Genomic DNA, 130,431 nt, shown 5'->3' on the forward strand with positions numbered 1-130,431 from the left:
AGTCGTTAGGATGGGATCTCTCCAAGTTTATTCACGAAGGCACTTAGTGCTATGAAGTTCCTCATAGCACAACTTTCACTGTGTCCCATAAGTCTGGGTATGTTGTGCACTCATTTCCATAGAATTCTAGGAAGTCTTTAACTTGTTTCTTATTTCTTTCTGGATCCAGTGGTAACTCAGTAGAGAGTTGTTCAGTTTCCATGAGTTTGTAGGCTCTCTGTTGTTTTTGAAATCCAGGTTTAATCTATGGTGGTCTCATTAGATACAAGGGGTTATTTTAATTTCTTTTTATTAGTCAAGACTTGCTTTGAGGCCAAGTACATGGCCAATTTTGGATAAGGTTCCACGCAGTGCTGAGAGGAAGGTACATTCATTTTTGTTTGGCTGAAATGTTCTGTAGATACTTGTTAGGTCCATTTGAGTCATAACACCTGTTTGTTCAATTATTTCATTGGTTAGTTTCTGTCTGAATGACCTTCCCATTGATAGACTGTGGTGTTAAAGTCTCTCACTATTATTTGTAATTTAAGCTTTAGCAATGTTTCTTTTACAAACGTGGGTGCCCTTATATTTGGGCATAGATGTTCAGAATTGAGACATCACTTGGTGAATTTTTCCTTTTATAAACATATGTCCTTCTCCATCTCTTTTGATTAATTTTGTTGGCAGTTTATTTTGTTAGATGTTAGGATAGCTACACCAGGTTGCTTCCATTTGATTGGAAAATCATTTTCTAAACCTTTACTCATCTTTGATGTTGAGGTGTGTTTCTTGTATGCAGCAAAATGTTGGATCCTGTTTTTTGTATCCAAGTTCTTAGTTAGCCTGTGTCTTTTTATTACCAAATTGAGTCCACTGATACTGAGATACTGAGGGATATTAATGACCAATTGTTGTCAATTCCTGATAGTTTGTTGTGTGTGTGTGTGTGTGTGTGTGTGTGTGTGTGTTCACGCACATGTGTTTGTGTTTCCCTTTTGGTTTTGCTGGTGTGACATTATCTATTGCCTGTGTTTTTTGGGCATAGTCAGCTTCCTGTAGATGCTATTTTCCTTCTAATCCCTTCTGTAGGGCTGGATTTATGGATATATATTGTTTAAATTTGGCTTTGTCCTGAAATATCTTGTTTTCTCTATCTATGGTGATGGACAGTAATGGGTATAGTAATCTGGGCTGACATCCATGATCTCTTAGAGTTTGCAAGACATCAGTTCAGACTCCTCTGGATATTAGGGTCTCCATTGAGAGGTTGGGTGGGATTCTAATAGCTCTGCCTTTAAATGTTACTTGGCCTTTTTCTTTTGCTACTTTTAATATTCTTTGTTCTGTATGTTTAATGTTTTGATTATTATGTCACAGGGGGATTTTCTTTTCTGATCCAATCTATTTGGTGTTCTGTTAGCTTCTTGTATTTTTTATAGGCATGTCTTTATTTCAGTTAGGAAAATTTACTCAAATATATTCTCTGGGCTTTTAAGCTGGGTTTCTTCTCCTTCTTCTATTCCTATTATCCTTCTGTTTGGTCTCCCAGATTTCCTGGACGTTTTGTGTTAGGAATTTCTTAGGTTTATAGAGTTAACATTTTCTTTGACCGAAGAATCTATTTTACCTATTGTGTCTTCATTGTCTGTCATCCTCTCTTCTGTCCTTGTATTCTGTTGGTGATGCATGCGTCGGTAGTTCGTGTTTATTTACCCAGCTTTTCCATTTCCAGTTGTGTTTTCTTTATTGCTTCTATTCCCATTTTCAGGCCGTAATCAGTTTACCTGTTTGCTTTTTCTTGGTTTTCTTTTAGGGATTTAGTGATTTCCTCTGAGTTTTGTTTGTCTCCCTCCCCCATTTCTTTAAGAGATTTGTTCACAGCCCCTTTAAGAACCTCTGTAATCTTCATGAAATAATGTTTAAGGTCCTTTTCTTGTGCTTCATCTGTTTTTGATTGTTGAGGTCTTACTGTTGTCGGATAGCTGGGCTCTGGTGATAAAATATTGCCTTTTGTGCTATTGTGTTTTTATATTTTTGGTTGTGAGCCGAGCCATCTCTCCAGCCTGTGTTATTGTGTTTTTACTCTGGTGTTTAGATATCAGGATTTGGGATGATTTTCAGTCTAGATGTTGATTCTTGCATTTGTTTTTGTTGGATGGGTGTTTTGTCCTTTGCTTTCTTTATTCCTCACTGGCCTTCTGGCCTAAGTGGCCAAGGGTTCTGGTGACTAATATGTTATCAGGTTCAGTAGGGTGTCCCCTCTGGGTTTTGGGGAGCTGGGGACCTCTAGATACAGCCTGGCCTTTGCTAAGGATGAAGTCCTGTTCTAAAGCTGTAGATCAGGATATGGAGCCCAGGACAGGAGATGCAGAGTGGAGTTCCTAGATCTCTCTGACCTCTGGGGTCCCTAGGACAAGCCTGGCCTGCAGTACAGTGGCCAGGGGCTGGAGTCCCTAGAGCCATCCTGTGCTCCAATAAGGCTGAATTCTGAGGGTGTAGACCTGTGGTTTCTACATCTGGCCTGGGCTCTGTGGTCCCTAGGATCAGCTTGGCCTCCTGTAAGTCTGCCAGGGCTGTGGGCCCTTGTATGGAGCCCAGAGGAGGCTGTGCAGGCTTTAAGGAAAGTTAACTGACAGTGGGCAGTGTCTTACTTGATAAAGTTCCTTGATCCTGCCTGGTGGAGATATGAGGCCCAGGGGTGGGGGTGTGGTCTGGGGTTGTTGGAGGATTAACGTAGTTTAGCAGGAGATGAGCAGTGCCTTACCTGGGGTGCTTAGGAGTTCTCTGGCCTCCTGTGCAGCCGCTGGGGATGGTGGCCTTAGTGTGGAGTCCAGGGGAGTGGGGAGGCAGTCTAGAGTTGGTGAGGGAGCTATAAGGGGTTTTAGTGGGGGCGTGGCCAGTGTCTTCCTTATCAGGCATCCCTAGATTCAGCCTGGTCCCTCTCCTCATGGCCTCAGTCCCCCCACCCCCACCCCCACCCCCGGGTTTCTGCCATTTCTTTGTTTGTTTGAAGTTTATGTTGTTCATTTTATGATAGGTTTTCAAAGGGAGAACAGGTAAATGCATGTGCCCGGGCCACCATTAGATTTAGTCAGAGAGTTCTAATTTAGTTAGAGATCCTCGAGTACCACGTGCTTCAGTTCTGCGTGGAAAACGCCTTTGTGCCCAGGCTTGCTTTCCTAACCCTCCCTTCCCTTTTCTTACCGCTCACTAGGAGAATTTCCCGAATAAACAGTTTATACACGAGCCCTGACTGCAGGTTACCTGTCTGGGAAACCAGGCTCAAGGCAGTTTGGCTTCCGTTACATTTAGCTATTAGGTTGTGTTTTATTATGTACGGACAGCGCCCATGCTCACCTAAGTTTTGTTGTATGTTTGAGCAGTTTTGATGTCTGTGCATTGCCCATGCCTCATTTTTAAAATCATGACACTTTGCTTTCTTTATGGATAAAGCTTGTTATGATGAAAGTAGTTCCACGTATACTATGTAGTTCCAAAGTTATTGCATATTTGCCTGTTACCTTCCTAGTCGGACAAGAGATCTTGAGATGTTTTTGTTCAGTTCCTCTTGCAGAGCATTTTATGGATATTACCCCCTGTCTCCTAATGCTAAATGTTACTGACAAGATACCACACGTGAGGTCATCTTTTTTTCCCCTTTGTATAAATAGCTTTGCTTATTCTTGCTGGAGACCAGAAGGATGTTTATCACAAAAATTCTATACGTGCCAGGCATGGTGGCTCACTCCGTTAGTCCTGGCGTTTGAAAGGTAGAGGGCAGAGGATCTCTGTGAGTTTGAGACCAGCCAGCTATGTATAGAGAGTTCGAGGCCAGCCAGTCAGAGCCACACAGTGAGACACTGTCCCAAAGAAAAATCAACACCAACGTGAAAAGTTGTCACTATACATTAGAATGTCTCCGCATTTTACTAGAACACGAAGTGTCCTTAGAATATCATATACGTTCTTCCGTTGCTTGGCAAAGTCTCCTTCTATTATAGCTTAAAATGCGGATCACGCTCCACTTGCTGTTTTCCAAAGATGCAGATTATCTTTATGTGCTGTGATATATACATCTATCCTGCATTTATTATGCGTTTACAGCTATTTAGCTCCTTTCCTTTGTTCACTCTAATTGCCCCCAGGGAAGACTCCTGGAGACAGAGCCCAGAGCAGTGGTTCTCAGTCTTTGGGGGGGGGGAATGAATGACTCTTTCCCAGCGTTGCTTAAGCTTATTAGAAAACACAGATAATTATGTTATAATTCGTAACAGTAGCAAAATTACATTAATGAAGTAGCAATGAAGTACTTTTATGGCCGGGGTCACCACAACATGAGGAATTTTATTAAGGGCTCACAGCATTTAGGAAGGTTAGGGACCACTGGTCTAAAACAGCAGAGTGTGATGCTTTCTTATTTAAAGTTTGGTTCTCAAATGGTATGGACATTCCCTTAAGAATTTCATTTCTACTTTGTGGTTCTGTATTATTCTTATTTGTAAATTTTTACATTCATTTACTTGTGTATGCTCACATTTGTGTGTGCGTGTGTGTGGGGGGGGGAGGAGATATTAGTGTGAGCTGTAGCCAGATGTAGCCGTCTACAGAGGACAACTTGCCTTAGTCAGTTTTCTACTTCTATGGGGTCTGGGAATCAGCTGACTTAGGACTTCACACACTAAGCCATCTCATCACCCTGGTTTTGTCTTATTCTTGAAATGTTCTTAACATAAGTTTGAGTTCTTATTACATATTCCCCACTATCTAGAGTGGATACATTTCAAGACCTCCAATGAATGTCTCAAAATACATAGTATCGTGTGTGTGTGTGTGTGTGTGTGTGTGTGTGTGTGTGTGTATACACACATATATATGTACATATAAAATTTGATAATTTCCCTCATATATAATAACTAATAATAAGACAACGCAATTGTAACCATATGTTGTAGTAGCTGTCATGAATATAGTCTCTGTCATAACACTTCTGTAGCTCCTTTTTAAGTGATGAGGGATGAATGTGGTAGGCAGTGTGATTTAGGACGTGTGAATGCAGCACTGTGATACCCTGATGGTCACTATGACAACAAGGGAGGCTACTAAGTGACTAATAGGTAAGTGGGAATATTGCCTGAAGGGACAATTTATGGTTCACAACCCAGGAAAAACAAAAAAAAAGATAACAAACTATTCAAAATTATATACAAACCAAAATTGTGATTTTTCTCTCAAAGCTTCTATGTGATAATTTTGGATTGCAGTTGACTACATGTAACTGAAATTGAAAAGTGAGATGGTGAATAAAGGTAACTATGGTAACCTCTCTCAGTGTAAACAAGCTGAGGACTTTTCTTTTGAAAAGCTTGCTTTCTATTATGTTTTCCCATCTCCTGTTTGCATGCTAAAGATTTGCATGCTAAAGAGTTTTATTTACTTATTTTTGGCTATATTTCTCCCATTAGGTTGGCTTATATTTAATGCTTCTGGCTTTATGCAAACTTCTTGAAAAATGTATCCTAGCTTATTTATTACAGTTACAATGTATCTCAGCTCTGCCCAGTAGTTCCTTGTCTTTCCTCTCTTATTTTATGAGCTATGCTGCAAAGGTTATCAAAGATAGCCCGTGGGACAAATTTGGGAACGTACTGTAAAAGCTGTGGTCATTCACTGCTCTTACTGCCACTGGTTCTCAAGGTGCAGAAGCAGAATTGAGATTGAGACAGGGATCACACCACACGGGGAGGGTTAATCCTTACGGCCATACGCCTCACAGAAGTCTGCTGAGCTCTGAAGTACTGGGAGAGGACAACCACCTGGAGTTCGAGAGCACAAGGCAGGGTGAGGTAGGGTGGGAGAACCCGCCTCAGGCGAATTGGTCTTCTGTTCATCGCAGCTTTAAAAGGTGATTTGTTCAGCTCAGGCTGCCATGCCATGGCCCTTAATATCCATGGTGCTGAGAAGTTTGTCCCAGATTCTTCTGGAGCTTCCCAAAGCTGCAGATGCTCAGTTCCCTTCTATGAGACAACACAGGGTTTGCATATGATTTATCTCCCCCTCTTGCATACAAGGCTGACTGTATTGTAGTGTGATAGGCTTATAAATAAAGGGAATTCATCGATCACTGTTCTGGAGGCCAGAAGTTTGAGATCTGGTGGCAAAATGTTTGGGTTTTGTTAAGAGTCTTCATGTTGTAGACTGACAATTTCTTGCTATATCTTCACATGACAGAAAGAGCAGCAATCTGCTTCTGTAGATTCCTGCTTACAAGGGCACCAATCCCTTTAACAGGGATATACTCTTATACCATCTATTTGTCTTCCATATACCTACCTCCCAATGCCATCAGGTTGCTGGGGTGGGTCAGGGTTTCAACTTAATGCATCTCAGGAGGATGCAGACATGTAGTTCACAGTGCTGGCAAATGCTCCTTGAGTCCTGAAAGAAACCTGTGCTTCAGATCGCATCCAACCTTTAACCATGTTTCAATTTCTATACATTATTATTATTATTATTATTTTACACAATTAAGGAGAGACATCCTGCTTCTGTTCTTGTCCTGTGTTCCAGTATCAGCCACTGCTTGTGACAAAGGCTAAAAGGTGTGCACAGTTTGGTCCTTATGGAGCTATTTAAAAATAGGACTTTACATGGTCTATTCATCAAGACCAGACATAGCCTGTACCTTCCCCAGAACTGGCTTCCAATCTCCTGTTCTTTATCTTCTAAGAGAATGGGTCTTCTATTTCTGCTTCATCACTTTCAAGGATTTCTTTTCCTCCAAATGATTCTGAAAAGTTGGTGTTTGGAGCTCTCTGGGATCTGTACTACAGTCCTTACAGGAGATTCGCTTTGCTTTGGCTAACAACAATTTGATCCGCTTCCTCCCCTCCTCCCTCCCTCGCTCCCCCCCTCTTTCCTTATGATGTGAGCATTTTGCATATCTCTTTGCGTATCTTAAATTTTGCCAAAATGAAATCTTGAAATCTGCCTTTTCTTTCACACCTTCAACTGGAAGACTGCATATTGTTTTTCAAGAACGTTTTTGAAAATGATCAAAGCATCTTTAACAGCTAGCTACCTACTTTTTGAGGTAAAAGATTTGTAATAGAAATAAGTAGCCTCAAGAGATATGTGTGTTTCTTTATACTTTTATTTCCTCCAATAAACTAGCAAGTATATGGAGTTTATATGGGGTTTGCTCTTTACAAATTACTAATGAATAGAATTATATGAGAAGTATGTCATATTTCCAAATACTCTCATTTGATCACAAAACGACCTCAATAAAATTTGTAAGGCATTGTGAAGTGTGCTCAACAATAGCATGCCTTTGCACTAAATATGCTTTAGTAACATGTCTTAATGACAAGTCTGCCTTTAGAAGTCATTGGTGTGGATTGGTGTTTGAAATTTTGGGTCACCTGTTAAAATGCATAATTTCAGGAGAACTTATGTAAATCTAGCCTTTCCAAAAAATTACTATCATGCTATCAGTTTTCAATGACATCGGAAATACTTTAAGGACATTATTCCAGTGTCCGTTCAACTCACACCAGCCTCCAAACATCTTCAGAAATATTTTCACTGATTATAAATTCTATTATAATCAGAGTTATGTAGGGACTGAGATTTGAAGACCTAGTCTCTATATTTTTTAACATAGCCTCAGTGTCTTCCAGTCAGTGAAGCCAAGTGTCATTCCAGCAGGAACCCTTGATGATATGCAGCAGATTCCTAGAGTTATATTAGATTTAATACTAAAAACAGATTTCAGAAATGTTTGAACAGACAAAGAAGTAGGCTATGGCTAAGATGTTTGGTGAGTATACAAATATTCAGATTAAAAAAAAAAAACAAAAAACAAAAAAAACAAAAAAAAAAATCCCAACAAAACAAAACAAAGCCTCTGAGCCAGGTGGTGGTGGTACACTCCTTCAACCCCAGCACTCAGGAGGCAGAGGCAGGTGGATGTCTGAACTTCAGGCCAGCCTGGTCTACAGAGTGAGTTCCAGAATAGCCAAGGCTACATTGAGAAATCCTGTCTCAAACAAACAAACAAAACAAAAACAGAAAACAAAACAAACATACAGCAACAACAACAAAAAACCCAAACCAAAACCCATATAACAAAGCCAAACGGAAACCGAAACCGAAACCCTGAAATGGGTAGATAGGTTGCATTTTAGAAACAGAAAAATTTTCACTTGAAATTCAGTTCAAGTAGAGGCTAAGCTGCCATTCTTGCCTCCTTTCTGTGAGCAATGTAGGGGAAAAAAAACAATGAATAGAAAAAAAATAGAGGCAAAACAAAACAACAAAAAAAGATTTACCCCACTAGTAACTCAGAATTGAAACAGCAAGATTCTCAACATAATTGTTGTTCTTTTATTTTCTTTTTTGAGCCAAGTCCATCAGGAAAACGGGAAGGTTTGCATTTTGACGGCTCATTTGGGGCGGGGCGGGGCGGGGCGGGGCGGGGCGAGGCGTGCGCACGCGCAGTGCCCACACGTCAGTGTCGAGCGGAGCGGAGCAGGTGGAGCTTCTGGCTGCGCATGCGCCTTGAGCCATCCTTCGCCTCCGCGGTGGTCAAGCGGCTTCCCGGGGATGCAGCGGGATGGTTCCGCGGTGCCAGGTGAGAGCGGGTGTGCGCGGGCGGGCGAGCTCGTGCGTGCCGGTCCCGCCCTCCCCTGCCCTCCCCGGCTCCGGGCCTTGCGCCTGCAGCTCGCTGAAGGTCAATCAAGCTCTGCCCCGGACTCCGGCCTGCAGGACCGGCGCTCCCTTCTGAAGGCTCCCAGGCTTCTTGTTTCCCTGGCGTTGGTGATGATTCATTTTTGACAGGCCCACGTTTACAGTTAAAACGCACCGGGTTGAGAATTGCTGCGCGGAGGTGCGCGTCCCCCGCGGGTTGGCAGGACCTGCGTAGCTTGCAGACCCCGTGGTTTATTGCCTAGAGACCCAGGTTGTACTGAGTGACGAGGGAGAGGTTTTGCATGGTCATGTCCCTTCGTTCCCAGGCTGATTGCCCAGGTTTGTTCTAGGCGGTGCCAGTTTATCCTGTAATTCAAGGCCATTTGCTTTGCTGCATGTCAGGTTTTGTGTGTTGTGTAATGTAGACCGGAATCAAAGGTCATTTGACCACCGTGAAGTGAAAGCCAGGCCTTTGCTGATTGGCTCATTTATTTCTCTTGTGTAATTCACCTCCTGACCCAGACCTGTGTTCCCTGCGTTGTGACTTAGGGAAGACTCAATTCTATGCCAAAGGGAGTCAGACTGGCCATGTTTTCTAAGGATTCAATGGTGCCACACACGCTTGTGGCAGGGTTAAAAAGTCACCGACTTTTTAAGAAGAAGAAGAAGAAGAAGAAGAAATCAGAACCGAGTGTAAAATGTTTGTCTCAAGTATGACCCTGTGGATGCGTTTTATGAGCAATTACACTCGGAAACTTCCCAGTGTGAATTGTTTAAAGGATCCTTTCTGTCTCCTTTCAGATTGAAGTGTTGTATTTTGCAAAAAGTGCTGAAATTACTGGAGTTCGTTCAGAGACCATTTGTGTGCCACAAGAAATCAAGGCGTTCCAGCTGTGGAAGGAGTTAGAGACACTGCATCCTGGGTAGTTAAAGTTGTAGTGTGCTTATAATGTGTAAAGTGTGTGTGTGTGTGTGTGTGTGCGTGTGTGTGTGTTGTAATACAAGAGTACTAGTTTTCCTTTTCTTGCAATGCTAAAGTTCTTGTATTTAGAAATGTCCAAGTGCCACAAAGAATATTACAGGTAATTTACTTAAAAAAATTAGACGCAGGAAAGTAGATACCCTAGACATGATTATATAATTTACAGTCATTTTTATAATTCCTAAGACATAAAATGTAAGTACTGCCTAAGATGAAAAGTTTAAAGATGCTGTTAAAAACAATGTTCACTGTAAATGTTTCTGTCCTTTTTCTTTAGTTTTATGAGATTAAAAAAAAAAAAAAGAAATATAACAAACCCTACACTTTGCTGACCTTGGGTTTTCTGACACTGGAAGAATTTCCTTCTGGTCTTGTCTGAAAGTTTGGAATGTAACTATCATCATCTTTACCTGAGCCCCCCCCAGGGATGGAATGTAGAAGGATTTATTTGGAAATGCCAATAATAGTGCTCCTTCTGTCTGCACAGAGAGGGTTCACCGGGAACTAATGCTGTACTGTGCACTCAGCAGGAAATACTTCCCCCTGACTTGGAACTTTCAGATTGCGTTCACTTTCAGTGTGAGAACTTGGCAAGACCTTTGCACTGTTTTGCCTACCTGTCCTCACGGGAGACTTCTCAGCCAGACCTACTACACATCTATCTACACTTAGGCCAGTGAAAAGGCCATGTTTCACTGTTTGGGAAGTTCTTATTTCTTTTTTTTTTCCCCTAAAGTTTTGAATATTGTTTAGTTTTGGGGTATTTGTTTCTTTCTACCCCACACATTCAGCTTTTCGGTGAATAGTAATCCAACGTATCTTTGTAGTCAAGTATCTCCTTTGAGCGATGTGCCCTCTACAGAATGAGACTTAGATTCATGCCTTTGTGAGGGGTGAGTTCTTTGATGCAGCTGAGGAGGTGTGAGGTCCAGCTCACTTTGAAATTTCTTCTTCTTTTTTCCACTTTGCAACTTCTATTCAGGCTGTTTCTCTTTCAGGCTGGCTGATGTTAGAAATCAGGTAATATTTGCTGTTCGTCAAGAGTATGTCGAGCTTGGAGATCAGCAACTCCTGCTTCAGCCTGGAGACGAAATTGCCATTATCCCCCCAATTAGTGGAGGGTAGCACATCGGAGCCGTCTAGGTATGTGGTATCTCCTTTACTTAGCCAAGCTTGTGTGAAGGATCTTGCACATGACAACTTGTATATGCTTTGCTGTTACTGTATATTCTTTGTGAGTCTGTCTGTATCAGTTCTTTGCTGATACAGCAGTAATTGAGAAATCTGCACTGATGGTAGGTATGGATGAACACTGTCTTCCATCTCCCACCAATTCTACAGTAAGCAGTTGAATGTCAGTGTGGCATGTTCGTTATAGTCATTTAACATTGCTTATCGAGACCTTGTGCTTGATGTGAGATGCTTGAGATCTTATTTTCATGGTGGAGAAACAAATTCAGAGAAGTTAAAAACAAAAACCCAAACCAAACAAGCTTCATCTTTGGGGACTAAAGGTGGCTCTGTCTGTAAAGTGCTTATAGAGACATGAGGACCTGGGTTGGGAGGCTCAGCACCCCTGTGAAGCCGGATGTGGCAGTATATACATTTCATTGCGGCACTGGAAGGCAGAGGCAGATGGATCCCGGGGATGTACAGGCCGTGGGACCCAGATTCAGTGAGAGACTCTGCAGCTGCAGGCAGCTTAGCTCACGGTGGAGTGGGATGCATATACATGCTCTTCCTGGTAGTTTGGGGGCATCAAGCTTAAGGATCGAGTCCAAGCAGCTTGTTTTATTGTCTGCTGAAGAATAGGAAAACTGTAAACTATATTATTATTGATTAGAAATTGTTCAAGCAATGGATTAAAAAAAAAAAAAAAGATAGGAATTTCCCCCCTAAAACAACAGTAAATATCCTACACAGAGGCAAAGGTTTGTCTCCATTAAAGGCAAGCCAGAAACTCCAGTTTTTCCTGGAAAGCTGCATAGCAGAGGCCAGCATGTCCACACTCAGGGCTCTGTCACATGCTTGCTGTCTGGACACCCTAGGATTCCCTGTCAGAGACAGAGCTTGGTTTCATGTGGGCATTCTGATCAGCATATCACCATGGTAACCTCAGGAGCGTTGCTAGTTGTAGTTGTTCAGACAGGTGCAAAAGATAGCATTGTATCGTGTCTGAGTGACTTATCCTAGCTAAGGTTGGAACCAGCAGGCTAAGCTTGAGTAGTCTTGTACAGTCAGAAGTATGAGGACTCAGTATGGTTGGTAGCACATAGGTGACCTGTTTGGTTTCTGTGTTATCAGAAAAAAAAAAAATGGGGTAAAGTAGTGGTTCTCAACCCGTGGGTCACGGCCCCTTCGGGGGTTGGATGACCCCTTCGCAGAGGTCACATATCAGATACCCTGCATATCGGGTGCGCTTACATTATGGTTCATAACAGAAGAAAAATTACGGTTATGAAATAATTTCATGGTTGGGGGTCACCGCAACACGAGGAACTGTATTAAGGGCTCCCAGCACTGGGAAGGGTGAGGACCAGGATGTAAAGGGACCAAGCCCCCGTGATGGCACATGGAGGTGTGAAAAATCCGGGAGTCAGTTGAATGATGTGGAAGCAAAGACTGGATTAGAAGGTCTTAGATTCTCAGCACTTTGAACACGTCTTTAATGATTCTCCGAGCCTGTCTCGGGATTTCTGCTGTGCTTCTCATGGCCGATAGTGTAAGGGCCTCTTACCTGGCCAGCCTCAGGCTAGCCTCTCCCCTCAACTCCTGTGATTCTAAGTACATCTTACTCTTTATTGTTCCAGAGTCTTGACATTTGTCTCTCCCTTTCATCATCTAAACCTTGTTCCCTTTCTTCAGGTGGTGACTTCTTATCTCTCAGGTTTCAGCTTTGAACATTTAGAGACCTTTGGGATCCCTTTATCTGCAACAGTCTGAGACCTGTTTGGGAAATTCGCTTATTTCTATTAGGTTATCTCAATGTGGTAGGTTTGTGATGCCCCCCTCCTCTGTGTGTGTGCGTGTGTGTGTGTGTGCGTGTGTGTGTGCGTGTGTGTGTGTATGTATGTATGTGTGTATGCGTGTATGTGTGTGTATGTATGCGTGTGTGTGCGTGTGTGTACGTGTGTGCATGTATGTATGTGTGTGTATGCATGTGTGTGTATGCATGTATGTGTGTATATGCATGTATGTGTGTATGTATGCATGCGTGTGTGTGTGTGTGTGTGTGTGTGTGTGTGTGTGTGTACACATGACACAGGATGCATGGGGAGATCAGAGGACAGCTTCTAGGAGTTGACTTTCCACCATGTCTTGAGCTTGAAACTTGGTAGTTAGGCTTGGCAACAGGTATCTTTACCTGCTGAGCCATCTTTCTGGACCTGTGGTTCTTCGTTGTTTTGCTTCTCATATTCAAATGTGAGCACCGATGCCGGGGAGTCTGTGCTTTTTGTTCCCCGCAGACCAGTGCCGAGTGTAGCCTCTGGCCCTCAGAATTTCTATTCCTATGGCAAACACCATGGCCAAAAGCAAGCTGGGAACAAAAGAGTCTGTGTCTGCTTACAACTGTCAGGTTGTACTCCATTGCTGAGGGGGGTCAGGACAGGAACTCAAGGCTGGAACTGAAGCGGAAGCCACGGAGGATGCTGCTTACTGGGTTGTCCCTCACAGTTTGCTTATCACACCTTGCTTTGACCACTTTCTTAGACCTGGGGGTGACTCTTTGCCACAGTGATCTGGGTCCTCTCCTATCAATCACAAATCAAGAAACTGCCCCCAAGGCTTACCTAAGCCAATCTGGTGGCGGCAGATTGAGGTTCCCTCTTCCCAGATAACTCTAGCTTGTGTCAAGTTGACATGAAACTACCCAGCATCGTACATGCAGATGGCTTTGCATAATACTGTTTGATGAAAAACTATAAAAGACTTTACACGATATCTAGGTAGTAAGAGGTCGTTACCTTCTTTCCTCCATGTCTTACCGTGCCTGAGCCAGATTGTGAAGGGCTCCTTGTTCCTGTGGGATCCATCATCTCATTGTAGTGAGATAGTCCGTCTGTGGCACGGACCACGCCCATTGGGGGGGTGGAGCCATAGGCGGACTATCCTGATCCTTATTTAACTGCGTTATCTCTTCTCTTTTCCCGTCTCTTGCTTGAATAAAGGTGCGGGCTTGGTGACTTAGTGGTTAGTGATGTTCTAGGTTGACTGGGGCTTGGTTGCATAGTGGTTAGTGATGTTCTAGATGGTGCGGGGCTTGGTGACTTAGTGGTTAGTGATGACATATACAGATGAAAGTGGTGATACCTCAGTTGTATTGTGATGAGAGAGATGAACCATAATTACATTCTTGGTGTATTTTGGCACATGATACAGATACATGCAAATGGCCGTGCCCATGTAGAATTTCTATAGCTCCATGAAGGATAGTAGTAGTTGTATTAGTTTGTTAAAACTTTGGACTTACCACTCAAATCCTCCTCTTCCCACCTGCTATAGAAAAAGTGGACATGGAAACCACATAAGAGTGGAATGTGTTACTTCTGACATGCTTACTGAGGGCTGTTGACGTCTTGCTTCTAGGAAAGATGTGGATGAGGTTGAAGAGAAACCCAAGGACATAATACAGTTCACTGCTGAGAAGCTGTCAGTGGATGAGGTCTCACACTTGGTGATCTCTCCGCTGTGTGGTGCAGTGTCTCTCTTTGTAGGTAAGTTAGTAATCTTCTTCTCTGCTTCTGTAGAGTAGAAACTAGTGAGTGCCTTCCATGTCAGTGTCCACAAAGGACACAGTGCCATCCATGTCAGTGTCCACAGTCAAAGGACACAGAGTGCCTTCCATGTCAGTGTCCACAGTCAAAGGACCCAGACTGCCTTCCATGTCAGTGTCCACAAAGGACACAGATTGCCTTCCATGTCAGTGTCCACAGTCAAAGGACACAGACTGCCTTCCATGTCAGTGTCCACAGTCAAAGGACACAGACTGCCTTCCATGTCAGTGTCCACAAAGGACACAGATTGCCTTCCATGTCAGTGTCCACAGTCAAAGGACACAGACTGCCTTCCATGTCAGTGTCCACAGTCAAAGGACACAGACTGCCTTCCATGTCAGTGTCCACAGTCAAAGGACACAGACTGCCTTCCATGTCAGTATCCACAGTCAAAGGACACAGAGTGCCTTCCATGTCAGTGTCCACAGTCAAAGGACACAGAGTGCCTTCCATGTCAGTGTCCACAAAGGACAGAGAGTGCCTTCCATGTCAGTGTCCACAGTCAAAGGACACGCAGTACTGAGTGGCAAACAAGACTGCCTGTGGAATTGGGCAGAGAATCTTCAGTTTTAGTTTTATCTTACTGTTTGATTAACAAGCCATATTAAATTACAGGGGTTAAATTAAATTAAAGGTCAATGCTAAGAGAAATTTTGCACTTCCCAAATATTGAGCTTCATTGTATTTGTTGATAATAATGAGAGCACAGATATTTTTCTTTTAAGCATGAAGCAACCCTGGGAAAGAGGAACACAGCTTGTTTGGGCATAGGAATGCTTTTAGGGAACTTGTTTAATTATTACTATTTCCTGATCATCTTGGAGATAATTATCTTTGTTATCCTAGTCAAGCTTTTCTTGTATAAAATTTAAACTAGGTTCTAGACAAATACACGCCACTTGTTTATAAGTTAGAAATAATCCTTTAAAAAAGAAAACTTCTGTAAATCAAGTATTTCTATTATAGGGAAAACTTTATTTTCACTGTGTGATTATGTGTTTTTTTAATTTTTAAATTTTGTTTTTAGGGACTACAAGAAATAACTTTGAAGGGAAAAAAGTCATTAGTTTAGAATATGAAGCATACCTACCGATGGCAGAAAATGAAATCAGGAAAATCTGTAGCGACATTAGGCAGAAATGGCCAGTCAGACACATCGCGGTGTTCCATCGACTTGGGTAGGATTTCTGTATCTTCCAAATGTTGACTGTGGTTGCTTTCCATCTGTATGTTGATATTGACTCAGACTCAGAAAGGATTGCATGTGTCTTCCCTGCCCCCACATCCCAGGACAACAGAGAAGGTTCCCCGTTTCTGCCGGGCCTGCTTGCTGGGTTGCAGCTTTGGATACCCCTGTTCCCTCTTTTGCTTTAGTGAAATTTAGCTGCCAAGACCTTCAGGCCCTGGCCTGAGCGCCTGTGGGAATGTCTCTTACATCCTGAGGTCTTTAGACAGTTGTTCTGGCCTCTAGGTTTCATGTATGATGAAAGTTGGCTGCGGATGTGAAGCCATTAAAAGCAATTCATTTTTCATACCACCAAAAGGAACAGCGTTCCAGGGTTTTAAAAGAAGCCAACAGTTAAGACATCTGTCATTATCTTGTTATTAGCTATAATTTTATTACTACTAACTGGTAATACTACTGGGTGTTGCAGATCCTGTTGCTTAAGATTAATTGATATTTATTATTTTTAATTGTATGTTAAGTGTGTGTGGTCACTTTAGTCTTTTTATATCTTACACTGTACCTTGTTTGAATTAGATACTTGTTGAATTAGAGTAGGGGTTCTCAACCTGTGGGCCATGACCCCTTTGTGGATCTAAATGACCCTTTCACAGAGTTTGTCTAAGACCATTGGAAAACACAGATATTTGTGTTTTAATTCATAACAGTAGCAAAATTACAGTTATGAAGTAGCAACGAAAATAATTTTATGGTTGGAGGTCACATGAGGTGCTGTATTAAAGGGTCACAGCTTTAGGAAGGCTGTGAACCACTGAATTAGAGAGACCCTTTCTTTCTTAGTCCCCATCAAAGTTTTATGGATAGATGCTAATTCCCACTGACTATAACTGACATGAATTCTCATCTTCTAGTTAGACTAGATATCCAAATAAAGTAGAATTACACTATACCTCTAATATACGTGCAGATTTCTTTAACATGTGAATTAGGAGATGTTGGTAATTTTCTTCATCACCTTTTTACAGTTTGGTCCCAGTGTCGGAAGCGAGCACAATCATTGCGGTGTCCTCGGCTCACAGAGCTGCGTCCCTTGAAGCCGTGAGCTATGCCATTGACTCTCTGAAAGCCAAGGTGCCCATATGGAAAAAGGTGAGTGAAGACAATGCCTCATTCTGCCACGTGGCCATGATTTTATTCATACGTTCAGACTATGGCTTCATGTACCTCGCGTGCCTGTAGACTCTTGTTTTCCTTATCTGAAATGGTGCATTTATGTAGAGCTGTTTTCCAGGTGTCAGTGTAAAACGTGTCTGTCCCACGGAAACGCACGGTGTAGAGAAGCCTCCACAAGTGCTGGCAGTTAGCGTTTGCTAATACGTACGGTTTTGCGCTTCATAAGGCAATCTCCCTTCGGTTAGGACTGTTCGCCTAGAGGTCTTTCTTTGGAAATTTAGAATAATGTTGGCTACTTAGTCTTTGGCTAAGGTAAACGCTCCTTAAGACAAAAAAAGGCTTTATCTAGTGGTACTTTCCACAGGGCGGGAGTGTGTCTCAGAAAATGCTTAATAGGAGGATTAGAAACCGGATGGTTACCAGAAATGGTGTGGCTCATCTACACTTCCTGCACTGTGGAGGAATCACAAGCTTATTCTGTCCTAGGTGACATAGACCTTATCATATATCCCATCACACACACGCGCGCGCACACACACACACGTATGTATACATACATGTATTTATGTGTATATATAGTGTACATATAATGAAATATATAACGAAAACATTAATAGGGCATTCTGTAGTGTTTTCTGCTGATAAGTCAAACAAGAATACAAGATCGAGGAATTCTTTGGTAAAATGGAGCATTCTGAAGGGACGCCTCCATCCCTCCCACCCCCTGCTCTCCACCCCTTCACTCTCCCCTCCCCCTCAACCCCCCCCCCCAGAACTGAGCAGACCGTTTTGCACTTGGAAATCTTGGAAATGTATACCTAGGCATCTGAGTCTAGAATTCCCCCAACGGTGTGTCTGTTCCCAAAGCTGAGGAACCGATGCCAGCTGTAAGAATCAGAAGAACCACGCAGGACTCAAAGGAGTGGCCGACCTCAGTCAGTGGGAGGGCTATCGAGTGCGGTACTGACCCAGGGCCCGGGAAACTGAGTGGACATATTTTCTGGGTGAATTTGACCCGCTGTGTGGGCTAAAGAGTTTGGGAACTCCTCTGGGATAACAGGGTAGAGTATGTGTAAAGGCCTCATGATTCTGAGAGAATGGCAGGCAAGCCTGCACAAGGGAGGCGACCTGAGAGCATCCCGATGAGGTTCATGTCACTGGAGAGGGGCAGACAGACAGGGCAGCGGGCGGGGCCCAGCTCTGCAACTGAGTGAGTGGGCGCGAGCCCTCACTGTTTCTTCGAGGAACATTGGATTTTCTATTTGCTTTTCGTGGTCTGCAGAGGACCGGGAAAGTTCAGGTGCTCAGGAGCAATCGAGTAGAGCAGGGAACCCAGACCTCATCCAGGAGCGGACAGAAGGCATTATTGCCGCCCCCCCCCCCCATGATGTGCAGGGCAGGCCTTTCAGACCAAGGATATAAAATGGCTGTTGTAAGGAAGGTGAGAGAACCCAGGAAAAGCAATTCAGCAGAGGATGATAGAGACAGAGAGGGAGGGAATGGAGGAGGGAGGGGGTTGGGGGGGAGAGGAGAAGAGGGGAGAGGGAGGAGAAGAGTCTTAGAGGTGGGAACTGCAGGAATGAAGAATTTAAGGGCAGTTGAGCCTGGGTTTGGCTCACTGTGGCGGTGAAATCCGGCCAGTGCAGGAAGAGGCAGTGGCTCTCCTCGCCCTCTTGGGTTGTCTGAGTTCCAGTCTGATTCTTCACCTAGTTCACACTTGCAGCTCACCCGAGACACAGACAGGCAAGGGGGCTGCAGGCAGGTAGAGGGAGCTGCGTAGAGGCCTCAGGGGACTGCCGCAGGCACGTAACTTCACAGCCGGTGGAAACCCAGTCCACCCCCAGTTTCAGGAATGCCCAAGTAGGTGAGTTTGGAAAGAAAAAAAAGGTTTAAAGCTAAAGACTTTGCATTTTCTCGTTCACAATTTAGCTCTTGATACACAAGTAGAGATGAGAGAGGTAGGTGGTCCAGAGTCCAGATGGGATTGTTTACCCTCTTGGGTAGTTGCATCTCATCTCGTCTCGTGACAACTTCTGGCCTGCCATCTGTGTTTGTGCTCTTGGTGCCTCGGGGAGTGTTACTTAGGCACAGTAGCAGTAGATGTACTGTTCTCTTTGCTGATTTGTTCAAGTGTGGTTTTTTTTTTTTTTTTTTTTTTTTTTTTTAACAACTCTCGATACCGTAATGCATTTTGAGTATCTGCTGTGGTTCTGTTTTTTTAGGAAATATATGAAGAATCAGCATCATCTTGGAAAAGAAACAAAGAATGCTTCTGGACAGCTGATGATTAGTCTCTTAATTTTTGGTACACTAAGTCTTAAAAGTGGTATACAATCTCTTAGGTTACACCAATGTAGAAATAGCAGAATGCGTGAATGTGTGGGGTGAGGGGCTGCCTAGGAACTAAAGATGGCAAGAAATGGCTTACTTCAAATATGAGATAAGGTCTCTGTGCTAGAGAACCCTCCAGTGACTAACTCCTAATTGTAGCCAGCTTACAATGAGCTGTGGCCTTCCTTTTACGGTCAGTTGTCCTGGGGAGACTTCTCTGTCTATTGTTGCCAAGTACGTATTACAAAAATTTGGCAGGATCAGAAAGTCATTTTCAGTTTTGGTATTATATATTTTACATAACTTAAAAGTGAAGCTAAACAAATCATGATTCAAACAGCCTAAATCCTGTTTATAGTCATCGATAATACCTAAGGAATTTTATATTGCGGAGATCGCCATGATTTCAATATCTATAGTTAGAGATAATACCTAAGGAATTCTATATTACAGAGACCGCTATGACTTCAGAACCTATAATTATACAATAAAGCCTTTTATATTTAATTAGTCATCAGTATTCTAATGTTTATACAAATTAGCATAGAATTGTTGCAAAACTAACTAGCACAAAGTGGTTTGCATTAAAATAGTGTCTGATGTTTAAAAGTTGGTTCACAACTATTTAGAGAGATTATGTAATTATTTATATTAAAGTAGAATGGATAGTTTTCATAATGTTTATGTAACATTAGCCTGTGCAAAGTTATTACTAAACAAATTAAATTTTTTCTGCAAGACTATTATACCAAACATCTGGTTTTTGATTGGTCAAGCAATCATGACAGGTTTGAACACAAACGTTTCATATAATTTGTCTTAAATTTTTTGGCTTTATCGATATATATTTGACGAGTAAAATATATTTAAGTTCTGTAATGTGATGTTGAGATGCTTATATTGTAATGTGACCATCCCAACCCACATGAATAACACAGCTGTCACTTTATACAGCTTCACTGTGGGGTGGGGGCTTAAGGAGCACTCTGAGCTCATAAAGAATTAAGACACCAGCATAACTGGATAATTGATATCATCATAGAATTAGCAACATTCATACTAAGAATAAAAACTACTTTTAAACAGTTACACTGAAAGGGTTTTTCTTCTTTGTCGAGTAGCTTATTAACCCTATTTTCTATATCCAGGAAAACCACGTCTTACCTATTTAGTTCATATGTCCAACAGATGTTCTCTACAAGCCTATCAAATGACAAACTCCAACCCGTGTCCCCACCTTTATTTTCATAAGAAGATTGTCTGTCCTGATGGCTGTGACCCACAGGGTAGCCATGCATCCTCAGGGGTCGCTTGGTTACTTTGCTCTGTCCCTTGGTCTGTGCCCATTCTCTTAGTGTTTGGGGTCATCTGTGTATGTTACCCTTCTCACGTTAGAACCCCCCCTATCCTTCCCCAAACTTTAGTCCGCGTCGGTGGGGGATCAAGAGCTGGGCTTTGGAGTCAGTTACCCTAACCCCGAAAACACATTATGTTACCGGGCCACTGTGTATATTCCTAGGATTTTGCACACACACACACACCCATGTTAATGTGTTGCGTTTAATATTGATACAAGATGCTTTCAAGTTTTAAGATGTGTCTACCGCTGCTGCGGAGAGCATGCCTTTAATCTCAGCTCTGGAGAGGGTCTCTGTGATGCAGCATAGTAGCTGGCCTTCCTCCTCACCAGGCTTGCTGCTTTTCTGTGGCTGGTATGGGCACGTACCTTCTGCCTCTTCTAGATTGTTCTTCTGAGATTTATGTGCCCTTCTTCTTACCCTTGTCCCAGTGTTACTTGCACAGACTGCCGTGATTAAAAGTAGGATTCTGCCCATTTCCTGTGCTCAAGTTTTGTCAGGGCGCCTGATGCCCTCTGAAGTACTGCATCCAGTAGTTTATCATCGTCCTCAGCCTCAACTTCTTGAGATCAAGGGCTTTGCCACCAAAGTGCATGAGCTTATGGCATTGACTCAAATATTTGTGGGGTGAATGTTGGTGCTGTTGGTTTCGCACACCGTGTCTCCAGTCAAACACTCCTGACATGTAAGTTGTACTACATACAGATGTGAAAAAAGCCTCTGGTTAAATGAACTAGTGGGCTAATGTAGCTGTTCTATTCCATTGTGTGTTGTAATTAGTAGAATTATCCAGCAGAGGGCAGTAGATCCAGCCCTGTAATTGTGACTGACTGAGATTTTACACTGACTAGAACCAAAAAGTTGAGTTTAGTGTAGCCAGCCATTCTATAAGGCTAGAGTGGCCCTTAAATGTTGCCTAATGTTTGATCTTTAATTGGTATCTTATTTAAAAATTAAGGGTGAGGGGCAGAATTTTAGAGAAATTTTGTTTGTAGTCTTTAATATAGAACGGTAAAAGGAATCAAATACCTTTAAAAAAATTTTACCCTTTAAAAAAATGAGTAAATATAAAACTATTATATAGTGACCTGTATGGGACAAGATGGTGGCTTTAATACAGGGTTTAAGATGCCCAGGAGTCGTTGGCCAACACAAAATGGATTCCATTCTTTTTGTTCTGCTTTATTTTGTCCATGTTTTGATGGGCAGGGGAAGGAGAGAGCAGAAACAAAACCAAAGTTGGATGAGTAGGGAGGCTGGAGGGTCTGGGAAGACTCGAGTGAGGGAGAAGAGTGTTGTCCAAACACGTCTGAAAATGTTTAAGTAAAAGAGTAATACAGGGTCTTTCTGTAAAGAAAAGTAAGGCAGAAAACTCACAAACAAAACAATAACAACAAAAGTTCTTTTACTTCTGGCTTATCTCTTCAGCACTTGCTTGCCAAAAGAAGGCTGTACGTTCTTGGGTGGGAATTCACACGAAGGAATGCCTGATGCCTGAATGGGAGATGGCTTGACATCGATACAGGTGGCCACACAGTCACATGGTCCCTGAGCACATAGGGACTGCCGTGCAAGTAGGGAGCACAGACTGCAGTCAATCTAGCTCCAGTTCAGTTCAGCGCGTGCGGCTTCTTCTTAACATCCAAGTCACCTCTCACTTCAACTTCGGATGTTCTAACTGTGCTTTGATTTTTTTTCCCACCAGACCAGAAACTTAGGCAAATGGCAGCCGGGCTCCTCAAATTGAATCTTGAATGTGTTCTGAAGCAGGAGTCCCCAAGACACATTTATAACTTTGCAATAAAAACCCATGTAGAGTAGCTAACTTTCACAAAAGTTTTAATGATATTTAACAACAGGGCATGCAAAGAACGAATTACAGTCAAATAAAAAGTTTCTGTCTGGTTCTCGTGCTTTGATACCAGAGAAGCTTTTATTTATGTCAGTTACTGCAATTTGATCATCTCCAAGAAATCAAATAAATTCTCCAAGTTGGCATACAACAAATACATTCATCTTACTTCTGTTGGAGAGGAAATTACAAAACATATTACTCAAACCTGCAAACATTACATCTTACCAAGATTACTCATCATGCATGAAGGAAATAAGACAATCTCCTCCTTTAAAAATAGACAATTCTAATATAGTTATAGTTGTGCAATATATACATTTACATTCTGGCTTCAGTTGCCAAAGTCAAGTACAAACAGTACAATCTATGTATTTACACAACTACGTCTTTATAATTTAAAATTCAAAGTAGTAAATATTTTACTCCCAAATTTGCTCCCATGTTTATCTTTCAATTCTGGATGTGTGCTCTCTCATGTTATCAAACACAAACTTTCCTGAATGCACACGAGGGTCCTGGAAGACTGTGTATGGCACTGTTCTGTGTGTAAGGAGTCCTGCCTTCTGTGGGAGGGATTCTTAATGAGGTTTTCACACGTTAGGTGACAGCTCTGTATCAGGGTAGACACAGTAAGACACCGTAGTTTGTAATTTAGAATAATCACTGAGTGCCTATCATAAATTGGCTTTTTTTTTTTTTTTTTTTTTTTTTTTTGTTCTTCACAGTTAAAAGGCAAGTTTCACTGTTTTATAAAAATAGCAGGCTAGAGAAACATCTGTCCAGTTAGGCACTCATAGTTTGCTGTGAAAATGAGCAGTGCATAGTTTTAAGTGAATCCAGTTTCTTTATTACACAGTTTTACGTTGCTGCTGTTTATAGAGTTGTGTGGTTACCATGCAGGAAGCAACTGAGGTTTTTAATAACACATTTTGTGATATACCATTTATGAAATGGAAAATTTAACCTGACATCTCTTGAGTCCTATACTTTTAAACCAAAGATATGGTTGAATGAACTGCATAACTTCCTTTCAAACATTGCCTATCCCCGCTCCAATAACTGCTTGAGAACATTCATCTTTGCTTAAAATGTCTTGAAAAATACAGGAGTCATTTAATAAAGACTGGTTGTGGGGTTCAATGGGGACATTTGTTATTGTCATGACCATGGGGGAAGATGCAATCCAACCCTGAGTAGGTAGAGGTAATGGATGCTGCCTCAAACCCTGTAAGGAACAAGACAGCTCCTCTCCTCATAAAACTACCTGCTCCAAAACTGCAGTATTGGTAAGGTCACAAACCCTGGGCTAGTGTGGAAATGGGTTAGAGACTGCATGGGGTCTTGGTTGTAACCCAGCCTTACCCCCTTAAAACTAATTATAGCTGATGCTAAGCCAAGGCTAATCAAAGGTCTCAAGCTCTGTGTGTGTAGGAGTAGGTGACCCTGGTTTACTGCCTGCAGGAGGAGAGGGCGGCAGTAAAATAAAGGAAACGTGTGCAGTGGGCACTGGTAAAGCACACTAGAAAGTATGTGTGTCTGTGTGTGTGTGTGTGTCTGTCTGTGTGTGTCTGTCTGTGTGTGTGTCTGTCTGTCTGTGTATGTGTGTGTGTGTCTGTGTGTGTGTGTGTCTGTGTGTGTGTGTGTGTCTGTCTGTCTGTGTGTGTGTGTCTGTGTGTCTGTGTGCAGTAGGCTAACGTGGTGTTTTTGAAGTATTCTCTATCAACCTAATGACTGGTTTCTCCACTCTAAAAGAACATTTTGGTTAGAATGGCATGATGGCTCCACACAGCTGTTAAAAGAATTGGATCCTGCATCAACTAAGAGAGTACCAAGCTGTTTTTCCTCTGCCTCCCTGACATTTACAGCTAATATTTTTTTTTCCTTTCTGTTTGGCTTTGTCAAGGATGAAGTAAGCCACTAACTGGTCCAATTAGCTCTGTTCTGCCACTCGGGCCTGGCCATCCATACACACACACCACAGGGGCAGGCAAGCTGTTTTTCCTGTTGCCTCTCTGGGTGCTGTTCTCGGGGCCTGTGCAGTGGGAAATCCCTATGACTTCCCCTTTCATAAGGAAAACAGAGAAGTTCCTGGCGGTTAAGAACAGCTTCATGCATATAGTGTGTGACAGAGTGGCTTCTGCTGCTGTCCCTCGAGCCTCTTCCTCCTGGCTCTCTTCTGGGGAATGTACAGACTCAGAAATAAGCTGCAAATGGGTGGGCGAGGCGTGCAACTCCCTGGATTGCAGCCTGTTTACTCCACCACGCCTAGTGCTTGTCAAGACTGCACTTGGGGGGATGTTGGGGCTTTAGGCCAGCCCAACCTAGTAAGAGTCCAAGGACTCAGGCTTGGCTTTTGCTGCCTGAGTCAGGCACAGAGGGTTCACCTGCTACGCTAGTGGTTCCCACTGCTCCTCCAACCCACACATCTCTGAGCTGTTCTGGTTGCCTTCCTTATGACGGCAACAGCTACACATTCAGGCCTAGTTTTCTTTCTTGTGCAGCAGCCCCCTAAAGCTAAGGAGCGTAGAGAGCGATGGCAGGCGTGTGAACTAAACAGGGGTTGTTCTCAGCCCAACACCTGGGGTGGTGTGTGTGTGTGGGGGGTTGGGATTCATGGTGTGGGAGATGTGGGTGGCAGACAGAGGAAAGACAGCTGCTGGGAAGAAAGGCAGGCCCCAGGGAAGGGGAGACCCAGGAGGCATTCAGCAGAAGAAATTGTTTATCTCTGGCAAATGCACTAGGTGCCTCCCCCCTAGCTGGCCAACTGAAAGAGAAAGAACTCTTGCTAGTCCTAAAAGGAATGCCCCTCCCCCTTTCCTTTGGAAAGGGATGGCTCCAGCAGATAGTTATGCTATAAATTTGTTACAGTATAGGTTACTAGTAAATTTTGGTGCCTTGGCCTTTTAAACTGTCCCTCGCCCAGCATAATGTTTGTGGAAGTATCTTTAGTAGGTGGTATACTTATTTGCAAATATTTTATATATATATATATATATATATATATATATATAATCTGTATTTCTCTTGATTATTTAAGCATGTTTATAGTAAGATAGGACTCAGAAGAGGCAGTCAGAGCCTATAAGAAACTAACGAGTTTTATCTGTTTTTCCCTTAAGATCCTGCTAAGCAGACACTTTATGATTAAGCTATGAGTCAGCATCATCTCACCTTTTGCTTTTAGACAGGATCTCCTTAACTTGTCCAGGATAGCCTTGAACTCACTGTACAACTCTGGGAGACCTCAGAGACACCTTTCTCAACTTCCCGAGTAGCTGAGATTACTGTCCTGCAAAAGCAGGACCTTCTCCCCCCCCAAACAAACAAACCTAGTTTATAAATAAGATTACTACTCTCACTTTAAAATGTTCTCTATGGCAACCATGGATGAGCAGCATAAATTGAAAAAAATCAATCTATGCTGGTTTTCTCTTTTCAGCAAACATATCTATTATAGTAATATATATATATATATACATATATATATATAACTATGTGGAAGTACTCAGTATAATATATATATATATATTATCTACAATATAAGTTATGTCACAGTTATATATATGTAATGTGTACTTATATATGCTATATTGATAGTATATATATATATATAACACATATAATATGTGTTATGTATTACATACATACTGGGTACTTTCCACTTTTTCTGATACTGTTAATTAAATTAAAAAGAGTATTCCCATGCACTCTACCACCCCCCCATATGAAAATGTTACAGTTTTCTTGAAGGCTTGTCAAGCATAGATGCACCCCATCTTCCTGTCACAGTAAATGTTAGCCAGTCCTAGAGATTACTTTGTTTTTCTTTCCGTAGAATGTCTTGGGTCTTCCTAGCCCCTAACCACCACCCACGATGTCTTCTTTCCCAACTGACCAGCAGTTGCTCTAAAATTATCAGGCGCGTTTGCCTATTAAATTATTTGAAACTGGACTGTAGGAGAAATCCATTCATCACACAGCGAACCCTAGCGGGAATGTCACCAGCCACCATGCCATTGTGTCCACCGGAGGCTTTTAGCTGTTGAGCTCTGTGGTCTCGTCCGTCTCGTCTGGATTTTGGCTCATTTTTTTATACTGTCTTTTGAAGAAACCAAGCTGTAAGGAGACATCGTAGCCTGTTACCACCCTGTGATACAGTTATCGTCGATCATTACCCACCAAACACACGTATTCACACTCATACAGCTCTGTTTCCACGTTACCGCCATGGCGCCCTCAGCACGTGCCTTTGACCGGCTTTGTTGCCCATTTCTCTGCAGCCCGTCTGGACTGCCTGAGGCTTAGGGGGACTGGTGCAGAGGCTTCTGGCTAATGTCTGAGCACCTGCATATTGCGGAACTTTATGTCCGGAAGGTTAGGAAGGTTAAGTTTCACTGTGCGAAACTGATTATCTGTCATAGCAATTTGAAACTGAACAAAATGGTCAGGGTACTGGGTCACGGGGAGGTTGAAACAAAAACCAAGTCCTTCTTGGATTTGCAGAGACTTGAGTAAGACTACAAACAGCCTTGGCATTCTTTGTCTCAATGGCAAGGCATGCCACGCCATTCAACACTGGTGCCTTTGGGAGTACCGCATTTTAGCCGTGAAGCTCTCTTACCTTCCACAAGCCTGCAACGAGAGCCGACAGCAAGAGGATCCCAGCAACCACGCTTCCTATTATGACCCCGGTTGGCACTTCTGCTTTCTCCGTGGGTTTCATTATCGTGAGGGGGATCTGTGAATGAGTACGCAACACAACCGAGTTATTTGTAACATAGGACCTCACCCTTCCCTGGGGAGCAGGAGCGGCTGGGGTAGGGATTGTTGGGGGAACAGGGGAGGACAGGAGGGTGTGGGAACAGGGACCGACATGTAAAACAAGCTTGTTTAAAATTTCAAATAAAAACATTATAAAAAAAAAAAAAAAACAAAAAAAAACCCGTGCATCAGCTTTTAAATACGGACTTCAATCTCATTCAAGCTTGACAGGAGATGGGATAGGGCACCACAGGGGTGCAGTTGGCCTTTTCTGTGATGGCATCGTCCTTGGGCACATTCACGACTTTGCGCCCATCTCCCACCGTGATCTTTGTGGCAGTGGAGGGGGTTGGAGTGGCGCCCCCATTCCAGGGACACTTCACGTTCTTCTTCTTGGAATCTCCACAGAATATTCTTAGGGTTACAGAGCAAAAGGGCACAATGATGTTTTTTTTGTTTTTTGTTTTTGTTTTTTTTTTTGTACTTGATACCATGTTATGCTGTAGTGATAAAGGGGGTGATTTTTCTTTTCTTGGTTTGATTTTTGCTTCTTGTTTTGTTTTGGGAGACAGGGTTTCTCTGTGTAACTCTGGCCACCCTGGAACTCGCTCTGTAGATGGGCCTACCTCTGCTTCCCTAGTGCTGGGATTAAGGGCACGCATCACCGCCACCCTCGCCAAGCTGCCTTTCGTGGTGGGATAAACAGGAAGCCAGCTGTGTGACTGTGTCTCTCCTCATTTGTAGTGGAAAGCTAAATTGCTCTGAATGAAGTTACTGTGAGTTGGTGCTGGTCACTGCCTGCCATGCAGCACTAGTGTGGGTACCAAGGCCGCATTCCAGAGCCCACCCCTCTGATGCGTGGGTCACCCCGCACCGTGGCGCACAGTGCCTCATGTACCTGATTTTGAAGCGGCCCTCATATAGGTGTGCGGCAATATATTATTTGGGTTCCAAGCATTCCTCAAAAGGTTATCCCAATTATTGTCTGGATTACAGGATTTCCCAGACACAAGCAGAAGTCAGTCTCTGCTATTAATTAGCTCTGCTCATAGAAAAACCAAGAAAAGAAAAGCCTGGGTGGATTTGTGAAAATGAAACTTTGAATTTTCAGATAATGTCTTCAATGGCTGCTTTCAGAAGGGAAAGACTTAGAGTTTACATACCCCCCAATTCTGCATTACTCTAAAGTGAACTCTGAGAACCGTCTATACTGCTTTCTGCCGTCACTGGGCTCACAGCAGTTTCTGGGTTTCCATGCCCAGCCTCTGCAGAGAGGGTGTGGGTTTTCACCAGAAAAGCAGCCTCTATTGTGTGGAGTCATTTTCCTGGGGCAAGAGTGGGCCAGCAGGGCTGTGAACTGAACCCAGGCATTGGGAGAGGCCCAGAGTTCATGGGGACCTTGGCTTTTTAACCGATCTGTAGGCTGGAGCACTGGACAGAGGCCAACTGTCCAGCTGGCCTTGGGGACAGAGTTGTGAATTGACTTCCAGTTCTAAACAAAAGCTTGGGGAGGAAAATGCTGGGGACGCTGCCAGCAGATTAGTGGGGCATGGAAATCCTGCTGTAGCTAAAAATGGTACAAGCTAGCCAGAGGCTCGCTGCTATGGAAAGTCGCCTCTGCCAGCCCCAAGAAGAGAGAGCCTTTGTCTTCTGTGAAAGGACAATCCTCCATAGTACTCTCCCTTTTAAATGAAGGTTACATGTGTAGTTCTTTAGACTTTGAGGCCATGGATGGACATGGCGCTGTGTCTGGTTGTAAGAAGTACTTTTGAGAAAAAGTTTAATAAGTGCCTTACTGGCGAGCGCCTTTTTACCGCTCTAGACCCCATTCATGATTTGAGTCAGTGCCTCAGATACCGATCGTTTCTCACAGCACATGGAGAGGCGGTGATGGAGCCTGAGACACGAACTGTCACCATGGGTCCCACACACGGCAGAGCCCCTCTTCTGTACCCTCTTGGTGGATTGTCACTCCTAGAAAGCCAGCTTTGCGGCATGGCAGGCTAAGAAAACAAACGGCAAGTGTGTCGCTGGATTCTCTGAGCCGCGGCCACTCTGGCCCCATCTCAACCCAGTAAAGCCCAGGCTTCAGCATGTGAACCGGAGCCTTCTGGATACACAGAGATGAGGATGGCCATTCCGTGCTTCATGCACATGTCTGTCCCAGGGAGGCATGCGGCCCACACTCACTGTGACGGCGTTGTCCTCGATCACGTATAGCTGGGGGTTGTGTGTATCGATTTCTGCTGCTGCTGTCAGCTGCACAGTCTGGAAAGTCGACTGGAACAGAGAATGAAACACATTTCGTTCTCGTGGGAGTAAACACAGAAAGCCTGGCGGGTTTAAGGCTGTTTAGTTCCTGGCGGAAAGTCACCCTGGGAAAACGCAATTCTGAAGACTCATCCTTTGCATGCTGGAACTCGCTGTGTGGACCAAGCCTGCCTGTCAGAAGTTACTGAGCAGTCTGTGAAATGTGCAGCAAGTGGAGCCCATTGCTACAAATTAAACCAAATCTCAGGGTGGCACCCAGACAGGAGCCTTAGAAACACCTCTGTACATTATTCAAACTTGCAAATGATTCAAAGAGAAGACTTACAGGGCCTGTTTTTTAAAAAGGGAAACTTGAGATTTTTCCTAAATTTAATGAAGCTTGATGCATGGAAATAAAATTACACACAATACTCTTCTACCCATACCTGAGCAAGGCACATAATGAAGGGACGCTAGAATTTTGTGTTTCCTCTTCTATTGTATAAAATATTACTATCTAAAAGTATACCTGAACTTGACCATAGATGCATGTTGTCTGCAGAAACCGGGAGACTTCTTACATGTTATATCACATTAGGAATGATTTCACATGTCTCTATCAGGTGATACTAACTGGGGTGGATGTGTAAGGACATACATGTGCGCTGATGATCTGAGTAAGGATATACAGTAAGCTTAACATGTCATCATCAATTTCTTTACAGAAAGAGTCTGCTCAGTGGGAACATGATGGTGTGAATGTCTTGCTGTTTGTGTTGGCGATATAACACAAATTGTGGGCCTGATAATGGTGTGTGATAGACCAACACCCAGATGTTAGAGGCGTCTTCACGTGCGCTGGCAGCTAGGAGTCCGTTGCTCTGGTTACCAGGGCACATCATTCAACATCTTCATGAAGTAATTGGCTAGACTGTTTCCAGGAGCCAGCAAGAGAGGATATATTTCCAAGCAGTGAGCAATTTGTTTCCTTTCTGCTGGCCCAATCTCTGGTTATCCTTACTTTCTCAAGATGGAAGATTGCATCATATGTTAACCCTAAATGCTGATCTTTTAAAGATACTTGAAACATTAGGAGTATACACATGGTGTGTGTGTGTGTGTGTGTGTGTGTGTGTGTGTGTGTGTGTATGTAGAAATGGTTCAGGGATTTAAAGAACCCTCACTGCTCTTGCACAGGATTCCAACTCAGTTCCAACCTGTACCTCCAATTATAGAAAATCAGTTCCCTCTCCTGACCTCCAAGAGCACCCACATACATGTGGGACCCACACACACGCACACACACACACGCACACACACACACACACCTTTTTGTTTTTATAGTTCTGATAATGGCAGAAAGTAAACAAAAAGTGTCAGTCACGTGAATGCTAGACTATGTGATGAAATATTTGTTCTTAAAATGGTCATGTAGCTCCCCACACAGAGCTGGCTGTTCTTACAGATGCTCAATATTCTGCAGTGTTAATTAGTAGAGGAAAGTGTACTGTGCTGCGCACACCCAGCAGAACAGAAGGGCACACTTGGCCAGCATTCACCAAGGTTTCCCTTACAAAAGGCAGCCAGAGCCACTGGGGAGGCCGGGCGATCAGTATGCGATGAGACACTCGCGATGTTAAGCTGAGGTGGACTGCATCAGAAAAATGGAGGGACAGGGATGGAGCACTGCTCGGTGTGGGGAGCACTGCTCGGTGTGGGGAGCACTGCTCGGTGTGGGGAGCACTGCTCGGTGTGGGGAGCACTGCTCGGTGACCCCCACACAGGAGATGAGACTGCAGCGTCTACTTGGCTGTTAAAACAGACAAAAGTAGAGCAAGGGCAAAAAGTTGACCTCACACAGCCTGATGGCTAAAACATTGTAGCTTCAAGCAAACTCCAGAAAAGCCAGATACTTTTCACAGAGCTAGAGCGACGATCTTTTGATGGGCAGAAGTCAGTTTTCCTTCCCACTTGGCAAAGTTGGTTACACACATATAAGGAGCCAGGAACCTACTGAGTACCATGACTGAGTACCCAGACCGAGTACCATGACTGAGTACCAAGACCAGGTACTAAGAGTGAATACCAAGACCGAGTACTGAGACTGAGTACCAAGAGTGAGTATCCTGACTGAATACCAAGACTGAGTACCCTGACTGAGTACCCTAAGTACCCTGACTGAGTACTGAGACTGAGTACCCTGACTGAGTACCCTGACTGAGTACCCTGACTGAGTACCAGGACTGAGTACCCTGACTGAGTACCCTGACTGAGTACCCTGACTGAGTACTGAGACTGAGTACCAGGACTGAGTACCCTGACTGAGTACCCTGACTGAGTACCGAGCTGCGGCAGCTGGGAGAATGGTGGGGTCTCCAGCACCACGCCTCACTCCTCAGGGCTTAGATGCCCAGAGGGTGTAAAGCCAGTGCAGCCGCTGGCCGGCAAGCAAACAAAAGAGGACAGAGCCTTCAAAGGGAATCCCAACCCTCACTCTGCTACTCCCCCAGTTCTGTAATCTCCCCTAAATCCCGCCACTATCTCATAGTGTCTTCGCTCAGTCTTACTGCTAATGCTTTGACCGCAGGGCCAGGGTAGGAGGGCGAGCTCTAACCTAACACAGAACTCCAACTCGGGTAACGGCAATGACTGCCGGTTGTGAGATTGGAGGGTTCAGGGTTCGGTGAGATCCAGTGAGAGCCACACAGATCCCTGGGAGACCCAGACTAAGCACGTTTGTCAGTGCTCAGAGCCAGCATTGGAAAGGGCGTTAGCTAACCACCCTGGCCGGCCGTCGCCTGGACCAGGGAGGCTGAGGCCGGCCCCTTCTCTGTATTTACATTGTTCCTGCCAGACTAAACTCATGGCTACCAAATCCCTGATCACAGGTGCTGCGGCAGGCTCTCACCTGCTGTGCAGAGAGACAACACGGGCAGGTGTCTCGGTGCGGTCTTTCTCATGGAGGTTGAAATAGCCGGAGAGTTGGTACACTTTCTGGGTTTACCCATCAATCTGAGCTAACCCAGGAAAGTAGAGTGTCTGCCTGTTTATTAATAGAGGGAGATGGACTCTCACACTGGATTCATCTTTGGATGTTTTAAGGTCAGTGACACAATTGGCTGAGAACTCAAGGATAGAGAGAACTCAAGGATAGAGGCAGGGCGTGGACACCCTGATTCAGCTGTGACTACAAAAAGAGGACTATCAGGAGACCGAGAAGATGCGAGGACAGCAAAGGCATCCTCAGCAGCCGCATTCATGTAGATGCCATGGCCTGGTGTGCTGTCTAAGAGGCAGACTCCTTGAGCTTTCCAGATGATCCTGAGGCAAAGCCAGGCAGGGTGAGCATTGGAAAGGGATGTGAGCTTACTACCTAGAGTACAGATGCTCTGGCTTGCTTGGGCATTGCTGACTGTGGGCAGGGTGCTATTTCATCAAAAAAGGGAAATACTTGTAGTGAGATATTCACTCCGCCCACACCCGTGGTGCTGACCCGTCCATTGGGGTTGGTGACAGGTGTGGGGAGAACTAGGTCTAGGGTCGGTGACCCCAGAGGTAGAGAGCATCCGGAGGCACCCTTGGGACAGGAAGCTGCTGGCGTTCATCTGTCTCTGTAGTGATTTCTCCCTGAATAAACATCCACCAGCCTATCTGCTTTCCCCGAACCTTATTTTTCCAAAGTGCAGCGGGTGCCGGCGGATCGAATATCTATCTCACTACAAATACTCTTGGCAATGAAGCTGCGTCCTTTCCTGCTGTCCCTTGATAAGCCCAGAGGGTAAAGCTGACACTTACAGCAGCGAAGGTCCTGTTCCAGACTCTGGTAGTCACATTGATAAAGTACTCGGTTTTCATATGGAGGTCCTTCAGCCAGCAGGTGACGTCACTGCAGGAGGTGGCTGTACAGTCCTTTCAGATCAGAGTCCACGGGGAGGGGGTGGGGGGTGGGGAGAGAAAGAAAGAGAGAATGGGCGTTACAAATGCTAAAGCTTTAAAAAAAATGATAAACAGTGCTAGGAAGGACCTGTGGAAGCAAGCACTATCAGGCTGTTAGGACTTGCGTAATTGTTTGTGTTTATATCCATTATTATTAATCCAATTCACATTAGCATTAATATCTGTTTGTTAGTATTCATCATCGGTATGTAAGTGTATTAGTCTTTATAGCTATTACTAGTATTTAAATCCAAATTATTAGTAATTTTTATCTTCAAGGGATTTTGATATCATGTCTCAGAATATAGAGAGAGTTGGCAGAGCTTTCCCCCAGGCATTTCCTGTTCGTTTGGACAACCCCAGAGGCAACAGAACTATGTGAAAAGAAGGTGTTGCAGAGTATTTGTTTAGCCATGTAAAGATGTGTTGAGTTTGTTTAGTTATGGAAAGATGTGCTACTGTTTCACCTTGTCTATCTAAGGTACCTGATGGGTCTAATAAAAAAGCTGAATATCCAGTAGTGAGGGAGGAGGTGTAGGTGGTATTTCCAGGCTGGGAGAGTAAGTAGGATGAGGAAGTTAGGTTTGAGGAGAAAGAAAAAGAGACACCAGAGACCAGCCAACCAAACACAGAGGAAGCAGGCGAGTAGGACATACAGAATGAAAGAAAGGTTAAAAAGTCCTGAGGCAAAACGTAGATGAATGGGGCCAGGTTAAATTAAGTTAAAAGAGCCTGTGGGACAAGCCTAAGCCAAGGCTGAACATTCATAACGAATAATACGTCTCTGTGTCTTTATTTGGGAGCTAGTTGGTGGCCTGAAGAACATTCCTACTACAAAGGGGCACAACCTGTTCATTATACTATTTATTCATACTATATACAACCTGTTCATTATACTATTTATTTATACTATGTACAACCTGTTCAAACATACTATTTATGACAGTAAAAAAAAAAATACCAGTAACTAATTCATGTTACCAGCAATGTGCTAGGTAAATAAATTGTTGAACAGAAAAAAAAGGGTCATATAATTTAGCCATTAAACTTAAGGATAATAATGAGTTTCCTGGATTAAAATATGTCAACAAAAGAATCAGTAGTTATCCGGAGTTAGGGGCAAGAACAAGGTGTGAATACACACAGCACCATAGGTTTATAGGGTTGTTAAGCTACTGGGTATGCTGCCATAATTAATGGACACAGACCATTATACATTTGAAACTGCATAGTGTGAATATTTGAAATTGAGCCTTAATATAAACTATGGCAATATGATCTGTTAGTGTAGGTTTGTCACACATGACAAATGTACCGCTCTACCATGGGGCTTCGATGATGGATGAAGCCACGAATATGTTAGAACAGGAGGTATATGGGAAATTCCTCTATATTTCACATGGTTTTGTTATGAATTGCCTTAAAAAGTAAAGCCTTTTAAAAACGGGCTATGAGACCTAGAGAGTTAGCACAGTGGATTAGAATACTTATGAACGTCAGGACCAGAGTTCAAGTCCTCAGCACCCACATGAAAAGCTTGACCTGGCTGTGAGTGTCTGTAGCCACAGTGTTGGGGGAGGCTAATGAACCCTGAGAGTTCTCTGGCAATCTAGCCTAGCCAAACATTGTGGACATCCAGTACAGGGAGAGACCCTGCTTCAAGGGTGGAATAGAGAAGCTCCCCAGCCTCATACTCCCGTTTATGCACCATATAAACACACACACACACACACACACACACACACACACACACACCATTACATACATATGCACACACAGTCCACACCACACACAGGGACACACACACTGCACTATACCTACAGACATAAACATTGTATATACACGTACTCACGCCATGCTCCTCCAACTCACATTGCACAATACACACATTCTCCTCCCCACCACTAAACCCTGAAAACCAAAACCCCAAAGCACAGGCTATGACATTGGCCTTCTTGATACGGCCAAAAATATCAACATGGCTTACTTACTACACATCTGCATATTAGTAGACAGAGGAAAAAAGTTTTACTTCACCATGTTCTGTCCATTCCATCCATCACAACATAAAATAAAATTGCAGAGAAAGAAAGCCAGTGTCACTGATGGGGAGGACCACAGCTTGCCTGGGTTTTATTGTTTACTTACCTGATGACTGAGTCTGTGCCCAGAACCATGCTACGCTAATCTCTTCCCTCACAACAGGTCTGAGCTGGGGAACAGGCAGTAGGTAGGTCAGCACATGGAGTTCCTTTCTAGGTTAGCGAGCGGAGGAAGCGTTGGTTTCCAAGTGCTGCTTTCCAGCCTGGTTGCTTCTGTTGATTCTCTTTCCCTGCTCGCCATCCCTGGCCCTTCTGCACCCTCCACCTTTCCCCTCCCGTGTCCACATCACACCTGTCCTGCCGATGCTGTGTGCGGTTGACCTAAGCTTGAAGACCTGTTTGCTGTTTCCTAATTCATGTTCGGCATCAAAGCAGAAGGACACTCTAGAGTGTCTACTTCTGGGACAAAACAAGAGCCCCGGTTCCAGCTGCGACAAATGCCAGATCACCTAAGGCAAGCTCTGCAGGAACATTGACCTAATGCTCACCAATTCTTTCGTATGCTGCAAGTTTTCACTCTTGAAAACTACGGGAGAGGACGCATGTCCGAGCTTTAGTGGATTTATTTCTGCTTCACAACTGATGTCACCAGCCTACAAAGAGGAAGACCACGTCAGACTTGGAAAGCGAAATGGTTAGTGCCCTTCAGCCTGCCAGGCAATCCTGCCATCATGTGGGGTATGGGAGGGGCCCTGTGATCCTTTCTCAGGGGCTCGGTGGCCGGATGCTTCAGGAAAGCCTCGGAGTGTTCCAGTCATCTTATGCGGCTGACGAGGCAAGCCAGCGTCTCATAGCCTGTCATAATTTCAGTGTGGTTTGTTCCAAACAGGGCACACATTAGAAGTGTGATCCTCAAGTTGTAGTGTAGAGAGGAGATGGGACCTTCCGAGTTGGGTTCCAGCAGAGCATCTGCAGGCTAACTGGAAGTTTGCCCTAGAAAGGGAGTTCAGAATTCCCGGCCCTCCCTAGTTTCCTACTTGGCGATGTACTTCCATTCCCCGACCTCTTGTACCAACTAGCATGGGAGCCTCAGCAAAGCTGAAATGATGCTGGCATCATATCACCGAATTGCAAAAACTGGTGGTTAAATAAGCCTTTTTACCTGTAAAGTTAATCTAACCCCAGGCATTTTACTGCAGCAACGCAAAAGGAACTAACACTTTTCCCGGTATGACACTGAGATCAAGGGGCTGGAGACCCAAAGCCGCAGGGTCTTCAGGACACAAGGAAACGACAGGGATCCCAGTGAGGGCCCAGCGTGGATGGTGTAGCAGAAGCCAGAGGCCTTGAACCAGACCAGTGACTCTTTGCAATGACCACTTGCAACTAAAGACATACAGATGAAAGTGTACTGCGTGACCCAGTATGTCACACTACAACCGACACGATGGGGTTTTCCTTTTCTTCACGCTTAAATTTTATTGGGGGGGGGAGTTACAAGGGCAGAGGGCAGATATAAAAGGGTGAGGAAATGAATAGGATTGAGACGTATGGTGCGAAAGACACTAAGAATAAATAAAAAGAAAGTTTGTTATTTTTTTTTTTAAAGAATATAATAAAAGGAAAATACCCTGAGTGTTTCCACTCACGGTTTCTCTCTCTGGAACATTTTAGGACTCTAATTTCTTGAAATCTCCTATGCATATTACAGAAACAGTACTTCTGTAAGGCCAGCTAAGTGCTCAGCTAAAGGAGACCAATGTTAAGAGGGGTGGCTATGTCAGCCTCTTAGCTCTGGCTGCATAGAAGAACCCATGTCTGTAACTTTTGAAGAGAAATGCCAGGGTTCTGGCCTTATCTTCAGATTCTGATTTCATTGCCTTGACCTTTCTCCTTAAAAGGTAACGGGTGGGGTGACTAAAATGAATAGTTAGGGCTGAGCCCTACTGTGTGGACAGCCAGCTGCTTGAAGACCAGCTGCCAATGGCAGCTCTCCAGACCTACTGTCTGGCGGTAGAGTGAGCCTCTCACTTTTGAATGTTCTCTCCTAACAGGGTTCCGACCGAATCAAACCCTCTCCTCCTCAGAGCAGAGATTAGTTTTTAAATAATTTCAGCCACCAGGTTGCTGTTTTCTTAGGACAGCGTTCTGCTTATAATATGAAGTCTGATGCCAGTTTGTTGGGATATAGGGTGGATACTGTTCCCATTTGCCTTTCAACTTTTAGGTGCAGACACAATCAACCTTAAGTCATGGGTTGTTTCTATCTGTATGGCCAGCTGTATTGTCCTTACCTCATCTGTTTGCACCCCGGTCAGATACAGGAGTGGGTTCTTCGCCTTGGTGTACTGAGGAATGTGGATGGTTACTGATGCCATGGTTACCGGAGAAGTTCCTGTTGTTACCTATGCAGAGAATCACAGGGGATGCAAAGCTAGTCAAGGTGAATGGAGAGTAATAGCATGGCTTGGGCAAGGCCCTGAACCTCACATAAAAATTAAGGACCACCAAAAATTCAGCAGCCATATATTCCCATGGTACCTGTTCTCACTGGTGGAAATTACGTTGCTAGTGTGTAAAACACGCAATACAATGGCTGATGCTTACATTCTTGATAGTGCCGTTATTTTAAATCATGGATTAATTAAAAATCCTATAAAGCATGTGGTTACCATCCTCATTTTCTGAAACACAGTCTGGATAACAAACCAAGATTCTTTCGTCATCAAAGATATGAACTAAACTGCAGAACTAGAGCTATGTGTGTATGAGTGGAAATGCACAGAGACAGACTGGTATCAATGCAAGGAGGCAGGTGGATTCCGATGTACTTTCCAAGGTTTCTACAGCATTCTTTTCTAAATTAGCTATCCCTTGTAACTCAATCTCTCTCTCTCTCTCTCTCTCTCTCTCTCTCTCTCTCTCTCTCTCTCTCTCTGTTCCTACCCCATCCCCTTTGTCCTTCTCTCCATCATACTCTGTGGCACAGACTGGCCTGAAACTTATAGCAATCTCAGCTCAGCATCCCAAGACTGGGGTGTCTTCCTTTGAATGTCTCCATAGAACTGATTGCGATCTGTAGATTAGTAGTTACCTATTCAGAAATACAGTTACGATGCACTGAATTGGCTCAGACTTAGCATGACTGCACCGAAGGGGGGAAAAAAAAAAAAGCCCTTTTTGAACCATGTACAAATGATGAGCTCTGCAAACAGGGCTGGCCTCCTGGCACAAAGTAGCGTAATGGACACAACCATGGTAAAGCTATGCGGCGATGCCTTGTTGGCTAACCCTCAATATTTGGTTTTGAAAATATATCGCCTCTCCCTTGCCGAGGACACGCAAGCCAACACAAGTCCCTCTACTTATCTGTCATCTACCCCAGAGTTCTCAAAGAGTAACACCCAAATCAGCAGCATCTGCCTGCGGCCCCGTCAGAGAGGTACCCTTCCTGGTTCACCACAGAGCTTCTGAGTCAGAGACTCGGGGTGAGGCTCAGCTGCATCCTTCTGCACGCACAAGCCTGACGGCCACTGGTGTACTGCAAACCCGCGTTGCTTCCTACACTCGTCCATCTCATCCCCCCTCTTCCTGGTTTACCATCTTTACGACAAGCTCACCAACCTTGAGCGAGAAGATGAATTTAGGTCCGATATCTTCAACACTGTTTATGACTGGAGGAGCATTCTCATCCGGAGAGATTTCACAAAAGTTTATGTTGGTGGATCTGTTGGATGACGTCGGTAAAACCAGTTATTTTTGTTTTGCTGTTGCTCTTGAAGCGTTATTATTTATCTCACTTAACTATCTTCTAGCTTGGATTACCATCAAAATGGTTCACTTTTACCTACAGGAGCACCAGATGATTATTCTACTTTTTTTTTTAACCTTCCATACGAGAGGGTAAGAGAATCTGTCTTTCTGGGGAGTATAGTGATGGCAATGGTACCTACCACTGATGTCATTTGCATGCACGTACACACACACACACACACACACACACACACACACACACACAAAACTTAGAATTATTAATTATTACACAAAAGTTAAAAATATCACATGTGAGTGAATGTTTGTCACATTCCACAGTCCAATGTGTGTTTCTGAGATTAAAAGAACTCCCTTTCAAATGACACCCCGTTCACTGTCTGCCCGAGGAGAGCCTGTGTGTGTGTGTGTGTGTGTGTGTGTGTGTGTGCGTGTGTGTGTCAGTTGTCAGGGTTCTAACATAGGGATAAAAGCACTGCTTTAGAACTGACATTTGCATTCGCCCCCAGACTTCAGTTACACTGGCAAGCGTATTGAAAAGGTGGACACTCCAGCTTTGGAGGCTGGATTGGATCTGTAAGTCCAGCTCTGTTTTACTTGCTGTGTGTGTGTAGCACAATGATGGGTACCAGCTGTTAGCTCCTGCAGTATTCATTACTGAATGCCTTTCAAAAAGGGCTTGGATTTATTTTATTAATCTTTTCTAGTTTTAGACCATCTCAAATAGTTGGCAATGGATTGAGGGAGGACTGAATTTTTTTATCCTGCAGAGCTACTCTTAAAATCCAAAGATTTTATTGTGAGATCTGGACCGCGTGAGTTAGGATGCCCGATTAGTGCCTACAAGTACAGCAATGCCCAGGCCAGATGTTCCCCAGGGCATCGTTCGGATGTGGGCGAAACGGACGCCTTCCCTTTCCCCACTTCAGGTGCTTCAAGGCTGCCGTTCAACCGGGGCAGCTTCTTTGCACTGTACGTAAAAGAGCTGGCAGCCAGAGTAGGATTCTGCAGAGCCTTCCGCACACCCTTCCATTCATGCCAGGGGACAATTAACCTAAATTATAGGGCGCTCAATCAATTTCCTAAGAACGGACTAGGCATTTTCTGAGACAGAGTGTTTTCTATCCTCTGGGCACCTCTGTCTGTTTATCTCTGTATCTCCTTCTCCCTCCCTCCTTCCCTCCCTCCCTCTGTCCGTCTCTCCCCCTTCTCTCCCTCCCTCCCCCTCCCTCCCTCTCTCCCCCTTGTCTCCCTCTCTCCCTCCCTCCCCCTCCTTCTCCCTCCCTCCCTCCCCCTCCTCTCCCTCCCTGCCTCCCTTTTCCTCTGTATGCCCCCGTCTCTCTCCATCTTTTAAGAAAGTTCTTCCAAAATTTCAAAAGGAAAACCTGTCCGGGGGGAGTTAAACATATTGTTATTTGTCAGAGTTTTATGTGCACGAGAGGAAACAAGGACGTGTCAGTCTCGCATAGAAAAATGGGAACGCTGACTGGGATGTGAAACAGAAAACCCAGCTATGTGTGCATGAGTTCCCCCCCTTGCCCTCCAGATGTCTACGTAAGCCCCTAAACAGAGCCAACTCCTAAATCAATCGACGTGGTCTGCTTTTTCTATTTTAAGGAGATCTGACACTTTTCCCATAAGTTTCCTCTAGATTACTTAGGGGTTATAGAAGCAGGAATCTAATGGGGATCCTGTTAAAATGATTCTATTTATATTTATCGCATGCATAGAATAGAATGCACTGCATAGTGTCACAGTGTCTCCTAAAGGACATGATGATCCGATGGGACTTTCCTCAAAAGCTTCCAAAACGTTAAAGCTTTCTTTTGCGGTACCGTTTTTGATGGCTACGCAAACAAAAGTGTGAAACAATCAAATATCTAATTACTGCTGGACTGGTTACATGGATTATGATTCATCCAGAAACAGAACGAATTAGACATGTATATCCTGCTGTGAAAACCACATAAAGATAAAAATGAATGTCTTAGTATTCAATTTTAGTAGGTAAGATTATGGAGTGTGTGTGTGTGTATATGTGTATAGCATCCTAAATAAATTAACTGTTTGTAAAGAAGATATTCCAAAATAGTCTTGTTAGCCATTTATGGGGACAGTCATCAAGTTGGCGGAGAATGCCAACATCACTTTTCATTTTGTGTCTTACTGTAATGTTTGTATTTTCCAAATATTTTCATGTAATGCTTTAAAAAAACAGTATGTGGGGAAATACCTGGATGTAGGATCAGAAGTCATTTCTCTCAAATCCTCCATAACAAATATATTTTTTAACCATACATCTTGGCATTTCAAAACATACTATAGACTCCAATACTAGAACACATTAGAATAAAAACACATAGCTAAGCTCTTAGAAAAAGTAAGATCCTATTCTAACCCTATATTCATTCCTTGTTAACATGCCTGAAAAAATTATGGGCTCTCACTGATTGTGTTTAAGAGAATTACAGAACTGTATACATTAGAAGGAAAAAAGTTTAAGTGAAGCGGTAATGCACATCACCTTATCTTGGTCATCCATTAACTTACTTTAGTAAAGAGAGATTATTTAGAAACTCTAGCTACTGATACACTTATCAGGGCTGAGTAGCCCGGGCTGGCTGTATTTTGTTTCTATATGTGCCTTTGCGACTCACCTGATACCGACATGTTCTTTTTATCTTTGTGCATGTGTCTCACGTTTCTAAGAGGGTGCCATGCGTTTGTCCCTTTTCGGGGTTGCTTTGTGGTTTATTGCATGAGCTGTATGTTCCTTGCTTCCACGGACTGGGCTGGCAAGGCAGGAGTTAGGGAATGTGGTTGCTCATGTTGTCACTGGGAAACTAGTGCTGCATGTTTCCAGGGGTCTTTGGTTTATACAGGAAAGTGGCCTTAGTTCCGAGGGTGAACTAAGATGGGATCTGCCTATAGCACCTGCAAGATTTATGTGTTAACCATTTCCCAAGACACCTGCCTCTTGGAACAATTCAAGATAACTGGTATCTACTGGTAACATTTTAACCACTGTCCTCAGGTTGACCTGTGTTGGAAGGCAGAATAGGAAATAAGAAAGAAAAAGGAATAAAGCCTTTTTTCATGGATGACTTCCTCTGGAAAATCCCTCATTTCCTCCTGGTTGGAAGAAAACCATCACCAGTCATGTCTGGGGTTTTCCACTAAGAAGCTACACTTGGTCTAGGCTCCACCACAGCTTATTCAGCCTGAGATTCCATTTTCTATTTGTTGTGCCCCTTAAGTGTCCATAGCATGAGGCCAGGGGCTTCCATGTCCAAGAACAGGAAATCTCATGGCCTTTGAGAGTCTGTTTCACCATCTTAGTCACAAGCACCTTACCGCCTTCAGGGGGCATTGACCTATGGCATGTGATGGAAACATTTTTCCTCTGGTGCTGTTCTGAGTCAATAAACCTAAAATGTTCCTAGGCATCAGTTTGTGTGCATGTTTCCAGTCTAGTCGACAAGTGGGAAATAAATCCATATGCTGAGACTGAGCCAATAGTGCACCGTGGGGTACTGCTGGGTAAAAACCTACCCACCGTATTGAAGGCATCACCTACCGGGTTAGGTGAATCTCAGCGTCATACAGAAGAGGGATCTTGAGACTAACAGAATTGTCTGCTTTGTTTGCCTCTTGGCTTTCACTGTTAAAGCAAGTATTAGAAATTACTTAAAGAGAAATCGCATAAAACCCACCAGGCATATGTTTATGATTGCACTGAATCTCACCTGAAGGCTTGGAAATGGATGGATGCCTGATTCTGGGGGTTTTGAAGGTTGAAGTCAAAGTTGATGGTAAAAGTCACCTACACATGACATTAAAATCTGTCAATCCGTGATACTTTATACCAGGAAGAACGCCCCCCCCCCCCAGCCAGGTGAACCCATTCGCATGAACTCTGAATTTCGTGTCTTAACATTTTAAGTTGATCGTTATCTGTCCACCTTGCATACCTGACAAGCACAGCTCAACTTCTGTGAGATGTGTATGCCATCCAGCTACACTTGCCAGAATTGCCAAGCTCTGTGGTGGTTTGTAATTTACTGACAGTCTTTTGGCCAGTGTTACTCGCATAGGAGAGCACTGCAGATAGCATGTGCACTTGGAAAACGCAACCTTTGTTAATGACTTAATGAGAATAACCCCAGGGAGGAAACCCCTTCCCGGCCAGTATGTGACTGGGTGTTCTGTGGTGTCTATTAAACGACCATGCCTGGTAAATACAGTGAGTGATTTCAGGGGTGGAGAGCTGGGATTAGATGATGGAAACTACCTCCTGTTCACTGTTCAAGGCAGGATATCCCACATCACAGGTAACAGATTTCTGCGACGAGTCAACCTGGCATGCCACTTCTGTTCCATCGACCTGAAGAGGACCAGAAAAATAACAATTGAGAGAGAGGGGGGGGGAAGAGTTGTGTAGCCACCCTGAAAGGCAAACATCTTAGCATTCATATTGGTTTATATTGAAATAGTTCGTTGCTCTCAAAGACTTGAATGTCTTATATTATCCAAGTGGTTAACACATTGGTTTTATTGCCAACTCTAAAGAGACGCGCAGGAAACTAGACTACTGGGGAAGTGTGCACTGAGATGGAAATCAGTTCTTGTATTTCAGAAGCACAAATACCTTTCATATCATATTCAGAAGCCTTATATTTAATAATATGTTCTTCATAATGTTTTTGAAATGCATATTTTTAAAAGAAGAAACGTATACGTTGGCATCTGTATCTTAGATAGATAACAGATTTTTGCCAGTTTCTCACAGTTCATTTTGTCTTTCATGTAAGAGTTGCTGTCCAGCACAGGCCATGTTAGCACAAGGACAGCATAGGTTTGAAATTCTACATGAACTTGAAACAGAAAGAAACATTTTAAATCTTTTAATCAAGCAGCTCAGTTGGAAAAAAGCTTTTCCTTCCTTCCTTCCTTCTCTCTCTCTCTCTCCCTCCTTCCCTCCCTCCCTCCCTCCCTCCCTCCCTCCCTCCCTCCCTCCCTCCCTCCCTCCTTCCTTCCTTCCTTCCTTCCTTCTTTTCCTCTCTCCCCTCCCCATGGCTTGAGAATAGAGGAATTAGCAAGGGGCTCTCCTGGCTAAGTGTATCCCTGGTTTAGTGATCAGGTCAGCTGATAGAATGCACCATCCTGGCACCAGAAGCAGCCGCATTGCAAAGCTGGGACCACACTGTGGGACTGGATGCTGCTGACAAGTGCACCACATCTGCGGAGCCCAGGGCTGACAGGCGGCTGCCTCACAGCACAGATGGTTGAAGTTAGGAGCTGCTGCCGCCAAGGCCTGGGCTAAAGGAAAAAATGACCCTGAGCACAAGCAGAGCCGCCCTAGATTCGGAGCCAGGCAGCATTCTCAGGAGGCTTTATTACCTGGAAGCCTCAGGGTAGAACTGAGCACGCCCAGGGTCTACTGATTTTTTTTTTTTCAGACAACTTGGAGGACACAGAGGTCTGAGTATCAGAGACAGCGACTGGTGGAGAGGAAGGAGCAAGCTGCTGGGTGGGGTGGCGGTTTGTGTGGGGTGTGTGGGGTTAGGGGTAGGGATGTGCATGTGTGTGTGTGTTGGGGGTAGGTTCCTCATGTACCGGCATGGAAAAAGAAGCAAAAAACAAGTTCTCAGAAAACTCCGCCTTGACTGCAGTATTGTATGCGCTCTCTCCTCTGTTCTTCAGTGTCACTGAAAATGTCAACCTTTTGTTTTGGTTGCTGACAATAAAGGGCTGGTCTCTGTTCAAACAAGAAAAGAGAGGAAGATAAAGGCTCAGAAGTTAAAGCTAGCCCCGTATTCAAAACCTTTCCCGATTCATGAAATTCTTTGCATTCACTTGACCATTACTTATTAACAAAAGATTTTCCTCATAACAAAATGATGCTGGCAAGTAAGCAAATGACGCCAGATCTGATTGTTGGTAGCTTTTTATCACTAGAGCTGCTCAAATCCAGCAGTTTGGTATTTCTCATGGTTTTACTCTTAGGACAATGGTAGAAGTTGAAATTCAGTTTTAAAATGTCTTAACTATAGTCTGAAAACTTCCTCTGTAGAAAAGAAACCCAACATTTTTATCTCGGATGAAGAGATGTATTGTGCTTTTTTTATTTCTATACTTTTCACAGAAATGCAAATTCACACATACTGAATGGTGGCTGGCATCTGTTGGACATCCAGGGTCAGGTCAGAGATGCATAGTCCATCACTGCCACATTCTTTATAGAAAGGAATCTACAAAAGAAAAAGCATCATTCTCTCAGGGACTCTTGGATATATATATATATATATATATATATATATATATATATATATGCACACACACACATATATACATTAGTATACTAATTAGTATATTAGTATAGATGTATCAGCATATTAGTATATATATATATATATATATATATATATATATATATATATTATCCTGTTTGCATAAAGGTTGAAACTATGGGAAACCAAACAAAATTTTAGGAGCCTATACATTGTTAGCATAATCATAAAGAAAAATTATTGAGAAGTATGAAATTCAAGACTTTTTTTGAGACAAGAGTTTATCTGTGTAGCCCTGGCTGTCCTGCAACTCACTCTGTAGACCAGGCTAGCCTCAACTTTAAAGATCTGTCTCCTGGATGCTGGGACTAATGTCATATGCTACCATGTCTGGCTGGTAATATCTTATTTATGGAGAGCTAAATTAAAATAGACATAATGGAGAGAGACAGACAATTTCACAGGTGTCTGAATTTTTAAGTGAGTGTTGAGCACAAGCAGTTTGGCCTGTTGTATTCTTCATTCTCTATTCATGGAACATTTGTCCAACACCTGTGGTGGATTGCCCCGTCTCTTGGGGATAGAAATTGGGGAGGGGGGGAGGAAATATCTGCTCTGTGGATCTGAAATGCCTGTCAACTGTGTCCATCGTTACTCCTAGGCTGTACCCTTAGCACCCTTAACACCGCAGCCCCTACAGGAGCCGTTAGCCAACCTCTACATGGAAGGGCCAGCCCACTCACGCTGAAGACTTTGACAGTGTCAGAATAGGCTTCAAGGGCAGGACTAGTGCCAGGGTTTGCCAAACTGATGTCCACACGCAGGTCCAGAGGGTTGACAACGTCAGAGGGTTTCTAAGTACGGGAGGAGGGGATGACAGATGACTCAGTCATAGTAACATGGAAACAAAGTTCGCAAATGCGTTTGTTTGTAATTCGCATGTTTGTAATTCGCATCGCCGTCATTTTTGTTTACCTCCAATCCTAGCCCCCTCCCTTTCCTTACACACACACACACACACACACACACACACACACACACGCATGCATGCATGCACGCACACACACTCACATGCACGCAGCACTCACATGCACGCACACACACGCACGCACGCACACACACACACACATGCTCACATGTGTCTACGTGCCTATGCGAAGGTGTCTTCTCTTGTTACTTTTAAGATATTACCCAGTTGCTAAGGGGATGTGTTTCATATAACTTATAAAATACGTTTCTGATTGGAAAGTTTCTCCTAAGAAGCATTTTTTTTTTCTTCCTACAGGAAATGTTTTCCAAATCAATGTGAACTCTAGCAACTATGTCCTAATAGTGGAACAGGCAATCTTTACCACATAGCCAACTATCATTCACCTAGTCCAGCGGTTTGTGACCTGTGGGTCATGACCCCTTTGCGGGGGTGTCACACATCACATATCCTGCGAATCAGATGTTTACATTATGATTTATGACAGTAGCGAGATTACAGTTATAAAGTAGCCACAGAATGAATTTATTGTTAGGATCACCACAACAGGAGGAACTGTGTTTGGAGGCCGCAACGTTAGGAAGGTTGGGAACCGCTGGCCACAGCGTTAGGAAGGTTGGGAACCGCTGACCCCAGCGTAAAGCAGTAGTCTAAACTGAGATTTTCATTTTCAGTAACTTAAGAATGACTGCAACATTTTTCCTGATAGGAAAGACGTAAAAAGAAAGATGGCAATGGAAAGTCTACCCAATTAGCCATTTAACAAAGCCCTGTCTTCCAGGTTTTTTAGAAAAGCATTTATTTAATTAATCTATTTTCTTTACTCAGTGTGTGTGTGTGTGTGTTGGGGTGTGTGTGTGCCCAATGTACGTGTGTGTGTATGTGTGTGTGAGTGTGTGCGCACGTGTGTATGGAGGCCAGAGGAGGACATCAGGTCTTCCTTCATCATGTTCTAAATTTCCCCCGAGACGTAGATGACCCTGGAGTTAGGGGGCAGCCATCTTGTCTCTGATGTTCACAGCACTGGGGTTACAGGCACACACACATACAGCCATACTTAGCATTTTGACGTATGTGCTGGAGACTTGAATTCAGGACCCATTGCTTACGCAGCAAGTGTCCTTACCAGCGCAGCCATGTCTCTAGCCGCCCCCACCCCTCTGGTTAGAGACATCACTAACACATATCAAGTCGGAATGTGACCATAAGTGTTAGCATAAGAAAATGTGTTTCTCGTTCACAGAGTTAGGTAAGGAACGCAGTCACCAGAACGGCAAGCATTTTCCAACACATAACTTCCATTCTTCCTGTATCCATTCATTCACCTTTTAGAAGAAAGGGGTGGGAAGAGGTAACGCCGAGGCCTCACCTGGATGCTAATGTAGTATTCAGAACAGCTCTGTGCTTGGGTTATAGTCACGTTCTTCTGCAGGAATCTTTCGCTGTTTTCTTTAAACATCCCCCTGGAGGTTACTCTGGAAGAATATCTGTCTGCGTCAAGTGTCATGTTAAACAGGATGGCTGTGACAAAATCACAAAGGAATATGTCAAGTGAGCTCCGCGGAAGGAAAGGGACAGCCTTGTTTTATTGTATCTTATTGGACAAAGCCTGGTAACAAGAAAATGCAGAAACTATATGTCATGTGATTCAGTCTAAGAGAATCCAAAAAAGGAAAAAAGAAAAAAGGAAGATCCAGAGAAACAGAGCTTCTTGCCCCAGGAAATGCACTGGATCAACCTGGGAAAGTGATCCTTTCCTGTGAACTAGCTTCATCTGCCGTAGCATGGGGCACACACACGGAAGAAGTTGCCATTATGGAATACCTCACTTTAAACAGGGCCTCATATGTTACCAACTCTACGACAAACCTGGACACTGGATATCCCGGTGCTACTGATGGGACAAGGTCAGAGATAAAACTTGAGTCATTCTGAAATGAAAGTTCACAGCGTTCTCTCTATTCCATGCCATTAGAGGACTACATGTCATTATAAGGATAAACTGTGGTCACCTGATAGAACAGGTACAGGGTCTGATGTATCGTAGATGCTTACGTGGAGAAAGGCACGTGACGTCGCGGCTCAGAGTTTGAGCCAGATGTTCTTAGGTTGAACAGTAATTCTACAGTTTATGACCTCCGTGACTTTGAGCACTTTACCTACCGCTTTTGAGTCTATCTTTACGAGTCAGAAATTATTAATATCAACTCAGGGGAGTGGAAATTAAAAAAAAAGTACTGTGCGATTAAAAATGATGGCAATAACCAAAATCTAAATAGTCATACCAAGTTATAGCAGCTGTCTTATTTGTAATTACTTTATGATTAGATTTATTCAGTGTTTAAAGTTGAGTGTATTTCCTAAGACCATATACCTATGTTACCTTTAATGTATCTATTAAAGAAACTCGAGGAATTTCTGTGCTTAGTAGGATGTTGAAAATGTGAAAGAACTGAATGGAAAGACTAAAAGTAAGCGGTGGATATGGAAATGGAAAGCTAGGGGCTGTCAGAAGGACACAGCACACACCACGTGTTTTCTTCAGCTGGCTCAGTAAAATAGACATGTGGTTTCACAGACCATGCAGTTTTAAAGATTACGTACTGTTATTGCCAAGCAACAGTGAAAAATTACGACCAGCTCTTCAATGTAGACCTGAGCACAGCAGGATAAAGAGTCAAAGGGAAAACCCCCAAATCCTCACCAGCCAATTGGCAGGAAGGGAATTCTCTGAAAGTCCGGTTTTCTCAGTATGGAGAACACTCAAAACGTGGAAGACACAGAGGCACATTCATTTATGCTTCAGGGCCAAGATAGCTGGGCAGCCAGTCACGTCTGCCCAGGGACACATTTAATCTTGTAAGCAGACTAAAAATGTTGATATGGTGGCTTTTTTTGTTTGTTTGTTTGTTTGATTTTGGTTTTTTTTGTTTTGTTTTGTTTTTTTTTTTGTTTGTTTGTTTGTTTGTTTGTTTTTTTGACTTAACTACGATGGCTATTCAGATGGATGCGTGCTCCAAGGCAGGCCTGTGGGGTGTGCCATTCAAAGGTGGGGCCAATGTCTGAACAGCCAAGAGTCAGGAAACCCGGAAGCCATGCGGGTTGTGTGTCTCTTTGGCTTCTGGCTCTGTTGATGTGCTTCTTGGTATGAATCATGGCAAACTGCTGACCTGATGGCCTTCAGCCTTTAAGCTGACCGCTTGCAATTTCACCAAGTGCCACTAGGAACTAAGAGTTCTGTATTAAAGAACCGGGTCTGATGGAGGAGAGATGAGAACCCACAGACTAGCAGGGGGAAACACTGGGCTTTTAATGACGCGCTGCTTTGCTTGCTGTCTGCAGAAGACGCTGAGATAACAGAGCTAGATGTTTGGTTAGCAATAGCATCACAGAGGTGGCAGCAGCTCGTCCAGGCCCTGCAAGATGACCTGGCCTCTCAAGGGGAGGCGGGGACGATAGTCCTGACTGTACTGCCTTCCACTCGATGGGACGCACAGCAGACTCGTACTGTACAGATGCTAGGAGGATGGGTACAGGTTGCGGATCCCTTTCTCTTTTCCTTCCCGTCCCTCCTTCGTAACAGGAGCAATACTCAGCGCTTTCGCTAAGCACACCCGTGTAGCAAGGGCGTTGACGGTAGGTGGCCCACTCACCCAGGACTTGCCACAGCTCAATGAAATCCGGGCGTGTCGAGGATCTACAGAAAGGATCTCTGGGTAAGAGAGACGCAAGGGCTGAGCCCATCATTATGCCACAGTGATTACAGTGTTCTGTGGGCAGAACTCCACCAGCTAGAGCTGAGCAAGGATGCTCTAAGCAAACCTCCACACCGAATGAACTGCTCCTAGGCAGTGAGTGCGTGGGGAGATTTAAGCATGCCCAGTAAATCTGGCATCTTTATTTCTTCTGGTGTGCAAACTGAAACCTCCAGCCAAAGCTGCCAAGGCAAAGCCATCCCTGTATGGGTTATTCCAGAGCTACTCACCCACTTGCTGGCTTTGTCCGGTGGGTTTAAACTTTGCTCTGAAGCAGAGTTTGAGGGTTATCTTAGCTTCCTTGTTGAGCAATGCGATTTTGTCCGGAGTGAATGAAACATGTATAGCCACATCAGCAATGCTTTGTGACCTGAAAGGCATAAATAGAAACACATGTATGTTTTTGCCCAGCACACGTATGAACTTCGCATAGAGGACCCAGGGCCAGTATCATTGAATTTTGCTCTCCATTATCTTAGAACCTGAGCAATTTCTTTTTCTTTTTTCTGTTTGAAAGCAAAAGATAGTAGCAAGGGTGAATGGGTTCTTGTCGGTAACAGTGTAGCCTGCAGAATATATATGTTTACATTGTAATAAATACACACTGATACTTAAATATACACATGTATTTAAAATAACACTTGGACCTACACAGAACGGAAACCTGAAGGATTGAGAATTGACACGACCCCTCTGTGTCTTCCCAGCCGGGGTGGGTGTCAGTTCTCAATCCTTCAGATGGCAGGAGAGAGAGGCGGTAGGAAGATGGCGGTACCAGAGCTGCTGAGTGCTGTCCCGTCTTCATGGTTAGCATCACCTGCCCATGATGGTGCCAACATGCATGAGGGCAGAATACGGCCGAGGAGTCGGTCACAGGGTGCAGAGTTTCCTGTCCTGGGGTGGCCCTTTGGATACCTGAGACAGTCTTATCTGATCCTCCAACACTGGTGTGACTTAGAAAAACACTAGTTCCATTTTATTAACGAAAGTATCTGAGACAAAGGCACCTGGGGGCTTACCGCCTCACTGGATACTTGCCAGTGAGAAGGTGGAGCCTACAGTCTTCAGCCCCTCCGTTACTGGGGTTTGGACGTCACCACAACGACCCCTGCACACATCTAGCCCTATTTATAAAGGCAGCAAGCAACGATTAGTGATTTCACCGTTTCGAAAAGTACCACACATAGATCCAGACAACATTTCCTTTTATTTTCAGGCATCACTGGGAAAGACTGTTTCAAAAGTTACTGTGTATCTGTGATCTCTCTTAATACGCAGCCGTGACACATCTAATAAGAAATGTAACATGGCCTCAGGTTGCAATCTAATGCTTAATTGAATTTTAGCGCAGCCGTTTGAGAGACTGGACACTCATTCTAACACAGATGACACTGCTTTACATGTTTTATGAGTTTATTAGACATCACTCCTAGAGTTACGCAGAGAGAGCAGTTCAGTACTTCTTAGGATGTGACCACAGAATATTAGCTTAGTTTGAACAGTCAGCTCAGCACATTTCTTTGGTCCCACCTGTGTTGACTTTTCTGAAGAGTCAGACACACCTTTTGAAACAGAAGCTAACTAAGCTGTATCACACAATAGCAAAGACATCCCACGGGAGGCCTGCCTAGAGGCTTCCATGGTGTCGTTTTGATACGTTATTTTAAACGAAGCCAGGTATACTCTATAACATTCCAAGCATGCCATTCTTTAATCATCTTATCTTTATTCAGTACATGTATTTTCTAGTTTCTCAGTCTTGAAGCTATCATTGGTTTGCCGTATAATAGTTTCAAAATTTTCATTTTGTTCCTGAAGAGCTCAATACACATGTGTACAGAGTAGCGTCAAACTCAGAAACGATATAACATCCATGGGCTGTGTTTCTATTCCCAATATGTCTGGACAGTTAGAGCAGATATTTATTTCAACATAGAAAAATGAATGCATGAGATGCATGAGTATTCGTGGCTGAATAACCAATTTCTTTTCAATTGCATTATTTCACTAGATCATAAGCCTAAGTTTTGTGTGTATGTCTGGTTTTTTTGTTTATTTATTTTTGGTGTGCGTGCATGCATGCATGTGTGCATGCGTGCGTGTGTGCGTGCGTGCGTGTGTATATTTGTGTGTGTGCACATGCATCTGGAGGTCAGTGGTCAACCTTGGATGTCATTCCTTAGGTACCCTGTTGTTTGAGACATGGTCTCTATGCCCTGAAACTTGACAGTTATTCTGTAAATTAGCTGGCTAATGAGCCCTACTCACTGCCTCACCCTAACTGGGGTCATATACATATAACACTATGCACGGCTTTTTGTCAGTTAATTTATTTAAATAGTCTCACTATACAACTGTGGCTCTCCTGGAACACAACATAAACCGGGCTGGCCTCAAACTCACAGAGATCCACCTGCATCAGCCTCCCAAGTGCTGGGATTAAAGGTGTGAGCTACCTCACCTGGCAGTGATTGGCTTTTTGATGTGGACTCTGGGGCTTGAACTCAGGTCGTCAGGCTTGTGTAGCAGGCTCCTTCACCAACTGAGCTATCTTTCCAAGCCCTCCATACAACTAGTTTTTAAAACCTCGAACCATACTTCTTTTGAGTCCCTTTTTTTTTGTTGTTGTTGTTCTCTAAACTTTTACACCAATGCAAGCAATGAAGAGGTCAGCTAAGCCAAAATAATGGTTCTTATTCATGACTAGCAATTTTAAAATATGCCTTTTAAAGCACATTAGACGTTTCACTTTACTTGTGCTTGATAGTTTGTTCTCGTGAGGTTTCCTGACTGGAAGCTGAAATGAGCTGTGTGGTGTAAGAAGATAACAATTAGAAACGTGGGGTGTCATTTCACAGGCTTTGTCTTTTCTATCCTCTCCCTTCACACAAGGAGAAGAAGAGCATAACTCTAATGATAAAGACATCTCTCCATATAGATGCATATATATACTCATTATGATATATATGTATATATATATGCATCTCTATGTGTGTGTATGTGTGTGTATGTGTGTGTATGTGTGTGTATGTGTGTGTGCCCAAGATACATGCCTGTCAGTAAATTATATATATAATGTGTGTATATATATATATATATATACATTATATATAGTGTGTTTGTATACACAAATATATATATATATATATATGTATATATATATTTGCACAAATATCTACACACATAATATATATTGGTTCCACTCAGGAAAACCATGCATACTTTTCCCTTTATGCAAACTATGATAAGTACATTTCCTACATTGGTCATTACACATACTATGCAACACAGCAGGTCATTTCAATTAGCTAGTCTGAATCTTGCACTTACTGACTCACCAGAGTTGAACCACTTGCCCCAAGGCGCCAATGGATACATCAGTGATGGCATCTCCATTTAAATCTCCATAGCCATCCAGGGACCTTCCGAAGAACTGGAGATGACGCCCGAAGGCTCCATCGGAACCAAGGATTTTCTGAAAGAACAGATTCAGCGCGAAGTTGTGGTACATACAGATGACTCATACAATGATGCCCTACCTTCACATGCCCCTTACATTCACTCTACGGTCATTTTTCAGTTGTCTGGTCAAGGACATTCTATTGTTTTCTTCCTCCACATCTTATCTGATCTCTGTATTACAATAATCCTTTCTGCAAGGAAATAGCGTGGATCTCTAATGTGTAAATACAAGCCAGTACAAAATGGTGTAAGGTCAGTGGCTTAGAAAGAGCTGAGACATGTCCAGGTCTTGATTCCTATCCTGGCTAGCTTTTCGCAGGACTCACACAAAACTGCCTGTTAGTGAGGTATTCTTCAGCATCCCTCAGTCATCTGACACCCCTCTCCATACGTTAATAACACATAATACTTGAAAATTTACCTCTTAATTGAGTTCTTATGCTTGATCCTTGCCATTTGTTATCATTTGTAACACTGTAACTTCATTCTTTTATTGATATTTCCTCTATTGGAGTATGAGGTCAGGAAAAAAAAAAGCAGAGTTTTGTCTGTCTTTTCTGCACAGCATTCTCAGAGCTAGACTAGTGTTCAATATGTAGTAAAGCTTTGCTATTTGTTTGTTTATTTGTGGAAAGAACACAGAATTAAGGTAAGAGGCATGGCCTGGATGATGCTGTCTAGCTCCAACATTTACATAGCCAATGCATTGTTCATGGTTACCTGGGAACACTTGGTGCGAATGGTACCATGATGGCCATTGTAAATGTACACTGCTCCAGAGTTCTCATTCTCTACGGGCGAACCAACGATCACATCGTTAAAGCCATCCATGTTGATGTCTGAAAGGGCTGCAATCGCTGAACCAAACCGAGCATTCCCATTGCCTTCAGGTCCTTCAAGGAACTGGTGCTGATTCAAGATGCCCTTGCAAAGAGAGAAGGAGCCGTTACAGCGAAACTCTCCATGTGTGTCATGAAAATTCAAAGCAACTATGTCCAAGATTTCACAACCTGAAAGTGTGTAACGTTTTACTCTTAGAATTAATGATTTCCTATTGTGTGATTAGAGTTAACTAATAAAATTTCATTAATTCAGGTCACAAGATACCTGCTCCTAAGACATGATTAAAGGAGGTAATAATTCTCTTCCCTGTACCCGAAAGCCCTACCTAAAACGCCTGACTCTTTATCTCCATTTTCTGTCAGTACTGAGACTGTTACCTCTTTCCAAATTTTTGATTTAAAAACTTCCTGGTAAAAGTCTAAGATCATGAATGAAATTAAGATAGGCACAAAGCACAAGGAAACATTAACTTAGGTCTTACTTATTGCTGAACAGGGACATAATTATAATGGGGTAGGAAGCGGAAAATGAAGTCGCCTTCATTCCACGACAAGCAACACGCAATGGCACTGAGTAAAGGAGAAGACACTTCCTTATAAAACAGTTTCCCCTTCAGATTCTGTGCTCAAGTATGGAAATATCTAATGGCTTTGCAAGAAAGCACAGTACCTTAGCCAGGAATCTGGGTCAGAGTTGATTCTAGTTTGTTGTAATTTCATGAAGATTAATTTTTTTCCACGTTGGATAAAGCATTAAGAGATAATGATACCGAGACTGGAGAGGTGATTCAGTAGCTAAGAGCACTTTTTTCTCGTGCAGTGGGCCTGGGTTCCTCTCCCAGCACTCCAATATTTATTTTAACTGCTTATGTTAAAAGGTGAGTTGTTACATACATACATACATACATACATACATACATACATACAAACATACGAATATATACATATAATCTCAATCATAGAAATTGCCCCAACAATAAAGCAATAAAGTGCAACTCTCCCTGCCTCCTGCACTGACTGGTTTCCTATGTCAACCACTGTCTTTCATTTGCTTTCCTTCCCGTCCTTGCTGAGCTCCAGATTCCTATTGAATTGGATTTAGAATTCTGTCGACAAGTTGGAAAAATGATGCCTCCTCTCTTTGAGACAGTTCAGTTTTATGGCAAGGATCTGAAATTCCAAGAGTTGGACGTGCACCTAGATGTGACACTAAACGCTGGAATTTTCTGACGAACTAATGTAGAAAGCATTCTAGGTCATCTGGAGGTTGCTGGAGTTGCTGGCATGATTGTTCCTTCTGTGAAATGAAGAGATCAGCGTGCCTGGTGATTACTATCATTTCAAAGAACTTTCACAAGATGCTTTAAAATGAACCAATATTTACATGTATGTCAAAATTATTTATGCTTATAGTGGCTTTATTTGCATAAGAACACATCTCTAAAGATCTCTCATGGAAAAAGGGGACACACTATAAAACTCCATGTCTTTTAATGCATTTTTTAAAAAATGTAACCATGGTGACACCTTGAGTTTGATTAAATACATGCCATTCTAGCATGAAAATTGCAATTACTCCAGAATATTAAGCGTCCTTTGAATTTCAGATTAGCTTATTTATCAATACTAGAGTCAATTGAGCTGCCTGTTCAATGTTTATTTTTACCTTTGTGATTGTGAACAGGTAGACTTTTCCCTCTTCTTTCTTGAGGTCGTTCATGTATGTGGGAGCACCTACCAGGAGTACGTCTGTGATGGAGTCTCTATCCACATCAACCGCACACAGCACACTACCAAAATAGGAGCCAATCTGCAGTAGCAAAGCAAATTCATCTTAGGAGCCATATAATCACATGTATTCTAGCAATGCAACTCTAGGTATTACTGATGGCAGTGAGCCAGAGGCCACATTCAAAAGAGGAACCCTTAACGGTTACACGAGCTGTGATTTAGAGGAAAACCAGAGAGAGAGGGCCAGCCAAGGACAGCAAATAACCACGGTCCCATGAGAAACAAAACAAAACCTGTTATAATAAAGGTACCTTATCAGAGTGTAGGGAGGGGGTAGAGGGGCCAGGGAGGGAAGTATCATTTGAATAGTATCTTAAGGACAAAATGAGTTTTCTAGGTTCAGGGAAATGTGAATGATGTAATCCCAATGGCATGGTACAGCACAGGTGATGTTGCCAGGTAGAAAAGATGGGAGAACTAGGGAGAGATGAAGTGAAATTAGAATGCCCGGGGTTTTGAATGCCACCTCATCCAGCAATATTCAGTGAGTGCCGGTGTAAACATTTATTAGGAATTTTAAAATTAACATGTTATTTCTTCTATAGTACTGTCATTGTTTTTTTTTTTTCCCCTCAAAATAGAAACACCTTTCTTCAAGCTACTACAAAGGAGGGAAAAGCAGGATCTAATAGCTATGTGGTGAACTAATTTGTGGTTCCCTTACTCCTACAAAATCAATGGCGGTAGCAGGATCAGACTTAATCCCAGCGAAATTTTTGTTGTTAGGATTTAACATAGATATGAGTAAATTCAGATGACGTTGTCAAAACACAGAGGAACCACTCGGTAAACATCAGTTTCCACTCACTCACACTCAACTGTCCATCGGCCCCTGTTATCCATAAAATCAACTTCACTTGCTCAGCCATGACTTTTACCTGGTCCCCTCTGTGAGACTGAATCACTGTGACGTTGCTGTCTTTGTCAACGCTGTACAGCACTATCTGGCCAGTATAATTTGCCCGTGGAGCGCCAGCAACAAACTGGACACCCTTTGCAGTAGAAATGGAAGCCACAGAGTAACCTAGGAGAGAAGACATTCTAGGTTGAGCACTCTGCCAGAGAGGGCTTTCGAGGGGAGCAGAGATGCTCAGAAATCTTGATGTAGGATGTGATGATTACTCATGCTCCCGAGATGAATTGTTCTGACTGACCTTCCTTTGTAGCTCTGACTACCATAGACAGGACCTCGATGTACAAAGCCGTCCCTTGATCCCGGCATGTTCTCATCAGCTACCTACAAGACTGGCTAATTGCTAATTTTAATTGCCAACTTGACACAATCTAGTATTACCCGAGAAGAGCCATTTCAGTGAGTGGTTGTCTAGATTCAGTGTTCCCCTGGATGTATCTGCGAGAATTAGGTTGATTACATCCAGTGAGTAATTGAGTCGGGAAGAGCTGCCCACTGTGGGTGGCACTGTTCCCTAGGCAAGGGATCCTGAGCTAAATAAGAGTAGGGGAAGCAAACTAATCATCCATTTACTTATTTCTCTCTGCCCATGACTGTGTATATAATGGGATGAGCTGCTTTAAGTTCCTACAGCCTAGATTTCCCCACACTGATGGGTAATCATTTGGAATCATGAGCCCAATAAGTTGCCTTTGCCAATCTATCTTTTCACAGCAACAGGAAAACAAAGACGCTGGCCTTTAACATGTATTTAATGAACGAATAAATGAATTTAAATTGTAATGCTGCCCCACAGAAAGAAGACAGGTCCTGGAATTACAGAGTTCTAGGCGTGAACTCTGGGTTTGTCATTTGCTATGTTGCTGAGGTTGATAAACCTTATTAACGATACAGGGTCTCAAAGGATTTTGGAAGGATTTGTGTAGCTAGAGTACAGCACCCCTAAGCATCAATGGATGCTTATTATTTGAATAGCAACAACAGCAAACACACAAAAGCGACTAAGAACTCTAAAGCAATGGAGGGACACTAGCTTGTGTATCTCCTTTTAGGAACAACTTCTGTTTTGGAGAAACAACCACGTTCCAGGGATGTCTGCCTGAACAGATTTGTGTGTTTTAGAAACAATGGAGTTGAATAACAGCATTGATCATATGAGCTCAAAGGATCTCCGCAGGTAATTTGAGTATAAAGCCCAGCTTTCCTTACTTACGGGCCGAGACTTGACTGGCAAAGAGGTAACATCTGCGCAGTACAAACAAGAAAGCAGAGGACAGTGTGGAGGCTCCGTGGCGCCGACTTGAGAGTTTAAGGAAAAAGAACCCCGCGTTGTCTGAGCCAACCGCTGTTGTGCCTCACCTAAAAATGAACTGTGGTTTTTATCCTGCAGAACATGATCGAAGGCCTGCTTAGGAAAGACGAAGTGCTTGCTAGATGTCTCCTGGATAACAGTTCCACTCCAGTCAAAAGCTCCCACTGCACCCAGCATCAGAATATCCTAAAGCAATCGAAGAAATGAAGATGAAGACAAATTAACGTTCAATGCAAGACAACTCGGGCCAATTAAAACATCGAAATAAACCATCAAAATTTAAGGAAATTTGCACAGTAAACTACACGTGTACCTTAGATTCGTTTTGGTTGTACCAGAGAACAAGCTTACCACAAGCCATGGCAGCAGTTCTCAACCCGTTGGTTTCAGCCCCTTTGATGGTTGAATGACCCCTCCACAGGTGTCACCTAAGACCACCGGGCATTTACATTACGATTCATGGCATTAGCAATATCACAGTCACAAAGTAGCAATGAAAGTAATTTCATGGCTGGGAGTCACCGCAACATGGAGAACTGTATGAAAGGGTCACGGCATTGGGGGGGTTGAGAACCACTGAGCTATGCTTTCTTGGAAGAAGTTATTATCATGCATTATGTAGAAATCTTTGCAATAGGCCATGCACAGGATGGATGGATAGTCCTCTTCAATTAAAAGGCACACTGTTTGCAAATGCTGACTGAACCTTTCAGGATTTACAGAAGTATCGGGTGAGGACTCATCCCATGCATTCACAGGAAAGGCTCATGATGGGTATGACATACACTAATGCAGTGGCAAGTGCTGGCCTCAGAAGAGGGAGGGGATACTGCTCTTGCTGAGCACGTCTTGGGAGTCCTGACCCACCGGTGGGATTTTCAGCTCTCATCTTAGTGTGCATGCGGCGTGTGCTGTATGTTTAGATGCATGAAGAGGCCAGGGGAGGACATCGGGTGCCTCATTCTGTCCCTCTCTGACTCGTTCCCTTGACACAGAGTGTCTCACTGAAGCCAAGATGGCAGCCAGCAAGTCCCGGCGGCTCTCCTGTCTCTGCACTCCCCACATTGCTAGCGTTACAAGCAGCCGCGTAGAATTGTGGGTGCTGGGATATGAACTTGGGTTCTTGTGCTTGTCCAACAAGCTCTTTTACCCACTGAGCTCTAGCCCTCACAGCCCTTCATCCTTTTCTTCAGTCCTTTCCAAATGTTCCGGCATCTATATCCCTGTATCCCACGAGTTTAATCATAGCACAGCCACAAAATTCACCTGTAGCCGCGACAGAATGTAGTGGATGAAAGCAAGCCCAAGTCAGGGGTGGGGAGGATCAGGCAGCTCAGGCTCCTCTGCATTGCTCAAACTCAAGTCAAATATCAGAGGCTACAAGTCATTAGGAGCACAAGGCTTGGTGCAAATGAAAGATGTTATTGTTAAGGGATTTTTATAGAAGGGGACGTGATGATGTGGGGTTGAAACTAACAAATAGGGGGAAATGTATCCCATTCTGCAGGAAAAATGTAAAACTTTTAGAATGCGCATATTATAAGTGCAGATTCTAAGCTGGGGCTCTATGAATGGGCTCCAGTGACTGGACAGTAACCCCATGGAACTGTGTGAAAATTTTCTGCAATATTGTATTTATTTACCCTTTTTCTATGGGAAAGATCTCTAACTTTTGTCAACTTCTCTTAAGGGTTATCGGATCAGGAATATGAATATCTTTTATTCCAGGTAGAGGATGTGCTGTTCTTGGTCCTTGGATCTGCTTATCACTCCCTGACTTCAAATTAATTCCTAAACATTTCCCAGAATCTTAAATCATTTTCTTTCCCATTCCCCTCCAATGTCCTGGCCAGAGTTCTGGTCCAGACCCGTGTTTCTGAGAACACTGGACGGAATCCCTGAGCTGCTACCAAGACAGTGGGTTCCAAGCCATCTCAGGCTTCAGGAATCCCCCATTTTCAACAACTCTCTGTCTCTGCTTTTAGAAAACGATACTATGGCAACGTAGACAGCAACTGCATCTGACGAAAGGGCTTGTTTCTCTGACAAAAGTTCTAGGTGGCTAACTGAGTCCCATGGAATTCTTATGAGGGGGAAGCCGGGAATTAGTATAGTGTCTTTGCCACAGGGAACTCAAAGCCTTTCTCATATCTTTATGTTTTCCTCTGACAGAGCAAAGGGAGAATTTAGCTACTGGGCCCAGGAATCTGAATCGTTGCTCAGAGCATGGCTCTTTTCCTACTATGTTTGAACTATTGTGTTTATGTGTGTCCTGGCAAGTGGCAGTTTTGGCTGAAACTTATCTGAAATACACACATTTTGAGGAGAGAAATCTGCGCTGAACCCTCCTTGTGCCATCTCCGTCTGGAAGTTGTCTCCTCCCTGAACGGTACCTGTAAAATGCCATTTTCAAAATTATATGATTATAAAGATTATCAATCAAAATTTCAACCATGGACACACATTTGCAAGCTTGTGCATTCGTGTTCTCTCTCTCTCTCTCTCTCTCTCTCTCTCTCTCTCTCTCTCTCTCTCTCTGTCTTATATCAATGTGCAGCTACAGCCTGGAGGATTGTTGAGTGAGGAAATCACTAAGAAAGTGTCCAAAGAAGTGTTCAAAGTTGGCTTTGAGCCCCATCAAGCAGTAATTTATTTAATGTAGCATTTATGCTGTTCCTGATATCCAATTAGTCTGAACAAAGAAAGAGGATTATTAGTTAAGGTGGGAACCAAGATCAGGGTATTCTTGTAAATTTCTCATTACTAGCTAAGAAACTATGTGTCTTTTGCTTTTAAATACGGGTACTCCTAATGCACAAATACTTCAGATGCATGGGAAGATTGGGTGGTGGCTTCATACCATAGACTGGGCTGAGGGAAACCTGTGTCAGCCATGGGAAACCAGGACTCAAGACCAAAGAGTTTACTAGCTGGGAAGTTTGCTTTCATTGCACTTAAGTATCTCTCCATGTCTAACACTGCAGAAATCTATTGGTAGGCATGTTCTTTTCAGCATGGTTGGAATGGTTGTGTTTCAATAATGCTCATGACAAGCAAGCCATATTTTTCCATGGGCACTTGAATAGAACAAACCTTACTACTGTGAAGGTCCTCTTGCATAGGAGGTGTAAAAATTAACACTTATTGCATAGAGACAGTTTCGGGGGGGAGAGAAATAGGTTTATATCCCTCAAATGTCATCAACAACAGAAAACGTCAAAAATCATTTCACATTAGCCTTAAATTACATTGCAATTACTCTTACTCATGGACCTCAAGCAAATTCACTCATACAGATAGATGCCTTAGTAGTATTGAATTATTGCAGGAGGCCTTTGTTTTGTTTTTTGTTTTTTGTTTTTTTTTTTTTGGTGATGATTTAAATAACTCAGAGATACCACACTTCTGCAATAAAATTTGGGGTGGGCTAGAAATTTCTAGTGTACCATCAGAAGATACCTATGCAGTACCTTCAAAGCCAGCTTCTAAGGTGGGGCCTGAGATGTAGGCACACAATTAACCATCAGCTTTATTGCTGAGTTATTTGTGTTAAGTTCCTACAACCAGGATTTGGGTCATGTGGTACTTATTTTTACCAACTGGATAGAATGTTCCAGTTCTCCTGATGGTCTGCCCCAAGGATGTTGCAAGGCCATGGAAGTGCTTCGGCCGAGCTTCAGTAAGGCAAGCCTTTCCCCCTAACTGAAACGCTGGAGATCATCACTGTGTTTTCATGATATATGTTTACTATAAACAAACTCAAGAATTTATAAAATTATATAACTAAAAAAACTATGATTACAATAGATGTTTCTAGGTTGTTCTCTCAAAAACTAGGGGAAAAAATGTCATCTTATCAACCATGTGTGAGCTTTGCACTGTAAGAGATTTCTGGAAAATTATACAGTTGTCGGTGTGTTGTCTTTTAGGCAAAACACAGAAGTGGTTGGATTTATATTTTCCTTCTGCTCACCAGTTTCCTTCATTTTTCTTGGAAATTGTGTATCCATGTGTTTTGTTCTATCTTTCCTCCTTGACCTATCTGAGTTATTTTTATGCATGGTCTGTAAGTTCATATTCACATAGCAAATACATTATATAAAAACAACAGATTCTCCAACAAAAAAAGTATTTGAAGGAAGAATTTGAGAAAGGCCTTTTTACCTTCGATGCTGAAAATGTGCTCTCCCAGTGTTCCAGCCTTTTCCAGAAGAGATGCTTCGTCGGCCACATTGAAAAAGTATCTCTCTGTTGGAGTACTCGCGATTGCTTTGATTTCTGTGATTAAATTTTTAGTATCAAGGGCATTTCTGTTTAAATACCCAAGAACCTTGAAATTAAAAAAAAAAAAAGAGAGTATGACAAAGGTCATTCTTCTACCTCAATGTCCCTATCTATTCATTTCAGTACATTTCTGATCACCACAGAGCTTCTGGCAAACATTTCCAGACCTGGAAAGCAGTGGCATACAGGACTGTGTACCTATCGACCACTAGATATGCCCAAACAAGAGCCACTTACTGCTATGCCGAACCTCAATATCTCATTTTCATTGCACTTCTGGATCTCCTCTTCCAGCATCAACCCATCATGGGATTCACCATCAGTCACAACTACCATGACTTTCGTAGCACCTGGGCGCCCACCAGAAGATGGTAAAAAAGCATGCTTTCTGTGGCAGATAAAAACCACTCATTATTAACAAAAGCTAACGTGTAGACCTATGTTTCGAAAGAGAAACAGAAAATTAGCGTCTTTAAGCCTATCCATCATGAACCATGCTGTGCTTTCCACGTCAATGTCCTTCTGTGTCAAAACCAGTATCATACTTAAGAACGTTCTTCTACTCGTAGTCTTCAGAAATATATGAAATATAATTTAATTGGTTTCACGATGTATGTGTGTGTCTGAGTTAGTTTTACATTGCAACAAAGCAACAAGAAACTCAGAAAGGAAAGAGTTTACTCAGTTTACGGGCTATGTCTGTCATCAATGGAAGCCAACGCAGAAACTGAGGCAGGAGCTTAAGCTAAATCTATGGAAGAGCAACAGCTCACCAGCTTGCCTCATATGGCTTCCTTGGTTACTTTTCTTATGCAGCCCAGGCCCACCTGCCTAGAAATAGCACAGCCCACAGTGGGCTGGACCCGCCTCCACACACACAACATCAATTATTAATCAAGAATATGCCATGTAGTCATGTCCATGGAAGGACAGTCTGATGGAGAGAATTCCTCAGTTGAGGTTTACCCTTCCCCTGTGTGTGTGTGTGTGTGTGTGTGTGTGTGTGTGTGTGTGTGTGTGTGGTATAGGGTCCATATACATAGGCACAGATACACATGCATTCATGTATACATGAGGGTCAGAGGTCAATATTAAGTGTCTGTTTCCTCAGCTTTCCACTTTAGTGTTTAAGACAAGGTCTCTCTAAACCTGGATTTCCGTGACTCGGCTGTCCCGGAAGGCCAGCAAGCTCTGGAGTTCCACCTGTTCCACCCCAGTTCTGGATGTACAGACAAATTCCACAGCATCTGTCTTTCCTGTGGGTTCTGGGGACCCAAAGTCAGGCCACTCCCTGGGCAACCTTCCAGCCCCTATTTTTATATTTACAGAATCAAATTCATTAATCCATTTTCTTATATTCCCTTTATATTTGATATAGTACTTACAAAAATGCATGATCTCTTTTTTAAAAACTCTAAAATTATCTTTAAAATCTCATGCACATGCTCAATCCTTTAATGCTTTCTTTTATATATATATATATACATACATACATACATACATATATATATATATATATATATATATATATACATATATATATTTTTTTTTGAGGCAGGGTCTGCCTTGTAGCACAGGCATAAACTAATATGCCCAGCCAGACTGAAAGTTTAATACAGCTAAAATCTATTTTGACCCAAGAAGCAAGGCATATCATTCAACTTTGTTTTCTTCTAGATAGCCAGCCAACTAACAAATATTTCTCTCTATCTATTAGACTCTCCTGTAACATTACTCTTAGGTAATGTCACCTACTTCATAGGAAAAACTATCAGGAAAAACTGGCTGTATAATGATGTCTGTGTCCTGTTCATCTCTTCTATCTTCATATTCATGTCTTCAGTGTTGACCAACCAACCATTCTACATATTTACCCATACTCTAAAGCCAATGTTTATGGAGCTGATAAATCACTTTGTTATGCAGAATATTTTATGTGCACTGTATTAAGAAACATAGAAATGTAGAAATATATTTCATATTTTTCAGCCAAGACACATTTTCGTTGTGGAATTCATATCCTTTGTGTAAAAAGGAGAGTTTACCCTTTGTGGGTACAGTACACATCAAAAGTGATTTGAGGATGGAACTGCCCCATTTAGTTTTGATTTCCTGCATTGATTGTCTGGGGTGATATTTTGTAATGGTAGGTGTTTGATGTAATTAAGTGTGTGGAAATGGGTTATTTACAGAAAGGATATCAGAATGCTCTCTCTCTCTCTCTGTGGTGTGTCTGTATGTATGTCTGTATCATGTCTGTGTATCTGTGCGTTTTAGAAGGTGTTGATTAGCATTTGTGTGGGTCCTGATTTTTGTTCATTGGGAAATTGTTGTGGTAGGGGGAAAATCTAGGACTTTAAAAAGGTAATAAAACCCAGACAAGCCACACCTCAACAAACAGTGATCATGCCCTATTTTGGAGAGGAAAGCTTGCCAGGTCCCCAGGTTCCTTCCTTGGGGATAGGCCCTAGCTACATTCTCTGCTGAAGACAGGAGTTCTGTAAGGTTATCTTGACAACATTCTTTTCCTTAGTCTGAATTACTGGACAGGAAGGGGCTCCCCACTTAATGATAGGTGACTCACATTTTATGGTCAGGCCCTCTAGAGACAGGAATGACAAAGCCAACCATATCTTTTCTTATGGACAGTATCTTTTGAGACATATGAAGAAACTCTTACCAGTTGATGAAAGCAGCAACTTCAGTACACACAGGGAGCAAATGAGGGGATAGGTCAAAGGGGGCACGAAGAGACAGACGTGCCAAACGTGGCGGTGGCCAGATACGTGTGTGTCAGGGGAAGTAGGAAGAGGAGAAATGACACTTAGCATCTGAGCAGTGAGGGAAAGGGAAGAGGCTGCTGTAGGACATAGCGAAATCTCTGAGATGGGATTTACTTCGGCTTTGGCTTTCCATTCCCACTCCTTCCCCTCCCCCCTCCGCTTTTTTTTTTTTTTTTTTTTACTTTTATATTGTCAAAGTGTTGGCCGGATAGTATCAAAACGTACCTTGCAAATTCAATTGCTTTGAAGGTATTTGTGAGGTCACCACCATGTTGGTAGGTCAGGGATGTGGCTTCAACCATTTTCTCTTTATTTTTGTAAGTGTTCAAGTCAAATACAACCCTTGGCTCGTTGGCATACTGAATTAATGCCACCTTCAAAAGAGACATTTATTCATTATTATTAACTTATGAACAACCTACATTTGGCCAATGTAATAAGAAACATGACGTTAGATGCGTAGTCTGATAGCTCAAAGGAACCAATTTCAGTTCTGTGCTTGAAGATAATCCTTCTTCCCGTGGAAGTATCTTTGTTAGAGGTCTTCAGTATGTAATAGGAGCATGACTGCCAAGCAAGATGACCTGTTACAACTTACAGACTTGGTTCAGAAACAACCATAGATACTTAAAGCACTTCATTAGTATATTCAATGCAAAAGAATATAGGGTCCAGCTCTCTGATACAAAGATTAAAATAGATACAAATAAATAAACTTTCTAATTATCAGTGGATACTAGCTTGAAAACAGCTGTAAGCAATTATAGACGAAGGCTAACACCTCATTAGTTGTGAGTAGTTTTGTAACAGAGACGGCGTTGAATTGAAGAAAAATCTCATGTATTCCTCTGCTGTGTGCTCAGTTTGACTAGTAGATTTTCCCTATTGTGGGATTGAGCGTTGTTGGAGCAAGGATGTTAGATAAGCATGTCGGGCAGGGAACCTCCAGCCTTCAGAGAAAAAAAATTGAAAGAACCTTATTTGAAAAAACCAAAACAAACAAATAAACAAACAAACAGAAAGATAAACTTCTGAACAATGTATCTGGGGGAAAGTTTCCAATCCTTTACATCAAGAAACTCATATCTTTCTATCACTATACTGAGCATTAAAAGAATTATCCCAGGCCAGGAGATGGAATTGTGTAAGCAGGAAATATGGATGTGTGGTAAGAGGTTCTCTGAAAGACTCAAGCCTCTCTGATGTAAGGTGGTAAGGAAGGATAGCTGATTCCAGTTTGTCATTTTGCCTGGGAGGTGGTATGACAGCCACTGGGAAGGCATGAGGAACATGGTGATCATCCTGTACATCTCCCTTTAAGATAAGTTGTGCAATTGATTAAAAAACAACAAAGGTTGTCAGCCAACTTCTATGACATAATCATAGACCCAAATGCAAAGTATGGCTTAAAGATAAGGTGCATATTAAATATGGGCCATTAAAGGAAACAGTGGATTGTGGTAGGAAGACACAGGAGAAAGTCACAAAGTCTGGAGACTATTAAATTGGCTGGGACAGGTAAGGTAACTGAGACAGAAAAGAAACAGATAAATTGGGAAACTTTCTTCTTAAGGAGATTTAAAAGTCTTGTTCTCCAGAAAGCAGTGTGATATGTGGTCTTCATTAACAGAATTTTCTATTAAAAATTCACAGTGGAATTTCCATGGTCTCTAAAGGCATTTTACCCACTCCTTTGGTATAGAAAATTAACATCAAAATTTTATATATATATATATATATATATATATATATGTATGTATGTATGTATGTATGTGTATATATACATACATATATATATTATATGACGTTGATATATATGTGGTTTTTCGAGACAGGTTTCTCTATGTGACAGCAGCCCTGGCTATCCTGGAACCGGTATTTTCGACCATGCTGATCTTGCTCACAGGGATACACTTGCCTCTCTGCCTCTGCCTCCCAAGTGCTGGGATTCAAGGCAGAGGCCACCACTGCCCACAACTTTTATAATATTTCTCAGGAAACTAGAAAAGTGAGTTTTCAGTAAAGATGACTGTGAAGTCTAGGGGAAACAGTCCCAACAATTGTTACTAGATGTGAGGCACTGTCCTGTCAGATGGCAGCTAGGGCCGCACACTGGGGAAGCAGTGAATGGTATCCTGGGGAGACCGCTGCTTCCGCCAGAAGGACCTATTTGTGGTAGATCCAGTCAGGAATTGAAAAAAGAAAAGAGGAGCATTGGTGAAAAAAAGAATCTCAAACTATCCAGGAACTACCACCCCCTCCTTCCCTTCCTACCCTGCTCTCCCCTCACCCCTGGGGCCTTGCTATATTGCCCAGGCCAGGCTCAGAATCCTGGTTTCCAGAAATGTTCTTGCCTTTGTCTACTTAGTAGTGTGGAATATAACTGTCACTTTAAAAAAAAAAAAAGATAGATACATGCTACTCAGTCTTGGGGAATCATGAAACTTTTATGCCCGCGCTTTGGGTGCCTACATCAAGAAGAAGATTGCATGGGACTGACCTAGGCACTCTGCGTGTATGATACAGTTGCATAGTTTGGTCCTCCTGTGGGACACATAACAGTGAGAACAGGGGCTGTCTCTGACTGCTTTACTGGCTTTTAGGACTCTACTCTTCATCCTGGGTCTCCTCGCCCAGCCTTAATACATGGGAGGTGCTTAGTGTTGCTGCAACCTCATACGCTATGCTTAATGATACTCATGTGAGACCTGCCCTTTCCTAAACAGAAAGGGAGGAGGAGTAGATGGGGGTGGTTGGGAATACGGGGGGAGGGGGCACGGAGGGGCCAGGAAGAGGGAGGGGAACTTGTAGTCTATATGTAAAATAAATAAATATAAAAACACAACAGAAAGGAGATATAATAACATCCAATTGAGACTTCTGAAAAAAATGGAAAATGATTTCAAATTATTGAAAATACTTTCTCTTATGCAAGCATCAGAGTTACTAGTTTATAAACAAAAAGCTATAAACTAATATCAGAACTATGCTTACTAGTTTTAAATTTCACAGAATTCAGATAACTCTTTATAAGCAAAGTGTAAACAAGAGGAATTCACTGTTGATCAAAATGGTTACAGGGGAAAATATTTAAAACACTTTATTTTGTAGTTATGTGTACATGTGTGTGCCTATATGAGTGCACGTGCACGATGTGTGTACAGATGCCCATAGAGGACACCAGACTTTAGATATCCTGGAACTGGAGTTGTAGGTTGGCAAGTGTTCTTAACCACTGAGCCATCTCTCTGTTTCCCTAGACGCATTATGAGTAAACTCACGGGTTAAAGAATTAAAATAAGCAGCTTTTAAAAGGGATGTAAACACTATACACCATTGTTTTGATGACTCTGTCAAAAATAAAACTAAAATCAACCACTCTGAACAAAGCCATAGACCAAATACTGACCTTAGAAGTATGTTTCAATTATTTTCCCCAGGTCACCATTAAATGCATTAAAATGGCCGTTTGACAAATGTAAAGTTTAAGACTCCACATCTAACCTCATTTTCCCCAAAGGAGATCCATAGGCTCATTTGTGATCTTTGGCGTTCTTACCTGTGTCTTTTTGGGTCCTATATCCAGACCTTGTACAAATTTCTCTAAGAAATTCTTCACTGCATCCCAGGGATAAATACTGTTGGATTCATCACACACAACTACAACATCTACGAGAGAAGGGCAAGCTACACAGGGAAAAAGATGAAAAATAACACAACCGCATCAGTTCCGGTCTTGCAGAGAGGTCGGGTTGCACCTGACACCCCTCCCTTCTAACCGTGAGGCATCGCTCAGGTCTCCAGCCACGCTCATTGCTTACCCTGAACTGCGGGCGAGAAGCTTCTGGAGGGCTGGAAGTTTGGACTGATGTCTGAACAAATCCCAGTGGCGTAATACTGGTTTCCACACTGATGTGCCCACAGGGGACCACAGGTCTTCAAAGAAAGGAGAAAATCATACACACACAGGAAACATAACTTTCCACCTCTTGTTCTATGGAATTAAGATGCCATATCTATTTTTCCTTCCCTGGATTATGAAGGCAAATTTTGAGTAAATCCCCTTTACTTTAAAATTAACACACGAATGGACACAAGTGGCGTAATGAACTGCTACGTTTTAACCTTGCTATAAACTGTTTCTTTACTTTGAGCTTCAAGGTCCCTAGCTGGCTGGTATTTATCTCCTTGCCTAAAGCACACACACGCTAACACCTACTAGCTCCATAAACACAACAACTCCGTCCTTTACAGAAGCCGTTCCGTGAATGTTGAGAACTGTGGATTAAACTGAATTAGTTAAAATGCACAGGACACATTAGACTCTCTAATATTGAATTTTCTAGAGGAAAAGAGAAAAATTCAGGAAGAGGTCAAGTCTAAAGGTACTAAAAGTTTCCTAAAGAATTTTACATTATGTAAAGCTGTGACCCATGCATAGAGCATTGAACTTATGGACAGTTAAGTTATTAAAACTGAATAGAAAAGTATGGACTTACGGGCAGTAACTGGCAAAACAAAAGGAATTTATTTGACCCAGTTAAACTGTTAGTGGCTGAATCCTAGCAGCTGTGCTCATATTTCATGCTCAGTGGGCAAGCATGGTTCCCCTCCCGTAAAAACTGGAACACTTTGACAATTAGGAAAAAGTCATTGTTGCTTCTGGCTAGTACACACACATATGCATGCACACTTATGCACACACGCACACATGCACCAAGCACACACACACACACACACACACACACACACACACGCACAGTAGATGACAATCATTCATGCCCATGTGTTCATCCCCAGTCATTTTATCACTTTGGCGGGTAATTCATGATGTATGCAAGAGTAGAAGTTCTTTTTCATAAGCAATGGAAAACAGAATTAAGAAGTCGAAGTGTGCCAATTGTTACTGCCAACACATTCTTGCTTTAAGCCCAGAACTTAAGGAGGTTCAGAAATATGTGACGGTTGCCAGTCTTCTGCACATAACTCTTATGAGGAGCTCAAGACGCTGACCTTTTGAATGTGTAAAGAAACTTGGGTCTCCTGGCTCCCTTACACTCACTAACAATTCACTTGGAGTTTGTTAAGATTTTATCTAGGATTAAGGTCTAAAGCTTTCAATGTACATCTACAATCTATAATTCTTAAGCTATTCTGATTTAGCCAACTGCAAAAATAAGCAAATCAACTCTATATAAAGATGTCAGAATACAACATAGCACAAGGATGCCTTGAAGCATTTACACACTGATTTGGCAATATGATAACCAGTAAAATGACAATATTGGCTATATTTTTTAAAAATCATGTTTTTTTTGTTTTTTTGGTTTTTTTTCCAGATTTTAGGTGAGCATCTCAATAACACAGACCATCTGGGCTTTTGAAGACAAAGTTTTCAGACCTTTCTAACTAGGATATTTTTATGTTAGCCAGAGGAAATTTCAACTATGATTTGTTTTTTGACTTTTTTGGGGGGGAGTTATATGATTTTTTTCTCTGCATTGTCAAATAGTTTTTAGCAATTTCCTATATTAAGTCAAAGCTCAGAAAGTCTTTTTTCTTTCAGAAATTTTCCTCTCCTAGCAGATACATGACAGGAGAGACAGCTCCTCACTCACTTTACATAGGAGCAGAGTAGCCAGCCCTTATAGCATCGATTAAAGACAGAAGCACTCCTTGGCTGCTGAATGGAAGGTGCCTGTGCATGCTCCTCCAGGAAACAGAAACAGGACCTGGGATTCTGATGGTATCCACACCTGCTCAGAAAACCTCCCAGACCATCAGTAGGCTTCCCATGTCACTCAAAGCATCCCATCGTTTGCTGAATCCTCAACAAGTCTCCACATTAGCACTGCTATGATTCCTTGGTTATCCAAGTAGCATCATTGATCCAAAAGCAAACTTGAACATTTAAACCCCCAGATTGAGTCTGCTAATAGGGTTGGCAGGATGACTCTGACCACAAATTCTCTGCAGAGGAAGGAGGATCTGAGAGGACAATACTCACTAGAAAGCCGCCGGTTCTCGAATTCCTGGTGAGGGTCAAACCCAGGCTCATGTTGGTTTTTATCTCCGTAACATTTGAGATGCTTGCTGAATCTTTTGGAGAGAAAGAGATGTTTCAAAGAATTAAATATCTATCATTCACGTATGGCTATAATAAGCCCAACAGGCAGGTTTGGGTATAGACAGCATAAGATATCCGGATACTAGCATCACATCATGGAGAGTGGGGCACGGTGTCTTCAGCTCACCGGTGTATGGGAAGCAGCTAGGCACCATCACTGCCAGGGCATTTAAATATGTGACTTTAAAAGGACAACATTTTCATCAAACAAACACACAGTGAGGGCACCATGTGTGTCTGTTTGTTTGCGACCTTGCCTCCTGCTTTTTTTCCCTTCTTCGGGACCGTTTGAATACTCTTAGTGAACACCACCTGATAGACGCTGGCTCAAAACACAATTAAAAAAAAAAATGAAAAGAAACCATGGGGCCAGCCAGGTAAAATAAGAAATGAATCTGTCTCTCCAAGCCATGACACCGATATGATTTGCATGCTCTCCATGCTCTCCAGTGCCAGGCAAACCATCTCGGCAACATTCTTTAGTCCCAGGCAGGGTGGCTTCCCTTGTTTCCCAGAGTGACTGCTCTTAGACTTGGCGCTACGTATGAAGCCTCCCTTCTAGCAGACTCAGGGAGAAGCTCACACACACACACACACACACACTCACACACACGCGCGCACACACACTCACACACTCACACACACTCACACACACACACTCACACGCACTCACACACACACACACTCACACGCACTCACACGCACTGTGGCGTCAATCACACTCTCCAGGCGCTGTTCCTCGGCGCTGACCAGGGTCACTGCAAGGCCTCCTCCCCGCCGCCTTTCTGTCTTAGAGGGGGAGGCCTTCTCCTCAGACGCATTCTCCCAGACACTGGTGACACCTCTCTGGCTAGATACACGCTGCACGGTCATTGGCCAACACCCACTTCATTCCTGCCGCCTCTCTGTCCTTTTCTGGAAAGAGTTCCTGGTCTTGCTGCCCCATAGAGCCATGTTCCCACCTCCCCTGTGCTACCTAATTTGTAGAAGTGGAGGCTGGCTATCAATCCTGCGCTTATTTCTTTATTCTTTTTCTTTTTCTTTTAACATCACAGCCCCACTGGACGTCTAAGTATTAGTTACTTATGTTTTGGTAGGGTATGATTTCTTTGATGCCTGGTGGTGGTGGTCCACGCCCAGCAACTTGGGAGGCAGAGGCAGGCAGATCTCTGAGTTCGAGGCCAGCCTGGTCTACAAGAGCTAGTTCCAAGACAGGCTCCAAAGCGGGGGGGGGGGGGAACAATAAAAACTAATTTCTTTGGTACAGAAAGAAAACAATGACACTCCTATGTATATGCTGTTATTCTTAAAATTAAACATGTGCACATGTGTCTTAAATCCCATGTTTTATTCAAAATCTTCTATGATTATTTTGCTGAATATCCAGCTACACATCAACAGGGTTATTTTTCCTGGGCCCATCCAAACAGTGTAATTGGCCACAAAGCAAACCCCAATGTTTAAATCTCCAGGTTTTATTTCAAAACAGAGGTGGTGGGAAGACACTGATCACAGAGTCTCTCCAGAGGGATGAGAATCTAGAAGAAAAATCTTACAGGAACGCCACCACCTAAACATTAAGTTAACACAATGGATTGAGGTGGTACAGTAAAATTGGTGGTATTTGTTCTCTTTGTTATTGTTGCTTTTCTGTAACACTGGGGATTGAAGCCAGGCCCTCACCTACCCTTGGATCTACCATTCGGTTACACACCCAGTCATTGCAGAAAAAACTTTTGAATATCAGTTCCATGTAGAGCATTTGACATCTCCCATCAGAGCTCTATCACCCAGATCCCTTTTACGTAAACTGAAAATGTTTACTCGGAATTCACACTTCAACCTCTAGCATTTGACACTGCTGACCACATGGCTCGCTAAAAACATGCTTACATAGCACCTACTGCAGGGCAGAAATCATGCGACTCATAGTGTTGTCATGTAGAGATGTGTAAGGAACATTTGTCCTCTTTCTTTCTAATTGTGTGGTGAGTGTGTGTGTGTATGTGGTGTGGTGTGTGTATGTGTGTGTGTATGGTGAGTGTGTGTGTGTATGTGTGTGGTGAGTGTGTGTGTGTATGTGTATGTTTGTGTGTGGTGTGTGTGTGTATGTGTGTGTGTATGTATTGTGTGTATGTGTATGTGAGTGTGTGTGTGTGGTGAGTGTGTGGTGTGTGTATGTATTGTGTGTGTGTATGTGTGTTTATATGTGTGTGTGTATATGTGTGTGTATGTGTGTGGTGTGTGTGTATGTGTATGTGGTGTGTGTGTATGTGTATGTGGTGTGTGTGTATGTGTATGTGGTGTGTGTATGTATATGTGTGTATGTATGTGTGTATGTGTGTGTGGCGAGTGTGTGTGGTGTGTGTATGTATTGTGTGTGTGTGTATGTGTATGTGGTGTGTGTGTATGTATATGTGTGTGTATGTATGTGTGTGTGTATGTATGTGTGTATGTGTGTGTGGTGTGTGTGTGTGGTGTGTGTGTGTGGCGAGTGTGTGTGGTGTGTGTATGTATTGTGTGTGTGCATGTAGAAGCCAGAGGACAAGTGTGGGTGTTGCTCCTCAGCCACCCTCTACCTTTTGTTTTTAGACAGGGTCTAATACTGGATTAATTCAGCTAGATTGGCTGACTGCTGAGCTCATGAAGCCCAGCTGCCTACAATTCCCATTGTTATTGCCTGACATAATATACCTATCTATCTATCTATCTATCTATCTATCTATCTATCTATCTACACATATATGTGTGTGTATACATGTGTGTGTGTGTGTGTGTGTGTGTGTGTGTGTGTGTGTGTGTACAATGTCTGACTATCTTACACACGGCTGTTTAAATTTTTTCCTTTAACTCTTACTCTTCTCTCATACATTACTTCTCCACTATAGTCTTCCCTCCCTCTTCCTCTCCCAGCCCTGCCTCTGGTTCCTGGCCATCCAGGCAGGGCATGGCTGACTGTTTTCATGTCACTTTTGGGGACTGAACTCAGGTATTTGTGCTTGCAAGGCAAGCGCTTTACTGACTCAGCCATGTTTCTAACACTCGATAAGTGCCGTTGAAATCCTTCTTTCCACCATCTAAGGAGAGTGGCCTGGGAGGCAGAACATCACCCACGGAGATTTATTAGACCAGGTCTTCAAGCTCATTAAAAAATTAGGATGCAAACTCGTGCCTATGTGATTAAACAAACAAAGGCACAAAGCTATCTACGTTTCTTCACGTCAGAATTGCGATCTTTTGGTCATTTTGTCAGTGTTGATGGCGAAGGAGACTTCGCTGTATTGAAGGGTTGCTAAGCAGCACTCACTTTGCAGGTTCAGCTTTTCACACCGGGCAGTGGGTGCATCAGTAGGGCACTTGTACACGTCTCCCATTTTGTTCTCAGGAAAGCCACTCCACGGCGACCCGACCAGCAGCCTAGAGACAGGATGTTCCCATGAGTCATCGTGTGGTATGGACAGTTTGTTAAAGAGAAAACCGACCACAGGTCAGCAACATCACGCTTAACTTTTACCTCACATGAATTCAGAACTCAAATGCGTTCAGTTATAATTTGACTTGTTTCCTATCTTCGTTGCTGATCAGGACACTTGGTGAATGCTTGTGAAGTGGCCGCTTTACAAGATAACCTACGGTGGTGTCTCTGGACAGCAGCTAGAGAAAGAAGCATAATGCTTGCCACAGCATGAGCCACACAAGCAACGTCAGGTTTTCTGCTAGTCCATCACATTAATGCAATAGAAGTGGCAGCCAAAATTAATTTTAAAACTTTTTTTAACTTCACATAATAAAAAGTAGCACGTAGTCAACATAAAATGTTTCAATGGACTATTTGTAATTTTCCTATACAAAGTCTCTAAAATTCAGTGCATATTTTATACGGAGAACATATGTCAATATGCAAGCAACATTTTAAGTACACAAAGGGCACAGGTAGCTAGACACACTGCATGTGCTGGCATAGTGCTAAAGAATGACATCATATTCACTTATACCCAAGAATGACAACTAACATTTTTAGAGTTCTTTCTATGCCTTAAGTGCTGTCGTGGGCTGTGTTATTTAGACAGCAGATGAGTTATCCAGGCGGCTATATGGTTACTGCCTTTATACCAAGGATGCTTAGCAGAAATACTGAACATGTGTATCTTGGAGATCTCCTTACTGACTGCAATATTGGGTGCATATCTAGAATACAGGATGAATCTGGTATTCACATCCTTCCTTTGGTTAGCTTCGTTTCCTTTCTAGAGACTTCTTCTCCCTACAGAAATACTAAGTAGATGTTCACACTCATATAGTACTGACTAGAAAGAGACCATGTAGCCTTTGATCATTTCTGTCATTTGCATGTGTGTGCAGGTACATGTGAGTGTTCGTGTGTGTGTGTGTGTGTGTGTGTGTGTGTGTGTGTGTGTAGGCCAGGAGATAATCTGAAACACTATCGACTCCTTTGAGACAGAGTCTTTCCTTGGCTAGGAGCTCCTCAGTTTAGGCTGCACTGGCTAGCCAAGGAGGACCCAAGGATCCACCTGATTCTGTCTGTCTAACATGAGTAGCAAGTTAGTCCCCAGTATTTTTACATGGGTTCTGGGGCTCAGGGTCATACTTCTGAGATAAACACTTTATCAACTGAGCTATTGCCCAATCTCATCAGCTTGATCTTCAGAGGCTATAACAAGCTATGTATTATGTAACATCCAGTTGCTAAGGAAATACATTTGCTTTACTGTTAGTTTTTTTTTTTAGTTGAGATTATCTATGAAATATTTCCATGAATCTTTTTTGTTAATAATGTGTTATTATCATTTATACTTGTGCTCCATGCTAAATATTATGTAGTAGATAGATAGAAATCTAAGACAGATACCTGTATAATAAATTAAGCATACCTGTTTAATATACATAACCAATAAAACAATTATGTGAGAGACATAAAGGATGGGAATTAAGCTCTTCTGTGAAAACAAATATTCAAATGGTCAAAGGTTATAAGGTTGTAAAAATAGGCATGAAAGATTGACGTTTATACTCCAAGGGTAAAATTACATTATTCATTGCATGAAATTATTCTTAGAGAACATTCTGAATACTTTCATGCAATTAAATTTTATTAAGGTCACAATGGAAAGATTTTGTCCTCTTATAAGCAGATAATTTAGCAACACCTATTAAGATGTTACTTGTCATCAACACTTTAATCACCATAGGCATACAGGTTAAGGTTTTTGAAAAGGCAGAGATCTGAGTGGTGTATATAAAGTTTTACAACATTCATTTTAACAGGGGCGCTGGGGGGAGCCTGTGGGTGGTATTTGGCATGCATGTATGAGCAGATCTGGTGCCCGCTTACAGGCAGGAAGGAATCGCCTGTGTACTTTGAAAACTGTTTCCACAATAGCTCAACCTTCTCCATCTTTAGTAGTCTCCAGTATTCATCTGTAGGAGGTCTGCATAGCATTGTTCTGATTTTTGTGCACAGACACATCTTAAAGGAGCGGTGGTAGGCCCCTGATTTCCTGTCCAGCCCTGTCTCTTTCTGACGTTCTCCTGGGGTTGAAGAGACCAATCTGATGGGGCTCAGCTCTCCAGACCACAGTCTTCTCTAGACCTTCATACATGTCATTCCACATGTGTCGGGCTCTTTGCTCTACCCATCAGCTACATCTCCTGTTGGATAAACCTCCCTCAAGAAAACCATCCGGCTCTTCAAACTCTGAGCACTAGCTCCTCAAGTAGATATTAAGGTTGATGAGGGCCAGAGATTCTACGCCTGCAGGCCTAAATTTTTGTTGAACAAATGAATGAAAAAAAAATGAACATTTCAATTATTGATTGGAAGAACTATCTTGGTAAAGGAAAATTAATTGATAATATATAATTATCCTTTAGACAACATATTTTTTGGCAAAGTAAAGGTGAAATAGAGTCAACACACACACACACACACACATACACACACGCACATACACACACGCAAGCACGCACACACGCACACACACACACGCATTACCTGTTAAAATGTTACTTGTACTCAATGTTTCAATCACATTAAGTACACACATTAATGGCCTTGAAAATTTCTTATGTGTACACAATGTGTCTTGATCGTAACTACTTTCCACTCCCAAGCCAACTACCTTTTATCCCCCATTGCATCCTCTCAACCTCCTTTTAAAAATCTCCTGAGTTCTATTAGTGCCTTCCATAAGCGCATGGGTGTGTGACCCTTCACTAGGGTTTTGACAGCCTACCAGTAGCTACACCCCTGAACAAAATAGACTTTTCCTTCCCCAACAGCCATCAATTACCCATAGTTTCTCAGCTAGGAGTGGGTTTTCATCCATGATGGAATGTTCACTGGCTTGATCTTGTGCCGATTATGTAGAGATAACACACAGCTACTGGGAGTTGATGTTCTCAATGACTATGCAAACCCACAAGGCATCATTTCCCAGCTTACCTCCCCACACACTGACTCTTACATTCTTCTGCCTACTCCCCTTTCTGCATAGAGTCTGGAGGCTTAGGTGGTGAGAGGTTGGGACAGCACCTCCTGTTATTTCACACGTGGCTCCTATGACCAGTTATGAGACTCCGTGTAACAAAAAGGTTCTCTGGTCAAGATTTACACATAGAGGAAGGTAAACTGCGGAGTCCGTTTAGGAAGAAAACAACACCATGATGGTTAATCTCCACAGTCAAATTTGACTGGATCTAAAATCAGATGGAACCATGCCTCAGCTGTGTCTACGGAGGCTATTTCCCAGAAGGCGTAACTGAGAAGGGGAGGCACAGCCAAACGGGGGCAGCGGTCATCACTGCCAGGGGCTTTGATGCATAGAGAGGGTAAATCTAGCTGAGTTCTAGCACTCACTACCCTCTGCTTCTTGACCAGAGATGGAATGCCTCACGTTCCTGCCTTCCTCACCATGGCGGCTCTTCCCTCAGACTGTGAGGTAAAACGAACCATTGTTCCTAAAATATTCTTGCCGGGTATCTTGTCACAACAATGGGAAAAGCTACTAAATGAAGTGCATGAAGACAAGCAGTTACAGAAAGTGTGGCTCTGGCCCTCGGCACGCTGTATGGCTGTGTGGGGCCACAATTCAGGCATGTGCCTTGGTCATCCATGCGAGAGCACATATTAATTACTGTCTTCATCTGCTACCTTTAACTATTAGGTAGGACAGGAGAAAACAAGGGAAAACCTGGCCATTTGGGGTATGCCCGAAGAACAAGGGAGTCCTGATCACACATGATTCATCCTGCAAATATGACAGCACATTATGCATCCACCTCCAGGCCAGCAATTCCAGGGAAGGTTCTAGACCACTGACACGGCCTTTACTGATAACATTTCCCACCCTGCAACAGACACCTCGTTACACCCACAGGCTTTCAGGGAATCCTGTTCCTTACAGCTCACCCTCATGAGAGGAGGCTAGTCACCAGAGGCCACTCCCAGGGAGTAGTGGCATTATTAAATTAAGCAGACAGGGAGTTAAGGAGGCTGGTACTGTCAACCATAAAGTTTTATGGAATATAGCTGCAACCGAGAAGTACAAAGGGACAAATGTCATAGAGGGAAGCATGGTGTCCCCAGGTGGGGGGTGGGGGAGTCGAGCCGTGCGAATAGCTGTGCGCGCTGACTCCCCGAACCGAACAACAGCCCAAGAGACAGAGCTCTCCTTCCCTACAGCGAAACTGGGAATTCTTCCAAGACTATCTTAAATAACACTTACTGCTCAATTATCTTGTGGGAAAATAGTGATTATGTAGACTCCCCAAAAAGTAACCAATTTGCCCACCTCCAGTGGAATTCAGAGTGCTTTGTTTAGTTAGTAAACAATATTTACGGGGATATAGGTCAGACAATTTCAAACCCACAATCCAGCAGCTGCTAAAAATATCTTCCCTTGGTCTGTGGGTCTCTAAGCTCTCTAGGCATTTCTGCAACAGTAAGGATTGTTACAGAGATTGTTGGTCAAGGTTCAGGTAAAACAATACGGCATCATCAAGAAGTGTTTAATGAGTGCCTATGGGATGGTCATGCTGTACAGCCTCAGGAGGCACCATTCTTATGTAAACTGTGTGTCCTGGCCCTGTGAGGTTGTGTACGGTGACAAGACTTACTGTCTTAGGGTGACTATTGCTGTGCTTAAAACAGCATGATCAAAAGCAAACGGAAGAGGAAAGGGTTTATTTTTACACTTTCATTTTGCTGTTTATCACTGCAGGAAGTCAGGACAGAAACTCAAACAGGGCAGGAACCCGGAGGCAAGAGCTCGTGCAGAGGCCATGGAGGGGCGCTGTTCACTGGCTTGCTCCTCATGGCTTGCTCAGCCTGCTTTCATATAGAACCCTGGACCACCAGCCCAGGGCTGGCACTACCCACAATGGGCTGAGCCCTCCCCATCAATCACTAATTAAGAAAATGCCCTATAGAGTTGCCTACAGCTGATCTTACAGAGGCATTTTCTCAGTTGAGGCCCCCCCCCAAAAAAAGAAGTATTTAAGACTTAAGAAGACTCAAGTATTCAAGACTTAAAGGAGACGTATAAAAAGTGTCGGAGACTTTGGTGGAAGTGTGGCCTGGGGTGCGCTAAGGTCCAGGGGCAGAGGAAATGGCGGGCGGGGGGGGGGCAGATCACATATAGACTCCTGTGTAATTAGTCTGTTTCTCTCTAAGTAAGAAGGGCTTCGGGGGTTGAGTAAAGTAGCCATGATGTGTGTGATACATTTGGGGGACCGACAGGTGCTTCCTTAAAATGATCACACTGAAGCCACGGGGAAGAAGGTTAAGGCTTCTCGCGCTCTCCTGGGTAAAAGGTGGCAGGTTCAGAGAATCCCGGCGGCGAGCACTTGGCTCCTTTAAAATAGTTGGTCAAAGTAGGGTCAGCAGGATTCCTTTAGGTTGTCTTTGAAAGAAAAACCTAAACAGAGGGAGGGATGGAGGGACAGAGGGATGGAGGGACGGAGGGACCGAGGGATGACCACAAGGTCAAGGAAAACCCTAGGAATTGGGAAGTTAAGCAGAAGGGGTGTCATCAAGACAAAGGATGCTGTCAGCAGAGCAGGGCCTTGAGATGAAGACGCTCCATAGCTGTATGTGAGACACCGAGACACGTGGAGTTTGAGTTGTCCTCTAGACCCCGAAGGGGATACCGTCCATGTGACTGGTGCCTACTCTATGTCACACCTACATTAACATTAGAAATTTCAAAGCCCACAGTGTATGAATGAGAGTACTATCCTTTTATAACTCTTGCTTATTGACAATACAGGACATCTAGGAAGTTATAAATAGATCCTTGATTCTTGCTGGTGAGTTTGCAAATGAAGGAAGTCACCTGTGAAATGTTCCTTAGGGAAAGAGAGGGCAGATAAACTTCATCTTTTAGGTTACAGCATTGCTATTTCAAATCTAATAGCCAAAGTCTTTGGTGTAAGTTAGAAGCAATGTTAGTATTTTAGCCTCATTATGTGACCACAGACTCTCCAGCTTCCAGATTGTTCCCTGAAGTGGTCAGATGGCAGAGCCGTCGAGGTCTTTCAATGTCATAGCAGAGTCTACCAACCTACATTTTTAAAGCATCTCAAGTCTGTTCTGCTTCATAAAAACCCTAGAAATTAATTTTCTTAATGGAATCAAAGAAGCCAATAGATACAAATTATTGCTTCCTCCATGAAGTTTTCCTGAAATTAAAATCAAAAGCTGAGATACTCACTATAAAGAACTATGGTGATAGAAACCCCCTCAGACATCAAAGCCCATGAGACAATACCTTTTTGCCAGGTGCTTTGGAAGCTTGCTTATTTATTTATTTATCTACTGGGTTTTTGAGACAGGGTTTCTCTGTATTGCTTTGGAGCCTGTCTTGGAACTAGCTCTTGTAGACCAGGATGGACTCAAACTCACAGAGAAGAGATCTCCCTGCCTCTGCCTCCCGAGTGCTGAGATTAAAGGCATGTGCCACCAATGCACAGCTGTTTTTGTTTGTTTGTTTTTAATCAGAGATAAACACTTGAATAGCAACAGCATTGTAAACCACATCATGGTTAATAAAGGACTCTTACATGAATTATCTGCTTTTGGCCTTTATAATTACCTATGAAGTGTTATACCTATTTCTGCTTCTGTATAAAGACACTGTGTCTTTGGTGGATTCAGGCATTTGAACACTTTGTCCCCAGCTGGTGGTTCTGTTTGGGGAAATGTGGGAGGTGTGGCCTTGTTGGAGAAAGAATGTCGCCAAGGTCAGGCTTTGAGAATGCATACTCCATTTCTCTCTGTCTTCTCTCTGATTTGGATTGGGTTCTGACCTCAGCTTTCTGCAGCTGCTGCTTGCTGCCATGTCTTCTCATAGCAACTCAACCATCAGGAACTCTAAGGTCAAGGAGACTCTTCTTTCGTTAGGTCACCATATTTTACCACAGCAACAGGTACAGAGTCTCAGTGGCAGCAGAATCTGGTCCACTTGTGGGTCCTTGCCTTACAGACCCACAATTCCATAGTGCTGGCTCAGCTCCACCTAGAACTCCTCCAGACAAGAGCTCAATACTTACTCATCATATGGAACCTGAAAACGTCCACAACTACCTCCTATCCATGTCACTTAGTGCTTCCCACACCCATGCTCTGATGGAGGGGAATGTTTGAGATGCTTGGGTGCCAGGAAGGCATGTGTATCAAAAGTCTATGCTTGTAAATAAACTTTGTTCTGGAGCAAGCACTTGATATTATCACAAGGAATTTCTGATGTGATGTCTTGGGAGCATGGAAGATTTCCCATAGATCCAAGCATTCTGGAACAGCAGGTATCTTTCATGTGAAAGTCACAAATGTGGTGTGTGTGTGTGTGTGTGTGTGTGTGTGTGTGTGTGTGTGTAAACACCACAAACTCAAGTCCAGAATGGATGATGGCAGAAACAAGTTAGAGCAACGGATAGTTAACACACATAGCCTTTGATGTCTGCTACAAAACTGAACATTCCTCACTTCTATAGGACTTTGTATTTAAATTTCTCCTACAGAGACTTTTGTTGTGGGACTATCACACTTACAGTAAATAAAGGACTTTACTAAAACTTCTCTCAACCAAAAAGTTAAAACAATAACATGTGCCCATATATAGATGCAGTGTATTTTTTTTCCTTTTTGCTGTAATATTCATTCATAGTTCTTCTCTCCTGTATAAGGAAGTAGAACACACCAGCCCTTGGCAAAACAAGAAAGTACATTTCCATGACTGGAAATACCCCTCATTCTTAGTCTTCGTCTCACAAGTGATTTCAGGTACAATGATTTTGAGTCATATAACGAACTCAGATTGTTCCTGGGACAAGCCTTCAGATTACACAAACAGAAAGAGCACATATCACCACTAGTTCCAGGAAACTATCTTAAACATGTCTCGGGCCCTCGTAGATTGTTTGTGATAAAGATTACATCATCGTGTTGAACATCCGGTGTATGAGATTCAGGCTGCAGGCGGGCTGACCCTCCTCTGCCTACGCCGAAGGGAGAGCACACCAGGCTTTACTCTTAGCCAGAGGGCTGTACAGCAGCTCTGCTTGGGAGGTCAGCTTGCTTTTAAAACTGTGCAGTTCACAGAAGACTGTGGAAAATGCTCAGTAAGTAATAGAGATGTCACCAATACTACTGAAGTAGAAGTCTAGGGTGTAATAAAAACCCTAATAAATAAAACTATGAAAATAGCCAAGTTTGCTTCATTAAAATCTAGTAGATCTTGAAGTGAAACATGCCTATATTCTTAACACGAGACGCATAGGATAATTCAAACTGCAGCCTAAAATAATAGTGTGATTAAAGAACACTACAACTAGAGCCTTGGATGCGTTAGAAGAAAAGGGTAGAGATACGGAGTCAAGAATAGAAGACACTGTAAGGGTCAAAGTAAGCAAAGGGCAAGGAGGGCAAACCTACTGCAGAGTAAACATTAAGACAGCAGTGAACTCAAAGGACCCATGAGTGTGTGTGCATGTGTGTATGTGCACATGTGTGTGAGTGTGTGCATGTGTGTATGTGCACATGTGTGTGTGTGAGTGTGTGATGAACTGACTCAACAGCAAACACAATTTATTAAAAGAATTCCTAGCAAAAGTTAACTTCATTAGTATCAGAAGGAAAGTTAATGTTTAAACAGTTTTCCCCACATCTGCTGTTTCCATAATGTCTGGGCAATTGTCATAAATCAGGAGTGAGGAAGGGCACAGTGCCAATCGTCAAAACAAATAGGCGATTCCGGAGCCCAGGTTTCCCATTCTTTTCTCCCTCACGATGAAGGCAGCATGTCCTGACTGAGGACTACCTAGGGAAGGCCACTGACAGGGTGGGGCTAATGGCAAAGGCCATGAGGAAATCTTGTTCCTCCGGTGTCTTGGGCCTTGGAAAGGGAAAATGAGCTCTCTCTGTTGAGTGAACGGAGGTGGAGGCATGAACACAGGAGCCATGACAGACTTGGCATGGAAAGGGCCCTTCTCTCTTGTTCATACATTCCTATTCTGCATATAAATCTTCATCCTAGACTGCTTGGCACTCCAGAGGGCAAGCCCCATGCCGTGTTTTCTGTACCCCAGTTGGGCACAGTATCCAGTCCACAGTGCCTTGGGTAATTTTGTCTGTGGCTTAGCCTGTTCTGTTTCTTTGCTTGGCAAGACCAAGACAGTGAAAGGTTTTGCACAGGCTTGCACACCAGCTTGGCTCTCATCATTTCTGCTTTGTACCTTCATAGGGTTCACTCCCTTAGACAGGCATGAAGTGTTCCTGCTCATCTGTGTGGTGCAGTATGTCTGTGCAGGCTGATGATTACATACTGGTTGAAGGGAAGGAAGGCTGTGATTCTAAACTGAAAGTTACACTTTACCAGAAAGTTCCATACTGGTACCCAAGGCACCAACCCTGCCAATTATAGAGTAGGAGCTTGTTTCCCAATAGTTGCCATCATTTATACAAGGAATGTTACAGGAAGGCTAGCTAAAGTAGGATTTAGAATTGTCAGATGTCTCTGGTCTTGATGTCACCTGATCAACACCGGAATTTCAACATAATCCACTGATACCCATGCCTTTTAACAACATCTTGAATTCTTACAAAGAAAGAGACGATGGGGCTGACTCTCATTTTCTCAGGGTTCTACCTGTTAAGGTCCCTATCATCTCTTTGTCGTTTTAGCCTTATTCGACCTGCCACATAGCTAGTGGTTGAGTTCCTTCCCAATCCATAAGGGAATTAACATTTCTAATAACATCTATTACAGATGGTGACTTTTTCTCTTAGACATGTTCTACCCTTGAAAAGCTGATTCTGAAAACAAAACAACCTCAAACTCAGTGCCAGATTGTTCTTAGCTAGAATGTGTCTTTGCAGTAGACCACTGGTATTCATAAGCAGCTCTTCTTCAGGCCACGTATCTTAAGGTGTTCTCAAACAGTTCACCTCTTAGGCATCTCTGTGGTGAACCATTTGGAAGTAGGCCTTTCATTCAGTCATTCAACAAATGGTTATTCTCTTAAAATGTTAAGATGTGTCTTAATTATGTGTTTGTATCTATGTGCAAATATGTGCATGTGAGTACAGGTGTCAAATATCCCTGGAATTGTAATTATAAGTGTGTGATAGTCATCCAACACGGATACTGGAAAGCACAGTTGGGCTTCTGCAACAGCAGTATGCCTCTTAACTTTGGAGTCATCTCTTCAGCCCTAGCAAATAGTTATGGATTTCTTGCTTAGGTGCAGATCCAATCTTGGGTTAGCAGCCTGAAGAACTTGTCCCTAAGGTCAAAACATGGCCTGCATCACCCTCTAGCTTACTTTCTCCTCTATGGTAATGAAAGGAAACACAATAATTGGTAGGACTGGAAGTTCATGTTACAGTTTAAAAGCATCCAGAGGGTGAAGATAGGGACCTAAAGCTCCAGGCTGAGTAAACAGAGATTAAGTCCTTGTTCCACAACACAGAGGTTTGGTTACGGGGACCTGTCCACAAATAGGCATAAAATTGCAGAAGGAAGAAACTTGCCTTCCTCAACATAACTTTCAGAGTCACCTTATTTCCTTGAGGTTTTTTTTTTTTCTGTTGCTTTCCCCATTAACTTAAATGAACAATGGGTGTGTATATATCCATTATATATTCATTACATGTATACATATACATATATAGGTATATATTTTCCTCATTTTCTCAAAGGTAGACATTTTTCGCCAGGTAGTAAAGCTCTGGTTTATAAATGAAATCCTTTACATTAAAAGTCTTGGGTAAGGTCTTGGCTACTTTTATATCAGCTTGACACAAGCTAGAGTTATCTGAAAGGAGAGACCCTTAAATGAGAAAATGCCTCTGGGAGTTCTGGCTGTAGGGCATTGTATTAATTAGCTATTGATGGGGGAGGACCCAGCCCATTGTGGATGGTGCCACCCCTAGACTTGTGGTCCTGGGTTGCATAAGAAAGCAGGCTCGGCAAGCCACCTTGAGCAAGCCAGTGAGCAGCTCCCTCCATGGCCTCTGCATCTGCTCCTGCCTCCAGCTCCCTGCCCTGCCTGAATCCCTGTCCTGACTTCATGTGATAGAAGTATGATGCGGGAGTGTAAGCTGAATAAACCCTTTCCTCCCCAGTTTGCTTTTGGTCATGGCTGAAGGAGGGTATTTACGACATTGCTCTGCCCCTCTCTAGAGGGACACCAAAAATAACATTAGCTAGATGGTTACTCCAAAAGCACAAGGAAGATCAGCTCAGAGGTTAAGGAAACCAAGACAGAGACAAGCGTATTTCTGTGGGGTCTGGGTCAGCCAGAGTAAGATGGCGAGTCTGTCTAGGAACAATGTCAAAGCACTGCCCATTAACGGTTTATTCATTCAAATATATTTATACAATTATATTTTATTGAAATAGTAAGAAAGAATTGCCTTACCAGTTGCCCTGTGGGGTTTTGAGCTGCTGTACTGTATAGCCAAACTGTTCACTTGAAGGACCGGAAAATATTTTTGCTCCTGGGAGGCCAACATTGTACGCCAGACAACTTAAAATACCTATTTAAAAATTGAAAACATAGTCCATATTGACAGTTTTTTAATGTAAGCATATAACGTAATTGTTAAAGAACATGTTAAAATAAAGCAACCTTTCTTTGACCTGATTGGTAATCAAAATTCTCGTTATCCGCGTTGATAAGAAATAATAGTTACTACCTCTAACATACTTAAGTGGGCCCTGGCATGGGTCTGGACATTCAAATGCATAATTCATTGCCTCAACTTATCCTCCTGGAGATAGTTGCCAGTGGTATCTTTGCTTCACAGGAATGTTTGAGGTTCCAGGTTCTCACATTGAGTGATAAGGGAAGGCCAGGATTTGAACAAGAGACTGTATCAAGACACTTGGCTCATAAACCGTTGTACTATCTCTGAGAATTACAAAGTGACTTAAAATCTATGCATGTTTCCTCACAGCGCAAGACTCTAAGCTACTCACACACGGTGTCTGAAGGATGCCCTGTTCTTGACATGGTCTCCACATGAAATGTGTGTTAAAAACGCAGTGCTGACCAGGGAGGGAGGAAAGGCACAGCCCTGGACGTCAGCATCATTTTCTTTGTTTCTTTTTTTGTTTTCCTAAAGATTTAGGAAATGGTGCATTATCTTTTTATTCCAGTGGGAACCGCCAAAAGCACTTTTGTCTTCTGACTTCTCTTCCATAAGGGTCAATAAATGACAATCACAGAAAACAGAAGAGACTGAAGGAGACTTTTTTAAACTTCTTGTTTCTGATGGAAAGGGAGAGAAGGGTAGGGTTAAAGCCCTCTGGGACCGAAAGCCTGTGTGCTGGGAGCCCTTCCCACTGTCCCAGCCAGGCTCTTTGCATTTGAAAAGATGGTAGTGTGAAGCAAGCTGTGTGGTTTAGCCTGTGTCTTAAAGACTGGACTATTCAGGACTATTTAAACTTACTGCCACTCTCTAGGAAGGTTTCACTTTGAGGGCAGCATTAAGGCCGCGTGGTCCTCGCGGTGTTTTGGCCATCTGTAGTTGCATGTTTGAGAGGCTGGGAAAGTGGCTTGCTTTACCACTGTGCTTCTGAATTTATGGGAGGAGATTCTACAGACTGCTCCAAAGGAAACATGAAGTCACGATGACACTTTGGGAGCTGAAGCAGTCCATGTGCGTTTCTAGGTGCCAGAAATACTGTACTGGGCGTTTGTTTGTTCTAAAACGCTCAGCTCATTATTCCTGAGAAACATAGACTTGCCAGAAAGAAAAGGGCACATATTCATTTTGGGATACACCGTGATAATCTGCATGGGCCAGCATTTGGAAATTTGACCTGTAACATGTGTCTCTTCATAGGACCGCTGTTCCTTTTTACTGAGGGAACAAAATGCAAAAGGAAACACCAGCCCAAAGAAATCTCAATACCGAGAATGGCATTCAGAAAGCTAGTGTTTCTAATCAGTACTCATCTTCACCCATCACGAGAACTTAGCAAATACTGTTTGAATATCTTTCAGGGTTTATGTATACTATGTCAGCCGGTTTGTCGTCACCAGAAAGAATGCATGTGCATTTAGAGGCTTTTGTTTTACATAATGGCAATTATATGTTCTAAGAAATGTGCTGTTAGGAGCTTCTGCTCTTATGCAATCATAAAATGCACATAAACACACAAGATCACTATTATACTCTTGAGAGACACAATCTTTTGAAGTTTTTATGAAAGGTTTTTTTTTTCATACAACGTATTTTGATTATATTCTTTCCTCTCCCTCAACTCCTCCCCGTCCCCCTACCCAACCAACTTCATGTCCTCTCTCCCTTCCTCTTGAGTTCATTCACTCTACGTCATCCATTTTCTGACTAAAATGCTGCTATACTGCATATTATATATTACTATATATATGCATGCAGACATACATAATGACTGACTTACAAATAAGGAAATTGGAGTTCTATACAATCTAATGGTATAGAAAACATCTTTTAAAATGGAGGAAGTCATTTCAAACACCCCAAGGTCTTCCCGTAGCTCTGAGAAAATCCAGTCTCCTCCCAGAGCTTCACAGGTCCTTCCTGCCGGATGCTCATGTAGCCTCTGGCCTCACCCCTCTGCTTTCCTCCTTGCTCACCGGGTCCCAGACACAGCCTTTTCCTTCTGTCCTTCAACACACCCAGAACATTCCAGTCATGGCCTTTGAGACCCGCCTTACTGTCTTAGCTTTCTCCAAATTCTAGCTGTAGGTTTTGGAGATCATTAGTCGTACCGGCCTGCGTTTGAATACTCTCTGTTCTAAGGAGTTCCTTAGCCCCTGGTTTTAGTGGCAGTGCCGCCGCCGCCTTCCAGCACTACGCCACTGGGGGACTGTTACCTCCAGTTTTCTCAGGCGTCCATGTTTCTTTTCTTTTCCCCCTCCATATTGTTATTTATTTTTTTCTTCTATACTTTTTAAAATTTAAATTTGAAGCAAGCTTGCTTTACATGTCAATCCCAGTTCCCTCACCCTCCCATCCTCCCCTCTTCCCCCCACCAACCCCCATCCCATCCCCTTTCTGCTCCCCAGGCATGTGTCTAGGCTGAGAGAGTGTCCCTCTGTGTGGGATAGACTCCATAGTCCATTCGTACACTAGGGATAAATACTGATCCACTACCAGAGGCCCCATAGACGGCCCAGTCCATATTTCTTGATGTTTGCATCTGTCAACAAAAATGTAAGCTTCTTGGGAGAGCAGACCTGGCTTTTGTTTACCCATGTGTTTTCATCTCTCTCCTGCGTCCATTCCCTACGTGGTGAGCAGCACTGGGGTTGGTTACGGCTGCTTTAGACTTGGCTTCACATGGGTCTTTGGGCTTTGCTCCCAGGCCCTCCCTCGTGTTGGCATAGAAGTGGTCCTAGCTGCTTAGCCATCTCTACGACCTCAGCACCCAAGATGGTGTCTACCAAACAGAACACAGCTTAAATTAGCACATGTTTCTCGATGGAGATTCTGAATATAAAAAAACTGCGGGAGAAATAAGACAACCCAGAGTTCCATTTCTCAAATACAAGTTCCAATTCTCAAATTATTTTTTAAAAATATTTCCTCCCAGCGTTCTCCCTCTATAGTTTAAGCCATAGTATGTATCTTTCATCCACTGCATCCAAAACCACGCTGAAACCTACAGTATCTTAGCGGTCATGTGCTCGTGACTGGAAGAATTATCATTACTTATTGGAATCCAGAATAACCTTGTGTGATTGCAAAGCCCGTTACCACCGACTGACCATTAAAGAAAGTGAAACTCATGAAGGATTAATACCCTCATTGCTTATGTCCCAGTTTTTCCTCAAGTCTTGGCATGGCTCATTTTTCTCCAACGTCACTGTTTAGAAGTTCTGTTCACGTTCTCATAAAACATGCCATTCATCATCGCTGTCCCTTTACTCTACTGATCCTAAAATTCTCCTTTCCTGTTATTTAAATCATTTCTTCAAGACTCTGCTTCTTTTAATAGATATAAGCATTACCAAACACACTTATTTCCCTCCTAAAATATATTTATGTCTCAGTATCTCCACAATCTATTCACATTGGACAGAAGTTTCTCAGTTTCTGTAAACCTAATACTTGTTAGATGAAGTATCCTGTCTAATTCTGTATCAGTTTCTCCTTTATAACCCCACCATTTGTAATGATACTTTCCTATTATCTCTTTAAGACCAAATAGGTATTAAGAACTATGGAAACATATTCATAGCTGTGTTTGGCAGTAGAGTCTAGTCACATGACCTATGGAGATTTAAGCCCATCTGTGTGCACCGAAAGGGGATTCCAGTGAAGGGTTCATTTGCAGGAAGACATGGGTAGATGCACAAGAACAATTCAGGCTAAGAGAAGAATCGAGACTGGATGCGAGAGACGGTCTTGGAATCAGCCAAATTGTTTTGACAGCTATTCCTCGGATCCCAACGAGCCCATTCCTACAGGGTTATGCTCTTGTTTCAGGAGCGAAGCTGTTCCCTTTAACACATGATGGCCAATATAAGGAGCACATGCCCAGCTCTCCCTGAGTCTACATCACAGGCTGCCAATGCTCTAAGAAAATGGGACATGCTTCTGCCACACCATGGATCCTGACCATCAGCAGCTGTAGAAGCCTTCTGTGCATCAAGATTTATACCCAGGGAAAGGTCAGCAATGACCAAGGCATGGGGACACTCTTAGGGCCAGCAAACCTGTCCAGGAGAACAATGTCCAAGGTTCCAGGGGATATTCTGTTCTCACAGAGTTCAAACTCAGTGCCTAGGGACCCACACTCCCGTGGGTTATATGGCTGAACCACAGACATACTGTGCTGGTGACCATTGTTTTGCAGTTTATATTATGTCTTAGGTGCTGTAAACAAGCATACTCTGTGAATCTTAAGCAATTTAATGCTTCCTAGCAATCCAAAGGATTTGATCTTTAATAATTATAGCCAGAGATCTGGAGAAATAGCTTAGACATTAAAATTGCTTGTTATTCTTATAGAAGTCCTGGATTAAATTTCTAATATTCACACAGGGTGGTTTACAACCACCTGTAACTCCAGTTCCAGAGGATCTGAATAGCGACTTTTGAACTCTGTAGGCATGTATGTATGTATGTATGTATGTATGTATGTATGCATGCATGCATGCCTGCTCAGGCATGCACACACACAAACAAACACTATTAAAAATTTAAAAACTAAAATTTCAAAAATGTTCAAAATAAAACTTTTGAGAATGCAAATTGTAGCACAGTAACTAGATGGAATTTGACAGTGCTATTTAAGAACAGTAATTGTGAAGACTATAAGATAGAATAGAAATGATCAATAAAAATATAGTAAAATGGCTTTCAGGATAGAAGGAAAATGTTCAAAAGCCTCAGAATATTAACATAGTAAGTAACAGAACTGTGAGTAAAGTTTTTTGGCTTCTAAGTTTCTTGAAATACATTATAATATTCTTGAAATAAGTAAAGATCAGGTTATAACAAGACAGTACTTTTCCTTCCAACTTGGTACTAGTAGAATGACACGCACGGTCTGTTTTCTTCAACCTTGAGTGTCTCATCTAACCATCACATCCTTGAAAATGCCACAAATAAAACATAAAGGACAATTCCACTCCGTTGGAGTGACTTTGATTCTTAATCCTATGTATGATCTAAGAAACAGATCTCTGGAAATATGTGTCATCATATTCAAAAGGCAATGGGCATAAATGTTTTTCATATTTTAAATGCTTGTATAGCAACTCTTCAGTTCTTTGGAAGTATATGTAATATTTCCCTGTGAAAACTTAGTCATATCCACATGATGTGATTTACTCTAGTCACAACTGTCCGCCTCACAAAGCTGATGTATTTATTCACACATGTGTTTACTAAGCCAACAAACATTTATCAAATGCTTACTACATAATTCACACCACTGTTAGTATAGGTGGGCGGGTCTTTGATTATCTTTCTATTGCTGTGAAGAGAGACCATGATTAAAGTGAGTTATAAAGACAAGCAGATGAGTATGGGTTTGCAGACAGTCTCTGAGGAAGAGTCCATGACTGTCGTGGCACACAAGCAGGCTGGGGCTGGCAGTGCTGATATCCCATCCAATAAGGCCACGCCCCTTAACCCTTTCCTAAACAGTTCCACCAATAGGGCAGGGAGCATTCAGCTCTTTGAGCTATTCTCATTCAAACCACCACAGATGAAGAGAGTGAAACACGCCTTCTCTTTTCTAAGTTACTCACAGGAAGGGTGTGTCCTGGTCATTGCAACCCCAAAGCTCTGAAAAACATCTGCAACTTCCACCAACCCAGACTCTCGGGAGTGCAGACCCGGAACCCGGGCTCCACCTTCTTGAAATGGTGGTTTCCTGTGCCCACGGAGATGGAGATCTGGGTTCTGTAGCTTACATACTGTGGGTCCCTCTCTAAAGGAGACCTTTCTCCTCCTCACATACCAGCATACCTCTGCAGGAAAGGACTAGTGTGACTCTGAGAACTCAGGGTTCAGCTCTGCTTGCTCATCTGTGCCACATCCTATAACTCAGAGGATTGTGAGCCACAAGTGCCGGGAGGGAGAAGGAGACACACCTGCTGTGCTGCAGGGGTAAATGTTCCTTAGCTTCTCACAGGCTCATATCTTTAATCTCTGAGAACACAGGCGCACCTAAGACTCCTTCCATGTACAGAAATTTTACTAATATACTTTCTCATAATACAAAGTAATTGGAGATGCTTCCTTTATATGAATTTCTCATTTTACATTTTGAGGCACTTAGATGATTGTCTCCTCACTTAAATGATTACATTTATTTCAAAGCTTTTTTTTTAGAAGCAAGGTTTTGAAAATGTTTATAGAACATCTCATTGATTTTAGATATTTTGATGGTTAGTGTTAATTATCAACTTGACAGGATGTGGACTGACTTAGGAGGGAAGAAGAAGATTGTTTATTTCCTGGGCATGCCTGTGGGGACTGTCTTGATTGGGTTAATATGGGGTATTGCCCCTGGAGCTGGAGTGAAAGGTGATCTTGAACCTTGAGACAGATATTGGTAACTGAATTCTCGTCCTCTGCAAGGGCAGAACATGGTCCTAACCATGGACTCCTCCCTGCTCCGGTTTTCTAGAATACTCTTAATGTTCTTTGTGTTATTCAATATAATGACTAACTTAAGCTGAGTCAGCACAACTCCGCATTTGCATCCAAGTTGTAATAATGTTTAGAAATGATGGTATTAGGAAGCAATTAATATTGACATTTGAAATGGGACTCTTTGTTCAAATAAACAAAAATCTCAGGGCTTTATTTTATTTTTTTTAAATATTGGTACCTAGTTCCATTATCAAAACCAAACCCATCTCATATACTTGATAAATAAATCAATCTGAGTGAATGCTGAGTACTTCTCAAGTACATTGAAAAGCATCATTAAGAGTGTGCAGTTGCAGAATGTTTTCCTACCCTAGAGAACCCCCAGATCATTCTTGAACTTCCAAATGGGGTTCTGAGCCTGTGGTTCCCTGCTCCAGGGCATGGGACAGAAGGAAAGCCAGGCAGATATCAACATCCTAAATTTGTAACAATAATTTATCTATAAATAACCCTTTATCGTTCAAGCACTCTAAAAAGCTGTTCCGTTATGTTTTCATCATGTTTTGCTTACAGTTTTTTTTATATAATTATTCAGTGATAACAACTACAGCTAGCTATGCTTGCACTTGCAATTTCTGCTCTTTAACTTTGCTATCCAAACACACGAGTCTGTGTTCTCAGCCTTGGAGACCCCAACTTCAAGATCTGAGGAGGTCTCCTTCCAAGATTCTCCCTTCTCCTGGTTTTCCCGCTCTCAGATTTCCTTTCTTGCTCATCTCTCCTGTATGTATGCACAATCACTGTTTTCAATCTTAAAGTTATTTTAAACATTGTATGTCTTACATGATTTCGCCATGCTTAAGGAATACTCACTACTCTTACAGAGGACCCAAGTTCGGTTCCCAGCATCCATGATACCCGCCTGCATCTACAGTTCCAGGGGATCCGAGTGCCCTTTCTGACTTCTGAGGATGCCTGCATGTACATCATACACACGGACTCACCGAGGCAGGCACATAGACACAAGTAAAAACTATCAAATGTTAAATGCTACAACAAATTGCTATTTGATGGGGGAGTCATATACCATAAGCAGGAACTGTCTTTGCCTGGGAAGCTTCTGGATAAATTGCTGAGAAGATAAAAGTTGTAGGACAGAGACAATGGAGGCAGGGCTGCTGGAGAGACTTCCACAAGGTCTGTGAAGCTTGCCCAACACAAGGGTGTGGAAGGAAGGAAAGAAAAGGCAATGATAGACCGGCATGAATCTTTGTAGGAAAAGGGATGTCACATATGGTAGTTTAGTCTGTGTCCATGCCATTGGTCTGCCTTTTGTCTTATCTGGCTACAATAGAGAGTCAGGAGTGGAGGTAAACTGAGTCAAGATTCCAGTCAACATGGAGGAACTCGCAGAGGATCGGTGTTGGAGGAGACAGCCTGGCTGGGCTTCTTGTCCTTATGTTTACATTACAGCAGACATATTGGGTTCCTGCGGCTACTGCAGAAGCCAGTGTCTTCAAACTACAGAATCATGTAGGCCCCAAATCTCACCTATTATCCACCCACCACAGTCACGAATTTATCATCCAAATCATGTATGAGTGATGTTTGAGTATTACACCGCGGAACAAAATTTCTCTTCATCCCTGGGCTTCCAAACTTACCAAATAAATGATCTACGTCCAACATATAATATGGGGCAGATGTAGGGAAGTCGATCCCATCCCAAAATGCAGAAATCATAGTGAAGGAGTCACCAGTCTCAAATCGTCTGACATGAGAAGAGTTTTCATTAGCTCTGACAATAACTCTGTCATTCTCCTGTGAACTATTGGCACCACAGGCCTTCCTACCCATAGCAGTGGTCTTAGGTCCTTAGAAACTTTAAACTCACAATACACGCCACAGGGATCTGTTCCAATAGGTAGATACTGTTAGCCTATCTTCCCTTGTAACCTCCTCTGTGCTGGATTTTTCTGGGTCATCAAGGGTGATAAGTCCCAGTTTTTATTCAGTTGCCTCTTCTTTTAACAGTTTCTAGGTTAGCAAGGAAAAGATAGGCTTTGCCTTCAGCATTATATCTGGAAGTTGGCTCAGCTAAACGACCCAAGTTTAAGCTTCACGACTGTGTTTTCTGGCAATGCATAGGCAAACTTAGATCTCATTTTCTGCCACAATACAAAGGAAGCCACATTTCCTCCAGTTTCCAATAAGGATGCACCATAGTTCCTTCCGAGCCTGGAGGCAGTTTGAGCATCTGTGTTTATTACATCCTCCTATGGGCTGCCTACAGCCCGATCTTATGCAGGCATTTTCACAATTGAGATTCCGTCTTCTCAGATGACTCTAGCGTGTGCCCAATCAGCATAAACCTAGTCAGTACAGCAGTAGATATAGGCTCGAGGGACTTATTTTTGAGGGGCTCACCGTTCAACTGAATAAAATGGGTATGGGAAGAATGTAGTACCTTCGTTCTCCCCCCCCCCAGGGTTGGGCTTACATTGGATTACATTGGTAGATAATTAATTTGTCCCCTCAGGACAAAGGATAGGTTTGCAAACCCTTGCAGTGAAAAGGCAAGTCCACAAATTCACTCCCTCTTTCCTGTAGGACAGTGTACCCCACAGGCAGATGCTCACCCAGCCTTTTCATACAAACACTCAAGACTAGCTGGGGTATATCAAGGGGAGCCTAGGTCAGGCTCCTCGTGCTATTTGCTAAGCTGTGAGTAACGTCTTTCTCTGCTTCACAAATACAGTGAATGCATAGGTCATGTGTTGGGCAATTAAATAAAGGGAATAGCATCACTGTCATGATCAGAAATAAACATCTAAATATATTATGTAGACTCAGGGAATGCTGTGAGCTCCCCTCAAAAGTCCTGCATTGATGCTGGAGTTGCCAGTGTGAGTGAGTGCAGTTAGAGATGGGGTCTATCAGGAAGTTACTCAAATTGAATGAGGCCAGAACTCTAATCCAACATGGCCAGTGTCGTCCCAAGAAGAGGAAGCAACATCAGGGCTCGCTCTCTCTGCGTCTCTTCCTCTCTTGGAGCGCGTGCATGTGCGCATACACACACACACACACACACACACACACACTCAAAGGAAGCACCATGCAAAGACAAAATAAGAGATGGCCATTTGCAAGCATCCTACCCATTTCACCCATTTCAGTGTTTGTCCCCAAAGCATTTAGAATGCAAGCCTCCATCACCATTAAAGAATAAGTTTGTGTTAGTTAAGGTATTTTGTCCTCAGGCTCTGTCATGCAGTGCTAGAAGATTAGACAAGGGGAAGCCTGATTTTATCAGAAAATTTCAGTTTACGGCTCCAGGTTTCAGAGATTCTGTCCATATAGGCACATATATAGATACAAAGAAAGAGATATATTCCAGATGTTTCACAAAATGTTCATATTTTTATGGAAAATTCAGAGTGGTGTGTGTGTGTTGTGCACGCGCACACGTGTATATGCGTGTGTGTGCGTGTGTGCATGCACATGTGTGTGTGTGCCTGCATGTGTCTGCATGCATGTGTGTGTATGCATGTGCGTGCGTGTATGTGTGTGTGCATGCACGTGTGTAGGGGAGTGAGTGGTAAGCAGGGAAGGAAAAAGAAATAAAAGAAGCTGCATCAAGACCTGGAGGATGGCTGCAGGCACTCAGGTCATTTCAAGGCCTTTTAAATGTTCACAGTTCAATCCTGAAAGGAAGCACCATCTCAAAACTCCCACTGCAATTGTTTCTTGCATCCATTTACTGTGACTTGGTGCCGCCCAGCAACTCAATAGATTGTCTTCATTTTGAAAAGGATGCAGGAGGGTGAGTTGCATTTGGCGGGCTTGCTGTCTCCCGACAGTGAGCTGGAGACAGTGAAATGATTGTGCTGGCCCAGGAGTTTCTGGGAGAACTCCCTGAAATCGCTCCACTGAAGTGATGGTCTACCCTTTACTTCCTCCGCGATGCCTTCCGCGTTAGAGAGAAGCCCCTTTCCTGTCTGGCCTTCCCACTATTCTACTCCACCTCAGGTAGCTGGCAAGTCAGGGCCTGTTCTCTGGTGTGCTCATTATGAAGGGGATGTCACACACCTTCAGGCAGTCTATGAGGGGGAAATCATAATTAAAACGAGCACTGCTTGTTACATCTCGGCCCACAGGGAGCTTTACTAGAAAGTCTTTTCAGAAATAATTTTTCATACGATATACTCTGACCACACTTTCAAATTCCCCTGAGATCCTCCTACCTTGTCCCCCACCCCATCCCACACCCCACATTTCTCTACAGCCTTTTAAATTGTCTTTGTTTTTCAGATTATACTACAATTTCTCTCTTCCCTTTCCTGCAAACCCTCCTACGTGTCCCTCCCCTTCTCCTTCAAATTCGTGTCCTCTGTTTCCCACTAATTGTTATTATATGCGTGAGTGCGTGAGTGTGTGTATGTGTGTGTGTGTGTGTGTGTGTGTGTGTGTGTGTAGGAGGATCTGTCTGTCTGTCTGTCTATTCTGTTCGGCCTGTGTAATGTTGCCTGTGTGTATGTTTGCATGTTTTCATTGCTGACGCTTTGGCACTGGATGACCCAGTCCCGTGTTCTTCCCTGAAGAGGTCCACCTCTTCCTCTTCCAGCTCTCCTCAGGTGCCTGTAGTTCCCGGTGTAGAGCTGAAGCCTCATGGACTTTCTCCATTCATCTGCACATGCCTGTTGGTATCTTCCCTGTTGAGATCCCATTTCTCATGGTCTTCCCTGGTCATCTGAGTCTTTCTTCACACACCTTTTTAGTATCTCTTTGCTAAGTCCATGTTCCTCTGCAATTGCGTCTCATGAAGTAGCTTGCTTCACAGCTACATGCCCGGTTCCCCCTCTACCCCTACACAGTGCTTCTCAACACTTTAATTCACTTCCTCAAGTTGTGGTGAGCCCCCAACCATAAAATTATTTTTGTGCTACTTTGTAATTAATTCTGTACTATTATGAATCTACAGGAAATATTTATGTTAAACAATGGTCTTAGGTGACTCCTGTGAAAAGGTCGTCCGATGCCCCAAGGGGTCAAAATGCACAGTTTGAGAACCACTGTTTTAGAACCTCTTTTCCAACACACCTAAAGCTTATGTAGCTGACACCCCAACTCTCCTGCACATCTGACCTCAATCTGTCCCCTTGCTCGCTGTGAGCTTTTTCCCAGAGGGCCCTGTGTTTATTACTCTTACTGCTTCCCAGCTACTCTTACCCATCAAGCTCTCAGAGAGTCTCCTCTGTCTGTCTGTGGTAGACAGACTGCAGTGCCCCCCCCCGTGATCCCCAGACAGACTGCAGCGTCCCCCCCTCCCCCCACCGTGATCCCCAGACAGACTGCAGCGCCCCCCCCCCCCCCCCCCCCCCCCCCCCCCCCCACCGTGATCCCCAGACAGACTGCAGCGCCCACCCCTCCGTGATCCCCAGACAGACTGCAGCGTCCCCCCATCCCCAGATAGACAGCAGCTTCCCCCCCCGTGATCCCCAGACAGACTGCAGTGTCTCCCCCCATCCCCAGACAGATTGCAGCGTCCCCCCAGTGATCCCCAGACAGACTGCAGCGTCTACGTCCCCCACCCCCACCCCGTGATCCCCATCATCTCCTGACATGCATGCCTTTAGGTGAAAGTAGGATCCTTCGCTTTATATAACACATGTGAAGATTAAAAGCAAAGGCAGAAGCAAAGGTCATGGTTAATACCGACCACCGATGCGAAGAGCGGAAACACAACCCTCTCTCATCTCAGCCAGTGAAGCCGGGTCCCCACTCTGGACCCTCACAAACTCAGAAAAATGCATACTATTTCACATCAGCACAAGTGTGGCAATTTGTCATGCCATAATAAATAACTGATACGGACTCTATACACAACAACATATTGTCCCATTTCCGCCTAGCACTCTGCCTTCTTCCTTATGTTTTTAAAGTTTATTTATTTATTCATAATAAAATATAATTGCCATGTCATATGCCTTATATCCTCTGCCTGACCCATTTAAACGTGTAAGGGGCAACACAGTGTTTTTGCTCTGGTTGCAGCTCCAAAAATTTGATGAAGCGGAAGTTCTTCAAAGAAATAAAATAATTGTACTAGACAAAACATTTATTTGGAGTGAGAATTTCAACCCCAGGAGCACTTTTTTTAAAAAATGGCAGTAAAATACTGATTCCCCAAACATATCTACAGTAATCTTTTATAACAGTTTGTGGCTGTATATTTTTATCACCTCTCCAAATGACTGTTTTTTATAAAATAATTCTCTACAGGTAACATCATGATTCATTTCTTTCTTTTAGCATGGTGACGTTATACCAGTTAAGTATATCTATCCACTTCCTCTGTACATTTTATTTTTAATGTTATGTAAATGTCTGGGGCTGCCTTCCAATCATAAAGGAGTTAGGATATTTCAAGGCACTTTAACTTTTCTTTTATGGGAATTAATCCAGAACTCTGGATTACAAAACTTAATAGTTAGGTTGTCTTTGTTATTGAACTATGTTGGAAGACAGACAATAGTCTTAACTTTTCATATTTAATAAAAACATCAGGGTATGTGTGTGGTAGGGTCCATGCAGAGATATCCCTAAAACTTAATCTCTACATATTATATACTGAGTCTGCTTTGTCCATAAGAGTAGGGACCATGTTTACTTTATTAGCTGCCGTATGGTGTAATACTCACAGTAGAGACTATCAGCAGTAATTGTTGAATGAACAAAAAACAATTAACCAGTTAACTTCTAAACAATGAATTGCTTCTATAATAGTGGATGGGCAACAAAGATCTGATTAATAGGGAAATGAATCAGCGTCTGGCTGATTCAAAGCAAGGGCTTGGAGTGTAGGGTGCTGAGCTGACTTGTTGATGGATGGATTAGTAGTTATATTAATGACCACATGCTATATACTATTCTGTATATGTAAAATTTATAAACACATGCATTAAAAGTATATGCTGTGAGTGAATTCTTATGTTCATGCTAGCATACAGTTTTCTATTTAGAATTCTATAGAACTCACTTTTCTTCTTACGTAGTTGCTGGAAAACCTTAGGAAGATTGTTCACATTTGATGGTGCCAGGGTAGCAGAATTATGACAAAGGCAAAAGTTAATTATTTTTTAAATGTAAAGTATCCATTAATGCTATCTAAGAGCTTGGCCTGAGCAGCCTTGTGATCTAGCTTCTCAGTTTATGACAGCTGCTGCTTTCTCTCCATAAAATAGGTCAATATGTGTTGCTCCTCCAATACATTGGATAATGCATGAGACACTCTCAACAAAGTGCCCAACCTGTGATGGGCATGCAGGAAAGCCTGCTTCGTTCTGTTTTTACCCTTATCACCATTGTGTTTGCCGCAGACTAGCACGCTTCTTGGGAACTTTCATAAATGGGACCACTTCATAGGACACACCTACTTTCGCCACAGATGAACAGCACATCCTGAACAATTCCCATTTAATTTTCTAAAACTGCTGTATCACGACTAGTCAGGTGACAGATGGCTGCATTTTACACACAGACACACAGAAAAAGCACACCACGAAAACCAAGAAAACAGTATCAGTCCTTGGACCCTCCCAGGAAGGCCACACTGACAGGAAGTGGGTGCCACAGACCCTACTATGGAATTAACTAACAGTCTTCAACTCAGAGTGCAGCTAAACATTACCCAGAACATAGGTGGTTACTGGAAATGGTCATAGGATGCAATAAGCTCTTACACACACACACACACACACACACACACACACAGAGGAAATCTGGTTTTAGTAGTATTATCTTCAGTATGAACAGGATCACAATGCAGGAGGTACCTTCTCCCCGCAGAAACAGCCAGGTTTGAATTCGCAAAAATGAGCACATGGCATGCGCAGCTAAGCTCGGTAATGTTTGGCTTACAGATACAGACACACAGAAAAGGTCAAATGCGGAAAATAATACCTTCAGCTTCTCGTGACTGCGGCAGCGTAACCCCGCCCTTGGCATCCTCGGGGAAAGAAAAATGCATCGGGGGAGTGGAAGGCCCACCAGTCACCTTAGCACTGTTCCCCAGTGCCTGACACTCAATGGCATTATGATAGGCATGCTGTTATTTTACTGTTCCCCTAAGTAAATAAATGATAATAAAGTAAATCCATTCAGTCTATGGATTTACAATAACAAAAAATCGTTCTCTCCTTTGTAATAATTGCACTTAATTATCCTTGTGAACCAACAAAGTAGAATATAATTTGCTTAAGATCTACCTTAAGCCACCTAGAGGAGTGATGGCATGTTACCCACTCTCCACACCTTCAGTTCTCTATGGCTACCAGCAGGAAATGCTCTCAACACAGGTTGCTTTCTCCAGTGGTTTTCACTAAGAGGACATCCCAGGAAAGGAGGATTATCAAACCCCAGATGTCAGCAATGTTGATGTCTGAACTGTACTCTAAACAGTGAGAGGTCTGGTAAGCAACATTAAGTTGTTTAACTTTCCGTGACCGAATATTTTGATACCTTTCCATCACGAGGCAGAATCTCATTCTCCTCCCCCTGATGTGAAGAGCGACTTGCTCATTGTTTGCATGAGGAGATGCAATGATGTGACTTCTACTTCAAGAATAGAGCAGCCATGGATTTCTCCCAGCATCTCTTCACAGTTTTGGTTTTGTTAAATTATATGCATAGGGCACGCCTCTGTGTAGGTTTGTACACAACAGTGCAGGTGTCCTTTGAAGATGTGCCAAGTCTCCTTGGATCTGGAGTTAACTGTGGTTGTGAGCCTGTGAGCTAGCCTACATGGTGGTTCAGAGCAGAACTCGGGTCCTCTCCATGAGCAGAATGTGCTTGACACCACCAAACCATGTCTTACAACTCTTTTCCCAGTATCTTTTTGAGATTCTTGCCTTTGGAGCCCAAGTCACCACACAGGATGTTGGGTTGTGCAGCAGGTGCCTTGCTACAGAGACTAAAGGGTGCTCCACAGAGAGGGATTGCTGCTTGCCCTCTGACAGCAGAAAATGGCCAGAATACCCAGCCAGGACACTCCTGAAAATCCCAATATAAGAAACTACAAGACATAGTAAATGATGGTCAAGGCACTGGCTTAGGGTGACTGCAGAGTAATAGCTAACCCGTGCAATCTACAGACTGTGGGTCATAGTGAATTGCCATGGCGGCAAACAGTGTCTTCCTTCCCTTCTTGAAGTTTCTGACACACGAAAGTGCCAAATATCCTCAAGTGAAAAATGCTGGAACGGTGTGTTTAACAACAGCAAAGACCTAAGAAAGGTTTCCAAGGAACTATTCAAAGCGTGATCAAAAGGCATCTTGAAAACACATACATAGCACTGCAGTTTGGAATACCCTGTGCTAATCACTTCAAATTCCAGGTACAGCAAGGGTGTGCTGAACTAGATAAGCTCTTGAGGTTTCTTCTGGATCTACATCAGAGGGCTCTAACCCTAAACTTTTTGGCCTGAATCTATAGATTTTTTTTCCACAAGATAGATATTTTGAAGTCATAACTTGAAAGCAGTGATTCCTTGTGAATAAAGAGGATTAGTATATCAATTTATAACTGACAAATTACAGAAAGTAAATGAAAAATACAATGTTGGTGAAGTTGATAGATTTCTACATTGCAGATAGCTATTTATGTGTAACACACACACACACACACACACACACACACACACACACAGCATCTGTGGCATTGCAATGCTGCTTTGGGAAGTCATCCAGAAGGAAATAGGATTTAAAAGAATCTTCTTGTGTAGATTATTATATACAGCAGGGGTGAGGGAAATCCCACAGGATGCAACCTAAATATCCAACAATGGTACAATAGCTAACCAGGAGAAGGAAGGATACATTGATTCATGCCCAAAGGAAGACCTCTTAACCTACAGATTTTCTCCATATGGCTCTTTCACATTAAGCAGCACTCAACAGAACTTCAGCATTGCCTGAGGAGGCAGTTCTAAAACAACAAAGCCAGCTAAAAGCCAAAAGTACTTACATGCATGCACATATAAATACACATATACATATATACACATACATACATATATATACATACATATATACACACATACATACATATACATACATACATATACATGCATACATAATGAAACGAATAGTGACTAGAACATGAATACTTGTGCATCTGCTCTAATAAGAGAGTAATCTTGGAACACAGTATGCTTGTCTGTGGTGAACGAGCGGACGGTAGGATGAACTCCATTCAGCAAGTGCTGCTAAGGGTATTGGTTGTCTGTATATGAAAACATGAGCTTTGACTTCTCATTCTCTGTTATATTTTTGGTTGTGACCCTAGCCTTTATTAGCTGAGCCATCTCTCTAGCCTGACTTCTGTGTAACGTTTACTGTTTTTCCGCCCGCCGCCTGGTATTGTCCTGCCGCCGCACCGCCAGCCCCAAATACTACACAGAGACTCTGTATTTGATACAATACTGTTGGCCTGGTTACTTGTTTCTTATCGGCTAGCTCTGCCTTTAATTATTAACCCATTTCTGCTGATCTATGTATCTTCACATGGCCTTCTCTTACCGGGGAGGTGGCTGGCGTCCAGCTCTCTCCAGACTCTCCATCTTGACTCTTTCTGGCGTGACTAGGACAGGAGAGGATCGGGTTGAATTTCCTGGTGTTCATCTGTCTAGGTTGTAAGTTATTTCTCCCTGAATAAACATCTATTCGGCCTATTTGTTTATCCTGATCCTTATTTACCGCAATACTTCTGCCTCTCTCATTCACAAAAATCCACTGCAGGAAAATGTAGGTCTGCATGAAATACAAGATAAATACTGTTTTAAGGAATGCAGGACAGTATCTTTATGATCTTCCATAAGGAAACTTTCCTTGAAGTTATAGCTAAACGAGAATGAAAGCAATTACCACAAAAAGGTAAGTTTCACTACATTCCCATTAAGAACACCGCCAATACGCACCATTAAGAGAATGAAATCCACCAAGTGGAAGACTGTTTTTGGCTCACACATAACTGGCTGCTAAAGTGCTATAAATCAATACAGAGGTGAACAACTTTACTGTGATTCTTATGTTCATTTGTGTTCACAAACAGAGTATTAACAAGGCCAGTGACGGTGGTCACCAGGGTAAGATGCCCAGTGCCAAGCCTGGCGACTAGAATTCCACCTCCCTAACCCGCATGGCAGAAGGCGGGAGCTGACTCCTGTAAGTCATCCTCTGATCTCCGCACGTGTGCTAATGCATGCATTCCTCCTCCTCTCCTACTAAATGAATAAATGCAAACGTAATTTTAAAAATAATTAACAAAAAATAATTGGTACAGAGGAGGGAGGGGGAAGGCTTGTCTTCTCAGAGCTTATAGTCGATCAGAACAAAGCAGTGTTCGGAACAGCGTGTGACAGCTGCTGGAAGGGTCCACCTGAAAAGGGACACTAAGTTGCATGAAGGATGGGTTTGCTTCCTGAGGCACACATACTTCAGTGAAACAGAATCAAATGGTTTGCAAAACAGGAGTTGATAGCTCGAGTACATCTGACCAAAGGCTAATGGCATCATAAGGCCTTAACCCTCTTCCAAACAATAACCAGAAATAACATTGCAATAAGGCTGTTACAGCCTGACTATTTGGGTGCCAACATTAAACATTGTTGTAATAAAGGAATTTCTTAATTACTATATGTTCATAGATCATTTTCGACTCTGTATTTTCATTAGGACCATATATTATGTTTTCATACTAGAAGAAAAAGTAAAGATCGTATAAGAGTCTTATAATTTCCAGACCAAGCTTCCCTTTTGTTTCCCCCTCTGAATAACATTAACAGACACACAGAAAACCAGATCAGTTAATATGATATAACTGCTTCATGCACCCAGTGCTCACAGTGAGATTTAGAAAGGGTCACAAAATCCAAGACAGTCCTCACTCAAGCACCAAAGAAGCTGTGGGCTAAGGGAACTGACTGCCACTGGGGAACAATTCGGAATAGAGCTGTCTGGCTGCTCTGGCCAGAATCTGGCTTGTATTCTGTCTGTGCAGCCACATGGTTTCCATGGAAATGAACTCAGGCCTGCATAAAGACAAAGGCCACCTTTCGATGAATGACAGCTGCCAGTGTCCAGGGTGGCCCCTGGAGCAGCGGCTTTCCCATGCTTTTTAACAAACAATGAAATAATCTCAGGCACTGTCAATGCAGCCTCTAATATGCTTTCATTTGCCCTGGTCTGTTTAAACATTAACCTCATTTTTATACAGAACACTTCTTACCGAAGACTGTCTCTATTCACTTTAGAATGATAAAAGCAAGAATCACAGTTGTAGGTTTAGAGCAGAGAATGATAAGGGAGTAGTCCTTGTCTACAATTCAGGGTTCTTCTAACTCTTGGGCAATGCAAACAGACAAATCTTCAAGAGAAGCTACAATATGTTTAAAATTATTGGCTGCCACAGTATTCTGCAAGCTGAAAAGGCTAGAAAAAGTCTGAAGTTTAAGTTTGTACAGCTTAGTGAATGTAACTTTTCTGTGCGTGAATCAGCAAGCCTAGACTGGACAAAAACAGAATACATGCAATTTGCAGTAATTATAACTCTAATAATGTTAAGAATGGAGGGAAGGAGATGGCTCGGTGGATAAAGTTCCTGCTTTGTAAGTATGAGGCTCTAATTTGGGCTTCCTATGTAAAGGGAGCTGGCCATGGCATTGGACATCTATAACCCCAAGGGGAGGTCAGAGACAGGTGGATCCTGGATCCAGGAAAGATGCTGGCTAGCCAGTATAGATGTAACAGCAAGCTCCAGATTCAGCAGAGACCTTGTTTCAATAGATAGATAGATTAGACAGACAGCAACTGCAGAGGACATCTGGCTCCTACACATGCATGCACGGGCAAGCACACACATAATTGTGCATGGACAGATATATATAAAACACGTACACATAAAATTACAAAGCAATACCAGGTTTCTCCTCTCTCGTTTCTCACTTTTAAGATTCTTTCCATACACACTAAAGCTGTTCCCCCTCACTCTTGACTGATATCCACAGATGCCTCAACCAATTTAGGGAAGATTATATGTGCATCATGAAGGATTATGATTAGAAAATCTGAGATCCAACTATCATGAGTCACATGCAAATGCTTCCATCTTTGTTTAGATTCTCCCCTCTGCCAAGGGTTCCTTGTTGTGTGACCTCTTACACTTATTGCTCACTTTTACTTACTCACCCCATGGAGGCAATCCAAGCAGCCACACCCACTAACTTCTGCAAAGCTGTCTTGTTGACCAACAATGCCTTCTCCAAGAACGTCCGTGGTGCTTCACTTTCTACAGACTTCTTGCTAAGTTTCCAGTTGTCATTTTCTCTCACCCCAATACCGCTTGTTGCTCACATGACCCTCTAAAGTAGGGCCCAAGTTCTGGCTAACGAACGCTCCTTCTTTCTTTGCCTGACTCATCAACACAATGTTTTCGGTTGTCTCCAGACTTGATGCCTCCCGTCTCTTTCCTTATCTCACCCAGCGCCTGCTAACTGGAGGGTACCCCTGGATGTCTCTAGCTCGACCTCTCCACTTTGATCACCTGTTTCCTATAACTTGCCTCTTTTAACACTGCTCACCTCAATACATGGCTGGACATTGTGTTGCATATCATGAATCCATATGCATCTGCTCTGTCTTTTTTCTTGTGACAGAGTTAAGTCCATCACCAAATCCTATCCCAGCGTCTCTTTCCTGACTGCTGCTCTCTGGGGGTTTCTTTTTAATCATCATCTCTCGCCTGGTGTGGTGGACTGATACTAAAACTGGTTTTCTCCTGGTCATGCGTGGCATCTTCTACCTGGCCTCTGTCCCTTGTCCTCCTTCTGGTCACTAGAGTGCTCTGGCAGTGAGCAAATCTGAGCACATCACTTTCTTGTTCAGGTACCTTCAAAGTCTACCCCCCCCATGCTCTAGATAAGACTCTGGCTCCGCCATAGTTGAACAGCCTGAAGGCCAGATGACCCCTGACCTCTCACCTTTTCCTTCTCTGAGCTTGTATTCTCTGCTTCGTGATCTGTTTCCATAGTGTCGGGTTCCTCTCTGACCTATGAGTTACGCTCAGGCCCTCCTTCTTGCTGTCTCTCAGCTATCCATGCTGCTACCTCCATCCAAAGTGATGGCCTGGACCCCATGACCCCTTAGTCCCCCATGGAGAATCTAAATGCTAATGACTTCTTCTGTTCCTATGAAGGCTTTTTCTGGAGGCTTGAACTTTTAGTGTCACAATGGTATTTCTTTCTCTAAACTCAACATTTTGTTCCATGTCACTCTTTATATGAAAATATATTTGTTATGCCATGGAAACACACAACAACTCTCAGTTATATAAAGCACAACTAAGTTTAAAATTATATAAAAAAAATTTAAAAGAAGTTGACAGGAATTTCCTTTTGAAGATTTAGAAACTCAAGGACAATGCCAGACACTGATTTTATCTTTCTGTGAGGCTACCCACAGTATATTTGGCTTCATCTTTCAAGTAACTGCCATCATTGTTGCAAGATGGCTGAAGCTTCTCTGACTCTTACATCTGAATCTGACAAAATCATATTGTCTGATTTTCCCAGAAGTCACCTGTGGGTGTCAACCTGTGGGTTGTGACCCCTTTGGGTATATTAATAAGGTTTGAAAAGCGAATATTGGGTACATATGTGGAATGCCTGTATGTACTTAAGAGTAGGATTGGGCAGTACAGAAAAAAAAAAAAAATACCAGTCAGATAGGGAAACTGCAGCCAGATGGTAGAGAATGTTTATGAATGTCAAGAAATCCTGTATTAGAAGCGGTGGGAAACAGCAAGTGTTTGAAGTAAGGATGTAGACTACTGGACCCAGAAAAGGTAGCATTGCCGGTGGCAATGAGGATGATAAACTGAAGGGACAAGAAACAAAACAGGACAGCCCGTTTCAAAGTTACAGATGCCTTGATACAAGAAGATGAGGGCTGGAAGTAGGTCTCGGCAGAAGCTGCATCCATTGGTAGGAAAAACTGGAAGAATCTGGATTGTGAGCATGAGGTTGAAAACATGAGAAACAGGTTCCCTTCCTGCTTGCATGCCACACCGCCTGTAAGCCACGGGAACTGTAAAAGGAGAGATCCTGGGAGATGGGTAGTGAATTCAGCTTAGGAAATACTGAGTCTGGCCTTTTCGTTGGGCACACTGGTGTGGACATTTGGTGTTTTGAACTCAAGAGGCGAGAGAGGCTAGAGATCCTGTCTTGGGGAAGGAGCTGGGCCCAGAGGTGCCTATAGAACGAAGAGGGAGATGAAGGGAAGAACTCTCTGCAAATACTGTTTAGCAATAGGTAGAAGATGAGCCCCCAAAGGAGGTGAGGTGAAGCTAAAGATAGGAGAGGACAGAAAGAGAGCACAGGGCATTTCATGAGGAAATAAAAAGCTAAAAGAAAGACTGTTTACCACGAGCAGAATCTATTGACTCGTTTACAGGTGAAGGAGAGTAATGTGCCAGAGAGGGAGAGAGGGCTGGCGGCTCAGAAGGGAGTTAAGAAGCAGTGTGATCCGTAACCCACATGAAGGGTCCCTCGGCCCCTGAGCCCACTGGAGAATGTGTGGATTCATTCATGTTAAGGTTACAGATAATTTCCTCTCTGGATGTGTACGTAACTTACAGATTATTCACAGATTATCTATGAGTCTTGTGATCGCTCTTTTCCACCCTGACTGCCCATGGACAATGAACAGTGATAAATATGGAACAAAACAGAGTACTTGTTCCTCTTACCCACTTGTGAGAAGGGTTATGGAAAACAAATTTGAATGTAAGCGTTACAATGAAATCCAGGATGAACTAACTTCCTTCTAACATGGTCTGTCTGTGTGCTGTGGAAAATCTAAGAGGCTGAAGCACGCATTCATGCATGCCTTTACATTTCTAACTTTTGCATATCTTTGCATCAAAATTACGCATGCCTATGATCTATAAAGAATAATCCACGTGTCTGTTTAGTGCTATCAATGTTGAAAATGTTTATATAGCTAAGGCAAAATAAAAATGTGAAGTACTGCTGGCCTACAGCTTTCAACTAAATGTCAACCTTAGATACCCAAGGCCTTGAAAATCACACTACCTGCCTACGAATCTCAACTGCCCTCTCAAATGGCAAGTTGTATTATGTGATTCCATTTAATTAAGTGAATGAAATGGAGAGAAAATGTCTTCCTTGATTATAAGTAATGAAATCAGAAGGTGGGGATAAATACCTGGAGTAGTTTTTTTTTTTTTTTTCAGAAGATGTCATATAAACCTCATCTGCTTGCTGACACTGAGTCATCCTTGTTAGCTAACTGCTGAAGAAAACCCCGGTACCTGACTTCATGCCTTTCGGCAACACATTCCACCACAGCCCTTCTCAAGGTCCCTCCCAGAACAAGCCTCAACATTTCAAGATTAGAAAATGATGAGCTTCTGGGCCCTCTCTGAATAATACCAACAATTAAAGGGAGATGAATTAAAGGGTGTTTTTAGTTCCTCTTAGGAGAGGTCCGGGTCAGACCCTCAGAATCCAGTGCAGCTGTCTTAAACTCGTAGCTAAGAGCTGATGACCCCTCAAGTCAATGTGTGTCCCTAGGACAGACCATATGTGAAGGATGGCTCACCAGGTAGCACCCTCATATCTAACAGCGCCCTGCGTCTCCTAGGGCGTTGGGGTGGAGGTATAGGATCTCTTCTCTCTGACATACAGGAAACGGAACAAGGCTATCTGGGACTGGTGTTCCTTATCCTAGAGAAAGATAGCCTCAGAGAAGCACAGTTTAGAGAATGCTTTTCCTTTGTAAAAAGAATTGAAAACTAGTGTTAGCAGTTTAAAGTCCAGAGACAATTGCGTCCTTCTCCCCTCAACTATCCTAAAAGCCATTATTTTAGGTACATGCGCGGGTGTGGATAAAGGTGGAGAGAAAGTTCTCCCGAGTGTCCCAGCAGCCCTGCTGGATTCCCCACCCTCCTCCCTCACTTAGGGCAAAGGAAGTCAGGCCATGCAGCCCAGCCGGCTCCCGTGTCCGCGAATCCCTTTGCACAGTCTAAGATGAAGAAAGCAGATAGAAGTGGCCTCAGCTTTTCTTTCTTTGAAGGACAGCATTGCCACAATAAGAGGAAGTCTGGAGGGAAGGAAGACTCCCCCAAGCCCCCTTGCCTAGTATTTAAGATGCGTTTGGCTTTCCTGCCTCCGGTAAAAAGAGACATGGGTGCTTCTTTTCTTTCCGAAGTAGGAATAGGGGGCAGTGTGCCAGACTGTGGGGTGAAAACGCTCATGAAGGTTTCCTGCAAAGCCACGCTTTGGGAGCTGCAAGCTGCAGCCCTGCGTTAGATCCAGGGTCCCTGATTCAGGGCTAGCTCAGCGCCTGCCTGCTGGGTCAATAGGAATCTGGGGGACCGCCAGACCCGAGAGTAAGAGAACATCTAGACCAAAAGAGCTTCCAAAGATGGCTTTGAAGGGGGCTGGACCAGGTGGAACGTGTCTTGATACAGGTGTGTGTGTGTGTGTGTGTGCGCGCGCGCCCCTGTCTGTCCGTCCGTCCGTCTGTCTGTCTGTCTGTCCGTCCGTCGGTCCAGCGGCTCCAGTCTGCCGGGGTCCCGAGTCCATGTGGATGCCCAAAGGCTCTGTCGCTGTCTCTCCAGCCCCAGGACCACTACGATCTCCCCAGCCTCAGCCGCACACGGGAGCTCAGACTTACCTTGAGCGAGCGCTAGCAGCCGCGGCAGAAGCGCGCCCCCTGCCTGTCCCGGCCCCATCGTGGGTCAGCTCTGGGAAATCTAAGGTGCTGTGCGGTGCACACAGTAGCCTTGGTGGAGGTCTCCCAGAAGTTAGAGGCTTTCCAGAAGCTGCCCCCAGGACTTCTCTCCCGGTCTGGATGAGAGCAAAGGAAAAGTTGCTCGCAGCTTCTGAGCTAGGACCCGCCCCTGCCCGCCCCTCCAGCTTGGGCAAACTCCGGATCTGCCCTGCCACGCCCCCACGGAGCCCAGCCCTGCAGCGGCCCGCCCGGGGCTCCACGGCTAGCCACGATCCCGCGACGCCCACTCAGCCCACGCATGATTCAGGCAGTGTGGATGGGACCACCCGCCTGGTGTCCTTTCTTGCCCTGTATCAGACTGTCCTAGTACATCCGACCCAAGAGTGCAGGGCCAGCCCCTCCCATTCCATTTTGTATTTTGTCCACAGGAAATCCCTAGCCAGACCCCCACACACACCACACCCCAGGGCAGTTATATCAGGCCATAGCCTTCTATAGCTCTCAGCAAGAGCCCTGAGCCCTGAACGCCGCTCCTATGCTGCTAGGTGCGTGCCCTTCTCTGCTTTTCCTGAGTGGGTGGAGAAAGGGACAGAAATAAGCTCGGAATGACCAGGTTCGACACTAACTCATCAGAAAGAGCTGCTCGCAAGTTATGATTATCCCCGAGGTACTGTTTTTGCACCACAGAGGGATGTGTCTTGGGGGAGGAGAGGGGATCCTTCATTTTGAGGTGATGAGGGCTGGAGCACTAAGTTCCCCTGATTCATTTCAGGACAGGAGAGAAGAGGGAGGAGCCCCTGAAGACTCTCAGCTCTTCCTCTAGATTGAGCCATCGCCATTTCCCAGTCTTTCTGACTCTGGACAGACAGTATTTTATGTGAACCTTTCACTTCCAAATCCAAGAAATAGAACATCCACTTTTAATTGTCCCTACATCAACGTTCCTCCAAAGGCTCAGCCACAGATTCCGGCCCAGTGCTGACACTGGAATTATTCCAGGGACTGCTTTCTGTGAAGCAATCCAAAGATCTCGTAAATTAAAGAACCCCTCGTCTGTCTATTTGCTATTGCTCGCATCGTTCAAAACCTTTTGGGAGTGGGCCCCTAAGCTGGGTCCATGAACAAGCAAGACACTTCCAGGCAGGGCAGACATAACTACTGTGTATTAAATGGTGGGTGTATTAGAGAGCGGAAACCTTGAGTTCTTCTTTTGTGTGTATGTGCCTGTGTGTATAGGTTTGTGTGTGTTTGTATGGCTTTTCGTGTTGAGACGCTCTCTCACTGGCATGGATGTTTGCCAGTAGGCTAGACTAGATGATCAGCTAGGCTCATAACAGTACCAAGTGACATTCACTAGATGCTAGAACTTATGATTGATACGATCAGTTCAGCACCTTTGAACTGCATAGCCCCAGGTTGCTTCCTGTTCTGTTACCTTTCAGCTTTACTCACTGATGGGAGCAGACTCTTCTCACCTTGGTTCTCTGTGCTTAGTAAGCCCTGAGGTGGCTGCTCACTAACCCTGACACACAGCTGGGCAGCTCCCAGGGCCCTGGTGGGAAGCCTGCCAGGTTTCAGGGAGATGACTATCTGTCTCTTTCCTTCTGACTCACTGTATGTGACTTCTGTTTGGAGCAGACTCTTGTTTGGGAAGTCGGATGGTTCTTTCACCGTGCTTTGTCTGAGCCGAGGAGAAGAAAACACATCTTTTGGGCAGGGGGTGTTGCTCTTAGAACAGGGCAAACCAGTACCAGGCTGCTGTGAGGCAGAACCTACGAGGAGCTCTATCTATCTATCTATCTATCTATCTATCTATCTATCTATCTATCTATCTATCTATTTTTTCAGCACAGGCCAAAATGTTAGAAAACAAAGGACAAGTTTGTGGATTGTAATATTTAACCAGCCTGAAGTAGCTGAGACAGAATCATTTCCAGAGTCTTACCTCACAGGGACCTCATCTGGGTTATAGTTAGTCTGGAAGCCACACTCGCTTCAGGAAATACGACAAGGGCTGGGCTTTGACACTGCACTCTCAGGGTCCTTTTATGCCATTCAAACTATTAAAGAACTTTTGTTTTTATTACATTTACCATATAAAATATTAAAACAGAGCATCTTCAGATATTTGCATATTAATTTTTAATGCCAGGAACCATCCATATTTACACAAATGTCACATATTCAAGTTAATATGCCTTTTCTGATATAAGAAAAAAAAATCAACCCATGAAAGGAGCATCATTGCTTTACATTTTAGTGAATTACTCCAATATCTGGCTTAAATACATTAATTCTCATATCTGGCTTGGCATGTGGTCCTGTCCCTGTATATCCTTTGAGTTAAGGATTAATGTGTTGTCACACAAATACGTAGTTTCTAAACCAGTGACAATTTTAGATAATCTTCTAATGTTGCATCAAAACTCAATAAACAGTAGTTTCTTTATTCCACCCCCCCCCCCCCCGGGCTCTTGTCTTTTTATTAACTCATACACTATCACTTGCTTCCTGGTTTTGTTGGAGCAGCCATCCAGAGAACACTTGCAGTAATATCTGTGAACATAGGTGGCGATAAAACTCACAGCCTGGCATTCTTCAAAGGGTACTCTTGATGAAGGTGACTAAGGTTGTCATTGTTACCCACTCTGCAGTATTACAGGGTAGTTTACCCTTCTTTATCATCTGCGTATTCTTCTTGGGAGTAATGTAAGATTCCGGAAATACTGGCATAACATGAAGGGTGGGTTCCTTTGTGAGTGTAGTCAGAGGAAACACAGCCCTCTTCCAGCTGCTTACCAACAAAGACCAGCCTTTGGTGACGGGGGAAACCCTTCCTCATCCGGAATCTTAGCCTTTCCATATTCTATAGTGCCAAGGAGCTCAGCCTTGAGAGTGACGGCCTTTCCATAAAAGGTCTTTAAGAAAATCTTCATCCTCCACTGCGGATGGATGATTGGGAAAAAGAAAATCAGTTTTCTAAAAGCTAGTTCAGAAATCTGAACGTGTATTGAGGCGTTTTTCTGCTCTACAGCATTCAGACTCATTGGTCTCCTTGCTTTCCTCCTCACTGATCGCCATCACTCTACATTTGTCCTGTGCAGTCAGAGAAAATAGCAGCGGCAAGAGCTACTGATGCATCAGTGTTGCTGTGAAAATCATTGCGGCATTGTCGAGCACTTGGAAGACACTTTGGACACTCTGAGGCTGCTCATGGGTGGAAGAAGTATTTCACTTTGCTTTCTTTTCTCAGAGCTAGCCCAGATTTGTTTTTTAAAGATGGGCAGGGGCGGGGGAGGTGTCAAATGAAGTTCCCCGTGTTTTCTTTCTGACCTCTTTTTACTTACTTCTTGTTCATCTTGCTTATTTCATTCCTATGCAACCGCCACTCTAGAATCCTCTGTTCCCCTTTTTCAGGGTTACCACCAAGACACCTTGCCACCAAACTAACTCTGTGTGCCCTACGCCATGGCTACCCGAGCCTCTTTCTATTGTTGCTTGTAAGATTTCTCACCAGATGGCCAGGGGTGGCGGTTTGAATGAACATGGCCCCACAGGCTCATGCATTTGAATGCTTAGTCACTGGAGAGTAGAACTGTTTGAGACTAGAGGGACTAGGATTAATGGCACATACATGTGTGTCCACATTCTTATAGCCACCTATTTTTTTTTTTTTTTTTTTTTTTTTTTTTTTTGGACAAAGTGGTCAAAACACACATTGAAGGAAAAGATAGCATTTTTTTCCTATTTCGTTTTCGAGGTTATGATTCAATTATAACATTTCTTCCTTCCTTTTCCTCTTTCCAGACAGTCCTATAACCCTTCCCTGCTCTCCTTTAAGTCCATTCTTTCTTCACTAATTGTCATCACACTCATATATGTCTCTACATATCTGTTACTGAATGTAATCTGTTGAGTGTGTAATGACACCTTTATGTATGCTTGCACAGCTGACTATTTGGCACCAGACAAGCAGTTGGTGTGATCTTCCCGGAGGAAGGCCAGCTTTTCTGTCCCTAGCTTTCCTTAGTTACCTACAGTTCTCTGTGTGGGGTGCTGCCTTGTGGGCTTTCACCATCCGTTTTGGCATGTTTAGTAATGTCATCCTCATTTAGCTCGTGTTTGGGCAATCACGTTGGTGAGATTTGATGGCTTTTGCTTCTGATATTACTAGGGCACACAATCACACCAAAAGCCTCCTGATGCTTCACGCTTACAATCTTTCCACCCCTTCTGCACTGTTCCCTGATCCTTAGGTTTATGAGTATTTTATAGACGTATCCATTGGGACCCGGCTACACAACCATGCGTTTTAACTGGTTGTGGTTTTCTATAATAGCAGCAGAGGGAAATTTCCTTGCTTCGGATGAAGACTTATCATAGGTATGATGACAATTGTTTGTAGGTTGTTGTTAGGGGTTAGGCTGGCTGCAACTGGCTGGAACTCCCTAAGGACTAACTTTCATGGTACCAGAAGGCACCATGCAAGTTCCCAAAAGAAGGAGGCGGCCAACAATCCTACCCAGCTATGACACCCAAGCATTTCATCAATGGCGTGATAACTCCAGAGGTGTAGAGTGGCATGCCTTGGTGGTAACTAGCAGGGAATCTGTTGGAATTAAGACCTACCCAACCGAAGAAATACAATGTCTGGTATTGTAAACTTAGGTAATTAGTGCTACTGAAGTCATGGTACTGAAGGAGAGTCTTCAACCAGTAGCTTACAAAAAGATAACTGTAGAGAAGGGAAGGAAGGCCCTGGTGCTCACAGATAAGCACCAGGGCACCCAGAAATGTTAAACATAGGGCTGTCTCTTTAAAGAAAGGAATGTATAGCCTGTCTTCTATCCAGAAGTCTGGGAGTGGATGTGATTGCTAACCTAGTGACTTATGCTGTCTGTAGGGCCAGGCCGTGCCTCACTTTCTCAGAGTCTTAGGTTTATTTATCTGGGACTCTTTCCTGAATCCTTTATCTTAAACACTAGAACCCATCCTTATGGGATATGTCACACGTTTGATTGCCTGGTGACTTTTGCTCCATCTGTATGGCCAGGCCACCCCTGGCTCTCCCCATCAATGTTCATCCCGTCAATGTCCCTAGACTCTTATTTTGAGCATTGTTTCTTAGTCAGTGGGACCCATCTGTGTAGAAATGCCCATATTACTTGAAGAGCATCTGAACTTAATCAATCATGTCTTAAGCTTTGTTTTACACACAGGATTGAGTTAATTCCAAAATTGTGCTTGTGATTAAATAGACCCAACATAAACTGTCCAGGGTCAGACTCTAGAAGTTTGACCCAACAGTGGATATTGAGCTGTTTTGAACTGTATTTCTTTCTTGATTTGTAGGGATCAACATTCTGCTGGTCATGGTTTTGCAGAGACCCTCTATATATAACTATTTATTTTATTCCCCCAACACAATATATTCTTATCATATTCTTTCCCCTCCCCCATCTTCTCTTAGACCCTCTCTTCCTCAATACCCACCCAACTTCATTCATTTTCCTCTCCTTTCATCCCCATCTTTTTCAACAAGCAAACAAGCAAACCAACAACAAGCCCAAATTCAATGACAAAAACACATGGAGTTCATCTCATGGTATGGAGCTTTCTCTACAGTGTGATTGCTAGAGACACTTAAGTTTGGAAAAACGTATTTTCCCCTTTCTCTGCAGGTATCAATTGCAAAGAACTTCTTGGTTAGGAGTGGGATTTTATTTTTCCTTCCACATCTGTGTTAAGGGATTTGTGAACTTGTGCAGTCACATTTTGCACATTCTATCACAATCTCTGCAAACTCTCGAGCATGAGCATGGGCACATACACACACACATACACACACACACACACACACACATACACACACACACATACACACACACACATATATACACATACACACATACACACACACATACACACACACATACACACATACACACAAACACATACACACATACACACACACATACACATATACACACATACACACACATACACACACATACACATACACATATACACACACACACACAGACATACATTGGCACTGTATGTCTGGTAGACACTGTTTCCTTAGACTCATCCCCATCTCAGGCTCTTACAATTATTCTGACCTCTTCAGCATAGACCCCAGATCCTTAAAGGAGCGTATAGTAAAGACATAAGACCTGAGCACTCCAAAGTCTTGCTCTCTTCTCCACACCTTTTCCAGTTAGAAGTCTGTGTTAATCACTGTATACTATAAAAAGAGTCTTCTCTGGTAAGTGTTATAAAATGCACTGATCTATTGGTATAGTGGTATGCCATTAGGAGTTGCTTTATTTCTTTGCTCTTTAGCAGAATAATAGTGGTAGGTCCCCCCCCAAGGGTCCATGACCTATCTAGTCTTGAGTTCTTGGCCACTTTAGGGTGTCAGGTACGTGCTACATCTCATAGAGTGGGCCTTACATCTGACCAAAAAAGTAATTGGTTACTCCCATAATATTTGTGCTACTATTGAACCAGTTTGTCTTGCATACAGGTCATTATTGTAGGTTGCAGGGTGTGTAGATGGGTGATATTGATGTTTACTTTTTTCCTGCTGCACTGTGAATTCTAGTCAGTAGGAGTGAAGCTTCTACTTGAGCACCAACTCGATTTCTCCATGTTCAGTAATATAAGCAAGTGGCATCTTCTTCAAATCCAGGCTTATCATCACATTGTGGAGGGTAACTATTAGTCTTGGCAGTAGCTTGTGATGTTTGGTAGGGTTTATGGCCCTCCAGCTAATGACTCGACAAGATGTAACCCAATCCTGGCACTGGAGATTTTATTTGGTGACATAAGATGTCTAGTTGGGGCACTGTCTCACCCATTATATGGTAACTACATTTAAATTCCTTTCATACATACATACATACACACACACACACACACACACACACACACACACACACATTTTACAGTAGTAGATTTCCATAATGCTTTTAAAAAAATTCATTAGTGTAAGTAAAGTACAAAATTTTAAACAAACATCACTGAATAGAGCAGCAATGAGCATGGTTGACCAAGTATCTCTGTAGTAAGATATAGAGTCTTTGAGAATACCAAGGAGTGGCCTTGGCAGACCACATGGCAAATATAGTTCTACTTTTTAAGTTGTTTCTACACTGATTTTCATTGTGGCTACATCAGGTTCCACTTCTACTAGCAGTATGAGTAATGTTCCTCTTTCTATAACATTTATGGGTTTCACTGTTGTTGTTTTATCTTGGACATTTTGACTGAAATAAAATGAAATCCTAAAGTAGTCTTAATCTGCATTTCCATGATGACTAAGAATGTTGAGTATTTAAAGAATATATATTTCTGCTTATTTCTTCCTTCCACTTTTAATCTGGCTGTAAAAGAGCCAAAGAGTCAGAGACAGCCTCTCTTGCCACTGTTAGGAGTCCCACAAGAGGACCAAGCTACACAACTGTAACATGTATGCAGAGTGCTTAGGCCAGCCTCAAGGACACTTGATCAACTATGTGTATAGCAGTTTTATTTGTAATAGCTAGGACCTGGAAATAGCCTATATATTTCTCAACCAAGGCATGGGTAAAGAAAATGTGGTACATTTACGCAGTGGAGTATTACTCAGTTCTAAAGTCAAGGACGTCAGAAAATTTGAAGGCAAATGGATGGAACCAGAAAAAGTCATCCTGAGTGAGGTAACCCAGACCCACAAAGTCAACCATGGCATGTACTTACTCCTAAGAGCGTATTAGGCATAAAACAAAGCATAAATATGCTACAATCCACAGACCAAAAGAGACTAGGTAACCAGGAGAGTTCATGAAGGGCAACCCAGATCTCCCTGGGAAGGAGAGAGAAGAGATTTTGTGAGTGCACCGAAGGCTGTGGGGATGGGAACATGAGCGATCAGGTAGTGGAGGGCAGAGGGAGAAGTACTGAAGGAGATTACTGGAAAGTGGGGAGGGGCATTTTAGGATCAGGTAAAACACTGGCACAAGAGAATCTCCCAGGAATCTACAAGAAGACTGAAGTTTAGACTCTTAGTAATAGCAGATACGCAACCTTAACTGGCCATCTCAAGCAACCAGATTGGTGTCTACTGCAATCGTCACCGGAAAGGCTTCATCCAGCAAGCGGTGGAAACAAATGCAGATCCACAGGCAAACATTAGGCAGAGTTTCGGGAACCCTGCAGAAGAGCAGGAGAAAGGTGAATTTGTACGTGAGGGCGCATGCGTGTATGTGTTCTCTGTGTGTGGGGAGGTCAGAGGACAACCTTGGGTGTAGCTCTTGTGCACCTTCCAAACTTTATTTGAGACACGGTCTCCCATTGACTTGGACCTTTGCCCCGTAGCCCTGGGTGGCTGCCCCATGAGTTTCTCAGCATCGGCCTCTCTTTCCTCCCACCTCTCATCTCGCCATCAGTGGGAAGATACACACTTTCCATCTCACTTGGCCTTTTCATGTGGGTTCTGGGAATCTGAACTCAGGTCCTCGTGCTTCTGCTATGGGGCCTCATTGGTTGAGAACCACGCAGGCGCCCACCATTAAAGTGTGGAACCCCTATCCATATTCCTGGTCTGTGATGGTACCAGTCTTCATAATGCCAGGTCTGATTGCAAGTCTGCCTTACTATGAAGCTCCCTTTCAGACTGGTATCTTAAGGAGGTTCGCAGAAGGCTTGCTTATACATGGACATGTGCACACTGCCCACAGAGATTCACGTCTTGCCAATTCCTATCCCAGAATAAGACACATGTAGGCATCCACATATATCCAAGATAAAATTTTAAAATTGTTAGCAAAATTATGAATAGAGGCACAACTTTCCGTTGACCCGTGCCTCTTTTCTCTAGCTCAGATTTTTTTTCTGCCGTATTTATTTGTAATTTGGTCTCTGTTTTTTTTTTTTTTTTTTCACTCTTAATCTCTATTTTCTAGTTGCCTAATTCCATATGACATGTATGATTAAATGTCAGCTCTGGTATTAACACAGACTCTTGTTTTGAGTACACAATTTTAATAGAGATTACTTTTTCTTCACCATGCATTGAGTTATAATAAATGCACAATAAATTATTCATGCTTAAGTTGCACATTCTGACTCATTTTGGTATTACATATTCTGGTATTACATTATTTGAATAAATTAAATGGTATTTTAAAAGACACCCATGGCTATGTGGAATTGAGGTAGGCATCATGTGTGTAGGTGTGTATTATCTTATGTAATGGTGGAGGCATTCACAGGAAGAAAAATACCTCGAGGATCAGACAGTCTGCATGTCTATGGAGCAAGTATAGGAGATCATGCCTGCATCCATCTGAGCTGTAAATCACCCTGGGAAGGTTTAAGGTATGAAATAATGATTCAAAAGACAAGGAGCAGGACTCATTTGAGTAGACAATGTATCAGCTCCAACTGACAAGAGAGACAAAGGAGTCATATCGAAGTGATTACAGAGTAAATACTGCAGAAAAAGGGAAATTGCTAACCACGGTAGAATCATCCAGTGACAGTAACAATAGAGTGTTACATTTTGACCAGGATGTCACTGATACAGGTGAGGTGGTAGGTGCTTTCCTTACTTAATTAATCATGTATGTTGCTGAATCATGACTCAGAGGAGGGACTGACTACAAGTTAGAAATCACTAGCACGAAGCGATCAGTTACAAGAGCACCATGCCATACCATCTGCCTTGATGAACTGGACCATCATGACAGTAAGAAACAAAACTAAGGGCACCGTTGCAGCCAGTTGATGGACACGAGGCAACATCCTTAATAGGCAGCATAGACTCGGAAGGAAGGATTTGTCCAGCTCTTAGGTGGTAGCTGAGCCACAGAAGTTTTGCTCTAGTACTACCCTGCGTCTGCAGCATGCCTCCAACTGAGACTTTAAGGCTTACACTCTTTTGCTGGCTTTGTTAAATATGGTTATATATATGTTATATATGGTTGCTGTTTACCTTTGCTTAGAGTCTACTTTTCATAACCGTTTTCCAAAGCAGGGTCTCCTGCTATGCAGCTCATCATTTCAGCAAAAGATAAGGATAAGAGAAGTTTGAAATATGGCATATTTGGGTTGTGAGTGTGGACACGAACATTATAATGGAGGTAGAGAATGATGATCAGATAACTCAGGTCGACTAATTCCATTTATGTGCTAATGTAAAGTTTAGTTTGGACTTGAAGAACAGCTTGTTTCTATTGTCTATAGTATAGATGAATTTACTATAAATTGTGAATAAAGTGTTTGTATTTTGACTAAAATAATGATACTTATTAATTTTAATGCAGTGGTAGCTATAGCAAGCTGGTTAAATTTTGTTTCTATGATGTAAGTTACTAGAATCCAAAGGAAAAATAAATTTTAGGTTGCCTGAAATTATTACTGCATTAGAAGAAAATATATATACTGGGCTAGCAAGATGGCTCAATGGATAAAGATCGTGTTGCCAATACTGACAATCTGAGTGTTATCCCTGCGACCCGCATAAGGGAGGAGATAATTCCAACTAGTTGTCCTGAGATTTGATTTTCAGATATTGAATATACATGTCACCACATACAAAGTAAATAAAACCTCCTGGAATCCAGTTATAGAGAGGGAGGAGTGATGAGCAAAGGGATCAAGAGCATGCTGGGGAAACCCACCAAAACAGCTGACCTGAGCAAGTGGGAGCTCATGGACCCCAGACTGGCAGCAATCCATTATGTAGCATATGAGGGCATCTCTGCCAGGGCAACTAAAGGCATGTACATATATATTCAGTCCTAGGTTCAACTCTCTCTAGGATCACATTGTTTCACAGGAAATACAAGATGAAAAAAAATGTTCACAGTTTTTCAAATCTATAACAAGTCTCTTGTCATCCATTAAACACACAAATATCAAATATAAGAAAAATAAAATGCATCTATACAATGAAATGCTACTTAACAACAAAATCAAATGAACTCTTAAGGGTGATAGAGTAGATCATGGCCGTGAACATTTCCCTAAACCCCTAGAACTTTGGAGCAGAAAACAGTAAACTTCAGTATGCACAGCTTCCAAATTTGAAAAATTCGATTGAAAAGGAAAGCGTAAGTCTACAGAAAGACGGTAAGTGGAGTCTGTGCTAAAGACGTCTGGGTAGGGAGCTGCGGGGGACCTTAGGAGGCGATTTAGGGAAACAAGACGCCAATATTTTAATGCCACAGCGTCTAGGAAGGGAAAGAAGAGAGGCTCATTCTTCATATTTAATCACTTACTTAAAAGGCATTTTCAATCTCTCTAAGCATATTTTCCTGTCTTGAGTAGAAAATGACAAAACAGAATGAATGTTCCTTTTCATAGTCAGTAAAATAATAGTGAAAAAAACAAAACAAAACAAATGCCTGAGTGGAGAGCTAAGTAACTGCTAGAAGTCTGAAGCCATCCCCATGCTCTCTTATTTCTGTTCAAGGGTGCCTGCCCGACAGCACACATCAAAGGCAAGTCACCAGCGTTTCCTGGGAAGGCCTGGCATTCACTCTCCTTTATGACAGTTTCTCTCTCAGGAAAGAGAACACCCGAGCGACTAGTACTACACAGGCAGGAGGACTCTGCAGTGAATGAGACATAGCCTTCCCTTCACACTTCCCGCTACATCTATCTATAGCACATCTGTGGACTCTTGCTGTTACTACTTAGAGACAAAAGGTAGAGTGAGGATGGGTCAGCGTTGCAGTGCGTCCTGCCATCAGCTTCAAGGCCAGACACACTTCCACGGCAAGCAAGACTCAGCAACTAAAACTGATAAGCCCTGTGATTTCTCATTAATCAATCAATCAATCAATCAATCACTCAATCAATCAATCACTCAATCAATCAATCACTCAATCAATCAATTAGCCAAGGATGGCTGAAGTCCCTGGCAGGGAGACTTTGGCTCTCTGCCTTTATCAGTAACCGGCAAATTCAGATGCTGTTCTTTGTCTGTGAGGTTGAAGCATTTCTGCTCTTCAGAATGTGATTCTGGTCTATGGCATGTAAACAAATTTATTTCATGCATATTCAGTTGAGAGGTACCACCGAGAAGGAAAAGAAGCAGATAAACATGCAAACGTCAGAGCTAACCGTTAGCTGCGTTGATACTGTCTTATTAATTGAAGCCAGTGCTTTCCAATCCAGCACTAGCCCTATCTTTCAGTAATGAGGGAAAGAACTGGGCCATTCTATCTGGAACCTGTGAAAGCTCCAAGTCCCTCTGCACATCAGTGTAATATTCATGGTTCAGAATTGCTCAGTCCCCTAGATTCTGCCTTAAGAAACCAGCGCCGACACAAGTAAGTATCTAAGGTTTTAATAAGATTAGGATTTATCCAGCAGTCTCTGTGATATTGTAGACATTTTAAAGTTTACCTTAGCCAGACAGTCATGGTATACACCTTTAATTCCAGTATCTAGGAAAGCAGAGAAAGGAGGATCTCTAAGGTCCAGCCTGATCTACAGAGTGAGTTCCAGGAAAGTCAAGGCTACCCAGGGAAACCCTGTCTCGCAAAATAAGAGAACAAAGCAAGTCCAAAAAAGTTTCTTATGTAAATGGATCTACTCCTGTTCTCTTAGAGTTGGCACACCGTGCTTTGTCTGTCATCTTCATTCAAACTACTTGTGTCTTTCCATCTGAACCCCAGCTCCTTCAAAGTGTAACGCTGAAGTCTACTTTTTATAAGAAAACAAAGTCAGTCTGAAAATGTCTGTCGTTCTGGATTGGGTGTTTAGACTGCTCATTTTACAGTTATTAATATAGTCAGAGGCACATTTCCATGTTACTGGTTGTGCTGTGTGTGTCTCCTGTTGCTCATTTCTCCCAAGTTTCTGTCATTGTCTTCTTGTTGTAGACAATTGCAGTATTATCATCCCAAACCCTTTTATGGCAACAATTCTTTCATGATGATTGCCAATCAAACAACGGTTGATGTTACATAAGTGGGACTCTGTTTGCTAGACTCTGAGATCTTCTTTTGTCTCCCGTTATTTACTTTTTTATGGAGATGTGTAGGATAGCATGCATATACATGTAGTTATTGACACACAGAGGAAATGAAGGTGATGAGGTAAACACATTTTTGTCATCTCTATATGCAGGAAAGGTGTCCGATTATCATATATTTATGCTCAAGACAATTTAAGTATAATAGTCAGACTTTTAAACAAACACAGGAAGCATGAAACCCTGATGCCCCCATGATGGTTGTTTAGAGTTGTATCTTAAAAATTCTCTACCCTAAGTGATTCTTCCACATTGCCGGGGAAAGTGCCTAGTCAGTAACTTGCCCATGGGAAGCTGAGTTTGGATCCCCAGTGTGCACATACTGAGCTGGTAATGGCGGCCTTGGGCTCCTTAACTAGAGCGGTGAGGGCAGAGACAGAAGATTCTTGGCTCTCCCTGGCCAGCTAGTCTTGAGAAATTGCTGAGCTCTCGGTTCATGAGGAGACTCTGTCTCAAAAATGTAGTAGAGAGTGATAGAAAAAGACACATGCTGTTGACACTTGGTCTCTCAACATGTATGTGTGTGCATGTACATACCTATACCCACACATACAGGCACACAGGAATACACTTATACTACACTACACAACACACACACACACACACATACACTCATACCACACACCATACACAAAACACACACACACAAGGGACAGAGAATGCTTATTCTTAAACAATTCAAATATATCTATAAAAATCATTTCCATGCATCCTCTGTCCAGGGACTTCATGCTCCTAACAAAGAGGAAGGGTTGCTAAAATCTCTTGACAGGCCATGTAAGTTTCCCAGTCCATCCTATTAGTAATCATGACATTTGGAGAAGTCTCTGTAATTTCCTAAAGGACAAGGTTCAGAACTTCTAAACAGCTAGGCAAACAGAGGCTCCTGGAGGAGCATACAAATACTTCTTCATGTTGTGTTAGCATCTTGAATTCAAAGAGGGGTCTGTGGGGACCCTGACTTAAAGCCGGTAAGATGAAAGCTCTGGTTACAAACTCTGATGCTGTGACTAGTCTCTAATGCAGGAACAGTCTTGGGGAATTGACCTGACTTTCTCTCTAGGTAGATCGTGGAGGTTCTGGATTGAATTGGAAGATGTCCAGCTGGTTGGTGGTGTCCACCCCAGAACTGCTTGCTTGCAGATGAAAACAAATCCTTACTTTTCAAGGTCACAGAAATGATCTGTTTTGATTGTGTGGGGAAAGCTGAGATTCATTTTACTTCCTCGGTGGTCTATCCTATTATACAGCAAAAGATTTATTATTAAGTCACCTCATTAGGAGAAGGTAGGCAGTCGTATAGATTCTGTGGCTTTTGTCTCGAGTTTGCAAGACAATCACATTGCCTCTTCTACAGGAAACACCACAGACATGCTTAATTTGCTTTTTGCTTCTTCCCTACAGAGTATAAAAGTAAAGGCTGAAGTGCGCTTTAGAAAAAAGAAGCTGGTATTCTTGGAAGAAGTCCCATTCACTTTGGAGAAAATGTGTATTTAAAATCACAGTAGTCACATTCCTCTTTGAGTCATTTTTTATTTAAGACATAAAACAGGATGCTCATTTACCTTGATGTAAATTACACAGCTGATGCACAAGATAAGATAGAATTATACAAAAATATCAAACCTTTGACCTCAAAACGTTGTACAGGATACTCCATACACAGAGCATTCAAAATGCTCTTTCACACACTCAGCTAATTCTAATTATATCTCTTAATTGACTGTCACTTTGCAGCAAATTCCATGAATTTCTATGCAAAAGGTTCTTTGTTCTTGAATGTCAACAAAGCAGTTTCCAGGTGACCATTTTCTAATAAGTCTATACACATACCCCTAAGTTGTCCCTTTGATGAGTTAGGTTTGAGGTAAGGTAGAAAAATGAGCAATTTAATACTTCAGACTAGGCAATGCAGACATGTGTGTGGGGATAGATGCTCCAGGGCAGTAGTAATTCCTAAATGCAATATTTTTCGTTTGAATAAGATGGATACATAGTGCACATGTATTAACAATCTAACAGCTTCACAGTAGTAACACACAGCATGGCATACCTACAGGCCAGTGTCTCCTAATTGATCCAGCCAGGACCTGCTGTTTCCCAGGTGAGGGCAGCAGGTGACTCAGACGAACCACCGGAGACCAGAGAAGGAAGAATCTACAAGCTGTCATTTCGGACAACAGTATTCACATGACTCTGAGATGTCAACCCCAGAAAGCTAGCCCAGGGTTAATCTATAGGTAAGAGTATACGTCTGCTCTTATAGTGACAAGTGACATTTGTGAGTGCTGTGGGGTGAGGCACATGCAGTCTCAGGAAACTTTGGCCATTCTCATAGGTTAGCTGGTAGAAAGCAAACACAGGTAGTTTTATGTTCTCGTCTGCCTCTATTTCTTTTGTCTTTATCTAAGTGTAAATTGCCACGTGACATTGGATCTACATGTGGTGGCTTCCTTCACTATGGCTGGTCTATGCAGGACAGAATTGACATTCAGTCTACCCTTCTACCTCCACCGCCCTCCTGCTCTTAGGATGAAGCTGTGGGGACAAACAACACTAACAGGGAGTAATCACAGCACAGCGTTCTTCACCGATGTCATTCGGAAGATTTCTTTTAAGACTTTTGTCCCCAGTTTATATGCATAAAAACTCTGTACACCTTTCTCTAGGTATGTACCTTGAAGCACACTAATGCCAAACGTAACCACAGCACTGAGTGTCATGATTCCCGTAGGTTCTCTTTCCATGGGTTGGGAGCCGTATACATCCCTGGACTGGACGCTTTAGGGACGATAGGGCTGGGAATTGCCTGCTACTCTGTTTACTCCTCACGGATGGATGGCTAAATCTCTTACTTTGAATTTCTAAATTTGAGTTAAAATTTTAACATGAGGATGAAAGACACTAATTAGTTCACAAGATCGCAATGATACAGTTTAACACTGTTGCAGTTTTTAGTTCTTTCAAAATTTTATTTTATTTTATTTTTTTGTAGTGGACAACAGTACTTCCATTTGAAAAAATGGTGGCATGATCATAACTGTTCTTGTATGTGATACTCAGGGCCTTGCATGGCTGTCTGTGCGCTCAACCACTGGGCTATACCCAGCCTTGCATGTGGCCGATTGCAATCTGACTTTCCATTTAGCACAGACTCAATGTGCAGTGGAGGCTTCTGGATTGTGGTGGCTAGAGCTTGGGTGCCACTGTCCACTTGGGAACAAGAGAGCAGACCACTCGTTTTGAAGTTGTATCTGCATTTAAAGTCCTTTACATGTAATTAATTTGCATATTGCAATCTCAAAACAGCACCCGCTTGGGGACAAAGCCCTCCTTTCAGCCTTTAGAACTGTCCCTTGGCTGAGGACAGGGTTTATAAAGCACTTAAGGACAACTGCTGAAGGCTTAAGTCCCTCCGGTTTCTCCCATAGACTAGCTATGGAGAACAGTGACCCTATGGTTGTAAACCTCTCAAGGAGGGATGCTGTGTCTCTGAAGTACATGATACAGTATGATGCCATGGCAACCCTTTGGAGTGTCATTAAGAGATCTGGGCTGGCAAACATGAATGACGGGTCTGTTCACTGAAGTCAGCACTCACAGCAGCAGAAGCACGTCTCATTAACAGGCTACCAAGGCAGTCTTTCTGAAAATCATGCTAGAACAGCCGTGTGGAGAAGGGTGTTTGAGAACCCATGCAGAGTGCACACAATGCTATTTTGAACAACCCATTTGCCAGAAGCCACTTTATTTGGATGATAAAGTACACCTGGCACCCGAGGCAGATTCTGGGCCTGGTCCATGAGACAGACTGCGTCTGGGTCCTCTCTAGTTTGCTCAGCATGTTACAGAAGAGAAGAGGAGTCTGTATGGAATTGAGGGTGTGTTCAGTAAAGAAGTTGTTACAGAAAGCATGTTCCATGGCAGCCAATGGCTACTAAGAGCGAAACCAGGGCTTTCCTAGCCTTAACTGTGATATACTGCTTCTCTATCACAAACTGTTTTTTATACAAATACTTCTGCTTTCCAATTGAGCTTAGACCTCTGTCTATAAAAGATAAAGTAGATGACGTTCTATGAAAAATATATGCACATATATATATTGAAAAATATTTGCACACACACACATTATATATATACTTGTATATATTTATACTTATAGATAAAAATTATTCTGGCTGCCTAAGTATCATTTTTTTTAAAGCTCTCCTCCTATAAGCTTTTTTCAAGTATTCATATGACACAGAAAATATGCGGGGTCTAAACTTAGACCCCAGTGATCTCCCTGCTCAGAGAAGGGCAGTTTAGCAAACTGCGTCATGGATGCTTACATTGATCACAAAAGCTAGACATGTTTCCCAAAGAAGGCCTTTCTACCTTTCCTCAGCTCCCATTCAGGCTTGGGGCTTTCTTGAGAAAGTGGAACCAACCGGTGTGTGTGTGTGTGTGTGTGTGTGTGTGTGTGTGTGTGTGTGTGTGTGTGTGTGTGTCTCCTGAGTGGCTGGCTCTTAGTGGAGTGGAAGTTATCCTCTATATTTTCTTGCTTTCAACTCCTTTTTTCTTGCCCGTTCATATTGCTTCACTCGTATTAAAGGATGATTAGCCTTGGAAATTTCAAGCTAAAGGATGAGTCATCTGTAGCATTCTAAATTCTGGGATCTGATGGAACCAGTATTTTCAGTATCGCTTGCAGTCTGATTGGGTGGGTGCTTTGGTGTGTGTGTGTGTGTAGACTGTGAACACTTGGCTGCATCTCTGTACATCAGTTTTTCTACTGTGTGGTATGTAGTTTATTTCAGTGGTATATGCTACAGTGTCTCATACTAGTTGGCAAGCTCTGACGCACATTTCTAGGAATTCTACGAGCCAAACAGGGTTACGTTAGGTGCCTGGAGGTGGCTTGGGAGAGAACAATGAGGCCAAAGAGAGTCAGATATTGGGGTAATTCTCCCTCTTGAAGAGCAATTTGTTGAATGCTTTATTCGTATTTCATTGTGTGCGTACTCAGGAAAGAGAATGCAAGCATAGTTCAGTTCACAGTGGCGGGAACAATGCTAAAACAAATCAGGGCTACAAGGTGTTTGGTGATTTATTTTAATCCATTAGTTCATAAATAGTCTTAACTACCCCACAATTTTTCTTATTGCCTTGAAATAATGTTTTAGGATTTAGCATATTTCTTAACTAATTATATGTTCTAGAATATTTCTATGAAGCATATTTTGGACACCTGTTACCACTTTTTTTTTTTAAAGCAAAGCCTCTGTTTACAAAATGATAAAGAAAGTTAAACACTAAGGAATGTGAACACTATGCGAGAAGCAAAGGATACAAAGTTCCATCTCCGGTGTTGCCTTTGTGTGCTGGCTATTTTTCTGTTATTGTAAGCTCTGTCTTTTTCTGTTCTTCATTTCTTCCGTGTTTAAATGGTGTATGTATGTGTGTGCAAACAGTTACACACACACACACACACACACACACACACACACACACACACCTATATTAGTACAGAAGTCAGATGTCTGGTTCCTTTGAATACTTTAACATACGTTAGGAACCAGTGGGCTGGTGACTCTGGCCCCTTTTTATCTGACCAAACTGCTCTTCCTCTCCTAAAGCTGAAAACATTTTTAGTTTAAATATGCACACTTACAGCTCAGTGAACAAAGTTCAGTGCCTGGCAGTCCCTGACATCAGGGATGAATCTAAATGTGCCAGTTCAACTTCATTCCCAAAGGCACGGAGTTAGTGAGGAGTGTGTGCCCGAGTTGGGCGCCATGGTGACTGAGATGGGAAAAGAAGAGCTGGTGGAAGACCCGACTTCTGAGCCAGTGAGAGAGAGGCAGCGAGAATAGAGAACACATCTTCCTTCTCCTTTCCTGTCCGCCTTTCTCCCAGCCAGGGATGACTGCGGCATCTTCATGTCTGTCCCTTAGACCTTAGGATCTTACACCTAAGGCTGGAGAGCCTAGAGGTAGGCCGGATCTGAGCCTGACAGTAATTCCTCAGAAATACATTTCAATTATCAAACCCACCGCACTTAATTGTTGGTTTGCTGTGTTTCGAGGAGAGCAGCGTCCAGCTCTTTTGGGATTCTGACAGGTTCAGGTCTTACCGTGGTCAACCAAGTTGGGAAGCGGCTTTGGGCAGGGGGTGGGTGTGAGGGGATCAGCAAATGTTACAGCAGTAGTTCACACATAAAGGTTCTGTACATTCATTCGTTGTTAGTTTCCTCAGAAATGGAGCAATCTGGGAGTGCAGTTACAGCAGAGTCCAAGGTCCTCAGGAACTCCGGGAACACAGGTGTGAGGCGGCACACAATTTTCTATCTTTC

At 42.9% G+C, this 130,431-nt stretch overlaps 2 protein-coding genes across 3 annotated transcripts; one reads left to right on the forward strand and one right to left on the reverse strand.

Annotated features, from left to right (window-relative positions):
• The first annotated feature begins 8,530 nt into the window (after positions 1–8,530).
• Mocs2 (molybdenum cofactor synthesis 2) lies at positions 8,531–19,996 on the forward strand. Of its 2 annotated transcripts, none has more exons than XM_051183078.1 (6): positions 8,531–8,614; positions 9,472–9,593; positions 14,240–14,367; positions 15,455–15,605; positions 16,639–16,762; positions 19,009–19,996. In XM_051183078.1, the coding sequence occupies exons 1-6, from the start codon at positions 8,597–8,599 to the stop codon at positions 19,075–19,077; spliced, it is 612 nt and encodes a 203-aa protein (XP_051039035.1). In that variant the 5' UTR covers positions 8,531–8,596; the 3' UTR covers positions 19,078–19,996. The 2 variants fall into 2 exon arrangements, with proteins under 2 accessions (XP_051039035.1, XP_051039036.1); XM_051183079.1 differs by lacking the exon at positions 8,531–8,614 and adding an exon at positions 10,651–10,795.
• A 5,965-nt stretch (positions 19,997–25,961) lies between these two features.
• Positions 25,962–111,105, reverse strand: Itga2 (integrin subunit alpha 2). The gene is made up of 30 exons (XM_051183080.1): positions 111,011–111,105; positions 86,575–86,692; positions 74,945–75,054; positions 71,518–71,609; positions 69,332–69,446; positions 69,070–69,197; positions 65,736–65,884; positions 62,965–63,115; positions 62,608–62,773; positions 60,760–60,836; positions 58,491–58,629; positions 57,097–57,242; positions 56,094–56,237; positions 54,306–54,509; positions 53,462–53,598; positions 50,354–50,493; positions 47,738–47,889; positions 46,124–46,234; positions 45,256–45,341; positions 44,707–44,848; positions 43,382–43,474; positions 42,837–42,913; positions 42,668–42,751; positions 38,944–39,046; positions 37,614–37,724; positions 35,868–35,972; positions 33,137–33,250; positions 29,282–29,371; positions 26,952–27,068; positions 25,962–26,446 (listed from the first exon to the last, which is right to left on the reverse strand). Exons 1-30 carry the CDS (start codon positions 111,066–111,068, stop codon positions 26,366–26,368), a joined length of 3,540 nt encoding a protein of 1,179 aa, XP_051039037.1. The 5' UTR covers positions 111,069–111,105; the 3' UTR covers positions 25,962–26,365.
• Between the last annotated feature and the right edge of the window lie 19,326 nt (positions 111,106–130,431).

Source organism: Phodopus roborovskii, unplaced genomic scaffold, assembly GCF_943737965.1.
Source record: "Phodopus roborovskii unplaced genomic scaffold, PHOROB, whole genome shotgun sequence".
NCBI classification, from domain to species: domain Eukaryota; kingdom Metazoa; phylum Chordata; class Mammalia; order Rodentia; family Cricetidae; genus Phodopus; species Phodopus roborovskii.

What these genes read in the sequence shown, in the direction of transcription:
- Mocs2 (XM_051183078.1), top strand. An exon ending in TTAGAGACACTGCATCCTGG is followed by an intron (nt 9,594 to 14,239) that starts GTAGTTAAAGTT and finishes TCTTGCTTCTAG; the next exon opens with GAAAGATGTGGATGAGGTTG. An exon ending in GCGGTGTTCCATCGACTTGG is followed by an intron (nt 15,606 to 16,638) that starts GTAGGATTTCTG and finishes ACCTTTTTACAG; the next exon opens with TTTGGTCCCAGTGTCGGAAG.
- Itga2 (XM_051183080.1), bottom strand. Translation starts at nt 111,068, where the DNA reads ATGGGGCCGGGACAGGCAGGGGGCGCGCTTCTGCCGCGGCTGCTAGCG. An exon ending in ACACTGTCAAAGTCTTCAGC is followed by an intron (nt 45,342 to 46,123) that starts GTGAGTGGGCTG and finishes TTTCTTTTGTAG; the next exon opens with ATTCCTTTCTATAAAGAATG. An exon ending in TCGTTGCAGGCTTGTGGAAG is followed by an intron (nt 26,447 to 26,951) that starts GTAAGAGAGCTT and finishes GTCTCCTTACAG; the next exon opens with CTTGGTTTCTTCAAAAGACA.